General features: G+C 36.8%; 7 protein-coding genes and 1 pseudogene across 7 annotated transcripts; 4 read left to right on the forward strand and 4 right to left on the reverse strand.

Annotated features, from left to right (window-relative positions):
* The first annotated feature begins 5,904 nt into the window (after positions 1 to 5,904).
* On the forward strand, positions 5,905 to 11,459 carry LOC126713249 (oligopeptide transporter 7). Its single transcript, XM_050412955.1, has 7 exons — positions 5,905 to 6,141; positions 6,247 to 6,770; positions 6,864 to 6,961; positions 9,149 to 9,718; positions 9,856 to 10,111; positions 10,386 to 10,568; positions 10,662 to 11,459. The coding sequence occupies exons 1-7, from the start codon at positions 6,105 to 6,107 to the stop codon at positions 11,265 to 11,267; spliced, it is 2,274 nt and encodes a 757-aa protein (XP_050268912.1). The 5' UTR covers positions 5,905 to 6,104; the 3' UTR covers positions 11,268 to 11,459.
* A 2,817-nt stretch (positions 11,460 to 14,276) lies between these two features.
* LOC126713250 (oligopeptide transporter 7-like) lies at positions 14,277 to 42,233 on the forward strand (annotated as a pseudogene).
* Positions 42,234 to 53,098: 10,865 nt separating this feature from the next.
* Positions 53,099 to 58,344, forward strand: LOC126713251 (N6-adenosine-methyltransferase MT-A70-like). The gene is made up of 7 exons (XM_050412957.1): positions 53,099 to 54,332; positions 54,645 to 54,743; positions 56,013 to 56,096; positions 56,191 to 56,513; positions 56,658 to 56,874; positions 57,107 to 57,186; positions 57,608 to 58,344. Exons 1-7 carry the CDS (start codon positions 53,250 to 53,252, stop codon positions 57,831 to 57,833), a joined length of 2,112 nt encoding a protein of 703 aa, XP_050268914.1. The 5' UTR covers positions 53,099 to 53,249; the 3' UTR covers positions 57,834 to 58,344.
* Positions 58,345 to 69,459: 11,115 nt separating this feature from the next.
* On the reverse strand, positions 69,460 to 70,398 carry LOC126713252 (stellacyanin). Its single transcript, XM_050412958.1, has 2 exons — positions 70,148 to 70,398; positions 69,460 to 70,035 (listed from the first exon to the last, which is right to left on the reverse strand). Exons 1-2 carry the CDS (start codon positions 70,338 to 70,340, stop codon positions 69,638 to 69,640), a joined length of 591 nt encoding a protein of 196 aa, XP_050268915.1. The 5' UTR covers positions 70,341 to 70,398; the 3' UTR covers positions 69,460 to 69,637.
* Positions 70,399 to 71,962: 1,564 nt separating this feature from the next.
* Positions 71,963 to 77,722, reverse strand: LOC126713253 (uncharacterized). Its single transcript, XM_050412959.1, has 8 exons — positions 77,399 to 77,722; positions 76,241 to 76,385; positions 75,992 to 76,160; positions 75,233 to 75,503; positions 73,528 to 73,793; positions 73,040 to 73,255; positions 72,707 to 72,818; positions 71,963 to 72,519 (listed from the first exon to the last, which is right to left on the reverse strand). The coding sequence occupies exons 1-8, from the start codon at positions 77,547 to 77,549 to the stop codon at positions 72,458 to 72,460; spliced, it is 1,392 nt and encodes a 463-aa protein (XP_050268916.1). The 5' UTR covers positions 77,550 to 77,722; the 3' UTR covers positions 71,963 to 72,457.
* Positions 77,723 to 84,677: 6,955 nt separating this feature from the next.
* LOC126713254 (uncharacterized) lies at positions 84,678 to 102,323 on the reverse strand. The gene is made up of 3 exons (XM_050412960.1): positions 102,182 to 102,323; positions 85,944 to 86,379; positions 84,678 to 85,369 (listed from the first exon to the last, which is right to left on the reverse strand). Exons 1-3 carry the CDS (start codon positions 102,205 to 102,207, stop codon positions 85,040 to 85,042), a joined length of 792 nt encoding a protein of 263 aa, XP_050268917.1. The 5' UTR covers positions 102,208 to 102,323; the 3' UTR covers positions 84,678 to 85,039.
* On the reverse strand, positions 100,393 to 102,207 carry LOC126713255 (uncharacterized). The gene is made up of 2 exons (XM_050412961.1): positions 101,746 to 102,207; positions 100,393 to 100,926 (listed from the first exon to the last, which is right to left on the reverse strand). Exons 1-2 carry the CDS (start codon positions 102,205 to 102,207, stop codon positions 100,600 to 100,602), a joined length of 789 nt encoding a protein of 262 aa, XP_050268918.1. The 3' UTR covers positions 100,393 to 100,599.
* Positions 102,324 to 105,902: 3,579 nt separating the features above from the next.
* LOC126697330 (uncharacterized) lies at positions 105,903 to 106,370 on the forward strand. Its single transcript, XM_050394286.1, has one exon. The coding sequence runs from the start codon at positions 105,903 to 105,905 to the stop codon at positions 106,368 to 106,370; it is 468 nt and encodes a 155-aa protein (XP_050250243.1).
* Positions 106,371 to 120,380: the final 14,010 nt, after the last annotated feature.

A 120,380-nucleotide genomic window follows, 5' to 3' on the forward strand; every position in this document is an offset into this window, starting at 1 on the left:
TTTTTTTTTGCATCCTCACTGTTCATGAGGATGTAAAGATTATATAATTTTTTAATCTCTTCTCTCTCTTCCTCTCACTTCAAACTGTGACCTCTCTCTCTTCTTTTTTCTTTTCTTTTTTCCCTTATCTCTTTCTCTCACGCTCTCTACTCTCTTCCTCTCATGTCTAACGGTGAAGCCTCTTTGGGTGGCTTCAGATCATCGGCGTGGGTAGCAGATCGGGCCCTTTCTTATGGCTGATAGTGAAGCCTCTTTGGGTGGTTGACGATGAAGCTTTTTTTTTTTTTTGTTGGTGGTTGTTGGGGTGTATGTTGTGGTGGGGTGGTGGGTGGGTTTTGATTTTGAGTAGGTGGGTTGGGAGTGGTGGTTGGGGTGGTGGTTGGAGGAAATTGGTGGCTGGGTTGGGAGTGGTGGCTAGATCGTTTCTGGGTTTGCCGCCGTGGGTTTGGATTTGCTCGCCTTAGGTTTGGCTGTCGTGGTTTTTTTTTTTTTTTTTTTTTTTTTTTTTTTTTTTTTGTGTGTTGTGTTTTGCTCACAGTCATAATCTTCCACAAACCCCACTGTGGTGGATGGGTTTTGATGTGGGATAGGCAAAATGTGGGTTTTGGTGGTTGTTGATGTTTGTGGTGGATGGTGATGATGAGTGCTTTTTATGGTGGTGAGTTGCAATGGTTGTGGTGGTGGGGGTTGAGTTTTGATGGTTGTGGTTTGGATTTTTAGTGGTGGTGGTGGCAATTATTTTTGGTTAATTTTGGTGGTGGCAATTATTTTTGGGGTAATTTTGTTGGTGACAAATTAGGGTTTGTGGCTGAGTTTTGGTGGTGGTTGAGTTTTGGAGAGAAGAGAGAGAATGCAATTTTTTATATTATTTGATGGTGTAGTTTATATTATTTTAATGAGTTGTATATAAAAATAGAAACTGAGATGTTGGGTGAGTTGTAAAATAAAATGGTAAAATAAATAAAGTAAGTTTTGAGGTTGTAAAATAGAACTTTTTTGGCATCTCAGATGCTAGTGCTCTAATGAAATTTCATAAAAGTGCAAGATCTTAATCATTTGTAACATCAATCCCCACACTCCCAATTGATAGTAGTATGATTTTATGCACAAAAACAGTCCAATTATCATTTGGTGATTTGGGGGAATTAACCTCCATAGAAAAACATATCAATTATAGAATGAAAAATGATGAATAGTTCTTATTTTTACCTATACTAATATCTATAATCTAAAAAAGAAGAAAAAACTGAAACTATATCTATAAATAATATTTAAAAATTTATGCACAATATTTATTGTTGTTATGTTACTCATGAATTACTTCAACGTAGCATTTTGGTCCACTTGGGTCCATTTGGTTGACTTCGGTTTATTTGGTTTGTGAAGGTTTATTTAGGTCCTTTCGATCCACTGTGGTCCATTCAATCCACTCTAGCCCATTCAGTCCATTTTCCTCTCTCTCTCTCTCTCTCTCTCTCATTGTTCATTGCTGTTTCACAATATACTTTGCCTTTAGTTGCTAAAGCACAATCTTACAACTTACAAGTACACTAAGGCCATGGACCAATTGCAAATGGATAATATTTTTGATAATTGGAAAGTTGCGTTGGGAGCGATATTTGAAATCTAAAGTCTCTGAAAAAAAAAAATGAGATGCCAGTTACAAAGTTCTCAGTAATTACAAATGGATAAAATATTGTTCACAAATAATTAGACCAAGCTACATAATTCAATTAACAGATTTAAAATTGTATTTTAGTTTAATTAAATCTATTTGTACCCAATGTAACACTGTTAGAATATAGGATCAAAGTGTGGGATACACACGTGCGGCTGAAAATTTCACTTGGAGAAAGCTTCATTCGATGATTGTCTTTTACACAGTTGATGGAAATATGGAATGAACCCATAAATTTAGTTGATGATAATGTTTTTCTGTCTTTTATATATATTTTTTGCTTGCATTTTAAATTTCATTTGTGTATGTGGTGGTGGCTAAGTGATATTGTTAGATTCTACAAAGCACGATTGATGTGAAAAATGACATGTAGGGTTCTAAATGAATCAAGCCAATCATGAACAACTCGGGCTCGACTTGATAAAAGGTCGTTCATGTTTGTTTGTTTATAAAAAAGCCAAACCTGAGATTTAATTTTAGGCTCATTTAATAAACAAACCGAGCCCAAACAACAAAATTTGTTTATGAACAAGCTTGTTAGCTATTAGGCTTGATACAAAACAATTCAAATATAGACTCATTTTTAAGTTTATAGGTGTTAACTAAATATACTCATTAAACATATTTTAAAATGACATTACCAACATGGGACCACAACCCATTATCTTAATTTTTTTCCTTCCCTCTAAACTAACCAAGAACCACTTTAAACTTTAGTTACATTTAAAAATAAATAAATTAATTAAGTGGGTCACATATGATCCTACCTCATCAATCATCTAATGTAAAGTTATGAAACATGTTAGTATTTTCCCATTCATAATAGTGACAAATAAGTATTTTTCTGGTTCTTCACCATCTAACGTAAATGTAAAAATTGTATTTTGAATAATTGCTGAAGTTGTAGACAAGGAAGGATATATAAATGAATTTAATTATTTAAAATTTTAATTTGAATAATGGCTAATCATAAGTAGGACTAGACGCATGATAAAATGAGTATACTATATTTTTTTTCTTAATTTTAGAGATTTAAGCATTTGATAATGTAATTTTTTTTTAGATCTCAAGCTCAAGAGCTTGACTTGAGCTTAAGTTTGAGCTTGATATTAAGCTTGAGCCTAGCTTGGCTTGACTAATTAATCAAGTCAAGCCAAGCCAAGCTCAAACGTTTTGACTTTCCCACGAGTTCAAGCTTAAACATTATTTTTAGGCTTGTTACGAGCTCGAACCAAGTTTAAGCTTTTGACTTTTCCTGACGAGCCAAGCTTGAACATGGATTACTCAACAGAATTCGGCTCGTTTACAACCCTATGACATGACTGATGTAACATAATCTCACATCTGTTATATTAGATTCTACAAAGCGGTCCTTGGTCATTCTAAAAACATAAATCAAAACATTGTTTTTATTAAACATTTGTATTAGAGAGTTAACAATTTCAGGATCACTACCATTATTTTCTTAACCGCATGAAACATAATTTATCATGTTCTTGACCTCATTCTCTGTAAGAAATAAATAAAGTGGAGTGAATGTTGTATGTAGTGGATTTTTTTCTTAAATAAAAAAAAAAAAAAAGTTTGTTAGGTTCAATTTTGTCCACTTCAGTCCGTTTCAGTCCAATTTGGTTACATTTTTTTTTTTTAAAGAAAGTTTTAACCTATAACATCCGTTTTTTATAATAACTCTTTATCATCAAACCAAGACACCAATCAGTTTTTGGTGTAGGCAGGATTAAACTCTAAATCTCTTATTTAACCATCAAAGACTTTACTAATTAACTAAAACCCATAATTTGGTTACATTCTTAATAGCAATTTTTAACGATTTTTTGAATTCATACCAATAAAACTTGTATGGGCCAATTTCTAATAATACTTGTACATGTGAATTTCTAATGATTCTAATGTTGTACAAGTACAAATTAATAGAATAGCTCTGGCCTAAGCCTTTCCAAGACAAGTTAAGGTCCACATTGGGGTAGCAATAGGTGATTTCCAATTATCAGAAACTTACCCACTATCCATCTCATTCAGTATGGGCTTCTTCACAAGTTTGTTTGCATGGGCTTGGGTCTAAGCTTTCAAGAATAGTTCTGGGCCTGGGTTAAAACTGAAGAATCCAGAGAGCAAAAAAATTAAGAATGTGTGATCACAAAATTCTTGGAAAAGGGGTCTTTCACTTCCAAATTCTCAAATAGATTTTTATTTTTCCTTTGTCAAATCCAATTCACGTGAAATAATTCTCAGGCTTGCCGTGCTTGTGCACGTAAGATATATATATATATATATATATATATATATTTTGTCATATACTCATATCCATATTGGAAAGAGAAATAGAGAGGGACCAGAATACAAAATAATTTTGTCTCATGCGTATAATTACATGATTTTTACTAATTTCAATGCTATAAGCAACCACATTTGATCCAATAGTGGACCAGCCTAGTTTGACAGATTTTCAATTGGATGTATCATTATCAAAAGGCATCACATTCACACCTAATTATAGCCAATTATTCGTGCCACTTAACCTCTAACGCAAAATTATCACTGCTTAACAGTAAGATTTATTTACCTAAGCTACAAGGCTACTACACTGGCACGTACGTGAAGAGACATTTAAGCGGCCAAAGACTTGTTATCTAGGATGTTACCAATATTATGGCATGATACATTCATATATTTGCACTTTGGTACATCCGAGTCTTTGTTTCTCTATTGACTTCTAGTTACAATTGTAACAAATTAGTTAGTTTAGAGTCAATGGGGGTACTGTTGCACCTTTCATTTTTGGTGGAACAAGATTTTCAAATTGAGGGCTCGAGTTTTTGATAATTAGCTTAGCCTCGCCTCACTGGATAGTCTCTTCATTTTTCTCCCTTATATTTTTGGTGAGTTTGGGAGGATATAGATATAGAGGCATAAAAAACATATACAGCATCATATGTTTGTTTCCTTAATGTTTTTAGTGAGTTATGGAGGATAAAGAGGTACGTACTACAAAATGAGGGAGATTATGCAGATCTTGTTAATTATGTATTCAATAGGGTCAATTTCAAAAAAAAGAAAAAAGAAAAAAGAAGAAGGTTAGACTCTTTTGGATTAATTAGCTTAATTAACTAAAATGAAGCAGAATCGGTGAGGATATATAGCTATCTCTCTTTTCATTTTTTTTTTTGGGGGGGGGGGGGGGGGAGGGAGGGGGACTTGTATCAAACTCTCTTTATTATATGTTGGTGTATTTATATTTTTCTCAAATTCATGCCTCTCCTCACAATAATAATTTATAAAATTGGAATTATAATATTCAATCTTTCCCTAAAAAAAAAAAAAATGCTGGTGTTCCAATTAACTCAAATATTGGTTGTTATTGAATAAAAAACTTGAGTTCAAAATACGTTGGTGTATTGGCCTAATAAAAAAGAGAATTATCATAGAATGGAAGATTTATGCACCTACCTAACCACTATAACTAGTCGTAGAGATATTTAATTTTTTCATTACTACTTATCTTAACCATTACCAATTTTACCATAGAGGTGTAGCTCTAGCTTGTAGATCTTGACAAGGATAATACTAAAATTATAATCAATTTTATTATTAAAGACTTACATTTTTTTTTAATAATTAATATGATTGGTGCCACAACAATAATATAATATAAATATTAATTTATGGTTTAATATTTATAAAACTAATAAATTAATTATAAATTTTATGTAGTATAATTGGTAACAATTGCTAGGATTTCTCACTTTTTTTTATTGGATTTTTTTAGGGGTGTAAGTGCAACATGAGGACTTCCTAAGAGGTCCTAGTATTGGGATTTCTTTGATGATTATAAGCTCCAACTATCTTCCAATTTCTCTAAAGCTAAATGGAAGACATAAGAGTAATGTGACACCAATTTTTATAAAATTTGAGCGTGTAATGTGACAACAATTTTCATAAAATTTGAGTGGATAAGTTTTTATTAATTCTTGTTTAAGCATATTACAACCTTACAGATATTATTTTATCATTTATCTTTCATCAATAATCATTAATAACTTACCACATTTGACCATCTTAAACTTACCAACAATCGTAAACTATTTTGTAAAAATTGTTGTGATGGACTGATTGTAGACTAAAACCAAAGAGGAGGGAAAGAAGAAGAAGGTCAAATCACGTGGCTCAGCGCCTGCAACAACTCACTCACCTAATTATTATTAGCAGTTTTTGGCATAACCCCAACTAAATTCGTGACCTCCCAACCAAGAAAACATTTCCAACTCATTTTAATTTTTGCCATTCAAAAAAGCCCTCCTAGATTCTGATTCTTATCCCTTGTACTGTTAAATTCACTGCATCTTTTGTAAGCAAACGGATATTAGAATCTTTGTGAGCTAGTCCCAGAAAGGGAGATAGAAAAACCATGGAAGAATCCTCAGATGAGATTAGAACCCCTCTCAGTAAGTCTCTCTAGCTGGCTTTCTCATTATTTTTCTAGTACTACTAAATACTGTACTCTAATTCCTTTGTTATTGAAATTGAACCTTTTTGTTTATTGGGTTTAGTATCTAAGGATGAGAAAGATGACCCAGTTGCATCTTCATCACAAGCTATGGAACCCAATTCTATATCCGAGGTTAATGAAGAGCAAGAACCGGAGGAGAATTCACCAATCAAACAAGTTGCTCTAACAGTACCAATCACAGACGACCCATCACTTCCAGTTCTCACATTTCGAATGTGGGTCTTGGGAGCTCTCTCATGTATCCTCCTATCTTTTCTCAACCAGTTCTTTTGGTACCGCACTGAGCCATTAACAATCACATCCATTTCAGCTCAAATAGCTGTGGTCCCTCTTGGCCAATTAATGGCTGCAAAAATCACTGACCGTGTGTTCTTCAAAGGAAAACGTTGGGAATTCACGTTGAATCCTGGTCCTTTCAATGTCAAAGAGCATGTTCTTATTACAATCTTTGCTAACTCTGGAGCTGGGACTGTGTATGCCATTCATGTTGTTACTGTGGTTAAGGTTTTTTATAAACAGCACATCACGTTTTTTGTGTCCCTGCTCGTTATTATAACAACTCAGGTTAGTTTTATTTGTTTTGTTACTTTGGTAGAGTTTGTTTAGGGATATTTTTCTTATGTTTGTTGATTAGGTTTGATGGGTTTTGAATGGTAGGTGTTGGGGTTCGGATGGGCTGGGATATTCAGGAGGTACCTTGTTGAGCCAGCAGCTATGTGGTGGCCTGCGAATTTGGTTCAGGTTTCATTGTTCAGGTAATTTTGACAAGTAAAATTGTGACAAAGGAAGAGTTATTAGCTATATCAAAAAGACTAATCCAAGTTATAATTAAGATTTTTCTGAATTATTTTTGGGAAATATTTAGTACTTATGGCTTAATTCACACATAGTATACACTATACACTCTTCAAAAACAAGAAAAACTGTGACTTCAAGTCTTGGATTCGAACTTCAAAACTGTAACTTAATTTTCATTTTTTTTAGGGATTGTGTGTACTATATAAGTGTCTGTGATAGGAAAAAGTATTTGGTATTAAATAATACCATGTCAGTTGTATCAAAATTCAAAAAGTGTGAAACATGTCAACAAAAAATAACTTACTCACTAACAATTGAATGACATGTGTTAGTGGTAGTTATTTTTGCAAATATATTTCTTTTTTACTGGATTTTGATGGGATGACTTGGTAACATTTGATACCAAATACTTTTTTTTTTTTTTCGTGTAATATACACTACCCATTATTTTCATAATCCAGCTCAATCCTTTAACGAACACCCCGTAGTAACACATGCCTGTCAAATTTAATTCACATAATCTGAGTATCAAAACATTTATGTGAATATTTCTTAATTTTTGGTTTAAATAAATGTGTCACTCTTCCGATAGTTATGCTTTCGGTTGGGTGGCCATGCTGGGTGTTGGTGGTGAGTGATGATCATGACCGGTTGGTGTCTCAGATTTATTATTATTATTTTTTTCACTTCCCCCAAGCTCACTATTTTGGTTATTCAAAGTCAAACATTACTTAAATTACTTTTTGCAGTAAGGTTTATTGGGATCCACTTATTTTAATGAAACTGAAATTTTTTTGCTAAAAGTACGGTAGATAAATGTAAAAATTAGCTAAAATAGTATAGTATCCATGAATAATACCAAAAAGTGCAATAGAACCCATGCATTACAATAAAAAGGCTGTTACAATAATTTTTTATGCATGTGCATGCACGTCATGCGTTATTATGTATTTAATTATTATGTTTATTCTTCTCAAACGAAAAAATATTATTATGTTTGTCAAATTTTTAATTCAAAATCAACAGTACAAATAAAAACGAGCTTATTAGATGATATTTTTCATAATTGACAATAAAATAAGGACAGCGTAGATGAAGGCCTTTATAGGCATGTGTTGCTATGAGATTTACTTGACAATTTGTGATTAGTTTGTTTCTTACGTTTTAGTACTGTTTATTTTATTTATTTTTTGAGATTAGCATATTGCAAAGAAGACAAGTTGAGATTTGAACCCCACACACGCGCACTCACACACACGTATATATATATAGTTTTTTGTTTTGCACCATATGTACCTAACTACCTGAAGGTCAAAGGTGCACACACACTCGCACCCCCAGACCCCAGAGTCTGGCACTTTTGGATTGAGCATCTTATGTGTTTGGAGCAAATGAATTTGGTCGAAGTTTTCGCTTTAATTCACATTAAGGTCGAATTTTTTTTTTTTTTTTGGTAGACTTTAAAATCATTTTGGCCCAAGTTAACATTTACCACTAAATCCCAATCCTCTACATCAGCCAAACCAAAGCTGTTTGAAAATTCGTTTCGGGTCCATGATGACGATATCCATCAGTCAAAATGTCCTTGTGAATGAGTTGGCCACGTATTTTCAGGAAGCTCAACTCACTTATTAAAGCTATCCAGTACCCACTAAAACATTAGTATATTCACTTTACTGAGAGAGCTCAAGTGTTTTCAACCTTGTCCCAGACTACTCAATTGGACAATTTTCTTTTCTTCATCTACAAAACATTAGATGAAATTTCCAATTTCCAAATATTAGATGCTATTTCTTTGTTTACATAAACAAAGATTGAATTAGTGAAGCTTTGGAAAAAAGCCAAATTTTCCCCATAAAAAAAGAGGAAAAAAAGAAAGAAATAATTTTTTTTTTTTTTTTTTTTGAGAAGGAAGAAAGAAATAATTTAATGCAAAAGAACCATATAATAGCATTAAATTTTTCAACATACTCTGGGTAAGATACATTGCAAACACTACTACAATTTTCATTGCAAATCTTGCCCAATCATATAGGAGCCCTTACAAAAGCAATTTGGGCTCTAAGTTAGCCCAGAATATAGATACATAAATCTCCTTATTTCTGGGCTTTGAAAGGAATTAAGCATATTATTTGTTGTTTCAGGGCTCTTCACGAGAAAGAAAAAAGGCCCAAAGGTGGATTAACAAGAACCCAATTCTTTTTAATTGCCTTCATCTGCAGCTTTGCTTACTATGTATTCCCAGGCTACCTCTTTGAAATGTTAACTTCCCTCTCTTGGATTTGCTGGATATTCCCCACTTCTGTCCTAGCCCAACAGCTTGGTTCTGGTCTTTATGGGCTTGGAATTGCCACTGTTGGGCTTGACTGGTCCACTATCTCTGCCTACCTAGGGAGTCCTCTTGCAAGTCCATGGTTTGCCACAGCCAATGTTGCTGCAGGATTTGTTTTTGTAATGTACATTTTGACTCCCATATGTTATTGGCTCAATGTCTACAAGGCCAAAACCTTCCCTATATTTTCTGATGATCTTTTCACCTCAACTGGCCAAGTGTACAATATTTCATCCATCATTGATTCTAGTTTCCACCTTGACCTCGCGGCATATGAACGAGAAGGGCCACTTTATCTCAGCACATTTTTTGCAATGACTTATGGTGTTGGTTTTGCTGCACTTACTGCTACAATTGTACATGTTGCACTATTCCATGGAAGGTACTTAATTCTACCAAGAACATTATGACATTCAAATTTGACATATAATGTACAATATATTATAATGTGACAAGGAATTGGCTCAGGCAGCTAGCGTGTTAATGCTTTAATGCTCATTTTTGTGTGGTGAAATGTAGAGAAATATGGGAGCAAAGCAAATCAAGTTTTCAAGATAAAACAATGGATATACACACCAAACTAATGAGGAAGTACAAGCAAGTTCCTGAGTGGTGGTTTGTGATCATTCTTATTGGTAACATTGCCTTGACCATATTTGCCTGTGAATATTATAATGAACAGCTTCAACTGCCTTGGTGGGGTGTTTTACTTGCATGTGCAATTGCCATTTTATTCACTCTTCCAATTGGAATCATCACTGCTATTACAAACCAGGTAATTTATTTTCAAACTTGAAATAATTTTTACGTCTTTTTTGAACCTATTTTACAAAAATATTGACCACTTTTTATGTTGTTGTATTGTCCTCCAACAATGTATGATATCTCTAAGCAATTCAGCTTGTTATTTGTTAACTCATCTTGACAAATACAATTTGTTTATTACATACAAGGTCAAATAATCAATTTTAAATATATTTGTTTACCAAAAAATTTTTCAATATATTTGCATCAATTAGTTTATGTTCCTAATCTTTTTCTAATGGCAGACACCAGGCTTGAACATCATCACTGAGTATATAATTGGGTATATCTACCCAGGATATCCAGTTGCTAACATGTGTTTCAAGGTTTATGGATACATAAGTATGACACAAGCTATAACCTTTTTACAAGACTTCAAGCTAGGTCACTACATGAAAATCCCTCCTAGAACAATGTTCATGGCACAGGTGATCTGTTATACTTACATCCCTTAAAACTGTTTCCTATAAATATATTTGGATGCATTGTCATTAATAATTTTTTTACCTCTACCTAATTAGGTTGTTGGAACCCTTATAGCATGCTTCGTGTACTTGGGCACAGCATGGTGGCTAATGGAAACCATCCCTGACATATGTGAGGACACATCCTCTGAATGGACCTGCCCAAGTGATACTGTGTTTTATGATGCATCTGTTATATGGGGTTTGATCGGTCCTCGTAGAATTTTTGGAGACTTGGGAACATACGAGGCAGTAAATTGGTTCTTCCTAGGTGGAGCAATTGCTCCTATTCTTGTGTGGTTGGCAGCTAAAGCCTTTCCTCAACAAGAGTGGATTAGACTCATTAACATGCCAGTCTTGATAGGTGCCACAGGATATATGCCACCAGCTACTGCAGTCAACTACACTACTTGGATTATTGTAGGTTTTCTCTCTGGATTTGTTGCATATAGATATATGCCGAATTGGTGGCAACGTAACAATTATGTTCTTTCTGGGGCACTTGATGCTGGCCTTGCCTTTATGGGGGTGCTTTTATATTTTTGCTTGGGTTTGGAGGATGTTAGCCTTAGTTGGTGGGGAAATGACCTTGATGGATGTCCCTTGGCTACTTGCCCAACTGCCATAGGTGTTGTGGTTGATGGTTGTCCAGTTGTCTACTAAAAGAGATGAAAAAGAAACCAAATTGGTTTACATGTGTAATCAAAGTTCCCAGTGGATCTCTTGGGGGCAAGAAAACTCACTTTTCTTCAAATTCACTTTGTATATAACCCTTCTCCCTCTTTAAGAGTTCTTATTAAACTGGGAGGCAGTTGGTAATTGAAAATCAAATGTTATACAAAGGTTAAAGATTTATACCTTTGCATCAAGAAATCCTTAGATTTGGATGACTTTTTAGTATGTTGTGCATGTTGGGGTTTATCCGTGTCTTAACTCGGGAGAGACAAAATGGAAAATTAATCTTGATTAGGATATCATCGTAAAAATTTATAATTGGACATGAACATTACAAGTGAGCTAAGAAGTTAGGATCCTGTGTACCTTCTTAATTGCAAATTCATGCTACAGAAACCGTGTACTTTCTTACCAAGAAAATAAAAAGAAATTGAATTTTTTTTAAATGAACATGTTAACGGGTGTCGGTGATTGTTAATAAACCATATTAGGAAAATTTTGACACCACTTTCACAGAAAATATAAAAAGCTATTAAAAAAACTAACTGCCTTATCTTTTTTTCATAAAATGTTTTTGAAAAAAGTTCTTAAACTAATACCCTTAGAGTATTTGTTAATATTTCCCTATTAAAAAAATAATAAAAGCACTCTGCCTATCTTGAGGCATTATTATTTGGATAGTGTTATTACACAATGAAATCTTATTTCAAACTCACAATTTTAATTTAAAAAATGGATTTGTAACAGAGCATGCATTACTTTTTTTTTTTTTTTTTTTATCCTTATTATTTATTGAAGTGGTATTGTCACATCTAATTGCCTATAAAGAAAAGGAAAAAAAAAAAAAAAAATTCACAACAGTGGTGTAAATTTCATTACATGTACTTCTGTTAAATTGAGGTTACTGCCATAAGAGAGAAAATGTCGCCTTTAAAATTTTAAAGCCTTCTGAAAAAATCAGTCTAAAAATATTTAAATTTCTATTATTTTAACAATAACCATAAGCATTTTGGCACCTATGCACATTGAAATTCATGCACCACTGGCACTTTCCTTTTTTCCTCTCTTTTTCATTAAATGAAGGTGAGTCAACTACTAAAATTATTATTATTATTATTATGTTTTTACATAAATACAATAGAATTTCAATTAGTAATTTTTTTTTCCATGATAATTGTTTTTTTATCATCAAACTCAATACACTAATTGATTTTTTGGCACACAAGCGGGGTTTGAATATCAGATCTCTTATTTAAGGATAAAAAACTTCATCAGTTGAGCTAATTAGAACTCACAATTTCTCTCTCTTTTTTTTTTTTTATACACCTGGCATATTTAGTTATTTTCTTATAATCCAGCTAGCTGTGAATATAACAATCAACAGAGCTAAGAGATCACTTTCAATAATATTTGCCATCCAGTAGAACTTGAAAGTTACATGAAATTAAATAAATTATAGTATAACATAGAATACCAAGTCAGCCAAGAAAAATGTAGCTGACTTCAATTGTTTTTTGTTTGATCATTTGTTTTTTTTGTCTACAAAACTGTTCAAAATAGAACAAAATAGATTCCCTTAAAAAACTAGTTTAACTATGATTCTTTCATAGATGTATCCCCTCCAATTCTAGAATCAAGTTCCAAAATTTGTCCTATTTATTCCCACAAGAGTTTAGATTTAATTTGAAATTTTCTCCTGGTTGTAATTTGATTCTAGACAACTTTAGTATTAAAATAAAACGAATTCAATACAAGCCCAAATAGATGTGGTAAATTCCAGCTGTTACATTTTAAGCCGACAAATACCTGTAAAAATATAAAACGAACCCATCAAAACAAACAAAGGTAGGACCAAGAAAAGAGAGGCATTGCCTCAATATCTCTACAAGTCTACAACACAAAGACAACTTGTGACAACCAGGGGCGGCCCAACATAATTTGGAGCCCAAAAAATTTATGTAGGGATTTTAATATGTAAATATTAATTAAAAATATTATTTAATATTAATCAAATCGGTTAATTTGATACATTAAATATATAATTTGATTAATAATACCAACTAAACTAATATGTTAATTTCATATAGAGAATTAAATATCATAGTTGAACTATAAATATTAATAAAAAAAATAAAAATATATTACGATTAAAAAAGATACTTTATTTTGGATATATGACGATGAATTATTAAGTAAAATTGTAATCTAATTTTTATTTTTATATCTTGTTTTTGAGAGAGAGAGAGAGATAGATACTATTTGGTGTGTGGCTTTGTAGGATATTAGTTTACAAAAATTAAAGTCTCAAACTATTAGGAGCTTGATGATTTAACACATTTGCAACATTTTTTTGAAACATTTCAAGGTTTTAATTGGGTTAAGATTCTATCGGTCTCGTACTTTGAGAGTCTTAATATAAATGAAAAAGAAAAATACGTTAATTAAAAGTACTATAAAATGTTCAAAATATAATGTGGCATTGACTCTCATTGATGAACTTCATCAATTTAACTAATGAATATTTATATCACTTTTTGTGATTAATAACATGATAATTTGTAAGCTAATAGTAAAATTTATAGTATCCTTAACATCACTAATAAAAAAAATATACAATCTTTAAAAAATATATATAATTTTATAAAAATTTGGTTCTTTAACTATGAAAAGTGGGTCTTTTTCCCTAAATGAAATTTTGTTTTTTGGTGGGGCCTTAGGTAGCCTAACTTGCCTAGGCCTTGGACCAGCCCTGGCTACAACTAGTATGTATAACTAATAAAATTCTTTTGCATTGAGCAGATTCATGCGGTTCATATTGTTAAATTCTTTTGCATCCTTAATTAGTAAGCAGCTGATTCCTTTTAGGGAATCTTGCTTTTGTCTATAATAAGTATCCCCAATATGTGCACTATGTAAGACGATGAATAAGATGGCCCAGATAGGACGTGTAACATACATCTTCATAACAAGCTAGCCATGGTAATGGAACACAACTCCATGAGCGGAAATTCATCACAAGCCATGGAAATAGAACCCAACAATTCCACATACATGGCTAATGGAGAACACGAACCAGAAGAGAAACTCGCCTGTGAAACAAGTTGCTCTAACAGTATCCACCACAGACGACGAGTCACTCGCAGTTCTCACTTTCCGAATGTGGGTCTTAGGAACCCTCTCATGTGTCCTCCTATCTTTCCTAAACCAGTTCTTTGGGCTCCGCAGAGAGCCTCTCACAGTCTCGGCCATTTCAGCTCAAATAGCCGTGGTCCCTCTTGGCAAACTAATGGCTGCAAGAATCACAGACCGTGTGTTATTCAAGGGGACTCGCTTGGAATTCACGTTGAACCCTGGTCCTTTCAATCTCAAAGAACATGTTCTTATTACAATCTTTGCAAACGCAGGAGCTGGGACTGTCTACGCCATTTTAATTGTTACTTCAGTCAAGGTTTTCTATCATAAGCACATCACGTTCTTTGTGTCCTTCCTAGTTGTCACAACAACACAGGTTAATTAGTTTTTCTTATTATTCTGTCCTTCGGCAAAGTATGGTTCCAGGCATGTTTGAAGTTATATTTTTCAATATAATTTATTAAAAAATTCTTAGAACTAAAACTACATACAACCGTCATATGATAAGTTAGAGTAGGATAATTTAAAAAATTTCGAAGACTTTTTCCTCTTTTATCAATTTACTTTGGGAACCTTTTTAAGTTAAAAGTTCAATTTTCTTATGTTTTGTTATTAGAGGTTTGATGGATTTTGATTTTTGAATATTAGGAGGTCGTTTGGATTTGAAGTATCTCAAAACTCAAAACTTATAACTCAAAACACATAACTCAAAAACATAACTCATTTCTCAAAACTCTATCTCACTCAAAACCCAAAACTTAAAAAAATTGTTTGGCTCCAATATCTCAAAACCGTGCCCCACATCTGAGTCCTCAATTTTTTCACTTTTTGGTGGAGCCCACAGCCTGCACAGGTCAGAAGGTTGGTTTTCTCTCCCGCGTGTCCTCTTCTCTCTCCTTTCACCCAATACTGTTTTGTCTTCCTATCTCCACAGACACACACACGCCGAACCTAAGAGAAAGGTCTGAGCTTTTTTCTTTTCTTATAACAAGTCCTTCTGTTTTGCCAGTTTCCAAGTTTGTGAAAAGGGAAAATATTGTGTACAGATTCTTTGTTGTTTTAGATTCTTTCCAGTCCTCCTATGTGTAAGGTTGAATTTATTCAACCATCTAATTGGCTTTATTCCGTGCCAAATTTGCTTGTAATTCAGCATTTAGTAACCCTGTATTTAGGTGGGATTGTTGTAAGGGTAGTGAGTGAGATAGAGTGAAGATTGCTCAAGAGTGTGCAAGAAAACAGAGTGTTGCGGCTGGGACTCGCGGGTGGACTCGCGGCTGCAAGCCGCCAGAAGCTGCACACGTGCCAAGCATGCTGGAAGATGAACAGTCATGCTAGCTGGAGCACTACAGGACAAAACAGGACAACTGGCCATACGGTTAACTCGCGACTGGATCTCGCGACTTGGTCAAGCCGCGAGGTCAAGCCGCGAGCCACCCCTGTTTTGGAAAAACCTGACGTTTCACATTCCTCTCCACTCCAGTATAAATACCCCTTTAACCCACGATTGAAAGAGAGCTTCCAGAGAGAATTTTGAGAGAGAAACCCTAAAGAAAAATAAGATTGTTTAACACACAATCCCTACATTAGAGTCTCATCAAATTCCTTCACTCTCTTCCTCTCCATTGTCAAATCCTTGAGAGGCATTATACCAAACCTGGCTCTCACCATTATCATCTCTGTGAGACAGTAGTTTGGAGTTCTGGGAAGCAGTTAGGAAGGAGCCAATCTTCATTGGTTGATGCTACGGTGTAGTAGCGGAATCCGGAAAGCTAGAAAAGAAAAAGGTTCGGCGCAACCTCGTTGGAGCAAGAAGCTTGGAGGGCTTAGGTGCACTGGGTAGATTAGGCTTGGAGGGTCTATTGCTGTCCTTGTATCCCAACTGTATTTTCTAGTGGATTGATTACCGCTTGGAGGGCGGCGGAGAGGTTTTTCGCCGAGGTCTTCGGTTTCCTCTTCGATAACACATCGGGTGTTATCTCTGTGTTTGCATCTTCCTTCCTCTCTATCTCTGCCTTTACATTATCTGCTGTGGTTTTATTTTGTTATGGCTTAGATAGTTGTTTAACCAATTTCATATTATAGCATATGTTAAGTTTCCGCACACTTGTTGTTTGACATATTACTTGTGTTGGTTAAGTTAATTTTTGGGGGTCTAAACGTTCAAAAGTGTTTTGGTACACGTTTTTGAACTTTCAATTGGTATCAGAGCGGGTACACTGCTGTTTGGTTTCATTACCATTTGTGTGATCCTTGACTCCCTTTTGAGATGGATAGATCTCAATCCCTTAATGCACCTCCATATTTTGATGGAAGTAATTATGCGTTTTGGAAGGTTCGTATGAGAGCTTTTCTATGCTCTATTGATGAATCCGTGTGGGATGCTGTTGAGATTGGTTGGACCAAACCTGAGGCAGCCAAATCCACATGGGATAAGGCAGCACTTGCTGCATCTAATGCTAACAGTAAAGCACTAAATGCTATTTTCTGTGGTGTGTCTCCAGATGAATTTCACAGGATTTCTCACATTACCATTGCCAAAGATGCATGGGAGATTCTGGAAACAACTTATGAAGGCACGAAGAAAGTGAAAGACACCAAGTTACAAATGCTGACCACTCGGTTTGAGGAGCTTAAAATGAGTGAGGATGAGTCTTTTGACTCTTTCTATGGGCAGCTAAATGAGGTGGTTGTCAGTAAGTTTAACTTAGGGGAGAAAACGGAGGACTCAAGGATTGTAAGGAAGATCCTTCGATCACTGCCGGAAAGTTTTCGTGCTAAAGTGACAGCCATTGAAGAGAGCAAGGATCTTGACGACATCAAGGTACAGGAGCTGGTTGGTTCTCTACAGACTTATGAGATGTCGCTGCCCAATCAACGGAAGAGTAAATCCCTTGCTCTAAAGACCATTAATGAGAAGGTGGAAGATCAAGGCTCATCGGGAGAAGATGTGGTTGACAAAGATGTAGCCTATCTTGTTAAAAATTTCAGAAAGTTTTTGAAATTCAAAAACAATGGAAAATTTGATGATAAGAGAAAATTCCAAAATTCTGGAAGGGAGAAGAGGGATTTCAAAAAGAAAGATGGAAAAGAATCCCAATCCACACAAGGTGTCACTTGTTTTGAATGTAACGGGCATGGACACTTTAAGAAGGAATGTCCTAATTATTTGAAATCGAAAGGCAAGGTGTATGCCACGACCTTGAGTGACTCAGATTCGTCTGACTCAGAATCTGAAGAAAGCTGTAATGGAGAGGGGAACTATTCAGCTTTCATGACTATTGCTCATGTTGAGTCGTCGGATGAGTTGAATTTGCTTGTACAAGACCTTGGAGAACATAGTGATGATGAATCACTAGGAATTGTTGAAGAATCAGAAGCTGAAGAAGAAGAAAGCACAACAAATCTTCAAGAGAATTATAACTCACTCTTGGAGAAGTCGGGTGAATACACAAGGGTGGCCAAGGCTGCTGTGAGAAAAATGAAGAAGGCTGAGGAGGACTACAAAAGTCTCCTAATCCGGTATAGGGGGGCCAAATGCGAGATTGAAACACTGAATGGTGAGTTGTCCGAAGCTTACACTAAAGTGAGATTCCTTGAGAATGAGGTTGTGCAAGCAAATGCTAAAATAGAGAGGGTCACCACCAAGAAGTTAGATGATGTTATATCTTCTCAAAAGAGCTTTTCAGACAAATCCGAACTGGGATATACCGGAGGAAGTAGTTCATCTGGAAATGTCACTAAAGAAGTGAAGTTTGTAAAGGCCAAAGATCCAGTTGTAACTGAACTTACTGGTGTGAAGCTCGAGGTGGAGGAGAAGAAGAATGTGGTGGACCAACGGATGCTGAATCATCGTAATCAGTCTGTGGGCAGGTCTGAATCTCGTGCCAAGTCACGTCCACGACCACAAAGAGGTCCTAGAGGAACGTATGTGTGCCATTATTGCGGACTTCAAGGGCACACTCGACCAAATTGCCAAAAGCTGAGAGCAAAGAACAGTGCAACTCCTCAAAGGTCAGGAGGACCCAGAATTGATAGGAGAACTTGGGCAGGTGATCAATCTAGAGAGCAAAATGGAGATCCCGGAATGATGAACGTGATGAAGATGATTGGTGCATTCACCAACTGCTTGGAAAGCTTCTCACGAAGGTTTGAAAGTCCTAACTCCCGTACCCAATCCTTTAAGGAAATCACCCCAAACGCAAGTGACGCGTGGGTGAAAAGGGGTACTCATGCATAAGCATTACAACATGTCCATTCATTAATACTTCCTATGCTTTGTGACTATGTTTGTTTGGTATGCTTGTTGTTTTTTTTTATTTTGGTTGTTTGCTTATCTTCTTGTGAATATTTCTTAACTTTGTTTTATCATTCTTTTTGGTTCTTGTGTCAAAAATCCAAAAATCACATAGAAAATTAGAAAATCAAAAAGCTTGATTGACGTTGTTGAGTTTTGTCTTAAAACTCGTTTTGGCTTGTACCTTTGTGCTAATGGCTTTGTGCATTTTCGAGCATTGCTTGTTTTTATGCACCTATATCTCTGTGGGAAATATCTTGAAATCTATGTGATTGTTGTAAATAGATCTTCAAACTTGTCATGAATGATTAGTGAATGGTTATGTTGATCTTGAGACATGCATAGACTTGTGTCTATATATCTTCCCACTTTTTATTTTTGTTTTTGCTAAAAAGAGCTCACCAAATGTAAATCTCCAAATGAAAAGAGATATTGAGCTGCAAAAGCCTGTCGCACATTCTAGTATTTGACTAGGAAAAAGGGTAAGCGACCTTATATTAAAAGTGATATTTCATTCAAAAAGGCCAAAGGCCTGTTCTTCAAAGAGAAATGTTACATATCCCTCTCACAATGAGAGATGATTGCCTCAAAAAGTTCAAAAAGATCAAATGTTATGATTGAAAGTGGAGTCAAATGAAAAGCTCCAAGTTATGTTATCAAGTTGTGTGGGAGGTCATATATACATATTTCTATAATTGAGATTGGTCACATGATCTAGTGCTAATTGTGTATGCCTTGGTTGAATTGATCATTGAAGCTTCACATTAGACAAAGGACTATCTCATTGTTGATATCCACACACAACACACAAGTTTATGTTCAATAAATGCCATATTCATTTGTGTGATTGTACTTGATAAAATGTGTTTTCACATGCTCAATCTTTGTTAATTCAAGCACAAAAAGACTTTTGAGTGTTTTAGGTGTTTTTGGAAAGTATTTTGTTGAAAAATCTGAAAATTTTAAAAATACAGTTTTTGCCCTGTTTTGGCGGCTCAGTCGCGGGTATGCCAAGTCGCGAGACTCAGTCGCATCTTCGCTGGTCATTTTTGGCGACTTGTTCGCGAGTGGAAGGTCCAGTCGCGAGGTTCACTCAGAGATTTTCGCGGCTCAGCTCGCGACTCACTCGCGGGTAGACCTTCCAGTCGCGAAAAACACTTAGGAAAATTTTTCAAAATTGTGTTCTTGAGTGCTTTGGCGGCTTGAGCTGGCGACTGTGTGGCGACTTAATCCAGTCGCGAAAATCGCGTGTTTTGCAGAAACAGTAGCAGTTTTTAAACCTCTTTCAGTTTTCCCTCGAACTTTTGTAACTGTTCATCTTCTCTTTAAAATTTTTTTCCTTCCAAACACTTTGTGAATCCATTTGTCAAACCCTTTTGGTGCTTCGTTTCTTCTCCAAATCATCAAGAAAAGGTATGGGTTTTGTCTTCTCAATCTCATTTTCTTTTTCCTGCATACTTCTGTTACTGTTTGGTCTGGTATTGTATTCGTTATACTTATCTCTATGTGTAATGGGTATGGAGTGTCTTGTTTGATATTGTTCTCACCTGTTTTCATGCTGAGCAGTCACAATGTGTATTTCATTGTTCTGATTTTTGCCTATTATTGAATCTGAGAATCTTTTCTGAAATGGGTTTGGTGTCTATTTGACTTACTTATTACACTTGCCTGAATATTGATGTTGGTGTTTGGTTTTGGTCACTGAGTTGTTATGATAACATAATGTATGTTTCTCAACCACGTGCTCCAGTGTGGATGTTTGGTTTCTTCATGATTGAAATATTTTCCCCATGTTCATGTCTCTGATGGAGTGATTTATGTTATCTGCTCTAAATGTTCATATGCTGTATCTTATTGCATATCATGGTCATGTTAACCTGTCTCAATGACAGTTTTGTCTGTTGTGATGTCTATCTTTGTCTTGGTGCACTTTCACCAAGTTTGATGCACATATTAGTTTGTGCTTCTGTGTATTGTTGGTAGTTTTGGTTGGGTCTGCACTATCTTCAGTCTGGGTTTTTATATTGAAATATTGTTTACACTGAATCTTGTTGACAATCTTTTGTGGGGTATTGTTGCTTGGTTCTTTTCTGTTGGCCTGTTCTCTTGCAGATGTCTCGTCGATCTTCCAGGGGTAAAGACATTGTTGCTGACGAACCAGCAACACCAGTTGCTAAAAGGACTCGTCTATCATCTCAAGCATCTCAAGATCCCAATGAGGATAGATTCAGAGTTCCCCTTAACTCACACGCCTACTCAAATGTGTTTGACAAGTCAACAACTATAGTGGAGCGGGTAGTAGAGTTCAACACCTTAGGGACTACTTTCATCCCTCGAATCTTTGAGAAACGAGACTGGGCAAACTTGTTCGGAAACTTTGATGATCCAATGGATGAGCTGGTCAAAGAATGCTTCTCCAATGCAACTGATCTTGGACCTATCCTCATTTTCTGGGTCAGAGGAACAGAGTTTAGTGTTACCCCAGACTCCATCGCAGATCTTCTCGGCATCACCAGACCTCCGAATGTGAATTTTACTCCCTATGATGAACGAAATCCAGAGGTTGGAGAAATTTTACAAATCCTAGGACACGATCATGAGGTATCCAGTGCAGGAACTTCCATCAGCACCGCAAAGTTTGCACCTGAGCTGACCACACTGAAGTTGATCATGTTCACCAATCTCTACCCACTGTCCAACACTACATTCATCAATCTTGGGAGAGCTATATTTCTGTGTGATCTCATTACCGGAGCCCCCATTGATATATGTGCTCACATCTACTACAACTTGAGGAAGACCGCGTGTCGATCTACAGCTCGAGGAATCATTCCATTTTGCAGTCTCGTCATGAAACTCATTCTTAGTGCAGGCATTACTCCTCTTGCAGATGGTAAAATGTTGACTCGTCAACGTCCCATTTCCTTATTCACTCTTCAAGCGAGCAGAAGTCACTCCTCCAAATCACCAAGAAGTGCTCACATCTCTCCGGTTACTTCATTTGCCCCTGACTCAGAGACTCCTGCACATACCACTTCTGCATCTCGTGCTGTTCCTGAAGCTTCACCGGCTGGTATTCCGCAAGCACAAACTGCTTCTCATACTGACAGAGTTGACAGTGTACTTGAGCATATTCAGAAACGTGTTGATGAGCTTGTGGCACTTCTCTACTCCACAAACAACCATGTCCAAATGTGCCTCGAGACTATGGAGAATCAGCTAGATGAGATTCAACGAAAGTTGGACGAGAGTCTTTAGCTATTCGTGACAAAAAGGGGGAGAGCATTCAGTAAGGGGGAGAAAAGTTCAAAGGGAAGTGTGCATAGTGATAGGGGGAGTACACACGTACTTTTGTCATACTTTTGTTTTTAGTCTTATCGTCTAAACTTATGGTTTTTATGATTTTGATACACTGTGTTTTGGTGTATAGATGTTCCTAACTCTTAACTTATACTCTTGGTTTAAACTTTAATATATGTTGAGGATGTTATTCAGGTATTTGTTGGTTTGTACCCATATGCTTTTGTAAGCTTTTAGGGTTATTGTTTTATGCATAGTTTGTAGGCTTTATGGTATGTACCTTGCTTAAGTGCAGCCTTTATGCTATGTTGAAATCAGTACTTTAATCTAAATGTTCTGCATTTTGGTTTATGTACTGTCACTCTTGTGCCCTTGTAGGATTGTTCCTAGATGCATATGCCTTGTGTGCTATGCATTGGTTGAGTGTTGAGCATACAAGTGTCTTGCCTTGTGCTTGTTAACTTGTATGTCCTTGTGTTCATTCCAAGTGTGAATGAGCACTGTGATCACTACCTTGTGGTGTTCACTTGGTTGATCAAGCCATGGTTTGTTTATTAACTCCATCTTTGCTTGATCTCATATTGCCTGTTTCATATGCATTTACAATTTTCTGCTTACAATGATCATGGTGTATTGTTGTGTTTCAGGAGTTTATGTTCATATGATTCAAGTGCTTCACAGCTTCTAGAGTTAGGTGTGAGTGAGTTTTGTTCAACTGTTCCCAACTCACATGTTAAGTCTAGAGTCTGTTTTAGGGTTTTGTCACGGAATAGCCAAAGGGGGAGATTGTAAGGTTGAATTTATTCAACCATCTAATTGGCTTTATTCCGTGCCAAATTTGCTTGTAATTCAGCATTTAGTAACCCTGTATTTAGGTGGGATTGTTGTAAGGGTAGTGAGTGAGATAGAGTGAAGATTGCTCAAGAGTGTGCAAGAAAACAGAGTGTCGTGGCTGGGACTCGCGGGTGGACTCGCGGCTGCAAGCCGCCAGAAGCTGCACACGTGCCAAGCATGCTGGAAGATGAACAGTCATGCTAGCTGGAGCACTACAGGACAAAACAAGACAACTGGCCATACGGTTAACTCGCGACTGGATCTCGCGACTTGGTCAAGCCGCGAGCCACCCCTGTTTTGGAAAAACCTGACGTTTCACATTCCTCTCCACTCCAGTATAAATACCCCTTTAACCCACGATTGAAAGAGAGCTTCCAGAGAGAATTTTGAGAGAGAAACCCTAAAGAAAAACAAGATTGTTTCACACACAATCCCTACCTTAGAGTCTCATCAAATTCCTTCACTCTCTTCCTCTCCATTGTCAAATCCTTGAGAGGCATTATACCAAACCTGGTTCTCACCATTATCATCTCTGTGAGACAGTAGTTTGGAGTTCTGGGAAGCAGTTAGGAAGGAGCCAATCTTCATTGGTTGATGCTACGGTGTAGTAGCGGAATCCGGAAAGCTAGAAAAGAAAAAGGTTCGGCGCAACCTCGTTGGAGCAAGAAGCTTGGAGAGCTTAGGTGCACTGGGTAGATTAGGCTTGGAGGGTCTATTGCTGTCCTTGTATCCTAACTGTATTTTCTAGTGGATTGATTACCGCTTGGAGGGCGGCGGAGAGGTTTTTCGCCGAGGTCTTCGGTTTCCTCTTCGATAACACATCGGGTGTTATCTCTGTGTTTGCATCTTCCTTCCTCTCTATCTCTGCCTTTACATTATCTGCTGTGGTTTTATTTTGTTATGGCTTAGATAGTTTTTTAACCAATTTCATATTATAGCATATGTTAAATTTCCGCACACTTGTTGTTTGACATATTGCTTGTGTTGGTTAAGTTAATTTTTGGGGGTCTAAACGTTCAAAAGTGTTTTGGTACACGTTTTTGAACTTTCACTATGACTTTTTGTTGTTTCAGATTCTTTGATCTATATTGAGCCTTCTTTGTGGTATCAAATTTGCTCTTTCATCAAGGGAAAAAAATCTGTCCTTCATGGACATATACTAAGTATTGACAAAAACCAAATGAAGATGAGAGACAAAAAGCATTATTGAAATATATATATATATATATTTATTTATATATATCAAATACATAAATAAAGAGGCCTTAATTGCTTTAATAGTGATATCTTCACATACACATTGGGACCAGTATATGTGTGTATATATATATATATATTGTAAGGTTGAATTTATTCAACCATCTAATTGGCTTTATTCCGTACCAAATTTGCTTGTAATTCAGCATTTAGTAACCCTGTATTTAGGTGGGTTTGTTGTAAGGGTAGTGAGTGAGATAGAGTGAAGATTGCTCAAGAGTGTGCAAGAAAACAGAGACTCGCGGCTGGGACTCGCGGGTGACTCACGGCTGCAAGCCGCCAGAAGCAGCACACGTGCCAAGCATACTGGAAGATGAACAGTCATGCTAGCTGGAGCACTACAGGACAAAACAGGACAACTGGCCATACGATTAACTCGCAACTGGATCTCGCGACTTAGTCAAGCCGCGAGGTCAAGCCGCGAAACACCCCTGTTTTGTAAAACCTGACGTTTCACATTCCTCTCCCACTCCAGTATAAATACCCCTTTTACCCACGATTGAAAGAGAGTTTTCAGAGAGAATTTTGAGAGAGAAACCCTAAAGAAAAACCAGATTGTTTCACCCACAATCTCTACCTTAGAGTCTCTTCAAATTCCTCAACTCTCTTCCTCTCCATTGTCAAATACTTGAGAGGTATTATACCAAACCTGGTTCTCACCATCATCATCACTGTGAGACAGTTGTTTGGATTTCTGGGAAGCAGTTAGGAAGGAACCAATCTTCATTGGTTGATACTACGGTCTAGTAGCGGAATCCGGGAAGCTATAAAAGAAAAAGGTTCGGCGCAACCTCGTTGGAGCAAGAAGCTTGGAGGGCTTAGGTGCACTGGGTAGATTAGGCTTGGAGGGTCTATTGCTGTCCTTGTATCCCAACTGTATTTTCTAGTGGATTGTTTACCGCTTGGAGGGCGGCGGAGAGGTTTTACGCCGAGGGCTTCGGTTTCCTCTTCGATAACACATCGCGTGTTGTCTTTGTGTTTGCATCTTCCTTCCTCTCTATCTTTGCCATTATATTATCTACTGTGGATTTTATTCTGTTTTGGTTTAGATAGTTTTTAACCAATTTCATATTATAGCATATGTTAAGTTTCCGCACACTAGTTGTTTAACATATTACTTGAATTGGTTAAGTTGTAATTTGGGGGTCTAAATGTTCAAAGGTGTTTTGTACACGTTTTTGAACTTTCAATTGGTATCAGAGCGGGTACACTGCTATTGGTTTCATTACCATTGTGTGATCTTTGACTCCCTTTTGAGATGGATAGGTCTCAATCCCTAAATGCACCTCCATATTTTGATGGTAGTAATTATGCTTTTTGGAAGGTTCGCATGAGAGTTTTTCTGTGTTCTATTGATGAATCCGTTTGGGATGCTGTTGAGATTGGTTGGACCATACCTGAGGCAGCCAAATCCACATGGGATAAGGCAGCACTTGCTGCATCTAATGCTAACAGTAAAGCACTCAATGCTATTTTCTGTGGTGTGTCTCCAGATGAATTTCACAGGATTTCTCATATTACCGTTGCCAAAGAAGTATGGGAGATTTTGGAAACCACCTATGAAGGCACGAAGAAAGTGAAAGACACCAAGTTGCAAATGCTGACCACTCGGTTTGAGGAGCTCAAAATGAGTGAGGATGAGTCTTTTGACTCTTTCTATGGGAAGCTAAATGAGGTGGTGGTAAGTAAGTTCAACTTGGGGGAGAAAACGGAGGACTCAAAGATTGTAAGGAAGATCCTTCGATCATTGCCGGAAAGTTTTCGTGCTAAAGTGACAGCAATTGAAGAGAGCAAGGACCTTGATGACATCAAAGTACAGGAGCTAGTTGGTTCTCTGCAGACTTATGAGATGTCGCTGCCCAATCAACGGAAGAGTAAATCTCTTGCTCTAAAGACCATTAATGAGAAGGTGGAAGATCATGACTCATCGGGAGAAGATGTGGTTGACAAAGATGTTGCGTACCTTGTCAAAAATTTCAGAAAGTTCTTGAAATTCAAAAATAATGGCAAATTTGATGATAAAAGAAAATTCCAAAGTTCTGGAAGGGAGAAGAGGGAATTCAAAAAGAAAGATGGAAAAGAATCCCAACCCACACAAGGTGTCACTTGTTTCGAATGTAACGGGCATGGACACTTTAAGAAGGAATGTCCGAATTATCTGAAATCGAAAGGTAAAGTGTATGCCACGACCTTGAGTGACTCGGATTCGTCTGACTCAGAATCTGAAGAGAGCTGTGATGGAGATGGGAACTATTCGGCTTTTATGACTATTGCTCATGTTGAGTCTTCAGATGAGTTGAATCTGCTTGTACGAGACCTTGGAGAACATAGTGATGATGAATCACTAGGAATTGTTGAAGAATCAGATGCTGAAGAAGATGAAAGCACAGCAAATCTTCAAGAGAATTATAACTCACTCTTGGAGAAGTCGGGTGAGTACACAAGGGTGGCCAAGGCTGCTGTGAGAAAAATGAAGAAGGCTGAGGAGGACTACAAAAGTCTCCTAATTCGATATAGGGAGGCCAAATGTGAGATAGAAACACTGAATGGTGAGTTGTCCGAAGCTTACACAAAAGTGAGATTTCTTGAGAATGAGGTTGTGCAAGCGAATGCTAAAATAGAGAGGGTCACCACCAAGAAGCTAGATGATGTTATATCATCTCAAAAGAGCTTTTCAGACAAATCCGGATTGGGATATACCGGAGGAAGTAGTTCATCTGGAAATGTCACTAAAGAAGTGAAGTTTGTAAAGGCCAAAGATCCAGTTGTAGCTGACCTTACTGGTGAGAAGCTCGAGGTGGAGGAGAAGAAGAATGTGGTGAACCAATGGATACTGAATCCCCGTAATCAGTCTGTGGGCAGGTCTGAATCTCGTGCCAAGTCACGTCCACGACCACAAAGAGGTCCTAGAGGAACTTATGTGTGCCATTATTGCGGACTTCAAGGGCATACTCGACCAAATTGCCAAAAGCTGAGAGCAAAGAACAGTGCAACTCCTCAAAGGTCAGGAGGACCCAGAAATGATAGGAGAATTTGGGCAGGTGATCAATCTAGAGATCAAAATGGAGATCCCGGAATGATGAACGTGATGAAGATGATTGGTGCATTCACCAACTGCTTGGAAAGCTTCTCACGAAGGTTTGAAAGCCCTAACTCCCGTACCCAATCCTATAAGGAAATCACCCCAAACGCAAGTGACGTGTGGGTGAAAAAGGGTACTCATGCATAAGCATTACAACATGTCCATGCATTAATACTTCCTATGCTTTGTGACTATGTTTGTTTGGTTTGCTTGCTGTTTTTGATGTTGGTTGTTTGCTTGTCTACTTGTGAATATTTTTAATTTTGTTTTATCAATCTTTTTGTTTCTTGTGTCAAAAATCCAATAATCACATAAAAAATTAGAAAATCAAAAAGTTTAATTGACTTTGTTGAGTTTTGTCTCAAAACTTGTTTTGTCTCAAAACTTGTTTTGTCTCAAAACTTGTTTTGTCTTGTACCTTTGTGCTAATGGCTTTGTGCATTTTCGAGCATTGCTTGTTTTCATGCACTTATATCACTGTGGGAAAAATCTTGAAATCTATGTGATTGTTGTAAATAGATCTTCAAACTTGTCATGAATGATTAGTGAATGGTTATGTTAATCTTGAGACATGCATAGACTTGTGTCTATATATCTTCCCACTCTTTATTTTTGTTTTGCTAAAAAGAGCTCACCAAATGTAAATCTCCAAATGTAAAGAGATATTGAGCTGCAAAAACCTGTCGCACATTCTAGTATTCGACTAGGAAAAAGGGTAAGCGACCTTATATTAAAGTGAATGTTTATTCAAAAAGCCAAAGGCTTGTTCATTAAAGTGAAATGTCAAATATCACTCTCACAATGAGAGGTGATTGCCTCAAAAGATCAAAAAGATCAAATGTTATGATTAAAAGTGGAGTCAAATGTAAAACTCCAAGTCATGTTATCAAGTTTTATGGGAGGTCATATATACATATTTCTATAATTGAGATAGGTCACATGATCTAGTGCTAATTGTGTATGCCTTGGTTGAATCGATCATTGAAGCTTCACATTAGACAAAGGACTATCTCATTGTTGATATCCACACATAACACACAAGTTTATGTTCAATAAATGCCATATTCATTTGTGTGATTGTACTTGATGAAATGTGTTTTCACATGCTCAATCTTTGTTAATTCAAGCACAAAAAGATTTTTGAGTGTTTTAGGTGTTTTTGGAAAGTATTTTGTTTGAAAAATCTGAAAATTTCAAAAATCCAGTTTTGCCCTGTTTTGGCGGCTCAGTCGCGGGTATGTCAAGTCGCGAGCCTCAGTCGCATCTTCGCTGGTCATTTTTGGCGACTTGTTCGCGAGTGGAAGGTCCAGTCGCGAGGTTCACTCAGAGATTTTCGCAGCTCAGCTCGCGACTCACTCGCGGGTAGACTTTCTAGTCGCGAAAAACACTTAGAAAAATTTTCAAATTTTTGTTCTTAAGTGCTTTGGCGGCTTGAGCTGGCGACTGTGTGGCGACTTAATCAAGTCGCGAAAATCACGTGTTTGGCAGAAACAGGAGCAGTTTTTAAACCTCTTTTCAGTTTTCCCTCGAACTTTTGTGACTGTTCATCTTCTCTCTAAACTATCTCCTTTCCAAACACTCCGTGCTCCCATTTCCATTCTCCATTGTTGCATACTTTTTGCTCGAATTCTTCAAGTCTCAGGTATGGGTTTTCAATTTTGAACTCATTTCTACTTGATTTTGTGTTTTTTCCCTTAGATCTTTCGCATATGTTCTTGATTTAGAAATGGGTTTGTGTTTTGGCCATTGTTCTTTGTTCATGCTTAGCTTGCGGATGCTGTTGCTAAAGTTTGTGTTGATGGTAGTCGTTTCCTTTTTGGTCTTCATCCTGTGCTTAGCTTAGTGTGTCTTTTATTTTATCTGATCTTGAGCTGTTGTGTTATTTCAAAATGTTCCGTTGGATATTGTGTGTTTTTACTGTGCTGAATGTGCTTGTTCTATTGTGTTAATCTGTTGGGAGCTTCTGTGAGTCTCAAAATACTGATTGTGTGTCATATCATTTTTTTCCATTATATGTCTCAATGACATATATCTGCCTTTAGGATAGTTTCTCCATGTTGTTCATGTGTTTCCTATCTTAGGCTTGGTTTATCCATGTGATTGATCTAAGTAGCTTATTGTTTAAGTGTTCAAAGTTCATTTGTATGGATGATATCTCTTTGTTAATTACATGGTACTGACTGGTTCTGCACATATATTGTTCTATGCTGTTGTGGCCTTTTCTGATTGTTCACAGATGGCTCCCTCACCTCCGAAGAAGAAATCTACTGCAAAGAAGGCTGACAAAAGATTGAAAATGGATTCTAAACTGTTTAGGTCAGTTCATCACTTTGAGAGATACAAGGATAACTTCTTGAATGCAGGAATTATTCAAGAAAGATTTGTAGATTTGGAGGACTTAAGACAAACCTTTATCCCCAGCTGTTTTGAAGGAAGAGGATGGGAAAAGCTTCTGAGTGATTTCCCTGTTGTGTCTGAACCCCTGATTAGGGAATTTTACTCAAATGCTGTGATAAAGGAGAATGAGTTAAGTTGCTGGGTTAGAGGTAAAGAATTCATTTTGGATGCACATGTCATAGATGATGTACTAGGGCTTGAAGGATTAGAAGATGAGGAATTTATCAATTACAAGGATAGGAGTGTTTCTATTGAAACAGTTCAACAAAGGATAAGTGGGCAGAGAGAAGGGAAATGTTTGAATACCACTGCCTTTCCAGTGGACATGAGGTGTCTAACAATAATCATGATGTTTAACCTCTATCCCATTAAGAAATTGACTACAATCAATTGTGCTAGAGCAGTTTTTCTGATGGATCTCAAAGAAAAGAATTTCATAGACATAAGTTCCCACATATATGACACCATTGTGGATGAGACAAGAACAACCTCTAGGCCAAAATTGATCTTTCCCAGTTTGCTAATGAGAATTTTTAGAAGGAAGGGTGTTCCAATCCCTCAAGACATCAGTCCCATGTCCACACCCTCTGCAATTAACAAGCTTACCTGCAAAAGGATAAGTGTTAGGCTTCCAGGAGAAGAAGATGAAGGTGATGAAGGAGAGGGTGTCCCAATGGAGACTGAAGCAGAGGCAGCAGGGCATGCATCAACCTCAACACCCAGGAGGAGTGGCAAAAGGTCTAGAGCATCAACTTCTTCAGATACACCTCCAGATGCTTTCCAAATCATTCTGGAACAACTTGATGGGATCAGAGAAGTCCAGACTGAGCACTCTAACAGGATGAGAGCCATGCAGGACCAGATTGATGTATTGTCTGCAAAACTTGACAGCTTCACCACTCAGCATAACCAGTGACCCTTTGGCCATTCCGGTCAAAAAGAGGGAGATGTCATTGATGATGAAAAGCAGAAAAGCAAATCTTAAGGGGGAGTAATGTGTTAAGGGGGAGTTGTCAAAGTTATCAAAATCAGAAACTTTGTTTATATATGCTTATTTTTTTTGAGACACTGTGTTTTTGGTGTATAGTTGTTTCTAACTCTTTACTTATACTCTTGGTTTAAAATTTAATATATTTTGATGATGTTATTCAGGATGTTTTTGTGTTTGTACCCATGTGCTTTTGTAAGCTTTTAGGGTTATTGTTTTATGCATAGTTTGTAGGCTTTATGGTATGTACCTTGCTTAATGCAGCCTTTATGCTATGTTAAAATCAGTACTTTAATCTAAATGTTCTGCATTTTGGTTTATGTACTGTCACTCTTGTGCCCTTGTAGGATTGTTCCTAGATGCATATACCTTGTGTGTTATGCATTGGTTGAGTGTTGAGCATACAAGTGTCTTGCCTTGTGCTTGTTAACTTGTATGTCCTTGTGTTCATTCCAAGTGTGAATGAGCACTGTGATCACTACCTTGTGGTGTTCACTTGGTTGATCAAGCCATGGCCTGTTTCTTAACTCCATCTTTGCTTGATCACATATTGCCTGTTTCATATGCATTTATAATTTTCTGCTTACAATGATCATGGTGTATTGTTGTGTTTCAGGAGTATTATGTTCATATGATTCAAGTGCTTCACAGCTTCTAGAGTTAGGTGTGAGTGAGTTTTGCTCAACTGTTCCCAACTCACATGTTAAGTCTAGAGTCTGTTTTAGGGTTTTGTCATGGAATAGCCAAAGGGGGAGATTGTAGGGTTGAATTTATTCAACCATCTAATTGGTTTTATTCCGTGCCAAATTTGCTTGTAATTCAGCATTTAGTAACCCTGTATTTAGGTGGGTTTGTTGTAAGGGTAGTAAGTGAGATAGAGTGAAGATTGCTCAAGAGTGTGCAAGAAAACAGAGAGTCGCGGCTGGGACTCGCGGGTGACTCGCGGCTGCAAACCGCCAGAAGCAGCACACGTGCCAAGCATGCTGGAAGATGAACAGTCATGCTAGCTGGAGCACTACAGGACAAAACAGGACAACTGGCCATACTGTTAACTCGCGACTGGATCTCGCGACTTAGTCAAGCCGCGAGCCATCCCTGTTTTGTAAAACCTGACGTTTCACATTCCTCTCCCACTCCAGTATAAATACCCCTTTTACCCACGATTGAAAGAGAGCTTCCAGAGAGAATTTTGAGAGAGAAACCCTAAAGAAAAACCAGATTGTTTCACCCACAATCTCTACCTTAGAGTCTCTTCAAATTCCTCAACTCTCTTCCTCTCCATTGTCAAATTCTTGAGAGGTATTATACCCAACTTGGTTCTCACCATCATCATCACTGTGAGACAGTTGTTTGGATTTCTGGGAAGCAATTAGGAAGGAACCAATCTTCATTGGTTGATGCTACGGTCTAGTAGCGGAATCCGGGAAGCTAGAAAAGAAAAAGGTTCGGTGCAACCTCGTTGGAGCAAGAAGCTTGGAGGGCTTAGGTGCACTGGGTAGATTAGGCTTGGAGGGTCTATTGCTGTCCTTGTATCCCAACTGTATTTTCTAGTGGATTGTTTACCGCTTGAAGGGCGGCGGAGAGGTTTTACGCCGAGGGCTTCGGTTTCCTCTTCGATAACACATCGCGTGTTGTCTTTGTGTTTGCATCTTCCTTCCTCTCTATCTTTGCCATTATATTATCTGCTGTGGATTTTATTCTGTTTTGGCTTAGATAGTTTTTAACCAATTTCATATTATAGCATATGTTAAGTTTCCGCACACTAGTTGTTTGACATATTGCTTGAATTGGTTAAGTTGTAATTTGGGGGTCTAAACTTTCAAAGGTGTTTTGTACATGTTTTTGAACTTTCATATATATATCAAATACATAAATAATCTGTGCATTATCAACAATGCTTTGACATAACATGTGTATTGTAAACAATCTAATTTGTTTACATATCCAAGAAGCAATATATATATATATATATATATATATACACAAATAAACATTTGAATATTAACATAAAGATGATATAACATATTCCATTGTCAAATTATAGGAATAATATATAAGTTACAAAATACATTGTCAACAAGGCTTTGACAATGAAGATATATACTGACCCCCTAAATAACATCAACATAATGCATCATATCATCCAAAAGATGCATCATATACATTGTAGTTAGTGAATAGGTGTCACCTAGCCTAAAACGGAATTGTACAAGTTCATAACTATAATATTACAACCCATATAGGGCACTAGACAGCCAGGTGGAGTAATGGCACCAACAACCCAACAAAATACTCCACAATACATAAAAAACCATCACATATTTCCAAATTCAATGGCGACGATGCTCATAATCAGGTAGGGGCAAATAGTTGCCTTAGTTTGTCATAGTGGGGGTAGCCCTTCTTCCGTAACAATGGTGCTTTTGGATCTCCCTAAAAAGAACAAAACAAATTGACATCAAACAATATGACATACGAAAGACAACTAGGAAGTTAATAGAGATATGTAAACAACAGATGGAATAAAGAACATACCACAACCACATTTGCCCACACTTCTTCAGAACCGGTAACAGTTTGTGTTAACTCATCCCACCCTAACCCCGTATGATTCAACAATTGCCCCCACTTTCGTTGTTTTTGCTTTAGCCTATTATGCTTTTGAATCACCTTCTTAGTCAGGAAATTCTTCCCAGTTTGGGTATTAAGCTGCTTGGTAATAGATTCCCAAATAGGGGTCTTAAACACACCATTTTCCATATTCCCTTTAAGCTGTTCATCCAACATAATCTCAATGAAAATTTGTTCAATGTGGGGAGGCCACAATTTGTCATCCACCTCTTGTGATTCATGAGCCATCTAATACAAATATCCCAACACAACAATGTGTTAATTTATAGATCATAGGTTTTAAAAATATGTCAATGTGGGTCCTTTTGGCCTTTTGAAAGATCAAACAAAATTTGTCTTCCAGAATTATGTATAGAAAGTGAGATCCATAACAAATCCAGAGGATGCAACCTCAAGTAGACAGAACCTCAAGCTTTATAGAATTATTACAAAACAAAGTTACAAAATAAAAGTGATGACTCAATCTGATCCAAGAGAAAGAATAAACCCAGTTGTACACTTTGTTATTAGAAAGAAAGCAGCCACTTTTGTCCAGAAGAAATGACCATAGATATTGAATTTATAATAAATCACACACAGAGTCCCTTCAAGTGATTATAAAGGAGTGCTTCAAAATATGAAATTTCTGATAAACCATCAATATAAAGAAAAGAAGGGAGACAAAAGCAACAAAATATTTATTGAAGACTTAGCACACACAATGGCAAACAAAGTCACAAAAAGATTGGATTTTTAGCATAAACCAGTGCTGACCCATACAATAACCCATAACATATACCCGAATCAAAGTTTCTCAGTCCACATTTCATCACAGACAAAGTTGATTATTTTACAAAACCCATCAGACACAAATTTTTTACAAAACCCATCAGACACAAATTTCATTATTTTACAAAACCCATCAATGTTTAGAGAAATTGAAAAAAACAATGAAACACAAACAAAATCAAAACAGAGCACCTGAACAAAAACTTTGAAATACAAACATTGAAATTTAGAGGAACATAAAAGAGAACAAGGTGGGTTTACGGAGGGAGAGAGAGAAAACGCAGTCACCTGGGCAGAGGTTGGATTCTAAAATCGGAGTCGGCACCGGTATCGGATGTGTCGGGGTGTGCTTGTTTCTAGCTAAGACTCCTTCTTCATCTCGCTTTGTGCTGGGTTAAGAGTGGCTTGTGAAAAAATGGAACAAGTGAGAGGTCTGAGCAATAAAAGAAAGGCAAAAGTTTGAAATAATGGTATGTTGGTAGAGGTGGGTGAGAGGTGTTAATGGAGAAGTAGTAAATGAAGGTGTAAAATTGTAAATGGAGTAAATGGAGAGTTAGCGGAGTAAAGAGAAGAGAGGAAAACAGAGGCCGAACTAAAGCTGGAGCATTTGGCACAGCAAAAGCTTCCAACGGCTCTAAGGATGATGTGATCATGCACTAAAGAGGGTCCCACACATTTGCGATTATTTACGAAAAATGCCACAAAACTCATAATTCAAAAATTGAAAACAACTTCTGAGGAGTTCTCATTTCTCATTTTCAAAACTCAAAATTTTGAGATATAAGAACTGGAAACTAAACCAAACAATATTTCAATTGGTGGGTCCCATGGATTTTGAGTTTTGAGTTAAGGTTTTTGAGTTATGTAACTCAAAACAGGCCAATCCAAACACCCTCTAGGTATTGGGGTTTTAATGGGCTGGGATATATAGGAGGTACCTGGTGGAACTGGTGGCAATGTGGTGGCCAGTGAATTTGGTTCAAGTTTCACTGTTCAGGTAATTTCACTAATTTTGATAGTAAATGTGCATATTATTATTAAATTAGTATGTAACTCATGTATACACGCGGGAATGGTGAATTATAGTAGTGCTATTATTGATGTTAGCTTAGGTCATTAAACATATTATTATTGATGTTAGCTTAGGTCATTAAACATATAGGAGATTAATTTGACCAGGAAATTTGGAGGTACTAAAATGATTTTTCCTTACAATTTTCATTATATTAGTTATGCTAATTTTTTCATTACACTGTTATTATGTATATAATTTTGAAAATCATTATTGGATACTACATATACAATATCAATTCACAATCACTGTCCATAAAATTCTACTAAATACAACACAAAATAAAAGAATAAATTGGTTCAATAATATCTCCTAAATTGAATGAAAATAGGTGGATGGGATTGTTCAACTTAATTAAAATTTATTATGTCCAAGATCTTCGTATCTAAATAGAAATAGTATAATAAAAAAATGCTCATTAGCTTAGAGTAAAAACAATAGCAAAAATCTAAAAAAATTAATTTGTATAAAAAGCTAATAAAAGAAAAATTCAATTTTGATTCTAATTGAATTTTATTTAAGCTTTGGTTTTGTGTGTGTGTGTGTGTTACCTAGTTAGTAATGGACCGTATATATTCATGGTATATTACATAAATAATTTATAAATTTGAATTATTTTTAGTTATCCAAAAAAATGGGTCATACATATATCTAAATCATATATAGATTTCTTTCTCCGAAAAAAAAAAAAAAAAAAACCATATATAGATTTAGATATATGATTAGGTTTATTTTATGGTTTTTTTATATTGAACTCCTTGTTTTATACATTGAATTAACTCACTACATTGAATTAACTCACTTGGCAAGAAAATTAAAAAATTTAGATTAAATGGGACATGTGGCCCAAAATTAAACTCTAATTGAAATCTAATTTTTACATTGAATTACCTCACTTGGCACAAAAAATTTTAAAATTTAGATTAGATGGGACATGTGGTGCAAAATTTGACTCTAATTGAAATCTAATTAGAAATCTAATTAAATTTTCTCTCAGTTTTGGCTTTTAATGTATATATAGATTATTGATTCTCCCAAAACTTTAAACTAAAAAAGCTTAAACTATTGGAATATAGTAAATTTAATCATTAATACTCCCCCTCAAGTGATAGCCAAAAATACCTTTTAATAGATGAGGCTTAACACGTGAGAATTCAAATGGAAGGTAGAGTGGAGGAGATAGGGATTGAACTCAGGACCTCCTGCTCTGATACTATATTAAATTACTAATTCTTCTAAAAACTTAAGGTGAAAAAAGGTTAAGATATTGAAATATAATAAATTTAATCATTTAACTACATAATTCTAACAATTATATCTTCTTCTTCTTCTTCTTTTTATTTATTTTATATTAGTTTGGGTGTGTATAAATATTAACATCTATTTTCCAAAGAAATCATACTTTGAAACATCTTAAAATTGAAGATGACTCACATGAAAGAAATGAAGGTTTTTTAACTTTCTTTCCAACCACCCAACCCCCCCCCCCTCTCTCCCCTAATAAAACGTTTTAACATAAATAAACCAATTAAACTAAGGTATCCAAAACACACAAATCAAATATCTCTCTCTCTCTCTCTCTCTCTCTCTCTCTCTCTCTCTCTCTCTCTCTCTCTCTCTCTCTCTCTCTCTCTCTCTCTCTCTCTCTCTCTCTCTCTCTCTCTCTCTCTCTCTCTCTCTCTCTCTCTCTCTCTCAGGTAACTTAAAATCCTTCGGGCTCATGTTGATGGTATCCACTATCCATGCATCAAAGTGTCAAATATTTATTGTCCTTCAATTTTTATTTTTATTTTAACTTTAACTGAGTTGGCCAAATATTTACCCAGATAATTAAAGTTTCATTAAACCTTGTTTGAGATTTAAACATGTTACTCTTTTATTGGACAATTTTCTTTTACTCATCTAAGAATTAATATATATTTGACCACTTACATTAGACTCAATAGACCAAATGTTTAGCCAGAAAAATAAAGAAACTCACAAAATCACCCTTGCTTTAGCCTCAATAAACCCTCCACCAAACTAATTTATGTACAATAGTCTCAAATTCTCAATACAAATATTAACTATTAAGCCACTATTCATCTATCAAAATTTGTAAATTAATTTCTCTCTCCCTTTGCCACTCTCTTTTTCTTCGATTCTTGCATAGCTTTCTCCTCAAAAATTATTAGATAGAGAAAAAATTAATAATTAAATAGAATAATTATAGAGTATTGAGGTTGATGTAATTATCTGTAAATAGTACCTTAGCTATAGTAAACGTGTGATTTTGAGGTCAAATTTGACTAAAATTACCTTGAGGCTGATGTGAATGCTTTTATAGATGAAATTGCCAAATTCAACAATAGATCTGGGATGAATAATATATAAAAAGAGACTGAATCCGAAAGTTTTTGAAAAATTGCCAAAATTTTGTAACCAAAAAAAAAAAAAAAAAAAAAAAAAGGAGAAGAAACAAATGGGTTTCCTTTTTTTTTTTTTTTTTTTTTTTTTTATTGTAGATATTTTTGGAGTAATGGTATGTCTAAACATTTTTACAAGAAATTTTAAGTAGCAAGTTATTACTAGTTTTAATCTAATTTCCCTATTAAAATTACTTTTTTAACACTAGTTACCAATTGTAACATTTTGTCAATTATGATTTATTGTAAAAATGTTGTGAACATGGCACTTTTCAATTTTTTAACTTTACAAGTTGAAATGGAATACCATTTTGTTGTGGATTCTTTGAATAATAAAAGTAATGTAATTGTCTACCGCTCACAAGTTATAACCTCAATTTCTTCCCCACCCAAAAATAAAAAATAAAAAAAAATAAATAAAATAAAGAGTTATCGCCTCCAATGGCGGAGCCAAAAATTTATCTTTGGGGGGGCCATATATAATTTTTTTTTTTTTTTTGGTGGTAATATACAATACTTCATAACTCAATTTTTTCCCTTTTATTTATTGAGATAATTGTTAAAATACATATGTGTTCATTTTAAGGATAATGAATGTTTAATTATTGTAATTTGTTGATATATATATATTTATAGATTGTATTTTATTTAAATGAAAATTATGTTTATTTTTAGACTTTCTTAAATATGTATGTATATTGTCAGGTATGGGAGGACAAAATGATAAGATTATTTAGAAATTATCAAATTATTTAAGATATTTTAAGAAAAAATCATTTTTTTTCAAAAAATTTGGGGGGGGGGGGGGGGGCACCAGGCCCCCCTTGGTCATCAATTGGCTCCGCCACTGATCGCCTCAACGAGCTGTGAAGCCAAGTTGGGTTCCTTTACTATTGTTATTTTTGAGCTTATTAAGTTGCCTTTGAAACTAATCAAGCAATCCATTTGCTGCTTCAGGGCTCTACACGAGAAAGAAAAACATAAGAAAGGTGGAGTAACGCCAACCCAATTCTTTTTTATTGCAGTCATCTGCAGCTTTGCTTACTATATCTTCCCAGGCTATCTCTTTCAAATGTTGACTACCCTTTCTTGGATATGCTGGACATCCCCCAAATCTGTTTTGGCCCAACAACTCGGTTCTGGTCTTAGTGGACTTGGACTTTTTGCTTTTGGGCTTGATTGGGCCACCATCTCTTCCTACCTTGGAAGCCCACTTGCAAGTCCATGGTTAGGGGTGTCAATGTTCGACCCAACCCGTGAACACGACACGAACCCGACACGTGTTTTTTCGAGTTAGGGTTGGGTCTTAATGGGTTTGGGTCATAAACGGGTCGACTCGAAAGCGACACGATAAGAAACATGTCATAAGCGAGTCAACCCGTGTAACCCGCAATAGACACGTTTGACACGCCAATTTATTTGTATCAACCCGAAATGACCCACTTAACACAACCCGTTTAACTCATATAACAAATAAATATTTATTTTATTTTAGATTTGTCAAATACCTTTTATATCCGACATATATTTTAAATTTAAAAAGAAAAGTGAGTAATTACAAAAATTTACAAGGGATACAATTGGAAATTGAAACTTTACAAACCCTAGAACTACTAATACCTTTTTTTTTTTCTTTTTTCTTTTTTTTTTTGGCATAGAACTTGCACAAATAAAATTGGATGAGCTTGTGGAAGATGTTATGAATTTGAACATCAACAAAGAATCTATGGATGATAATCGTGATCATAGTTAGGATTAGTCTACTGTTTGCTCAAATTCTTTCAATATTGATACTTAGTATTTGCAGAGTTTCAAGGATATTATATTTTTGTTGAACTATGTTATTTTATTTTTGTTAAACTTTGTTCTTTTGAATTTGGGTTGAAGTGTATGCACTTCTTTTGGAGTGTAAAGAAATTATTTCTAGATGAATATTATATTTTTATTGAACTATATTATTTTGAATGTGGGTTGAAGACTTGAAGTGTATGCACCACTGTTTTAGAATGTAAAAAAAATTATTTCTAGATGGATGTTATATTTAATTTTATGCAAGTTGAAATGAATTGTGTTACATTCATGTCAACCTAACACAACTCGTTTACTAAGCGTGTCAAATGGGTTGGGTCAGGTCAACCCGTCTTATTAACAGGTTGGGTTAGGGTTGAAGGATCATGACACGATTATTAAATGGGTCGGGTTAGGGTTGAGCCATTTAGTCGAATACCCTTACCTTGACACGACACGAACCCGACACACTAACCCGAATTGACACCCCTATCCATGGTTTGCCACAGCAAATGTTGCTATGGGATATGTTTTTGTTGTGTACATTTTGACTCCCATTTGTTATTGGCTCAATGTCTTCAGTGCCAAAACCTTCCCAATTTATTCTCAGGATCTCTTCAGCTCGACTGGCCAGGAGTACAATATTTCATTAATCATTAATAATAATTTTCACTTTGACACCGACGCCTATAGCCGTGAAGGGCCTCTATACATCAGCACATTTTTTTCAATGACTTATGGTGTTGGTTTCGCATCTCTTGCCGCTTTAGTTGTACATGTTGCACTGTTCCATGGAAGGTAAATAATTGAAGAAACAAGTAAGAATTGCAGAGATGCGTGAAAGAGAAAAGAAGCAAGGAAAAGAAAAGGAAAATCAGAGAGAGAGAGAATTGAGAATATCAGAGAAGAGAAAACTGAATTATGATTTTTTTGAATGAAATGAAATACAATACATCTCACTTATATATAAATGAATTTACACGCATAAAATAGGATCCAGAACTTTCTAACAATCCTAACTAACTTGTAACAGAATTTCCCGCCATCTCTGAAGCTTGAACTGATTGGGATTGAACAGACACGTGCCATACCAGAATCACACAAGTTATAACTAACTCTCACCCACACTGAAACGACATAGTTTAATTTAGTGGTTCACACGTGTGTATGAGTCCAATACGTGCTTAACCATCTTCTTCCTTTAACTGTAAATGATGCTCTGTTTTTCTATTGTTATCAATAATGACATGCACATTTGACGTTGAATGTACATTATATTATCATGTGAATCTTCTTTTAAATCCCAACTGAGGTAGTGCGTTGAAGTTTATTATTGGCTGTTGAATGCAGAGATATATATATGGGAGCAAAGCAAATCAAGTTTTCTAGAGAAAACAATGGATATACACACCAAACTCATGAGGAAGTACAAGCAAGTCACTGAGTTGTGGTTTGTGATCATTCTTATAGCAACCATTACCATGGGCTTGTCCTTATTTGCCTGCGAATATTACAAAGACCAGCTTCAATTGCCGTGGTGGGGTGTTTTACTTGCATGTGGCATCGCCTTTTTCTTCACTCTTCCAATTGGAATCATCGCTGCTATTACAAATCAGGTAGTTTCTTTTCATAGATCATTAATCTTTTGAAGTCCTCTTCGAATCCAAAATTTCACCTAGATAGTTCATGAGAAGACAAAAATGTTGCCATCTAATTATTTAGCTATAACAACTATCTTGAAGCACTTCAGCTTGTTCTCTCTTAATGCTTTTTTCTCTTTTTAATTATTTTCTAAAGATTTATGTTATCTTATTGTGCCTTTAGCTAGGAGACTTCATTTCCATACAACAAAAGAAAGCCTTTGGTCCAAAATAATCATAATAATTTATTACATGCAAGGTATAATAGTCATTATCAAATTACTTTGTACCTATCGGTTTACATTTCTAATCTTAAAAAAAAAAACTTTTATGACAGACACCAGGCTTAAACATCATTACTGAGTATGTAATTGGGTATATGTACCCCGGATATCCAGTTGCTAATGTGCTCTTCAAGACGTATGGGTACATAAGTATGGCACAAGCTGTAACCTTTTTGCAAGACTTCAAACTTGGCCACTACATGAAAATCCCTCCTAGAACAATGTTCATGGTGCAAGTCAGTTATTTTTATATCCCTTCAAACTTGTTGCTTTCTCTATTGCATGGCAGTATTATTAATAGTTTTTGACCTTTTCTTAGGTTGTTGCCTTGTTGGAACCCTTATCTCTGGGTTGGTGTACCTAATAGCACAGCATGGTGGCTAATAGAAACCATCCCTAACATATGTATGGACGAAACCTCCGTGTGGAGTTGCCCAAGTAATAGAACGTTTTATGCTGCATCTGTTATATGGGGTTTGGTCAGTCCTCGAAGAATCTTTGGAAACTTGGGGACATACCAGGCAATCAATTGGTTCTTCCTAGGTGGAGCAGTTGCTCCTATTATTGTCTGGTTGGCAACTAAGGCCTTCCCTAACCAAAAGTGGATTAGACTCGTCAACATGCCAGTCTTGATAGGTGCCACCGGATCCATGCCACCAGCTACTGCTGTCAACTACACTAGTTGGATTCTTTTGGGCTCTCTCTCTGGATTTGTTGTTTATAGGTATAAGCCAGACTGGTGGCAACGTCACAACTATGTTCTTTCGGGGGCATTTGATGCTGGCCTTGCCTTTATGGCTGTGCTTATATACTTTTTCTTGGGAATGGAGGAAGTTAGCCTCAATTGGTGGGGAAATAATTTTGATAGGTGTCCCTTCGCTAGTTGCCCAACTGCCAAGGGTGTTGTGGCTGGTGATGGTTGCCCTGTTTTCTAATGAAGAGATGAAAAAAGAAACCAATTGTTGTTTACATATGTGAATAGTCTTTCTCCCTATTGAAGAATTCTAATTAAAGTGGTTGGGAGCTAGTGATTTAAAATCAAATGTTGAACAAAGGTTGAAGATTTATGTGTTGCATTAGAAAAACCTCAAATTTGAATGATTTTCAGTAAGCGGTTCGTGTTCACTATATGGTTTATCTATCTTTGAACATAAAATAAAAGACAAATGGTCACTTAGCAGCAATAGCAATTGAGCCTTTTCTTTACATGACGTGTTCAAAAATTTCATTTTAGTAATGAAATTGGGGTCTTTTGCTTTATCAGTGACATCAATGGACTACTACTACAACGATTGTAATATCCCGCACCTCTAACCCCAATAATTAAGTATGTCTATATCATTTCATTAATTAATGATAATCAAGTAGTATTTTAAGTAAATGGAAATTTAGGAATAAAAGAGGACACTTAAATTATGTGGAAGGAAAAAAAGGGTGCCATTGCATAAAATTTTAAAGAATAAGGACTTTGTTCAATTAGGCAGGAAATTGGGAACTAATTTGCAATTAAGTAGTAAGTTTCCAAGTCATGACACCTCTTCCTATTCTTCTTGTCAAGTCCTGCTTTTCTCATGCCATAACCTGCCTTAGTTGACGCCACCTCCCTCTTGGCTCTTGCCACCTCATGCTTCCTTATGTCCACCTCCTACTTTGTCATGCAACCATGTTGTTTCACTTACCAAAATGATTCCTTTGCTGTCTATTTCGACCAGAAAATTTGAAGAGAGATAGAGGGAACTCTTATGAGATAAACCTAAAGAAAATGAGCCAATTTGATATTCAACCCAAGTCCAAAACTGATTCTAATATCAATTTTGTGTAAGTAATGCTTCCATGGAATTGTTTGCCTTGGCTGTGCATATCTGTTGTTATGTGATTCAATATTTAAGTATCCTTGTTGGAATTCCATGATTTAAGTAGTTTCAACTTCAATTGCTAAAGACATAATGTAAAATTGGACAGTTCATGCATAAAAATACGCAAACCTATTTTGAATTGGATTGTAGTTTATATTTGATCTTTTGGAAGGAATCTGTTTTCACATTCTATCCTTTCCAGCTATGTTGTTTGAGCTGTATAGCTACTTCAAGACTTCTTTCATTGATTTGCAATTCAATCAATTGATCTTTTAATCATGTTTCATTGATAACACATGTAATCGACATATTATGACATTAATGATCTTTCTATGCTCTTTTGACTATGCATCTCATTTCTAGGCTTGGAATAGAACCTAAAGGTCTTAGTAATGAACATAAAGAACTTGAGAATAATTAATAAAGAATTATAAAGAGTGATATAAATGGAGCCACTCAATAGTTTTTATGTATGTACAGACGATATTAGAGAAGTATAATTTAATTGTGAAGACACGTAGTCAAGTAGACTTCGATCTTCTTCTTCTCTTTTTTTTTTTTTTTTTTTTTTTTTTTTTTTTTTTTTTTAAATACAATATAGAAATTCTATTCTAACCTAATCTAAGTGTATATATGTGTAAAGTTCCCTCCTAAACTTGAACCCCGGTCCTTACCTCCACACCCCATAAGCACTTATATTTGTGGAATGACTATCGCGCCAAAGTTGCGCGGTGGTCATGGTCAAGTAGACTTAATTATATGATATTTGCCTTGTAATTTAAAGTTATGATTATCTCTTACCTTCCTCTATAAATATTGTTGGTGCAAACACAATAATAATGGATATAACACAAAGAAAAATTGAATAATATTTCTGAATATTATTTATTTGAAGAGAAAAATTACACAACACTATTTGGATCTAGGTTCTATTTCAAAATTTTCTTGATTTTGTTAATGAGAAGTAGAAGAACTAGGTTGTGACCAAATATTTTCTTCACCTCCACTATTTTTCAATTTATAAGGAATTTTTTTTTTCATGAAAAATTGTATCATCAGATTCAAAAATTATTTTGTTTTCAAGATCAAAAAATCTATAGGCTGTACCATTAATTGCATAGCCAAGAAAATCACAAGTAGCAACTCTTATAGTAAGCCTTACATAAGCAAGACAACTCCATACTCTCAAATATCCCAAATTTGGCTTATGTCCTTTCTACATCTCAAAGGGTGTGGTATGTGACTTTTTATGTGGCACCCTATTCAAAACATGACATGTAGTTAAAACAACTTCACCCCAAAAATGTAAAAGTACACTAAATTCAATTAACATGACATTTTTTAACTCAATTAAAGTTCTATTTTTTCTTTTAGCCACACGCCTTTAGAAGCAGGTGAATATGGTGCAATAGTTTCATGGATAATTCCCAAAGATTGAACAAATTGGTTGAATGCACTTGATTCATACTCACAGCCTCTATCACTTCTTATTCTTTTTATTTTTCTACTGAATTGATTTTCAACTTCTTTTAAAAAATCTTGAAATTTTTCAAAAGTATCACTTTTATTTTTCAACAAATAAACAGTTGTATATTTTGAAAAATCATCAATAAAAGTGATAATATATCTATTTTCTCCATGAGTTAAAATTTCCTCAAATTCACATAAATCAGAGTGAATTAACTCAAGCAATTCGGTATTTCTAACAACACTTTTATGGGGCCTTTTTTAATCTTAGCTGGACTACAAGTTTCACATTTTTCAAAAGCTTTTGATAGCCCTGGAATTAGGGGTGTCCACAGATCGGTCAGACTCGGGTTGAAGGTCAACCCATGACTCAACCCAATCACATCGAGTGTTGGAGTATGTCACCCACTGTCGATCGACAATCATCAGGTCTTCGACTACTGTTTGCCTTTGGGTTTATAGACGAATTCGGTCAGGCTAGCGGTTGGCTTTAGATCTACAACCAAAAAAAAAAAACCCAAACACAGTACAATGCACAACATCAAATCGCACCATAACCACCACTATAGCCACCTCACCATACTCATATTACCCATGGCCAATTGCTGCACTCACAGTACCAGAAAATTGTAGAAGTGATAAGCTAGAGTAAGTGACAATAGAAAGGGATAAGACTGATGAGTTGTGTTTTATTTCAAAGAGAATGATGATAAAGGAACTCACACTTGCAAATGAGAAGAATTTCGTTTTTAGCTTTTGATTTCAAAGAGAAATCCCAAGAGTCAAAGCTTCAGATCAGAGGTAATGTTTGATAAGGATAATATATAAGTTTAAAAAATTATGAGACAAGTTTGCATAGAAAAAGGGAATGGAATAGATAAGGCTTCAATACGTGTCAGCCATGCAAAGAGCTAGAATTTTAAAAGCCAATCAAGTAGAGATACCTGTTAAACATGTAGAAAAAGTTATTTAACTCACAAGCCTTGGTTGATTCGATTATAGGTTGCAAATATACAAATCTGACATCCGAACCAAATATCATCGAATTTAAATGTCTATACTCGTATCCAATTGAAACTTATTCGGAGTCGACCCATATTTGACCAGGTCGAGTCGGTTCGAACGGTTTTGGTCAAGTCTAGATTGGTTTGGACACACCTACTTGGAATTAATCTTAAACTACTCATGATTCCCACATATCTACTATTTATATGACAAAAACTAGCATGCAAAAAATTAATAGAAGAAAGCATATAAACTGAACAGGTAGATGCTTTATTATTCTCAACATTTGATTTAAACATTTCATCACAAGCATAACACTTGCCCATAAATAAACCCTTTTTAGTGATTACATAATTATCAGATTCCATAGTCTGCTTGAAGCCAGCCTTGTTAAGCAAAAAACTTGACATCAAATTCTTCCTCATGGACGAAGTGTAAAGCACATCTTTCAAAGCTAGCACACGTCCAAATTTGAATTTCAAATCAACCTCACCACTCCCAAGAACCTTGGTTTTGCTAGAGTCAGCAAGCATAATTTTTTTTCCTTTTTCAAAGAGTGTACAACTTGAATCAATCTTTGTCATAGCAGACATGCCTATTAGCACTAGAATCTGGCCACCACCCTTCAACATATTGCACCATATTAATGTCTATAATTATAGCCATTAAAAGTTCTTCAATTACTTTAGCCTGCGAAACAGATTTATGTTTTCGAAATTTGCAAAATCAAACAATATGTTTACTCTTGCCACAGACAAAACAAGATCTATTAAATTGATCTTGTGAAAGGGGTCATTGGTTCTTCTTATTATTTTTATTCAGGTTTCTCCTTCCTTGAGGTCTATTATTATTTTTGAAAACTCTCTTTTTAGGCTTCAATTGACCATTTCTAGGAAAATGATTTTTGGGCATATTATTATTGGCAAAAATAAGGTTTACCTTTGTGATGGAATTGCCATTACTCTCTTGTGTCATGAGTGCATCTTGTCCTCTAGCCCCCTCCTCCACACAGATGCGTGTAATCAAAGTCTCCAAGAATGCCTCCTTTTGTTTGTGCCGCAAAGTCTTTTGAAACTCCCTCCAAGATTGTGTTAGTTAATCAACTATGTCAGCTACCACCAAATTATCTCCAATCTTTATGCTTTCAGATCTCAATTCTACCACAATCATCTAGAAGTCTTGTGCTTGATCCACCAATGATTTTTCATCCACCATTTGGTAATGGAAAAATCTACTAGTAGCATACTTCTTTGAACTGGCCTCCTCGGTATCGTACTTGCTTTGTAAAGCTTAATTTCTAAATTTTCTTGGCAAAATTATAACTTGTATCATAATAGTCATAGAAATGATCAGTAAGACAATTCAAAAGATAAGAGCGACAATTGTATTCATCTTTTGTGTACTTATCTATTTTTGCTTGATGGAGACGAAGTTCTTCCTTACTCATCTTATTGGTGCAAACCTTGGAAGGATTCTTTTTAGTGAGGATGTACGCAACTTTGAGAAGACTCAAGTAGAAGATGACATTTCCTTTCTACCTCTTGAAGTGGGCACCCTTAAAGTGAAAGGGCTTGTTGAGATCTCCAACAATATCATTTGGTTTCTTTTGTGTAAATTCCATGTGTTCGAATCTCCTTAAAATTGTTGGTGCAAACACAATAATAATGAAAATAACACAAAGAGAAACTAAATAATACTTCTGAATATTATTGATTTGAAGAGAAAAATTACACAACACTATTTGGATTAAGGCGCTACATTCACTCTTTTTAAAGAGATTCAAACCCTTGATTGACTAATCTTTACAACTGGTGCAAACCTTCTCTGACTTATCTCCCCCAGGATATAATAACCCAACAAATGTCATATGGCTAAAACAACATCTGCCCAAAGTGTTCAAGCCCAAAACTCCATCAGAAATAACACCCTTCCTTACCAAGAACCTCTCTATTTTTTAGTGTATAAAAATGCTTGTAATTGCTGAATTTTTTGGTGTATATTGGAAATTAGTCTAAATGAGTCTATTTATAGGCTTAATGGGTCTCACGATATTATACCCAAATTAGCTTGATTAATTAGGTCCATAATTATGATGATGTGGGTGTTACAAGATTAATTGCTGGATATAAATCTGGTAGGCTAGAATTACACAATTAATAGATGAGATAAGGAGTTTCTGAAGAATGTAAAGGCCTAAACAACTAGTCCATCATTAAGGAGTTTTTGGCACCTCCTCCCTTCATCTCTTTCTTGTGCACGTATTTAGCCCAATATCTGAATCAATACATATTAGCTCATTATTCACCACAATTAAAAAGAATAAAATAGTCTCTCTCCTTTTCAATATGAGATTAAATATTTTCATTAACTCCTTATCGTCCTTATTATCTCCCACATCTTTACATTTATATTGTCATATAAATTCATTTTAATTAAATAATATTAAAATGCTCCAATAAATACTTTTACATAACAATTCATTGAACTTTGAAAAGAACTGTGGTAGAAAGCATCTGGTACCCAGTGCCTTAATGAACCCGAAATTTTGTAAATTGAACTGTCATTTTAATAAGTATAATATGGATTATAAATACAATTTATATGGTAAATTCTAAGAAAGTTTTTAATCTTAAGAATTTATTTGGAATTTCTACTTCTTATAACCTTTGATTTGTGCCTGTTTTCCATGTGGGTTAACTCATATGAAATATGAAACCAAAACTTATAAGATTCAGCTTTGAAGAGTGTGAAAATATTTATTTTCATGTGCTGGTTGAAGCTAAGTCCTTGTTTTAAGTTTTAAGTATAACCCTAAATGACTATAAGAAATTGGTTTGCAATGACTGAGTTCTATGCTACCTTATGGCTGCCCAGCCCTAAAGTTGCTTAATTAAGAATGACTTGTTAATACAATGCTATTTGGTTATTTAGAAAATGTCATTTCAGAACAATTCATTTACCTTGCATTTGATAGACAATTTGTAAAACCTAATGAATTCTTAAACCCTTGCATTTGAATTGAATGTGTTTCCTTCATTATATGATTGGAACATAAACAAGAATATAATGATTTTTCCTTGGTTATGTGAATCATGTTGTTTGATATATGTATCTTGTGTTCTAGGAACCTATTGAGATGGGATTAGGGTTTACATGATTTTTGAGAGTTAGGTTTTAAGATGTATCTATAAGTCAATGCTTAAGTTAGAATTAATAGTAACAAGTTTTAATAATTGGTTTAGGTGTTACTAGCACTCAAGTCTAAGCACCTTTGACTTTAGGCTCTCAGTTCCTCTGCTTTCAGGTAAGAGATAAGTGATATGGGCATTTGATAAGTCATGAGGTTATTTTAAAAAGATTAGTATGGATTAAAAGGTTTTGAATAGAGATATTACATACAGTCATGTTCTAGACACAAATATGTTTGTGATGCTTACAAAATATAAAGTATATGATTGAAGCATATTGATATTATTACTTATTTCACAAACATGACATTCAAAGAAAATAATGAAAATGCAATAATTATGAAATGTTATGTAAAAGTATGAATTTCAATATGATGTATAAGTATGAAATATTTTCGGGTTATGTCCTCTAGTATGATTTGAACTGGCCAGTAGGGGTTAAATTACTGGATTTCCATGAAAAATGTTATGTGATTGGCCATTGAAAGTGATGATGACTCTGTTGTACCCGCCCTTATTGAGAACGGTCAACTTGTGGAGGATGCCAACCGACCCCTATGGTTGATGATCTATGTTATGATATGATCTCAGGAATCCCTAGCATTGCGGAAAATGCTGGATGCTTGGCACAATGTGCTGGAAGCCTCCCAAATTTGTAAATACTTATCAGACATGGACTAACCAATATATATATTATTTATGAACATCTATGTTATTTTATGATCATGAGAGAATGATTTTGTTGAAATGCATTATGAGCATAATGAAAAGTTAAAAACTCTCATGAAAAGAAGTTGCTTCTAATGAAAAGAAAAGTTGTTTTTTAAAGTTCTATTGTGCTTTAAAGATAAAGTTTATGATGAAAGGTTTTAGTGTTCTTTAAAGATAAAGTTTTAGATAAAATGTTTTGGTTTACATGCACTCTTATTAAATTCTTGTGTAACTTACCCTTACTGAGCTGTGTAGCTTACTCCTTCCACTCTTTCAGTCAATGGATTTTATTATGGAGCAAAAGGAGCCTTAGTCGAGTTTTGGAAAAAGCTAGTTTTAGTTTTAAAAGTTTAGCTCCCTATTTTGGCAGTTTGATGTTTAGCTTTCTAGTGTTGTGTATTTTAGGATCTTCTTATAAGAGCTGTATATTTTAATGTAATTAGAAATGTATTATGTGAAAGCAAGGAATTTGAATAACTAGTGGATTATGTTATCCCTTGAGTACAATGTAGATGCTCTAAATATCAAGTGAAATATTATATCAAGAAAGTAAAGAAATAAGAATGAAAATAAAAAAAGGAAATCTTTTGTTTAAAAGTTTAGTTGGTTCTTGTTAATATCAGGTTCAAACTTAATATTAGCATGTTGACCATGGTCACAAATACAGTATCAGATTTGGGTCATGACAATGATTCCCAGCAAATAAAAGAAATGTTCCATATAATCATCCTAATTTAATGGTTTTAGGAATTAATTTTCAAATGAACTTGTCTGAGGTACATTGGTAGAGAAAGGACTGTGTAAGAAAAGTGTACAACCAGGCAACCATGGTTTCTATTTTTGATATGTGAGGTAAAGTTGACCTACACTGCCAAACTCGACTAAACTTTAACATGTTTTGGTTTTGACCATATCAGGGGTTATCTATACTATTATTTAAGGGGTTTCTCCTGTTTGGATTCCTCATTTTTTAGTTCAAAAATGCATCTATACCCTTATCTTTAAGTAGAGACAAAATTAAGACAATCCGATAAAAATGCAACTCTAACTCCCACTAAAATATTGTCTAAAAAATAGGACCACTTTCCTGTTAATTTTCAAATTGCTTTATCCACTTATAAATTAGATTTACAAAATAAAAATTATATATATAATAAAAACACAGAGTTTTTTTTTTCCCAAAAAAAAAGAAGGTTTATTACACGCGCGAAGCACGTGTGATGAGGCTAGTCCTATTACAATTTGGCTTCAACAATTGAATTTAGCATCTCAATCACCCAACCAATCATTAAGTTATTAATTCTGAATTGTAGGACAAACAAAACAAATTAATCTCATTTAAGATGTCTATTGTAAAATTTTATACTTGAAGATCAATATTACAAACGATCTATATCTATATTATTGTAAAGTATTAAAGTGAAAGATCAATAAATGATCCAAGATATATTTTAATTGCACTTTTATTTTATCAAATACACCAAATGTAGATCTATTTCAAAAGGATATTTAAAAACTACTTCCAACTTGTTTGAAACTAATCCAAATTTCATTTTTGAATTTATTTTTAATCTAGTTATAAAATTCGATGTATATTTATATCATATTTATAGGGGGGTGAGTTTGAGCACTCCTTCTATTGGACGAATGGTCTCAAGCCTAACTGGCCCAATACAATAAATTTTTAGAGAATGGGTTTAAGAACTAGGTCTTAGTCTGAACCACAATCACTGGACACAGTTAGATGCGGGCTGAGCAATAAGGAAATGGATTAAAGTGTGGGGCTCTGTCCTCGGGCGTTTCGTCCGAGGAACTTAGTATTCTTCTTCTTCTACTTTCGGTACTAGGTTACGGCGGTTTTCAAGACCATGCAGATTGACACCGCTTTCTCCCTTTTCTCTCTTCCTACTCTTTTTGCGCGATCTCCCCATCTTGGAGGGTCTCTCACATTATATACTTCTTTCCAGTCGATCTTGACCCTCCACTTGTTTATCGTGCAGGTCATCACTCGAGTGCTCATCCCATCAGCCACTTTCCCAAAACCCTCTGTGAGTTGCGGCAACCAAGGCCGTACTGTTCAGGGATCCTTTCCTCATTAATGCGGCCAGAACGTTAGTTGGGTGCATTCAGTGTGAAGGTGACAGCTTCTCCTTGAATTGCTCTCATACCATACCTCCGTGTGTGTCCTTCTGTACTCGTCCTTTCTTCTGGGGGCGCTTTGGGAAGATGCCTTTGACGGCGTGCCGTCCTTTCCTTCTAGGGTCTGGAGTGCCGAGGACAAGATTGTCCTCGGCATCATCTCTAGGACGTTTGGGCTTTCTTCATACATCCTCGGGCATTTTTCCCTCCTCGGCGCGGGCCTTGGGCCTAGTACAAAGTGAGCCGGGGTTGCTAAGTTCCTTGGCCCCACAATATTCTAATAAAATTGGCTTGTTCTTTTGCATATATTTTCATAATGACTTGATTTCCATAACTTATTTAAAATATATATAAATATTAAAAAATTCATTGCATCTCAATAATAAAAATCACAATAAGAAACAATAACTAACTATATAGATAAGTCAATAAAATATCTTATTCTTCTTTTAGTAAAATAAAATAATCAAGGATGAAGATTTTGCATACTCTAACAAATGTTATCCTTGCAATTTACAAACTTTTTGCCCATAATTAACAAAAAAATTCCAAAAGAAATATCGAAAATATTAAACTTAGGTATGAACATTTGATGCCTTATTCATTCTTAAATGCACCTAAATGGATGCCATAGGATCATCCTTACTTGCAAATATTATGATCAAAACCCTTATCCTATTTTGTTAGATTCTGTCGTAACAACAAGAAATTTAACACTAATACACTTTTTTTTTTTTTTTTTTAAAAACCATTTTTTTTAAAGACAACATTGGTGTTTTTCATTAGTGAGAGAAAGATGGATAATTATTTCTAGTTGAGTTTTTTTTATAAAACTATCCTCTTTATATTTCTAATAGGAGGAAATAAAACAGTGAAATATAATGGTTGAATAAATCAAAATTTAATAGAGTGAGAGGGAGATTTTGATTATCAAAATAATCAAAGGGTAGGGCTTATACTAATATAATTAAAAATATAAGGTTTTTTTTTTTTTTTTTAGATAAGAGAGAAGATTTAGGGTATGTTTGGTGACAATTTTTTCCCTTATTTTCTGTTTACAAAAATAATTTTCTATTTTTGAGACTAAAAAACTTGTTTGGCAACAAAAAATGAACAAAAAACAAAAACTGTTCTCAAAACTCAATTTGTGAAGGAAAAAGAATACATGCAAAAGGTTTTTTTTTTTTCAGTTTCAAATTTTTAAAAGTCAATAAAAATACTTATTTAATTTAATGGATCTGTCTCATTTAATGAGTTAACATTAGAATTCAAATCCTAGTAACAACTTATTTTAGTATTTTTTATTTTTTTTTTCAAAAAACTATTTTTTAATTTTCAACTAATCAAACATGTTTTTGATTTAAAAAATACAAAAAAATTATTTTTTCTTCATATTTCCAAAAATAAAATTTTAAAAATAAAAAAATAAAAACTATTACCAAACATAGTTAGTTTTTCACAACTCCTTTACTCCATTATACTAAAAAAAAAAGAAAAAGGCCTTTACAATCCTATAAGGCCTTAGTTTTAGGCCCACGCATTTGGAACCACAAAGTTGTGGACCTTCTCACGAAACCCAAAACAAAAACTTAGAAACTGTTGTCTTCTCAAATTCTCTCTTCTCTTCCCCTCTCTCTTCTGTCTGATCTCCCTTTTGTTAAACCCTTCTTCTCTTCAATCAAATTTTCTTTCTTTCTTGTTCCTTTGGTTTAGGCTTTAAAGTTAGGCATCTATGGAGACCCACTCAGAGGGTAACAACCAAGACAGCGTAGGTCGAATGAAGAACCTCCAATCTCGAATGGAGTCCCAACACAACACCCATCTCGACCTCCTCGCTTCTCTCCAGACCCAAGTCCCAAACATCGTTTCCTCCCTCGATCTCTCTCTCAAAGTCGTCTCCTTTTTCAACAACAGACCTTTCACTCCCACACCTTGTCTCCCAAACCCCAACCCCATCAAACCCACAAAGCCCACCAAATTGCCCACCAATGCTCAAAACGCAGCGACTGCGTTAAACCCTGTTGGGAAATCTGAGAGTGAGAGGTTTAGTCCTGGTTTTGATGAGAGTGGGAGTCCGTTAGCTTTAGTGAGGTCTATGGTGGCTGTTTGTTTGTTGGGGAGAGTACCCTTTACGCCTATAGACTCGTCCACGGTGTTGAGGAAGTTGGAGAATGACCAGAATGCGACCGCGGCTGAGAAAGCTGCGTTGAGAGAGTTGGGTGGTGATTCTGGGGCTATATGGGCTGTAGAGGTGGCGTTGAGATCAATAAATGAGGATAATAATGTGATTGTGTTAGACGATTTTGAAGTGAGTGGAAAATCTAGAGTCATGGTTATGTCAATAAATGATAGGACTAAGCTTATGAGAGAATTGCCTGAGAGTAAGCAGTTTCTGGAAAATATGAGTTTGAGTGATGGGAATGTGAATAATGGTGGAGGAGTGTTCGGAGGGCATGTGCAAAGGGGGGCAATGCAAGATATGTGGATGGGGCCTGGTGGGCCGTCACATTTGGGTGGTATGCAGCCGGGTGGGATAATGGGGTCAAGGGGTCCTAGAGGTATGGGGATGATGGGGATGGGTAGAGGGGTTGGTGTGCATCCAATGCATAGGCCGAGTCCACCATTGCCGATTGGTGGTGGTGGGGTGAATACTGCAATGCTGCAGAAGCCTAGGACTGAAGAGGATGACATGAAGGATCTTGAGGCTTTGTTGAAGAAGAAGTCTTTTATGGAGTTGCAGAAATCAAAGACTGGTGAGGAGCTTTTGGACCTCATTCACCGCCCCACTGCTAGGGAAACTGCTGTAGCTGAAAAGGTGTTTGTGGAACTTTTGGAGTCTTCTGTTATGATTGTGTGTGTTTTGATGTATGCTTCTGTTTAGAAGACTGTTGATGGAGATTAAAAATCCATGTTTCTGAAAGTTTGAATAGTCAATTATGTTATGGTCTCGTAAGTTAGACATTAGAAGTGCTTTAGCTGTAAACTTTCTTCTGTGCCAAACTTGTTAGGATTTTAATGATATTTGCATCTTAGGAATGCCTGAAAAATGTTTTTTTTTTTTAGTTAAAATACTATTCCTTGCATAAATCATTTTGTGTTAATGTTCGTTTCAAAATTTTGTTTTCAGTTCAAAACCATAGGTGGTCCAAACCTGAAGGAGTACTGTACATCCCTAACAAAAGAGGATTGCCGTCGTCAAACTGGTTCCTTTATGGCATGTGAGAAGGTTAGTAAGTGGACTTCTAGTAGCATAGAACATGTTGGATATGATCCTATATTTGTGTTTCCATAATTTTGTAATTATCATTTTACTTGTGCTTATTGCTTAACAAACACACACACATGCTTATATAGGACAGGCATTTGGTCAAAGCTTCAGGTCATGCACAATGGTCTTTGGACAAACTAATAACTGTGCTTTAAATATATCTGCATGCTAGCATGACTTAAAGCAAGATCATACTGGGTAAAATCTAAGAAAATACTTTAGTTGGATGGTTGATTCTTTGTGAGAAGAAAAGAAAATGTCTAGATCAGCATAATACTCAAATCAACACAAAAAACCTCAATCAACTTCTCTTTTAAAAATCTGGATCTCACCCTAAGTGTAGCACAAGTCAAAGTATAGTGTAGGTAATTGGATTTCATTGTAGGAATAGGAATCAATTATAGTCAGGTGACAAATTGACGTTAGTTCATTCTTTTGACATTAGGATGTTAACCTAATGCTTTTAGTGGATGAACACTAACATTATCTTTCAATTGGTTGTTGCTGAAAAACATACTTATTACATGAGAATAGAGCACGTATTCTGATGATATGAAATATTAGAAAATAGGAGGGAGACATTGGGATTTGGCTTTTCTTTGGTTTTTTAAACCCATGCTGGTATATATTATCCTGGTTAGTTGTTAAATGTTGTGCTGGACAAACATACAGTTTTGCTGCATGATGTGCTCTCCCTTATGGCTGAAGGTCTCTTCAGCTATGAGCTGTGTGATTTAATAATACCAACAAGTTAATTAATTGTAGAAAATAAAGGTCATACCCAATTCACAAAGTTCCCCCTTTTGCGGAGTTTGGGAGAGGCCATGGTAGGTAGCCTTACCTCCCATTTATTGGAGAGGTTGATTCCCAGACTCAAACCCGTGACTTGTCACTTTTGGTGGAAGGCACTTGCCATCGCACCAAGGCTTGACCTCTTAATTAATTGCAGAAACAGGTGTTAGTTCATTTGGTGGTGCCAACACACTGGTGATGGGCAATAGGCTGGCCTTTTTTTTCTTTTAAAAATGCAGTTTGGTATACAATCTCATTAGATAAGGTTTCCATGTCCGAAAAAAGAGATCTCATTTGAAAATTTAGTTGTATACACTATTATTATTTGTCTGAAATCATTTGACTTTGTTTTGAACAATTTCATCTTCCAGATATTACGTTGATCTTAATATTGATATTTTCCTTCTTTGTATTGAAAAATTCTACTCTTTCCAGGTTCATTTTCGGCGAATCATTGCCCCACATACTGACATCAATTTAGGGGACTGCTCTTTTCTAGATACTTGTCGTCACATGAAGGTAAAATTTTGTCCTTTGAAACTACGTTATAATTGGGTTTCATTTTTTTCTTTTCCTTTTACATTAAGTAATATACTTTTGACCACATGGACAGACATGCAAATATGTTCATTACGAGATAGACCAAATGCCAGATGTGCTTCCTCCTCCCAAACCACTAAAGCGTGCTGAATATTGTTCAGAAGTTGAACTTGGTGAACCACAATGGATTAATTGTGATATCCGTTCATTTAGAATGGACATTTTAGGGCAATTTGGAGTTATAATGGCAGATCCACCATGGGACATTCATATGGAATTGCCTTATGGAACGATGGCTGATGATGAAATGCGCACTCTGAATGTTCCTGCATTGCAGACTGATGGACTAATTTTTCTATGGGTCACTGGACGTGCAATGGAACTTGGACGTGAATGGTACGCACTTAATTTTTGTCTATGTGCCAACTATAATATTTGTCTCTCTCTGATGGATGGTCACTGTTGTGTCTTAGAAGCAAGCATGCTACATGTGATTATTCCCTAGTCTGGGGTCTCAATCTTATTACTGTCCTTTTGCAGTTTAGAACTTTGGGGGTACAAGCGTGTCGAGGAGATCATTTGGGTGAAGACTAATCAACTTCAGCGAATAATTAGAACAGGAAGGACGGGCCACTGGCTAAATCACAGTAAGGAGCATTGCCTTGTTGGAATAAAGGGAAATCCAGAAGTAAATAGGAATATTGATACTGATGTCATTGTTGCTGAGGTTCGAGAGACAAGCCGTAAGCCAGATGAGGTTAGTGGAACCATATTTTATAATTATCACACTCGCTGGTACCTTTGATGGAATGCCCTTATGAACGTTAGTGCTTGCTATAATTGGGTTACAACATGCTTATTGCAACAACTTTTCACCATGCTATATATGCTCTCTTTATTTAGTTTTTTTTTTCTTTTTTAAATAATAAATATTATATGTTTGGGTTTACAAGATACAAACTTGAGTTAATAAAAGTGCACTTCTGCAGATGTACCCCATGCTGGAGAGGATAAGTCCTAGGACAAGAAAGCTGGAATTGTTTGCTCGCATGCACAACACTCATGCAGGGTATGCTTTCTTGTCCCATATTTGTGCTTCCTATCATATTTTTCGTTACTTCACAGCATTCTTATTTATCACCAACTTAGTGGTTTTTATGATAAATTAATGAGATGGAGATGCTTGAAGATTTTCTATAGACTTGATGACCACCTTGATCTATTATGCCCTTGGGGGTTCCTGAGGCTAAATTTATTTGAATAAATGGAAGTCTCATGGCACTGGGATCCTGGGTTATTAGTATTTCTTAACCATAAAGGCCTCCTTTTATTTTGCTCTTAGTTGGCCATGGGACTTGGTGATTTTGAAATATAGCCTTTTGCAGTTTTGTGGTCATGTTGCTAACATCTTGCATCTGGGTATATTGGTTTTATTTCACTTCATATCTTGAACATGGTTTCTGGATTGCTTCTGATCTTTCTTTTATCAGATGGATGTCACTTGGTAATCAATTGCGTGGAGTACGTTTAGTTGATGAAGGTCTGCGAGCAAGGTTCAAGGCTGCTTACCCTGAAGAGGAGGTGCAGCCCGTTTCCCCTCCCAGAGCTTCTGCCATGGAAGTAGACTCTGGTCCTGCCGCTCAAATGAGGAATCCCTTTGCAACAGCTGACTCGAAGTCCACATCTGCCCATTTCACAGAATCTGCAGTTCAATAAACACCTAGGCAGTATGGACACTTCATTTAGGATGTTGTACCCATGTTGTATTCGTATCATACCTGTATCATGCAGGTGTCATACCAGTCATTTTATGTTATAATATTTCAAAAATTGCTCATGTCACCATATCGTACCCGTGTCCATGTCCGTGCTTCTTAGATAAACACTCTATCTATGCTACTTCGGAAGAGAAACTAACAGCGGAATGACCATTGATGGTGGCATGGTGAGCTGAGGAATCAACAGTTCCATCATAACTCAATCAAACAGCATTTAATTGCCACATGCATGGTTAGCTCTTAGAGATCTAGAGGAATTCACCTTGTAATGTTAAATTTTTCATGCACGTTCCTTGCTTTTTTTGTAGAAAGCACAAGAAACCCTTCCTGATTTACTCAGGTCTTTTTTATATCAGGCTACATGTGTAAATTGTATTGATAAGAGCATGTAAAATTAACATTTATTCTGGGTATTGAGAAAGTATCTCATAGCTTTCAATTTCTTGTTACCAATTGACTTTTGATTTCTCTTTTGATTTATTTTATTTATTCCATTTTGCTGCCATTAAGTTTATATCCATAACTACTAGTATATTTATGTTATGTTTGGTTGGATATTATTATTATTTTAAATTTAGTATTTCTAAATTGGCATGTGTTTTGTTTTCCATTTTTCAATTGATGCATTGTAACATTTCTTGGGAAGATTTTATGAGAATGATTTTTATTTATTTGAATTTAAGTAAAATATGATGTGTAATTTTTTAAAATAAAAAATGAGGGAAAATATAAATGATTTAATGATCGAAGGATGTGGATGAATTTAAATGTTGAATAAAATAAAACGAGAAGAAAAATAGTAAAAATGAAATGTATAGCAATTAACACTAAATTATTTTAATTATGCTATGTAATATAATAATATTATATTCTTATATATTATATTTATAATGCAATAGGATAACATGTAACAATCAAAGAGAATGAAAAAGATAACAACTTAAAACACGAAGTAGAATTCTAAAGAATACGAAAATTCGTTAACCTAAATTAGAGATGCGGGAAAAAAAATCCACCAAAAACATATTGTGGGGTCAGAGAACTTGGCGACCCCGACCCACTTTGGGCTGGGTCCAAGGCCCGCACCGAGGAGAAGTATCCGAGGACATACGATGAAAATCCAAATGGCCTAGAGATGTTGCCGAGGACGATTCTGTCCTCGGCATTCCAAACTCTAGTAGGAAAGAGCGGCACGCCATCAAAGGCAACCTCCCAGAGCGTTCTCCGAAGAAAGGACGAGTACAGTAGGACGCACACGGGGGTATGTGTAGGAGCAGTTCAAGGAAAAGCTGTCACCTCTGCATTAATGATGAAATGACCCCTGAACAGTGTGGCCTTGGTTGCCGCAACTTACAGAGGGTTTGGGAAGGTGGCTGATGGGACGAGCACTTGAGTAATGGCCTGCACAATCAACAGATGGAGGGTCAAGATCAACTGAAAATAAATATATAATGGGAGAGACCCCCTAAGAATGGGGGACCGCAAAAAAGGGGTAGGAAGAGAGAAAAATGAGAAAACTGCAACAGTCTACATGGTCTTGAAAACGACGGTAATCTAGTACTGAAAGTGGAAGAAGCAGAATACCAAGCTCCTCGGACGAAACACCCGGGGACAACATTTCATGCTCGAACCCATTTTCTTATTGGTTCGTACGCACCTAGCCATGTCTAGTGATTGTGGTTCAGACTAACATCTAGTTCTTAAGACCACTCTCTAAAAATTCATTGTATTGGGCTAGTTGGGCCTGAAACCTTTCCTCCAACAGAAGGAGCGCTCAAACCCACACCCTACAATTGGCGCCGTCTGTGGGAAGAACTTATGTGTTAGTAAGGACAACGATCCGACATGGTAGGATCAGGCCCTCATCAAGCAGGCCCCTATCAGCTCGAACCAGCCAGATCCCAGCAACAGGGCAACTTCCCTAACCCCGAGCGCAACCGAAACGAAGAGAATGGAAAGTTTTGAAAGGGAAGCATAAATACCACCCAAACCAGCAGGAGCCACTCTCGCGCGGGCAGCCACGTGCTTCAGAGACGAAATAACGACCGGGCCCCGCAACAGGAGGAAGTTAGGAGCCATATGTCTCAGAGACAGAACGATAGGCAGTCCATGTGGTAAGAGATAGACGATTTGAAAAGAAAGCTACACCATGCACAGCAAAGGCAATCTCGTTCCAAACTCGACGAGCCCTCCGATGATGAAAGTGACGACGACTATAGATGAAAATCGAGGACTCCCCCAAGTAAGACCTTCTCTCACGAAGAAGAACACCACCAGAGGCGTAGGTGCAGAAGCCCATCTTCTAGTGGCTTGGGAAACGACGCCATGAGCAAGGCACTGGATCAGCTCTCCAAGTCGCCTTTCACGCATCACATAGAAAGGGTCGTACTTCCTTGACGATTCCAATAGCCAACCTTCGCCATTTACAACGGTAGAACAAACCTGGTGGAGCATATAAACCAGTTCAACCAAAGGATGGCTGTCCATTCTAGGAACGAGGTGCTGATGTGCAAGGTTTTCCCGTCCAGCTTGGGACCAGTGGTGATGAGGTGGTTTAATGGTCTGAAGACGAACTCCATCGACTCGTATAGGCAGCTGACCCAAGCTTTTGGCTCCTGCTTCGTTACGAACCGCAGAGCCCCTCGGCCTTTAAGCACTTTGTTGTCGTTATCCATGCATGACGGAGAAACCTTAAAGGCCTACTCGGACAGATATTGGGAGACGTACAATGAAATGGAAGACAACTTTGACGACGTCGCCATTATCACTTTCAAAAATAGTCTCCCAGCCGATCACGGCCTACGGAAGTCTCTGACTGGCAAGTCCGCCACCAGTATGCGTCAACTGATGGATCGGATCGACAAGTACAAGCGAGTGGAGGAAGACCAGTTACTGGGAAGAGGAAAAGAGAAGGTTATCTCTTAGGAGAAGAGGGATTTCAGGTCGGACCGGTATAGCAGCAACTGCTCGAGAAGGGACTTTGTAGGGTGACCTGGAAAAGCCAATGCACAGGTCAACACCGTATTCCGAGAACCAGTACATCGGGTTTTGGAGAAAATCAAGAACGAGCTGTACTTTAGGTGGCCGAATAAGATGACGGGAGAACCCTTGAAGCGCGATCAGAACCTTTATTGTCAATACCACCAAGACCATGGCCACACTACGAAGAACTGCAAGAACCTCTGGAACCACCTAAACCAGCTAGTCCAGGAAGGAAGGCTGAAGCACCTTCTGCATCATTCCAATGGTCATCAAGGCCCTTAAGAGGCCAGGAGGGATGCTGCCCTAAGGCCACCCACAGGAACGATCAACGTCATCATGGCTGTGCTAGGGAGAACAGGCATGCGCCTTGTACGAGTGTTTTTTAGGAGCTTTTGACATCAAATACATGCCTCGGACCTCTATCAAGGGCCAAGTCTTGGCTGACTTAGTAGCCGAATTTGCTGAACCCCCAGTAGAAATAGTGGCAGAGGAGCAGAACATGGATGGAAAATCGGTTGGAGTGATCTCTGCACCAGGACCCCCATGCTGGAAGGTGTAAGTTGATGGCGCAGCAAATCAAAGAGGATCTGGAGTGGGGCTAGTCCTAATATCTCCCGAGGAAGCCATCATAGAGAAGTCCCTAAGACTTGGGTTCTCAGCCACGAACAACGAAGCCGAGTATGAGGCCCTGCTACAAGGAATTGCCATGGTACAGAAAATGGGAGGAAAGGCGGTGGAGATGTTCTCGGACTCGAGGCCGGTAGTAGGCTAGGTAAAGGGAGAATTAGAGGCCAGAGATGCAAGGATGCAAGAGTACTTAAGCCGGGTCAAATGCTTACAGCCGGGCTTCGACTTTTTCAACTTGTCGCATGTCCCCAGAAGTGGAAACACTCATACAGATTCGCTGGCCACGCTTGCCACCTCCTCGGCAGGGGATCTGCCTCGAATTATTCTCGTCGAGCACCCGGACAGAGTGAATGAAGTAGTCAAAGGCGTGGTCCATGTTCATGAGGTCAGAGTGGGCCCTAGCTGGATAGACCCTATTGTGAAGTTCCTCAAAGATGACATCCTTCCCGAGGAAAAGTCGGAGGTGAAGAAAATACGAAGAAAAGCTCCTCGGTTCTGGTTGTCTGAGAACCACAAATTGTACAAACGCTCATATTCCGGACCATACTTACTATGCGTCCACCCTGAGGCATCAGAACTGCTGCTTGAAGAGCTGCACGAAGGGATCTGCGGGAGTCACACAGGAGGAAGATCTCTATCACATCGAGCCATTACCCAGGGATACTAGTGGCCGGGGATGCAAAAGGAAGCCCTGGAGTATGTTAAAAAGTGCAACCAGTGCCAAAGGTTCGCCCCAAATATTCACAACCTAGCGGGGCCCTCAACCCTCTGTCCAGTCTGTGGTCGTTCGCCCAGTGGGGCCTGGATATTGTAGGACCCTTCCCAAAGGCAGCAGGAAATAAGAGATACCTACTGGTTGGCACAGATTACTTCACCAAGTGGGTCGAAACCGAGCCTCTGGCCAACATCAAAGATGTGGATGCTAAGAAATTCATTTGGAGAAACATTGTCACACGATTCGGAGTCCCTCGCACCCTCATCTCAAACAATGGACTCCAGTTTGACAGCAAGGCCTTCAGAAGATACTGCTGCGAGTTGGGGATCACTAACAGGTACTTAACTCCAGCCTATCCTCAGGGAAACGGGCAAGCCGAGGCTGTCAACAAGGTCATAGTCAATGGGCTTAAGAAGAGATTGGACGACGCCAAAGGAAGATGGGTGGAAGAGCTATCGCACGTCCTATGAACCTATTGGACTGCACCACGGTGATCGACAGGGGAGACGCCTTTTGCCATGACCTATGGGGCCGAGGCCGTTATCCCTCTAGAGGCAAACTTCCCAACGCTGAGGACGAGTTCATTCACCTCGGATAGTAACGACGAACTACTGGAGAGGAGCCTAGACCTGATCGACGAACGAAGAGAGAAGGCAATGGTCCAATTGGCCTATTACCATCAGAAGCTCAAACAAGGATATGATGCCAACGTGAAGCTTAAACCGCTAGCACCAGGGGACTTAATGCTGAGGAAAGTTGTGGGTGCTGCCAAAAACCCATAATGGGGAAAGCATGGACCCAACTGGGAAGGGCCATATCGGATTACTTCAGTCGCGGGGATAGGAGCGTACTACCTAGAAGACTTAGATGAAAAAGTTGTACCCCGTCCATGGAATGTAAATAACCTGAGAAGGTATTACTATTAATAAAAGTGTTTGTCTAGTTCAGATTTTAAGTCCATCTTGATTACACATCTCGCATTTTGGCAATAATCTAAGTGCTAGACAGAACCAAGGTCTTTCATGGTCCTCGGACTCAAGCCTATGGGGAAACTAGTCACCCCAAGAAAATCTAAGTGCTAGATAGAATCAAGGTCTTGCATGGTCCTCGGACTCAAGCCTATGGGGAAACTAGTCACTCTGAGGTCTCACATGGTCCTCGGACTCGCTACTTCGAAATTTGCAAAAGTTGTGGATATGACCTAATAACACGCTCGGCACCTCGAATCATACACTTAGCCCCCTAAAAATATGGGTAAACGCAAACTAAGCGTCCCCTTGATGCCGGTAAGGCAGTATTCAGGGATTTAACTTCAACTACGTTATGTGCACAACCATTCACACCCGATAGGATAATTAATTCATAAGTCACGAGATTTACAGTAATAGTAACATCGGTAAGGGAAATAAACACACGATTCAAAAGAGAAAAGAAGAAAGGAATTTCATACACATAGTCGAGAATTCAGTTACAAACGAACCCCAAGATTCTTAAAACAGAAGCAAATTAACTAAAAACTAAACTAAAAAGAAAACCAATATAAAGGTTGGCCGGAATCTCTACTTCTTCGACTTCATTTTGGTCCCTTCCTTGGGAAGCTGGACAAAATTGGCCTCGAGACCCTGGGAAACATCCCTTTCCTTGGGAAGCTGGGTAGGATTGGCCTCGGGGCCCTAAGTGACATCAGCTGGGGAAATGGATTGAAGGGGCTGAACCAAGAGAGGTGGCTCCTCGGCATGAGAGTCTTGAACGCCAACTATAGATCCGACAGCCTCCTGGGGCGCTTCGGGGTTGAAGCTCCCACTTGTATCAGTCACCTTAGGAAGCTCGCTCCCCTCGGCTGGCTCATTAGTGGTGGACACGGTTAAAGCAACCTCAGGCTGAGCAGCCTCAGTCTCCTCTGGAGCTCTCACCATTTTGGGATTCGTCTCGCGGATGGCCGGAGGATAGTATACCTTCTCTGCCTTCCACAAATCAGAGGAAGCCTCCACCCCAGCTTGTTTGAGGGCTTCATTCCAGACCTAGGAGTAGTAGAGCCGACACACCCCAGGGATTTGAGCCTTGAGGATGGCCTGGGTGTCAGCCACCCCCAAGTCATAGGCCTCCTCCTTGGCTTTGTCCCTGGAGGTCTCGGCCTCCGTCCTGGCAAATTCAGCCTCCGTCTTGGCCCTTAGAGCTTCGTCTCTAACCCATTCCGCAACGTTTTTGGCCTCAGCTAGCCTCTTCTTAAGATCAACAATCTGCTCCTTAGTAATCCCCAGCTGATCTTCAGCTTCAAGTAGGCGCTTTGTCTGGGTCTCGGCCTGCTTTTGGGCACCAGACAGGCCGGCTTCAGCGCTGTCCCTCTGCCTGGTCATCTCCTTCAGATCCTCCCTGGCCTTAGTGAGGTCAGCCTTGGAGTTCTTAAGGGTACGAGCAGCGTCCAGGCGCTTATTACGTTCGGTCTCCAAGGACCTGCTCTGCTTCTTAGCCTTATCCTCCAGCCTATAAGTGGCCTGAACGGCATGCCAATCGGAACAAACACACTATGAATGGGAAATTGAGGAGCAAAAATCGACGAAGTCACAAGTATCAGAAGCCTTACCATGGCTAAGTACCTCTTTACGCTGAGGAAGACCTCCTGCCTCCTCGTATTCTTCAGCTCTTTCATGTCAGTAGGAAGGAGCAGGGTCCTCTCCAACACGTCGGCCACGTAAGCACCTTCGCCGCCTCGAAAGTCCTTTAGGGAGGCATTTTCCATTAATGGCTCCCCGTGGAGCATTGGGGTAGGAAGCCAAGCCTCGGGCACAGATTGAGCATCGATCTCCTTGCCTTGGCCTTAAGGCCCAATCTTTAGCTACTTTTGAGCTCATGGGACTTCGCCCTCCTTTTGAGGCGTGTGAGACTTCCCCTCATCCATCGGCTCTTTACCCTTAGAACTCTTCTTTCTCTTTGAGTCGGTGGGCTCAGGCCGAGGAGGTAAAGTCGATTGGGGGGAAGCAGGGTGTTTAGGCCGGGGAGATGGTGTCCGCGAACGAGCAGGGGAAGACCTGGTTTGAACAGGTTGAGGCTATGGCGGAGGAGGGGGAGGTTTGGATTGCGACTTTCCTGGTGCCTCCTTCCCCAGCTGGCCCTCAATTAAGTTGAACAAGCTTGTCTGAGGTTTCCTTTTAAGACCCATCTCCACTTGAGAAGATGTCCCCGCTAGCAAGAAATCCGCCTCGGAAAGGTCGGGGTCACCCAAGTCACCAACGGGATCCACGGACGAACTAGCCCGGTCAAACGCACCGAATCCTTCTTCGAGCAAACCCTAATCACTCTCAGCTTCCACCACTTGGTGGGATGAAGAAGAGCCGGCCAACGGGATGCCCTCCGGAACAGGAGACCTCTCGGGAATCAGAAACCTGTGCTCAACTACAGTGATTCTCTGAAGCCAGGGATCGTTAGCTCTGATCACGTACTTCGGATTGGCGAATGACCTCTGGATATGATCGTACCCCAAGATCTTGTGAGCGGCCCTGACTTGGTTGTCCGCCTCGTTTACAAAAACCGCCGCCTTGAGAATAGTTTCCAAATCTTCCTTGTTGATCAGATGGAAGTGCCGCTAAAAGGCGTGCGGATCTGCCAAAAGAAGGCATGTTCATATCAGTAACCAAACCGTGCAAGACGTAATGGCAAAAAAAAAGGGGGTCATCCCTCTCCGACTCTAGATACCCCACCTGGCTCCCCTTCCACCGTGGGGCAAGGAAGGCCATCGTGCCATTCCCCAGATATGATGAGGAAGTCCTTGTTTAACCCTTTACTGGACTCGGGGAGGCACTGAATAAGCCGAACCTTATCATCCCTTGTCTTCAAATAGTAGGACTTGCCTTTCAAGAGTTGGAGATTATAGCACCAGTTTACGTCATGATGGGTTAACCTTAACCCCATTTTCTCGTTTAAGGCATCCACACAACCCAAGATCCTAAACACGTTAGCAGCACATTGGGTGGGGGCTAATCGGAAGTGCCTAAGATAATCCCTCATCACTGGCCCCATGGGGATTCTCACGCCCCCTTCTATAAAGGCAAGTATGGGGATCACCACCTCACCTGTTTTTCTCCTAAAGTGCCACTCCCTTTCCTCACAGTACCTCAGACCCACATTAGGGGGTATTCTATAATCGGCGATGAATTTTTCCATCGCTTCTTCGGTCTCAACCAACTTTTTTAATTTACCCATCTTTAGAAACTGCCAAAGAAACTTAGGGGATGATGAAAGAAGGAGAGGAGCAAGAGAAAGATAAACTTAGAAGAGGGAAAGCACGAGTTGAAGAGCGAAGAAAACTTATAGAAATGGGGAAAAGCTCCTCGGACAGGCTTTTTATGCTGGAAAGAAACTTGAATTTGGCTGGAAGTTTGACTGAACTTAGGACATATATGCAAGAACTCTTAAGTGCAAAGGTAAAGAGACAGGTTCGTTCAAATGGGAATTTATACCTCCCATTAAAAATAACTGTGTGGGTTTTCCCGCCCATAAAGGTGAGGAAATTTCAACCGTCAAAATCACCATCGCACCATTGAACGTGGGGAGCACGAAGCCGCCAACATTCATTGAAGACACGCTTCATATACCAAGGCGCCAGGAACATGTCTCGGGCATATGAAAAGATTCTAGCATTAATGAAGGACAAGACTTGACAAGCCATGACAGAAGCCTGATGTTACCAAAACCCTCCTCTCTGTCCGAGGATCTGGACAGCAGGACTTTGAGGGGCTATTGTGAGGCCAGAGAACTTGGCGACCCCGGCCCACTTTGTACTGGGCCTAAGGCCCGCGTCGAGGAGAAGTGTCCGAGGACATATGATGAAAATCCAAATGGCCTAGAGATGTTACTGAGGACGATTCTATCCTCGGCATTCCAGACTCCAGTAGGAAAGAGCGGCACGCCATCAAAGGCAACCTCCCAGAGCGTTCCCCGAAGAAAGGACAAGTACAGTAGGACGCACACGAGGGTATGGTGTAGGAGCAGTTCAAGGAAAAACTGTCACCTCCGCATTTAATGCGCCCAACTAACGTCCTGGTCGCATTAATGATGAAAGGACCCCTGAACAGTGTGGCCTTGGTTGCCGCAACTTACAGAGGGTTTGGGAAGGTGGCTGATGGGATGAGCACTTGAGTAATGGCCTGCATAATCAACAGATGGAGGGTCAAGATCGACTGGAAAGAAATATATAATGGGAGAGACCCCCCAAGAATGGGGGATCACAAAAAAGGGGTAGGAAGAGAGAAAAAGGAGAAAACTGCAACAGTCTACATGGTCTTGAAAACGACGGTAATCTAGTACTGAAAGTGGAAGAAGCAGAATACCAAACTCCTCGGACGAAACACCCGGGGACAACATTTCATGCTCAAACCCATTTTCTTATTGGTCCGTACGCACCTAGCCATGTCCAGTGATTGTGGTTCAGACTAACACCTAGTTCTTAAGCCCACTCTCTAAAAATTCATTGTATTGGGCTAGTTGGGCCTGAGACCTTTCCTCCAACAGAAGGAGTGCTCAAACCCACACCCTACACACACACACACACACACACACACACACACACACACACACACACACACATATATATATATATATATATATGTATATATATATATATATATATATATAGAGAGAGAGAGAGAGAGAGAGAGAGAGAGAGAGAGAGAGAGAGAGAGAGAGAGAGACATTTTTGTATGGGAAAATAGATAATTATGCATAGAATGGGAAAAGAAATGACAAATTTATAATAAGAAAATGAGAATAAGAAGAACTAAAATAAAAGAAGATAAAGGGATAGAGGAATAGAAATATTAAGGTGAAAGTAGTAAGGAGATGAAAAAGTAAAAGGAATGAGAAAGGTTGGAGAAAATGTAACAATAAATTGACAATTTAATAATAAGAAGAATAGTTAAAAATAAGATAAATATTATATGTTGATTGTAATTTAATAGTTTTTAATTCAATTTAAATGTTAAAAAAAATTATAGGAAAAATTGAAAAGAAAAAGGATAATAACATGGCTGCTGATGTAGTTCAATTGGAGCGTAGTAACAATAAATGTTACACTTCAGCTTTTGGATATATATAAATATAGATGTGAACAGTAACATAAATCATTTGCAATCTATTTCTATTGGAAAAAGTTTGACCAAACATGTTTAGAACATTGTATATTAATCCCCCAATCAGAAAATGACATATTTCTGTTGCGCGTATTAAGACAAATGTCATATTCCTTTTAAGGGTTAAAGCATGTTGCTTCGAACATATTTGAAGCCAAACTTTGTGCACTTCTATATTATTACCAATCTATATCATAGAAATTATTTTGTATATTTAGTGAACTATATCCACTCGCAAGTCGCAACATATGGTGAATTTTGTGCAGCCCACCAACAATAGAATCCACTCATATGTGAAAGACATTTTTTTTTTTTTTTTTGGGGTAGAATGCAAAAGACAAATTAATATATGAAAAGTGCTACGTTCACAACATTTTTATTGATAGATTACATCATATGCATTGTGAAATTGGGAGCTTCACATGTTTTGGACCATTGCATCATAGTCAGCACTTCGATGGGGTAATTACAATTTCACCGTTACAAACCAGCCCAGCCCACCCCTCCTTTTTTTTCTTCTCTTTCCTCCACTTTTTTTTGGTCAAAATCTTCAGCAAATTTGGGACCAACTACCATAGCACACCCCAAATTTTACCATTTTTGTTTCCAAGGTCCAAATGGTGTATTGTGAATTTGTGATTGATACGAATCATACAGCATGATTCTCGAATTCTTAATCTTATCACTTAATTATCTCGATTTTAACGGAAATGTGCATGATTAAAAGCTTCTGTAACCTACTCAAATTACAACCAAGAAATTAAAAAAAAAAAAAAAAAACTGTAAAATTTGTTATATATTGTGAATATGTGCACCACAGCCACAGGAAGAGAGACTGTTGGATACCATGATCCAGCTGTCAAATACATAAATTAATGGAACAGGGAACCTTGACACTTGCGATAATATCGGGCTGTGTTGTGTTGTCTTGGACCTATATAATTACAGATTGATTTTTGTTCTTTCTTTTACATCGAAAGTAGAAAGTAATGTTATCTTTTCTTTCTTTTTAGAAAAGAGCAAAACAGAAAATCTTATTTTATTTTTTACAGTTCATCGATACTCTCTATAGAATTTCAAAAGAGAGAATGCATAACATTGAAATAACAATCATATACAACAATAGCAGATCGAATTTAAACCACTGTATTAAATTGCTTTTAAAGAATTACAAAGAAATCCAAACTATATTACCCCAATATGACATAGACTTATGAACCAAAATGAATGGGACAAAAAATAAAAAAAAATTCAATACCAAAGTGGGAAAAAAAGAATAAATAATCATGTTCTTCACATGATGCCACCGACTAATGCACATACCAAAAATCCAGTAAGAGATGCCATGAAGACTGGAATGCTTAGCGAATGTGAAGAAGAAGCAGATAAAGCAGAAGAAGGTGGTTGTGGGATTGAACCAAAAACAGTGGGGTAAGAGGGTGAAAATGCACTAGGACCATTGGAAGGAGAATATGCAGGCGCAGTAGCAGATAACACTGAAATGTGGAGCTTCTGATTCTTTTCACAGTGACCCTTCTCTCCACTGGTGAAGTAGAAGTCCCCATATGCGGTAATGTTGAAAAGAGAGTTGCCATTGTTCATGTACAGTACTGGATCTGTAAGGTTGCAGCTAGTATAGGATTGTTCCGTGACTTGTATCAATGAATCTTGACTTGGTGGGTACAAGAACACTGAACAAATAGAAAGAGAAAATGAACCCGTAAGTGTCAAATGCTATGATTTTTTGTTTTTTTCAAGGATCATAATGAAGGATATGAGAAAGAAAGAAAGAAAGAAACTTACAGAGAGAATCTCCAATCTTGAGAGTGTGATACTTGGACCAATAGGTGTAGACTTGTGGATTTGCTGAAGTGGGTATTCCCCAAGCATCCAAATCTCCAACCTTGTACTGGTAGCACAAGACTTTGGTTTGAATTAACACAAGGAACTGGAAAGCCAACAAGAAGTAGCATCTGCTACTTTTAAGATTAGCCATCTTAGATCTCTCTCTCTCTCTCTATGTCTCTCAAATATATGACTCTGAGAGGGGTCAGGACAGTGTATAAATCTTATTGGTCCGAGTCCTTGTAGACTGATGAGTTTAGCAAAAGTAACTGAGTTGGAGTCAATTTACCTGAATGCCCCTCTTCCTAGTAAGATTTAACTTGTGCTGGTTATTTCAGAAAGTCCTCTAGGATCAACAAATTAGACGGTGAAGATCTCTGTGGGTAGGCTTGGATTGTTCCTTCTTATGATTGATATGCATTTACATGTCAATAAATCTTGTGACACAATTTTTCACAATTACGTGGGTTGTTGTAGTTGATACAAAATAAAAATTGTGTCAATAATAGATCTATGTTGAAGTGATTTTCTAATCATAATTGATCATATTAATAAACTGTGAAAAAATTATGTCATGGCTCTCGGCCATTATTAGTTATATTTTATGCATTCCCAAAAGATATTTATCTGACTTTTTTAGAAGGTTACAACTGAGAAATAGAGTCAATCAAGTGGCTAATAATGGCACATGGCCAGTTGGATATTGTCAGTGCAGCTCAGAATGGGTTTGCAATTTGAAGGTGGGGGAGGGACTATAATTCACTTTTTTATAATCACATCATCATGTGAAGAAGACTAGAGATTCCTGTCTCCTCTCACATGGTTTAGTCTTCTACGATTTCGACTTCCCTTTCAATTTTGAACAAAAACCAGTCCAATGAACAGAAAGAGATACGGCTTAAACTTCATTGTCTCATTGTATATTTCTTGCCAATATTGTTCTATTTGTAATTTGTCAATGGAAAATTTTTTTGAGTTCTCCGTGCTAAAACCATTTTTTTAACAAAAGAGAGGGTTTATCTCTACGCGGACAAGCTGATCTGCACGTTTATGAATGCATGGGAACTTTGTGGTAGAAGCCTCACAAGGATCTTTACTAATTGGTAACCTGCTGCATTTGATGAAAAAAATAGTAGAATTAAAGCTAACAGGTTAGCCATAGAAATCTTGCTTGCTGGTAACGTGTAAATTCTAATCAGGAAACATGATTTCATTTGCTTTGGGGCTAAGAATTTGTATTGCAAGCTCTATAGTTTACTTTTCTCTTGATCAAAAGAACTGGTCCAATATGACAAGAAAGTTACCAGCATCTAGTCAAGAGCGAGAGTTCATGGTTAAGATACAAGTCAGAATAATGTTGTCACAAACCAAATTCGAAGCCATATTGTCTCTTCCTCAAAGCTCCTGCAGTTTCATATTATTTTCTTTTCTTTGTTTTATTATTTCTTAACTAAAACAAAAACAAAAACAAAACTCTTGATAATTTAAAAATTACCACCAACAATGACAGCAATCGAATCTTTTGGGCCATTTCATGGAACAATTTTTACAAATTATTATATGTAAGCAATTTGGTAGGTTCTTTGAAATCACGTATGAAACCAGAACTACTTGCATTAACAAAATAGCTTCAATGTCCTAGACGTTCAATCAATCTTCTCTATATCATCAAATCTTAACTCAATTCATTTTAAGTTTCATAAATTGCAATAATGAGACTATCAGTTTAAAAATTAATGGGGAAAAAAAAAGCAAGAACACACAGCAATGGAATTAAAGTAACATAAACTCCAGTAATATCTTATTCATCCAGATATAGATACATTTGACAATTGCAAGAGACTATATTAACAAAACATGGTGCTACAGAAGGGGGAGAAATTATAACATAAAAATTTAGAAATGAATTTAAGAATAGGGAAAAAAAATGGAATAATAATGTTTTTACAGCCATCATTATATATTATCGTAAACACTGTGAATTTAAAATTGCCTGAGCTTATGTGGCACCATTTTAGAGGAATTGCAGAAGACATGATCTAAAAGTACTAACACTATCATTCTGTTACCTAAGTTTCTTTATGTTATAGCCACCAGCTGATTGCTCCCCTGAAAATCATTTATGCTTTCTTTTCAAGAAGGAATTAACCCGCATTCTCCCTTTCCTTATTAGCCAGACAGCAACCACAGTTCACCTCCATCAATTCCAAGTAAGACAAAGTGGCTGGTTTTAACCTTCAAAAATTCCAGAGGTTATTCTTATTCACATCAATCAACATTCAATGGCTCCGCCTCCATATCCCTGTCAAGTGCTGTCCAGTCTTGTGGTTCTGTATGAAACACATTCATGATCAATGATCATTTCATAAACATAGGGTTTTAAATGAAAATAAATTGTCAGAAACTTACAGCCTGTAGGTAAAACAGTGAGATATTTAATAGATAAAATAACTTGTGTTTTAGCCCATTTTAACTCAAAGTATATAGTAACATTTTAGGGCAAATTGCAGAACTTACTTGTTGGCTTTTGACTGTCAGCAATTACCATTAGCCGCCTCTGCAGTAAAGCAGCCACAAAGAGAAAAATCGAGCACATGCCAAACATGATGGTGATGGGAAACGCATCAACCTTCAAAAGAGAAGCCATGCAAACTAATTCTTAGTAATAGAGAGATTGAGAGAAGGCCAGTAATAGGACATGGTACTTTCATATTCCACTTTGATCTATTCATTAAGTCACCTACTAGTGGTAGACTCATTTCAAGTAGAGATTATCAATGCCCCCCTCCCCAAAAAAAATATTCACACTTATTTTCTAGAAGAAATCAAATAAACAATAGTGTCACTCACATTGTACAGCACAACGCACACGAAGATGTTGAGAGGAATGCGAAAGAAGTTCATTATGGTGCTTCTTGACTCCTCAGGAATGTATAGGGACCTCATCTTCATGAGAGATGGCCAGAATATCCCAACACAAGCCTCAAACGTACAGAAGCCAACAACTTGAATACACCCCGCAAATGACATACTTTCACTTTTCACTTTGGAAGGCGGTACCAGGAACTGTTCCAAATTCACAAACAAATTAACAAAAGCAACCAGTATTTTCACCGTAACCAGATCTTAAGAGGCCATTTGGTATAGCTTATTTCTAGCTTTTTTGGTTTATGTGCACATTTTAAATGCTTCACCTTTTCTAAGTACAATTGTACTTTAGCCCAACATATTTTTTAAGAAAAATAAGCCAATGAAAATAAGCAATACCACATGCATAAAAAAAATGTGTTAGAATTTATATAAATAAAGAAATATGGGAATCAAAATCCACAACATACACTAGTTATAATGGGGAGCAGAAGGGAAACTGAGGAGACTACAAAAACTATCTGCATGTAGCTCTCAACTCTGATAGATGAGCGTGCCATTAATCGAGAAGCAAAGGAACTTCCCAGCATTGACCCCAGCATGAATGTCGCGAAAATGAAACCATGTGGAATTTCCTCATCATTTGGGCTCAAAGCAGGAGTCCAGAGAAATACAAAGGTGTACATTGAGCCTTCAAATAGTGACTGTATAGCACCCAGCAATGCAATTTTCTCGTCTGATCCCACATTAAATGTAACATTGTAAGAGAACAAGCACTCATGGATAGAGCATAAAGAAAGTCAATTTATTTTATCTGCATTTCAATTTTTTTGGTCAATATGACTGCAATCAACATAAATTGTTCAATTTTTGGCCATTAAAAGCCCTAGGAGTTTGAAAACCTTGTGTTTGTGTTTTCTAAGTATTTTGAATAAATTTTAAGTGGAGGATGGGGATTTAAACGCTAGAAATCTCCATTGGAAACCCCAAGTACCACTTAACCTAAAGATCATTGGCACAAATCCTTGTGTTCAGGAAAAGGAACCAAGGGGGAGGTAAAGCAACAAGTTGCACTGTCACATCTCTACTAATCTTTATCTCATGTACTAATCTTTTCATTAATTCATAACATGAACGATGTAATTTTGTGCTGTAGGGGTGCATACAATCTGTGACGCCCCAATTTGATTGATTGTGTGATGTGTGTGGGTGTGTAATGAGTCCCACATCGGATATTTACTGGGTAGATTTGGGCTTTATTAACAACTACAATGAGCCTTAATTGTGACTAGTCCTTTTGAGGTATAGCGCAGATGTGGCTAGCGCTTTTCCTTAAGTCGTTACATATGGTATCAGAGCTGGCCAAGTAATTCCGTGTGGACCCAAAGACACTACCCCACAAAGTGGGTCCTAACGAGGACGTTAGGGATTTAAGTGGGGGAGATTGTGCTGTCCCAATTTGATTGATTGTGTGATATGTGTGGGTGTGTGATAAGTCTCACATCGGGTATTTACTGAGTAGATCTGGGCTTTATTAACAACTACAAGGAGTCTCAATTGTGACTAGTCTTTTTGAGGTATAGCGCAGATGTGGCTAGCGCTTTTCCTTAGGTCGTTACACAATCCCCCAATTATGCATACTTATGAAATTGGTTGCAAGAAAAGATAGTCCTGCTAGTGGCTTTATGGATGGAGCCTGCTACTAGTTGGGCATAAGGCCTAATCAATCTAGGACATATTTTATTTAGTTTATGTAATTGGTTAAACTGTTTCCTTTCCCTTTCTTTGATAAGTAGAATTGTTTCCTTTCCTTACTAGCATAATAAAACTCTATTTTTAAGAACCTATAGTTCAGCATTGTTTAAGATTGCTTGAATAATACAATTACTGTTGGAGTTTTCCTTCAATAGATTTGTGCTAATTCCAGGCACCCTAGGCAATGATTCCTAGATTTTGTTTTCTTTTGCTTGGCATTGATTCCAAGTCTAAGTGTTAGTTCCTACTTTTTCTTTTTCTTTTTCTTTTTCTCTGTGCTTTGTTTTCCTTGAAATATCCTTGGAGATTTTTGTCCTGCATCAATTATGTTGGTTGCCATAAAAAAACCCAATGCAGCTAACTTCCATTATAAAAGAGAAAGTATTAAAACAAAACGAAAACACAAGTTTAGGGATTCACCAGAGGCAATGGCCACAGCAGCACCCTTAAACTGGGTAAGCAAGTCCTTGTTTTCTGAAGGGTCACCATAGTTTTCACTCCATGATGACAATATAATTGCCATGCCAATTGCCAGAAAGCATGAAGCAGCATCAAAAGGAGCAACTGGGCCAAGTCCTAGTGTATCTACTAGTAAATTTCCAAACAACCCAGATAAAATGGCAACCAAACCATTGCCAAAAAATATTGCCTTAGAGAATGTTACCGAAAGCCATTGTTGCTCAAAACCCCTCTGCAAATATCACCCAGTATTTTTATAAGTTACAAACAACATATAAGGGCAGGCAAATTTGAAAGCAAAAATCCAAAGCATCTGTCAAGTGAAAATTTGTGGCATCTATCAAGTTTACATTGAAAGGTCTGACATCCCATGTTCCATTGAAAAGCCCATTTAAATTACCACATCTTTATATAAAATTTGGCAAGTAATAGCAGATGATGACATCATTTTTTGGAGCCTATCAATGAGTCAATGACAGGCTTCCCCACATATGATGCAAAGATTATGGAACAGGCAACCAGGATATGTTTATCCACAAAACTATGCTCAACAATATGTTAATCAATATTTTTGTAACATAAACCAGATATTAAAACCTCCCAAGCCCCACAGAAGCGAGACTTTTGTGCACTCAGTACAATATTTTTTAAACAAGTTATTAAAACCAGTTGTGTATGTGATATGCAGAACTACACTACATCAGTAAAGCAGTAACATACCTTATTGTGTTCTGCAACAAGCCAAGACTCAAAAGATGAGTTAAGAAGAGAAGTGGCAATGCCTCCCAATATTCGTCCCAACATTAAAACTTTATACTGGGAAGAGTGTTTGGTGAGGCAGCTTAGAATGTAAGTAATGCAATAAGTAACAGATGCCCTCCTCCGACCCCTGAATGCAGTGTTACAATTTGTTACAGACTAATTATTCAATCACAAACAAATAAAAACAAATCAATTATGAGATCTTACTGTTTATCAGCTAAAGATCCAACAACTGTCCCAAACAACATAGAGGATCCAAACCCAGCAATAAAGAGATGTCCAATGTCCCCCTTTCCAAACCCATACGTACTGTAGAGGTAGTACACATATGGACCCTGCAACCAATCCCCAGCTATTGCCGCAATCCATTAAATCAGATTCAGGAAAATGTAGAAGATGTCAAAGATTCCAAACACCAACAGTTGTTGTCAATTCAAGCAATCCTTAATAATTATGACAACTAATGATCATCAACCATTTTTCTTAGAATATAAACAATACATTTCATAGTTGCCGACAGATCAAAGCACACACAATAAGAAAATACATTTATGAAAGTATTAATGAATGTAAATTAACATAAAGCAGCATCACAAGGCAGAAGCAACAACAAAACAATAACTAGAGGTTTGTCCTGACACCAACTAAAACAAAAAAGCATTCACTGCCCCAACCTTTGAGACCCCATTTGATAGCCAAAACATTATCCACAATTGAAATGAAGATAGGAGGGGAAAAAAACAAAGAAACTATGATAGCAAATCTCTAGTTTTACATTTCTTAAACCAACAACCACCACCACTACCAAGCTTTAGTCCCAAATTTTTGGGGTCGGCAATGGATCCTCAACAAATTAGTCAGTTGGCCACATGTATCATTTCTGCCATTGTATTCTATCCGTTACTTCCTTAATTGACATGCCCTTTTTGCGTATTTGGGTTCTTATTCCTCTTTCTATCACTTTTATCTCTAATTTAATTTAATTTTCTTTTCAATTCTGATCCGCCACTTTCTCAGCAATTAAACAGACCAAAATCACAATTATAATGCCAACAACAAAACCAACTCACAGAAAAAGCAAACATTGGCAAGACAATCCAACCAAATCATAGATCACTGATACAAAACAAACCCAGATGACAAAACAATAAGAACGTCAACACTACATTGAAATTAGCTAAAATAAACAAAAACCCAGATGAAAAAACAATAAGAAAAGACCACATTACATTGATATTAGCTTAAAAAAAAGAAAAACCAAATGAAAAAACAATAAGAAAATACCACATTACATTGAATTTAGCTAGAATAAACAAAACCCAGATGAGAAAAAAGAGTGAAGAGTCAGATCGGAAAAAAATGTACCCATCATGAGAGAGTAAACGACGAGATAGTTATTCTTAAAGGCATTGAAAGCAGAGGTGGTGTTGATGCGATCTTTGCTGGATTTGCTTAGCTCCAATGCTGCCACTATTACAGCGAGAAAACCAAAGAACAAGAAGAAGAAGAGCTCCATTATGCAGATCAATATCTAAGAGAGAGAGAGAGAGAGAGCGTAGTCACAGAAGAAGGTGAGGAAAGAAAGGTGGAATTGTTGTTAAAACAGAGTTTTCGTGAATGTCATTTTCGTGGTTGGCCGGATTTGCATTTTTTGGTGGAATCAAATAGGCAATGGGCTAATTCAATAGATTTAGACCCTCAATTCTAGGATTTCCCGGGTTCTCCATTTTCCATATATAATAGTAATAAATAATAAATGAGGAATACCCCCTTTTTTTTATAAAAATTGAAATAAGAAATTTTATTAAGGTGACCTTGTTAGAGCATCCACAACAGTAGAGCTAAATTTTTAGCAATTTAGTTCCACCAAAAGTTACTTTATCTATTTTACCTACACACATACTGCAGCAGTGGATCTATTTTAGCTTTCAGCATAATAAAATAATATAAACATCACAATAAAATATTATAACCACTACTATAAAATAATATATTCTACTACCAAAAAAATATTACACCACCATCCTCAACCACCTCTGCCATCAACCACAGGCATAACCACCACCACCACCACTACCGGCAGTCCACAGCAAAAAAAAAAAAAAAAACCACAACGAGCACAAGCCACTGCCACAAACACAAACACAAGCCTTGCCCACAACAGATCGGAAAACATAAACACAAACCCACATCAGCGCTGGGCAGTGAGGAGTGGTCGGCGCTGGGTTGGGCTTCGATCGGCGATCGGCGCTGGGCAGCGAGGAGTGGTCGGCGCTGGGCTGGGCTTCGATCAGCGATCGGTGCTAAGGAGTGGTCGACGTTGGGCTGGGCTTCGATCGGCGATCGGCGCTGGGCAATGAGGAGTGGTCGGTGCTGGGATGGACTTCGATCGGCGATCGGTGCTAGGCAGTGAGGAGTGGTCGGCGCTGGGCTTCGGAGCAACGGACTGAGCAGAGAGGCCAGTTTGATTAAAATGGAGGACTGGAAGAGGAAGAAAGAGGAAGAAAGAAGAGACACCGGAGAGAGAGAAAGAAAAAGAAAAAGGAAAAAATATTTTTTTAATAGAAGAGGAGAGAGGAATTTAATAAAATAATATTTTTTCTTTTAGCTGTGATGAACAGTGCACATCTATTTATAGATGTGCACTGTAGCAATGGAGCTAAATTTTTTAGATTTAGCTCCACTGCTGCAGCAAGGTTTTTGTGTTTGTGGAGCTAAATTTTAGCATTATAGCATTATAGCTACACTGCTGCAAATGCTCTTATATAATTTTTATTTAAGATAGTTACAATATGTTGCTAACCCTATAACTCAAATAATTTCTTTTCTAAACCCTCAAACACTTTATACATATACAAATGTTAACTAAGTTGCAATGCCCTTGGCAATAGAATGGAGGTGAAAGATTGAAAGTTTGACAATACATATTTATTAATAATTATATTTTTAATTAATATTATTTAGAAAATATAAATATAATTTAATAAAAAAATTATTATTGAGTAATTTTATCTAATTAATTAAGTAATATACTTTGGTATTATTTGTAATTCTAAAAAAGAAATTATCTCTCTCTCTCTAATATATATATATTTATATTTATGAGGAAAAAACTTTAAAACAACTTACAAAAAGACAATAGAAATTAAAAACTAAAAAGTCGAAAACTTTCTTTTATATATTATCATATCAATATGGTTTTTTTTTTTTTTTGGGAGAAACATATAGATAAAATAAGTATAAAAAAGGAGAGTCATAAAACTTAGTTATACCTTAATTACATGCTAATAACTTATTGAGAAGACTATTCAAAAAGAAAAAAAATTTATTGAGGGGTATTACGTCCACAACACTTTCACAAAAAATATAGGTGGCAAGCTGTTATTGGTTCTAATTTGAATCTTACAATTTAAATTTTTTTTTACCCACCCATAACAACCCATAACAACCTACCACTTAAAATTTGTTGTAAAAATGTTGTGAATAAATCATTTTCCTAATTTGTTAGAGTTATCCTTTTCTCTTTTTTATATTAATTAATGTGATTTATGTTTTCAAGAAACACATAATTTGTATGGTGACTTGTAGAGAGGGGCATTTAAATCTTTTCTTTTTTTCTTTTTTGAGAAAGATGGGCATTTAGACCTAGGTTTTGCTTATGGGGAGAATTTACAATAACAAAAAAATTAGAAAGCACTTGAATTGTATATGATATATTTAGTGAATTGAATCATATGTCAATTATATATATTAATTGGGTTCCATCATCAAAAGTGGACGCCTTAATTTGAAACTATCTCTCTAAATACATATGTGTATTAAACTGAGAATTAAATAATGTCGTTTATTACTTTATCCTCAAAAAGAAAGTTGAGAACTAAATAAGCAAGTATAAAAAGTCAGTTGCATTGAGAAAGTATTACATAGAAATTATTGATATACTCCCTTAAAAGTTACTATAACTTTTGAATGGAATTTGTAGTGAGTCTTTGTGTTAGAATCGCTTTCCTCTTCCTTGTATGTGTATTTGTTTCTTAAAAAAAAAAAAATTTGATGCATTCCTTTATATAGATATATATATATATATATATATATCCTCCCTTCCATAGTTCCATCCAAAAGGAAATCTAGAGGGAAAGAATACCCTAGGAAAAGAACAGCCTCCAAGTATTATAGAAGTCATAAAAAGCCCAATAACTTTAGCAGAAATGACTTCTATAAGAAAAGCAAGAAATCCAAAGATTACCATAAAGTCAATGGTAAAAGGAAAGATTCAATAAGGAAAACATTTGATAAGAAAAATAGTAAATGTTATAAGGGTGGTAAGAAAGGTCACTTTAGGAATGAGTGTAGATCTAAAGCTAAAGCTTTAATCAACACCCTCCAAGGTGACCAAACTAGCAAAGATGAAATCTTCGAACTCTTAGAACTCAACCACGCAGACAGTGAGCCCTCTAACAGTTTTAGTGACAAAGAAATCTTTCAGATAAACCAATCCTCATCCTCTAAATAGTCATCTAGTATCTCTAATAGTTCAGACATCAAAATAGGATGTAAAGACAGTTGTTGCAAAAACATATCAGTCAACATTCTTAGCTAGCAAGAGGAGCGTCTCCTCACCCTAATAGATAAAGTTGAAGACCCAATTGTTAAGGCCCAATACCTTAGCAAGTTTCAGAGCACTTTAGTCAAAGAAACAAAAGAAACCAAACCCAAATGCCCCGAACCTCCAGTTAACCTCGAAAAAATCTTCAATATGTTTACCAAAGCTAAGAAAGAAATCACAGTTAATGACCTTCAACATGAAATCAAGGAAACCAGATTGAGATTAAAACCCTCAAGGAAGAAGTTAAAAAGCTTAACTAGGCTTTAACCATTTTTAGGATTGACCATAATTTCCTTAACCAGAGAATTGAGCATCAAGATAATACCTCTCATCAAGGTCATAATGAGGCAAACCCTTATACCAAAACCCTTCAGATGGAGAAGAAAAAAATGTCTATAATGAGTCAACCAATCCAACAACCAACATGGTCTTAGAAGAAATTAGAGAGTTTGGGGAAAAACTCAAACAGGAAGTTTGCTCCGATCTACCCACGACTTTTTGGCATAGAAAAAGACATGAAATAGCTCTCCCATATGTCAAAGATTTTAAGGAAAATGATATCCCAACCAAAGCTCGACCACCCATCCAAATGAGCCAAGATCTCATGGAATTTTGCAGAACAGAGATAAACGACCCCCTTAGCAAAGGAATCATTAGAAATTCTAAGTCGCCTTGGTCATGTCCAGCCTTTTATGTCCAGAACAATTCTAAGGTTGAGAAAGGTGTACCTAGATTAGTCATCAACTACAAGCCCCTTAACAAAGTTCTAGAATGGGTTAGATATCCTATCCCAAATAAAAGAGACCTAGTTAATAGGCGTAGTAGGGCAGTCATCTTCAGTAATTTCGACATGAAAAATGGGTTTTGGCAAATTCAAATCAAAGAGTCTGATAGGTATAAAATAGCATTCACTACACCCTCTGGACATTACGAATGGAATGCAATGCCTTTTGGTCTAAAGAATGCACCCAGTGAATTCCAAAACATCATGAATGAGATTTTCAATCCATTCTATACTCACTCTGTTGTTTACATAGATGATGTGCTCATATTTTCAGAATCTATTGAGCAACATTGGAAACATTTGAGATCGTTTCTTAATATAGTCAAGCTCAATGGTCTTGTGGTTTCAACTCCAAAAATCAAACTTTTCCAAACACATGTTAGGTTCTTAGGTTTTGACATCCATCACGGTTTGATCAAACCCATAGATAGAGCCATTTAGTTTGCGGATAAATTTCTAGATCAAATCCTAGACAAAACCTAGCTCCAAAGATTTTTAGGATCTCTTAATTATATTTCGGATTTCTATCAAAATCTTAGGCAGCAATGCAAAACACTTTTTGATAGACTTCAAACCAATCCACCTCCTTGGACCCCAACTCATACATCAATTGTCCAAGAAATCAAAAAATATGTCAAGACTCTCCCTTGTTTAGGAATTCCCTCAGTAAATTCCTTCAAGATTGTCTAGACAGATGCCTCTTACATTGATTATTGTGGCATTCTTCTTCAGTGTACTAGTCCAAATTCCCCTAAACAAATAGTCTGTTTCCATTCAGGTTTTTGGCTGTTGAAATTTTTGTTGAACATTAAGAACCATGAATGATCAAAGTTTTTATTCTGATAAAATAAAATCTTTTCAAATGCGTCAATTTAGTCATAATAATTAGATTGAATTCTTGTGCCTTCTATGGTTCTGAGCAAGGAGGGGTGTTGGCCACATTCTTTGCAACTGATGAACTTGGTGATGATGAGCATGTGGTAAAGGATGACTGAGCGGTTCATTTTTGACTTGATGTCTTCTATTCGAGAAGACATTTCTTGGGTGAGAATACTCTTATAGAACTTAATGGGTTTTTCTGGGACTTTTGGAAGAAAGTGCCAATTTGGTGGCAAAACTTCCATTGCGAGGGCTAATGGATCTTTTATATGGGTCATGTGCGGTTCAATATAGAAGATGTTTTGGATGTAAGGTTTCATAATGTAAGGAGACTTATTTTTCCTGCTCGATGGCTGGGATGATCTTTGGGACTGTAAGGGGCCAAAGGGATCATCTACTGTGTATGGGGTTATTGCCTTAGGTGCTGGGGATACTAAGGTAGAACTAAAAGTGGGTTGGGTTAGGAGTGGCCTTTCATAATTTGGTTTCGAGATTGTAGAAACCACATAGTGATTGACCAAGGAAACTGAGGAAACTGGGACTATCTAGCTAGGGTTCTTTACCTGACTAGTATTGCTGGGGGGGTGATTGTTTAGGTAGCTTTGGGGGTTGGGGCTGCTGTGCTAGCTTCTTTCCGGACATTTTGGGCTAGATTCTGCAAGAATTCACGGGTAAGGAAATCGAGGATGCTGTTTTGGGTTCCTTCTATGAATTCTATGTTAAAATTAAAAACTAAGAGAATGGCTTGCCATCTTGCAAAAATCAGTTTTGATGCAATGTTTTGGACATCTTTTTCTAAAACATGTTTTTCATATTTGCAATCAATTTTGATTAAAAACTTTTGGTTATATATCTGACGTGTTGCTTGTCTTAATTAATAGTAGGCTAGAAGCAAGCAATATTGAATGGTTGATTATCATCATTTCATTTACTCAAAAAAAGAAAAAATAAAAAATAAAAAAGAATATCATCATTTCAAGTAATTTATGGCTTTAGGTAAAATATTTTCTAGAAAATGAATCATTTTTCAAAAAGAGAAATATTATGTGAACAACATATTTACAATCAATTCTAATTAATAGGTTATTATTGGCGGTTACTAGTGAGAAAAAAAGTAATTTCAATGGTGGATTTAAATTAGAACTAATAACAATTTATCGCTTAAGATTTACTGTGAAAATGTTGTGGACATAACACATCTCTTTCCAAAAAGCATTTTCTAGAAAACTATCTTCTTTTTCTATGTTTAGTAGTGACTTTAAAATGAGTTGGAAAATTATCTCTTAACTTTTTGTATTTAGCTTTGCATGAGATAAAATTGTTTTCCTTATTTAGATTCGCATGAGATCGAGTTGTTTTCAAGAAAATTTCAACGAAAAACAATTATATTCTATTTCAAACTAAATAAGAGAAGTTAAGCGATATTTTTTCTTTGACTCATTTTTTTCAATACCACAAAACATAGAAAAATATGGAAAAATATTATTATAGAAGGTTTTTCATTGAAACAAATAAGGTCTAAGTTCAACTATAGCATTCACATCAGTTCATACACAAATTTCTATTTATTTTAGTATAAAAACCTACGTTTTATTTATTTTAAATAGTCACTTTTCAAAAAACTCCAGATTAGATAATCTATTTTATATTATATTTCATTAAAATATCAAATCTTCTTGATTTTTTAAAATATTTTTTTTACACATAACAACCACCATACACTCTCTTCTTTTATCATCAAGATACGTAAAAAAATGATAAGAAATTAAATGTAAAATGAATAGTATTAATGTAAGTTTACACAAAAACTATAATATATAGGTGAAAAAGCAATTTACACAATTATAGTGTAATTTACACAAATATACACTGACTAACATGTGTCATTTATGTAAATTTTACACATTTTTCTATTATATACTTACCGATGTGAGTTCTCTTAAAGTCTTAAGGATATAGATAATGCAAATGAAACTTTTGTGAAGTAAATTGTGACACCACCAAACCAAATGAGATACATTATACTTTACCCGAAACAATATAAGATGCTAGTCCTCCAATTTGCATGATTTAAAATAATAATAATAATAAAGAGGAAAAAAAAGTCATCCAATTAATTTGCATTTCAATAAATTTTCACACTGGAAAAACTACTTAACATCTGAAATGAGAGGAGAAAGACATAAGTAAAGAAAAGGGTTCCAATCAAGCAAAATAATATACAAGACTACATTATTCGTGTTGATGGACCACTTTCTTTCTTCAATGGTAAGATATTGATAAAGAACTTCTTCTTCTTCTTTTGGGTGATAAAGAACTTCTATTTCATGGGTTTTATTGAATATTTGCATCATTTCAATCAATAGTCAATACTACCACAACTCTTATTTATTCATCTATTCTCAGTTTTGGTGACAAAATTTACAATGGCCGCCCATGGCTGTAAGTCCAAAACTTCGATTTGCGACCATGGTTTACCCCAAAACAAAATAAAACACAAAAGCCAAAAAAAAAAAAAAACCATAGGTAAAATTATTTTATTGTCTAATTTCACAATTTGTTAATTTATGTGGTGATTGATAAAAAGTGATAGATCGTACAAATCAATAAAGGACAAAAAAATGTCCATCACTTATAATTACACAAGCCAATAAGTTGTGAAGTTAAATGAGACATTAAATGTATCTCTAGATTTATTCAATAACAAACTTGGTCTTGTTTAACAGGTAGTCTGTGATCAATTCATCTTAAACCTTTTCACATCATCAACAGCAGCATTCTTAAACAAAGCCACATCAACATTACCACACACCATATGATATCCACGTCTCTTAAGCTCATCAGCTCCATCTTTTGGCGGCATTGCAAACCCAGCCAGGTAGGTTTTACTCTCAGAATCCAACACTGCCTTTTCAGCCACCCCCATCGCCTCCTTCACTTTCTCGTTCACTGGCTCCCTCAACCACCCCATACTGGCACTCAAATCCAACGGCCCTATCATAACACAATCAACCCCTTCAACAGCAGCGATATCCTTAACATTCTTCACAGCTTCCACGGACTCAACCTGCAAGCTAATTTAGGTTAATAATAGTATTATTTAAAATTTTTATTTTGCTTAATTAGGATTGTTTAAAAGGTGTTTGGAAATATAACTATTCTCTTGAAAATGAGTAATTTTATGGGCCCATCAAATCCTAATTATATAATTTTCTTTTCACATAATAATAGATTCCACAATTAGTATGAACTCCACAAATCAAATGACAAAATGGAGTACAGCACTACTATATTCCTAAAGTATTGCATGATTTTTTCCTTAAAGAGACAAGAGACAAGTTCCACTGAAAATATGAATCAAACTTCACTAAAAGATTTATATCGTATATGCAAATTACTTTAGTTTGGATAAAATAGAATGAAAAAAAATTTATATATTTATATACACTTCCTAATTAATTTATTAAAGATTCATAGTTAAACTCAAAATTTTGAAATAAGATTTCAAGAGACGAGTTCAACCAAACAAAACTAGATCTTACAATAATTTCTAAATGATGTTATTTTATCAAATAGTTTTTTTTTTTTTTTTTTAATGTTTATTTAGCCCCCCAAAAAAAAGGAAAAAAGAAAAACCCAACCTGGCACATAATCAACAGCTCTTTCTCACACTTGTTTATATAATCTTCATCGATACCGTATTTGGAGGCTCTCACAACATTGTGGGCCGCTCCACGGATTCCATTTGGTGGATACCGACAATAGGAGACGGCATTCTTGGCCAACTCAGGGTCGTCGATCATGGGGATCATGATGCCTTGTGGGCCTACGTCGAGTGCTTTCTTGACCCATGCTGCAGAACACTCAGGGATTCTAAGGATAGCTGGGGTTTGAGTTGCAGCCAGGGCTTGGAGACAAGGGAGAGCTTCGGCGATGCCACCATGGCCGTGTTCCATGTCGATGACGACGAAGTCATAGCCTGCATGGCCTGCAATTTCAGCTAGGGTGGGAGAGAAGCTAATGAGGAAGAGACCGTGGAGGGGTTCTTCATTAGCTTTGTTTAGACGAGCTTTGAGGGTTTGATGGGTGGCTGAGGAGGCCATGGTAGTTGTGAGTACTTTTTTGTTTAGAGAAATGTGGTGTGGTCAGTGGTGTAGTGGGGAGCTATTTTATAGCGAGGCAGTCGAGACTTGAGAATGAAAAAAATAGTGCCTATTGTCCTCCAACTATGTTGTCACAGTAGATTGATGGTTAGCATAAAATAGAGTTATTTTACTATAGATGGATCTATTACAGATGTTCGTTGGGAAATCTTTTACTAAAGGAAGAATATACGTGGCGGATTCTAATTAATTTATTGAGCATTCATAATTGATTTCAAACAAACTTTGAGACTAAGATTAGTTTTTTGGATAGATTTTGTGGTTGTTGTTAGTATCATCGTCACGCGGCCATACATCTATTTTTTCCATTTTCCCGAAAATAAGCAATACTTAAAATAAATAAATAAAATTATATAATACAAGTGACATATTATGGATGATGGAAAATAAAATGTCTAATCATGATAAAACAGAGTTCTTATCTTATCTGTCGGGATATGTGAACTTTAATGAATAGTGATTAATTAATTAATTATTTAGTTATTTATTTATTTATTTTTTGTTTTGCTTTTATGCAATGTTTTCTAATAAGTAATGCTAAAAATGCAATATTTTTTACTTTTTTTTTTTTTAGGATATTGGTAATTACTAATTAGTACATCATTTTTTAGGTTTTTACTTGGTTAACTATAGTTTATTACTAACACCACTTTTATTAGTAAACCATGTTAACATAATAAAATTTATGAGAAAAATATGTATTTAGAAATGAAGTCCTTAAATGACAAAAATGATTGGGCTTCTAGTTAGCTCAACTAATAAAATCTTTTATCTCCAAATAAGAAATTTAATATTCAATTTCTGTCTACACCAAAAACCAATTGATATCTTGGTCTGATGGTAAAAAACAATTATCATGAAGCGGACTCTATAAATTTTAAATATTATTAGATCTGTTAAAAGTAATGCTAAAAACTCTAGAGGATAATAAATAGAATTGAAGTTCTCAAATGTAAAAATCGGTCCAGTATAATAAATTGGTTAGCCAAGATTTATAATTAAGGATCAATGCTCAAATGTTGTTCTCAATGTTGCGAAATGGGTTCTTATGTCTTGTGCTGAAGCCTTGAAGGAACCATCCCCATCTCCATTGTTCCCTCTTCTCTGCTGGAAGGAAGAGAAAAAGGAACCTGGTTGTGTCTTTTATAATAAAATTCATTTACTCAGCTAAAATAAAAATATTTCTCAATTGCTATTCACAATACTTACAAACCTAAAAGATAAATACAATTATACATCATTCCAGTGTCCACTCAAGGCCCAAGACTTAAGGCCCCCACTTTTTTCAAAAAAAAAAAAAAAAAATTAAAAGGTTTTACAGCCCTTATTAAATGAACAAAAGTTCAAGCATTGGTTGGACTCGGTCAATGTTTGTAGCTTATGATAGCCCTAAGGGGCTATAGTGGCGGCATCAGATGTGTTAGTTCATGGGACTTGACCAATTCAAGCCAAGGTTGAGATTTGTTGAATCAATGGCTTTTACATGGTCAATGGTGAGGTGTCCTGCAAGAAGTATAAGCCGAGTAGTAATAGGACTGCAAATTAAGTCCCAATTGTTTTAGGACTCTTCTAGCTAACTTGCACTTATATGTATATATATGGTGAATGTGCTAAGGCTTTGTCAATTGTAATGTGTGAGAAAGTGTGGTGCTGCAAGATTAGTGCAAATGTAATAGGGTGCTCTACTTTTTGTCCAAGAGAGTTCATGGTGTATTTGGGGTTGTGTGTGCTACTATTGAAATCTTTTTATTTTATAGTGAAACTTTCTTTGTCATCGCCTGTAAATATAGACAAATTACTGAATCACATAAATTCTCTATTTCTATTTTTATTCTCTCTTCTTTAATCTTGTATAAGTAAGTTTATTTTTCACAACACTATTCACAATACTTATTACAAACCTAAAAGATTTATACAATAATACATCATTCCAGTGTTAGCTCAAGGCCTACAACTTAGGCCTTCACTTCCCCCCCCCCCCCCCCCCAAAAAAAAATTAAAATTAAAAGGTTTTAAGACACTCATTAAATAAACAAAAGGTCTCAAAATTCTTCTTAAAAAATTCAAAATTTTGTAATGATAACTATTTTTTTTTAAAGAAAAAATATGTGGATTTTTCATTCTTTCCCAATTTTCAAGAAAGTCATTAAAATATTGAGCCAATAGAAATCCAACACAATTAAAACCCTAAATTGTTTCACACCAAAAATAAAATTTGTAATGAGTTTGTTATGAACGAATTATCATTCTAGTAAAAGATATATTAATAAAATCTATATACAAAAGTTATATTAGCAATTTTGTATCTCAAAAAAAAAAATATATATATATATATAAATATATTTAAATATTAAAAAATTTGTTAAAATCTGCCTATCTTAGGCTCTAAAATGTATTGAGCCAGCGGCCCTGAATCATTCAATATCTGATTCTACCCAATAACAACTTATGTTAATGCAGGTAGTATGATTCATCAAATACATTTGGACTATCAAAGATTTGAAGGACCCCTAAACACCACAAAATTCTAAACAACTCCGGCTTGTTTTTGGTGGAAAACAAATGTTGATGATGCTGCTTGGTTAAATGGTAATATATAGTACATTGCGGTGGTAGTGAGGAGTTATGTAGATGATTGCTTGAAAGCTTGGGTAAAAACATTCTCAACTGTTTAGTGGCTGAAACTCAGGGAGCTAGATGGCAGTGGAGTGTGCTATTGATGCCAAACTTTACAATTGTATTATAGAATGACATGCTCTAATTAAGCCTCTAACTGTAATACAAGTTGAGAACAATCCAAAAAATAGATCGAGCTGGGAAATAGCTTAAGTTGTAGAAAATATATGAGACCAAGTTAAAATGGCATCTTAATTGAGGAAAATGACAAACTTACAAAAGTAAAGAAAAGGGTTCTAATCAAGCAAAATAAATACAAGACTACATTATTAGCATTGATGGACCATTTTCCTCTCTTTATTGGTAAGATATTGATTCAGACCTTTCATTTTATGGGTCTTATTGTATATTCACATCATTTCAATCAAATATTCTAACATTACTCTTAGTTTCTCATGTTAGTTTTGGTGACAAATTAAACTTACCATGGCCCATGGCAGAAAGTCCGAAACTTGGAAATCTAGGCTTTCTTACACACACAAAACATAAAAGCAAAACTAATAAACTAGAAAACAAAGAACTGGGGGCCCTGATCATTATGTAGTCTGTGATCAATTCATCTTAAACCTTTTCACATCATCAACAGCGGCCCTCCTAAACAATCCCACATCAGCACCACCACACACCAAATGATATCCACGTCTCTCAAGTTCAACAGGCCCATCATTTGGCATTGCACACCCAGCCAAGTAGGTCTCACTATCAGAATCCAACATAGCCTTCTCAGCAACCATCATCACCTCCTTCACTCTCTCATTCACTGGGTCCCTCAACCACCCCATGCCGACACTCAAATCGAACGGTCCCATCATAACACAATCAACCCTTCAACGGTCACGATCTCCTTAATGTTTTCTTCACAGCTTCCACGGATTCAACCTGCAGCAGGCTAGTTGTTGCTTGATAATAACTTTATTTTTAAAAATTGATTTGTTAATTTAATTGGTTTAAAAAAGTATGTGGGGGATACATTCCTTTCCCCTCTAAAAGTATTCGCATGACCAGCAGTAATTATACAAGAATAAAAGTTTATCTCCAATTCAGTTTTGAGGTAAATATCTCTAATTAATATATGGTTTATTTAATAAGTCATATGACTTTTGGACGTGTAATAAGTTGAAGGAAAACTTTTTTTTTTTTTTTTGGTTAATAGGGTAGATATTATATTAAAAACCAGCACATAACATTACAACCTGCCTACAGAGGCCAGCGTATTGGCAACATGCCTATAATGATACAACCCATTTTTATCAGAGTTAAGCAATATATACATATCAGCAGAGGGGGGGAAATCAAAAACAACAAAATTTTCCTGCATAGTACAACCCCTTTTAGCCAAAAGATCAGCGCATTGATTCGCCTCTCTATAAATATGCCCCACCCGAACTTGCACAAGTCTTGCCAAGAGGTACCTGCAATCATTCAGCAAAGGGGAGTAACTCCAGTTAGGACATTTAGAACCATTGAGCAGCTCCACAATCACCTTAGCATCAAGTTCCACCTCTAACTGGTTTATGCCCAATTGTATGGCCAAAATCAGCCCATCCCTCAATGCCCACCATTCAGCTAGCACACTAGTGGTATACCCAATGATTGAAGGAAAACTTTTTCAATCATTCTATTATATACTAATATTTTAAGAATATAATACCTAGTACTTTCTCATCTAACATAATAATATATAGGTGGGTTCCAATTAGTTCAACTGATAAATTCTCTAATAGTTGTATAAGAAATTTGGGGTTCAATCCCCGCTTACACGAAAAACTGATTGGTGTTTTGATCTAATGATAAAGAGCTATCATCATGAGCGAACGCTGTAGGTTAACACTTTCTTAAAAAAAAAAAAAAAAAACATAATAATATATAGTAAATCACACTAATTAAATTCAATGGAATCGTTATTCAAGTATTTATGTGAGAAAAGTTAGTTTATTTTTTTTTATTTTACTGTGAAGATAGATGGTATAAAATTATTATACCTTGTAATATTGCATAATGTTTCCCTTAAAGAGACGAGAGTTCTACCGAAAACATGAGCATATTTCACCAAAACATTTATCTTCTCTGGTTGTCTTTTAAGAGATGAGTTCAGTATTACAAATTTTTTAAAAATATATTTTTTAATGGAAATTAAATTAAAAAATTAAATATTTTTATTTTGTAAAAAAAAAATTAGAAATTATTTATTTAAAAAAAAAAAAAAAAACCAACCTGGCACATTATCAACAACTCTTTCTCACACTTGTTTATATGCTCTTCATCAATACCGTACTTGGAGGCTCTCACAACAGGGTGGGCCGCTCCACGTACTCCGTTTGGTGGGTACCGGCAATAGGAGACGGCTTTCGAAACATGATGCCCTGTGGTCCTAAGTCGAGTGCTTTCTTGGCCCATGCTGCAGAACTCTCAGGGAGTATAGCTGGGGTTTGAGTGGCAGCCAGGGCTTGAAGACAAGAGGAAGAGCTTCGGAGATGCCACCATGGCCGTGTTCCATGTCGACGACGACAAAGTCATAGCCTGCAAGGCATGCAATTTCAGCCAGGGTGGGAGAGAAGCTAAGGGGGAAGAGACCGTAGAGGGGTTCTTCATTAGCTTTGTTTAGACGAGCTTTGGGGGTTTTGGGTGCATGTGTCTGAGGAGGCCATGGTTGTGACTCTAGTGAAATGTGGTTTGTGTGAGCCGATAATGAATGAGAGGAAGTAGTGTGTAGTTCGCAAGTGACAAAGTTTGATAATTTGGATTGAGTGATGTTACGTACACAATCTTTGTAGTTTTTACTACATTTTCGAAATTATACACCATTTTTTTTACCTATTATAGTATTTCTCATTCAGTCATTTGAATTTGGCCTGATATTTTTTACAATTTCAGTTTGTGAGGTAGTAACCGGGGCAGGCAAGACTTGATCACTTGAGAATGAATACATTTTTTATGTCTAATAATAGAACCACTTATATACCGTCTGGGATAGGCATGATAAAAACATCAGTAATTGTTAATGCACACGCCATATTGCACGTGCATACGTAACATACCGTTAAGGGTGTTCATGGGTCAAGTTGGGTCCGGTTAAGGGGATTTTTTGACCCAACCCACCATGATGGATCAAAAAAAAATTCAACCTAATCTAACCCATCACATAAGTCCAATCCAACCCAACCCACTTAGGTTGGGTTGGGTCGGGTTGAATCTATGAGTTGGACAATTTTTTTTATTACTATTATTATTAAATTGACCATAAAAAATATATCATACTTGCCACATGAGTTGATAAACAAAATATACATTAATATATAAACTAATATTCCAATTTAGTTGTAAACAAAATATGTTTAAGTATCCAACTGAGTTGATAAACAAAATATAAATGAACTAATATCCTAATTCACTTATGAATAAAATATACATGAGTTCCTAACTCAGTTATAAACAAAATATATCTAAAATTTTTAATTTTTTTATTAATTATATAATATATTTAAATATATATTAAAAGAACTAATAGGATTTTTTATTATATATAATAATAGGAACCAAGGAAGTGCTCTACAGTTGGTTTTTTTTAAAAAAAATTTATTAAATATATAATATATTTTAAACATATATTAAAATATAGGTGGGTCGGGTCGGGTTTGACGGGTTTGTAATTTTATGACTCAAACCCAACTAGACATGGCAAAACGGGTCAGAATTTTCTGACCCGACCCGAAAAATACCCGACCCGAACCCGATTTTTTTGACCCGAAGCAAAACGGGTTGACCCGTGACCCGACCCGTGTTTTGTGCGGGTCAACCCGACCCGACCCGCGACCCGACCCGAACCCGAACCATTTTTTTAAAACTTTTTTTTTTTTGGTAAAAAAAGTAGTGAAATTAAGACAATATTGGTTTAATTGTTTATTGTAAGTTTTAAGTAAACAATTGATACATTTACATAACTGCATGCAAATTAATTGAAAAATAAATGGTTGAGCATTCTGTAATGAGTAAAGATTTTAGATATCAAATAACAAAGTACATGCCAAGATAATCTGGTTACAGTAAAGTTAAAAACAGATTTAAAATTGTAGATATGTATGAGACACATTCATGAGTGTGAAAATAGTAAAGCCAAAGTATCAAATTAGCATAAATTATGAATGCTTAGATCTATTTTTTAACAATTTATGTTCAAAATAAACGGCTTTTCAAAATAAATTATGATATTTCCTAGAGTTTGTGCTGCTTAACAATGATATGATCTTCATAAAAGAGACTAGGTATAAATAAGTAAGCAATCAAACTTTAATGTATATCTCAAATTGAAATAGAGTGTCAACCACAATTGATAATAGATTATAAAATTAATTTTTAAAATTGTAACTTTCTTATATGTTTTTATTCTTTATCAAATGAGTTATCCAATAAGTCATTTGTAATTTTTATTTTTTTTTTGGAATGTTGATATTGTGTAAAAATAAAACTTGTATATTTGTTTTACTTATCTTTGTGTTGTTTTGTTTTAGATAGCAATGTTAGGATTTGTATAATTTTAAAATTATTGAATAAATATTAATAAGTTTAACTAAGTTTATTCTTGATATAAGTAGTGAATGCAAAATAATGCATTTTACATCAAGTAATATGTTGCATAACTATCCAAATGGCAAATACATATTGTTTTCTTTATAAAAAAAATAAAAAATAAAAAATAATAAAAAATAAAAAATTTCATGTGAAAAATACGGGTCAACCCGACCCAACCCGACCCGACCCACAACCCGATTGACCCGAACCCGATTTCAACCCGCTTAAAATGACCCGTTTTTGACCCGTGACCCGTTTGACCCGTGACCCGATTGACCCGACCCGAACCCGACCCGACCCGCCCGTTTTGCCATGTCTAAACCCAACCCACTATAAAAAAAAATTTTGTAACCCAACCCAACTCACCAAGCCCCAAAAATGGACCCAACCCGGCGGGTTGGGTCGATTCGGGTCGGGTTGACGGGTTTTCTGCACACTCCTACATATCGTACTCATAATTTATTTTTTGAACTAAAATTGTGAAGTCATGATTTATGTTCAAAAACTAAATACGTGTAATACTATGTGTGTAATAAGCAATTTGTAATAAACATTATCCAAATAACATTTTTATATGTTGCATTGGAATATATGAACTTCAATGAATGGTGGGTTTTTGTGTGTTTAAATATCTGGTTTTGCTCTTACACAATATTTTTTCTTTAAGTAATGCGAAAAATGTCATTTTTTACTTCTTCTTTTTTCACAATTGTTGTAATTAGTACATCATTTTCAAGATTTTACTCAACCACAGTTTATCACCGGCACCACTCTTGTTAATATATAGACCATGTCAACATAATAAAACCTTTGAGAAAGTATGTATCTAGAATTGAAGTCCCCAAATGCCAAAAACACTAAAGTATGATAAATTAATTAGCCAATATTTATGAAAATCAATTATCAGTTGCTTGGTTCAAAAAAAAATTCTCTTAGTTACTATTCACAGTACTTTTTACAAACTCAAACAATAAATACATCATTCAATATCAGCTTGTAGCAATAACTACTTATGTTAATGCAGCCGGGTGTTCAGCACACATGGAAGCTTGAAGATTCACATAATGCTGTGAATACCAATACCGACTCTGTTATGACCTGGTCTTGTCTGGAGGACACCTGTTGGTATGTGATGAAGACTGGCTTGGTCTATATGAGCTTTCCTAATTTTAGGGACAGGAATTATCAATAAAAGAGCTTTCCTAATTTTTAGGAAGTGATAGGATAAATTTAGGTACCAAAATGATGCATATGAGTAATCAGATCCACTTCAGTTATTATGACCTGGTCTTCCACCTTGACTTACGAGTTTTTAGGTACCAAAATTATGCATATGAGTTATCATGTCTCTTAGATAAACTACTAGGATAACAAATAATTAAAAACATTGCCCTGCCAATTTAACAATCTATAACGTACATCATGAATGTGCATTGAAAATTTGAAAGGATGTAAAGTATAAATCATTGCCATAGCAAACAAGGTCTATATTAAGTTTAGATATTTTAAGTGCAAACATAATATTTATAACAATAATGCTTATTATAAGAAAAGATAACTTCAAATAGAGTAGAGAAATTAATGTGGTTCATATATAGATTAGGTATTGAAGTTGGAGGTAGCTTTTATTGAAAATGATCGTTAAAACTTGAAGAAATCAATAAATTGCCTGCAGCAAAGGCAATTCATAAGTTAATGGAGATTAAAAAAGAAAAGAAAAGTTAGATAAATTACATGTTGCATTTGGTACATGTTTAAATCCTATTTCCTGGTAAATAATTCTTTTATGCAAATGCGTGTCCCATTAATGCAGTAGAGTTCGCAGAAACCAGAGTGGCATTCCCTTTAATGCAGCAGACCTATTGAATAATTCCCATAGTTTCTCAAAAAAGAAAAAAATTAGGATCATTGAATTCAAAAGATTAAAAAAATAAAAAGAGAAGGTTCAATCGAACCCGACTCACAAGGCAATTTGGGTTCAGAAGCACACCAGCCCGTTATCCTTCCACTGTTGAGAGCGGGAGGTTTTCGCTGCTCTGTGAAACCAGCCTCACGCTGTGCCCTCCACGCTAGGAACCACAAGACCCAGGCCTTCGCCCAAGTCACATGGTTCAACTCTCAACTTGGAACGGGCGAGCCAGGAACTAGCGCCTACTGACCCTACCAAGTGAATCAAATCATTATTCCGTCTCTTTGATACCCTCGCTCGAGTTACAAGCCAGCGCTACCCAGCTCGGTGCTCTATGGAGCACGTGGTACCCATTATAAAGTTATATGGTAGTTGTAATCTAAGCAGTGTGGGACAATAAACAAGAAATTACTCAAGGGGTATGACAGCATATGACTGCCTATATGAACACTCATCCGAGTGGCAAAATTCACCTGGATTCTTGAAATTTTGGTTGTTTGTGACACTTTTTGCTGTGCTTGGATGGTAAAGATACATTATTTCTCATCAGATTGTTACAGGATTACACTGCATGGTTAAAATCTGAGCTACTTTAATACAGAGCAGAACACTTGGAAGTTATGAAATGATTTCAAATAGCTTTGGTAATTATGCAAGATGTGTATGCTAATGATCCGGAATTTTGAGACGAATCCAATGATGCTCTGCACGCATGGAAGCTTGAAGTTATACATATGGCTCCGAATACCTAACTTTGCAAACAAACTTCTAAACAGCTCCAGTGGGAAAGACCATATTTTTGGTAGAAAGCAAATGTTGATGCTGCTGGTTAAATGGTAATGGCACATTGCGATAGTAGTGAGGAGTTATGTAGATGATTGCTTGAAAGCATGGATAAGAACGTTCTCAACTGTGTCTGCTTTAGTGGTTGAAACTCAAGGAGTTAGATGGGCACAGGAGTTAGGAGTGCAGAAGGAGATGCTCTAACTGTAATGTATTAGACAGTCCCAAGAATAGATCCAACTGGTAAATAGCTCGAGTTGTAAAAGATATTTATGAGATCAAGTTAAAAGGGCAATCCTCTTTCAGACCCTCCTTCAAGTGTGGGTGAGTAGAGAATATAACAAAGCCGCACATGAAATGGCAAAATGGGCTACCAAATCTTGTTTTGGGCGCCTTTGTCTCTTGAATTTTCTTCATGTTGGCTGGCTATAGTTTGCTTCTTTGACTAACAACTCCTAATTTTCTACATTTTTTCATAATCCATATTATGCATCTATACAATTAATACTACCTGGCCAGGATTCTTTGCCTGATTAGTATTGTTGAGGGGTGACTATTTAGGTAGCTTTGGGAGTTGGGGCTGCTGTGTGGCTTCTTTTCGGACATTTTGGGCTGGATTCTGCAAGAATTCACGGGTAAAGAAATCGGGGATGCTATTTTGGGTTCTTTTTATGAATTTTATGTTAAAATCAAAAACTGAGAGAATGGCTTGCCATAGTGCAAAAATCTATTTTGATGCAATATTTTGGACATCTTTTTCTAAAACATGTTTTGCAGATTTGCAATCAATTATGAATAAAAACTTTTGGTTATATATTTGTCATGTTGCTTGTCTTAATTAATAGTAGGCTAGAAGCAAGCAATATTGAATTGTTGATTATCATTGTGGGGACATTAGAAGGCTTTTGTCCGCTTTGGGGAGCCAGTCCCTCACGGTTTTGTCCTCGTCCCCGAGTGTGGAACCCTAGGATTTTTTCCTTTGTGGTGATTGACACCTAGGCTCACCCGAATCCCACATCGGTTAGAGAACCCTCCCACTCAAGGTTTATAAGCTTCTGGAGCAACCAAGAGTGTACCACTACTCATGTGTAGTAGTGGTACACTCTTGGTTGCTCCAAGGGCTTATAAGCCATGAGTGGGGCGCATCTCCAACCGATGTGGGACAAAGGTGTCAAGCCAAAATGGCTACAAGGCAAAGCCCTTGACCTGAGGTGAAAATCCTGGACTTCTATACTCGGGGCCGAGAACCAAAACCTTGCGGGCTTGGCTCCCCAAATAGGACAATAAGCTTGCGGGGCGTGGAACAAAATCCTCCCCCACAATTATCATTTCATTTACTCAAAAAAAAAAAAAGAAAAAGAATATCATCATTTCAAGTAATTTATGGATTTGGGTAAAATATTTTCTAGAAAATGAATCATTTTTCAAAAAGAGAAATATTATGTGAACAACATATTTACAATAAATTCTAATTAATAGATTATGTTAGGACATATGTGATTCACTTGTTAGGAACATATGTCACTATTTTATGTAATTGGCTTATCCTTTGACAAAACGCACTTTACTTGTATTTGGGTAGATCTAGGATGTGTTTAATACTTCAAGAAACTGTGTTTCAAGATTAAGTGTTAAAGATATGCAAGACTGTCCAAGATTCAAACTGAAGAAGTGCTGTTTATTAAAACTCGACAGTTAGCTTGACAGCTAGCTATCCATCGAACTCAAGAAGCTATTCCAGCCCCGTGGCTCAACAGCTGCTTGATAGCACCTTGACAGACAGCTATCTGTCGAGCTTTATGAAAAACAGAATTCCAGTTCTGTTTTGACTCTAATCCGTGATTATGTGTTTAGGCCTTCTTTTCTTTTAACCCTAGATATATAAAATGATTATTTTAAGGGTCATCAAAGTGTACACAAGTTGCACAAGTTTTAAGTAAAGTTTGCTCAAGCAATTTGTAACCGGAGACAAAGTTTTGCCCTAGTTCATCATTCTTGTGAAGAAGTTGTTGTGTATGTGCACCGTAGAGTTTTGTGACCAAGCATCTTCTTGATCTTCATCGTTGGGATGAACTGAAAAACTTTGCAATCAACAACCTTCTCTAGTTGGTGATTGAAGTCGCATATTGGGATCCGCACATTGGTTAGTCACGTACTTGAGAGTCGTGCATCGAAAAGGAAAATTGTCACTACAAAATAAGTCCAACTGAGTATTGGGGTAAGAGTTCAACTGTAGGTTGGTATAAGGTATTGGGATTCCTTTATTTGTAACCGCTTGTTATAATAATAGTGGAATTTCGGGAGTAGTGACTTGAAAATCACCCGGTGGGATTTTTGTCGTTAGATTTTCCCCATTCGTAAACAAATCACCGTGTCATTTATTTTCCGCTGCATATTTAGTTATTTGGTGATTTGTTTGTGCTACCATGCATTTGCATATTAATTAAGTTAATTAACACTTGGCTAAATTAATTGGTTAATTTATCACAAGGGGTCAATTTGTTTTTGGCTTATCAAATTATTATTGGCTGTTACTAGTGAGAAAAAAACAATTTCAATGGTGGATTTAAATTAGAACCAATAACAACTTATCACTTAAGATTTACTGTGAAAATGTTGTGGACGTAGTACATCTCTTTCTAAAAAGTATTTTCTCGAAAACTATCTTCTTTTTCTATGTTTAGTAGTGACTTTAAAATGAGTCGGAAAATTATCTCTTAACTTTTTGTATTTAGCTTTGCATGAGATAAAATTGTTTTCCTTATTTAGATTCGCATGAGATCGAGTTGTTTTCAAGAAAATTTTAACGAAAAACATCTATATTTTATTTCAAACTAAATAATAGAAGTTAAGCGATATTTTTTCTTTAACTCATTTTTTTCGATACCACAAAACATAGAAAAATACGGAAAGCTATTTTTATATAAGGTTTTTCATTGAAACAAATAATGTCTAAGTTCAATTATAGTATTCGCATCAGCTCATACACAAATTTCTGTCTATTTTAGCATAAGAATCCACGTTTTATTTATTTTACATACTCACTTTTCAAAAAACTCCACATCAGATTATCTATTTTATATTATATTTCATTAAAATATCAAATCTTCTTGATTTAAAAAAAAAAAATTACACATAACAACCCTCATACACTCTCTTCTTTTATCATCAAGATACGTAAAAAATGAGAAGAAATTAAATGTAAAATGAATAATATTAATGTAAATTTACACAAACTATAATAGGTGAAAAGGCAATTTCCACAATTATAGTGTAATTTACACAAATATACATTGACTAACATTTGTCATTTATGTAAATTTTACACATTTTTCTATTATATACTTACCAATGTGAGTTCTCTTAAAGTATCTTGATGAGATTTTACACATTTTTCTATTAAACTTTTGTGAAGTAAATTGTGACACCACCAAACCAAATGAGATACATTATACTTTACCCGAAACAATATAAGATGCTAGTCCTCCCATTTGCATGATTTAAAAAATAAATAAATAAAGAGGAAAAAAAAAAGTCATCCAATTAATTTGCATTTCAATAAATTTTCACACTGGAAAAACTACGTAACATCTGAAATGAGAGGAGAAAGACATAAGTAAAGAAAAGGGTTCCAATCAAGCAAAATAATATACAAGACTACATTATTCGTGTTGATGGACCACTTTCTTTCTTCAATGGTAAGATATTGATAAAGAACTTCTATTTCATGGGTTTTATTGAATATTTACATCATTTCAATCGACAGTCAATACTGCCACAACTCTTATTTATTCATCTATTCTCAGTTTTAGTGACAAAATTTATAATGGCCGCCCATGGCTGTAAGTCCAAAACTTCGATTTGCGACCCTGGTTTGCTAAAGAACCCCACATCAACAGAACCTAGTATTTCTAAAAATACCCAAAAACCACCCCAAAACAAAATAAAACGCATATAACACACAAAAGCCACTAAAAAAAAAAAACCCACGGGTAAAATTATTTTATTGTCTAATCTCACATTTGGTTGATTTATGTGATAATTGATGAAAAGTGATGGATCGTACAAATCAGTAAAGAACAGAAAATGTCCATCACTCATAATTGCACAAATCAATAAGGTGTGAAATTAGATGTTCTTATATCTCTAGATTTATTCAACAACAAACTTAGGCCCTGATTAACAGGTAGTCTGTGATCAATTCATCTTAAACCTTTTCACATCATCAACAACAGCACTCTTAAACAAACCCACATCAACACCACCACACACCATATGATATCCACGTCTCTTAAGCTCATCAGGTCCATCATTTGGCATTGCAAACCCAGCCAGGTAGGTTTTACTCTCAGAATCCAACACTGCCTTTTCAGCCACCCTCATCACCTCCTTCACTTTCTCGTTCACTGGCTCCCTCAACCACCCCATATTGACACTCAAATCCATCGGCCCTATCATAACACAATCAACCCCTTCAACAGCAGCGATATCCTTAACATTCTTCACAGCTTCCATGGACTCAACCTGCAAGCTAATTTAGGTTAATAATAGTATTATTTAAAAATTTTATTTTGCTTAATTAGGATTGTTTAAAAGGTATTTGGAAATATAATTTTTTTTAGAGAGAGTTTTAATTTATGGCGTCCGCTCCTGATAATAGCTCTTTATCATCAGACCAAGACACCAATCAGTTTTTGGTGTAGACAGGGATTGAATTCCAGATCTCTTATATAACCATCAGAGATTTTACCAATTAAACTAATTGGAACTTGGAACTTACCCGAAATATAACTATTCTCTTGAAGATGAGTAATTTTATGGGCAAAGCTTGGGTGCATTAATGGACCCATCAAATCCTAATTATATAACTTTCTTTTCACGTAATATAATAGGTTCTAATAATTAATTTTACGGTGAACTCCACAAATCAAATGACAAAATGGAGTACAACGCTATTATATTCCTTAAGTATTGCATAATTTTTTCCTTAGAGAGACAAGAGACAAGTTCCGCTGAAAATATGAATTAAACTTCACTAAAAGATTTATATCGTATATGCAAATTACTTTGGTTTAGATAAAATAGAATGAAAAAAAAAAAAAATATATATATATATATATATATATATACACGTCCTAATTAATTTATTAAAGATTCATAATAAAGATTCATAGTTAAACTCAAAATTTTGAAATAAGATTTCAAGAGACGAGTTCAACCAAACAAAACTAGATCTTACAATAATTTCTAAATGATGTAATTTTCTCAAATAGTATTTTTTTTTTTTTTTAAATGTTTATTTAGCCCCCAAAAAAAAGAAAAAAGAAAAAAGAAAAACCCAACCTGGCACATGATCAACAACTCTTTCTCACACTTGTTTATATACTCTTCATCGATACCGTACTTGGAGGCTCTCACAACCGGGTGGGCCGCTCCACGGACTCCATTTGGTGGGTACCGACAATAGGAGACGGCTTTCTTGGCCAACTCAGGATCGTCGATCATGGGGATCATGAGGCCTTGTGGGCCTAAGTCGAGTGCTTTCTTGGCCCATGCTGCAGAACTCTCAGGAATTCTAAGGATAGCTGGGGTTTGAGTTGCAGCCAGGGCTTGGAGACAAGGGAGAGCTTCGGAGATGCCACCATGGCCGTGTTCCATGTCGACGACGACGAAGTCATAGCCTGCATGGCCTGCGATTTCAGCCAGGGTGGGAGAGAAGCTAAGGAGGAAGAGACCGTAGAGGGGTTCTTCATTAGCTTTCTTTAGACGAGCTTTGAAGGTTTGAGGGGTGGCTGAGGAGGCCATGGTTGTGAGTACTTTTTTGTTTAGAGAAATGTGGTGTGGTCAGTGGGGTAGTGGGGAGCTATTTTGTTGTGCGATTCTGTGACTCTCTGAGCTTGATAACGAATGAGAGGAAGTTTTTTTTTTTTTTTTTTCTTTTTGATAAGCACGAATGAGAGGAAGTAGTGCTTGGCAAGTGACAAAGTTTGATAATTTGGATTTCGTCTTATATGGGTATTTTTTTTGTCCGGGACTGTGCGGCAATTTCAGCTGGTGTGGTTGAAACTAGGGCAGTTGAGACTTGAGAATGAAAAAAATAGTGTCTAATTGTACTCCAACTATGTTGTCACAGTAGATTGATGGATAGCATAAAATTTAGATATTTTATTAGAGCATCCATAGTAGTGGAACTAAAAATTTAATTATTTAGCTATTGAATTTCGTCTTATATGGGTATTTTTTTTGTGTGGGACTGTGCGGCAATTTCAGCTGTTGTGGTTGTAACTAGGGCAGTCGAGACTTGAGAATGAAAAAAATAGAGTCTAATTGTACTCCAACTATGTTGTCACAGTAGATTGATGGTAGATTGATGGTTAGCATAAAATTTAGATATTTTATTAGAGCATCCATAGCAATGAAGCTAAAAATTTAGCTATTTAGCTCCATCAAAAGTTATTTTATCTATTTTATCTACATACATACTGCAACAGTGGATCTATTTTAGTTTTCAACATAATAAAATAATATATCTACTACAATAAAATAATATATCTACTACAATAAACAACAATCACAACCACCTTCAACCACTATCGCTGCCACTACCGTGGCTAGCACCGACTCTTACACCGCCACCGTAATCGCTATCGCTACCACTACCGCCGCCGCCACCGACTCTTCCACCACCGCCGCCACCATTGTTGCCATCACCGACTCTTCCACCGCTGCCGCCGCCGCCACACGATAGCAAATAATCGTCTAGTGTTAACATGTGATTTTTTTAACCCCAAATTATACTTAAACATTTTTTTTTTTTACTAAAACAATTTCTCAATTATCATGATAGCAAACATAAAAATCTTTTCCACAAATAATTATGGTTTCTAATGATAAAATATACAGCCATTAAAAAAAAAAAAAAACAAAGAAAAAGAAAAGCATCAGAAAAATGGTGTTATTCATTTTGAGAGAGAGAGAGATAGAAGAAACTTTCCAAACATTCCTCTTAAACTAAGTTATCCACATTTTGACCTCTCATGGACCCAACAAGCAAATTAAACACAAAAAGAAAATAAAGTGTAAACATCAAACATTACCAAACAAACATTCTTTTCCCCTGCTATGTGCCTTGAAAAAAAAAGGCACACAGTATTCCTAAAGCCTACCAATTCGTGGAAATTGTGACCCACTATTCCAATTTCAATTCATCCTAACAAGAAATCTGACCTCAAATTCATGGTAAATACCAATAACCCAGAACAACAATAAAATATCATATATCAAAAATCCCACATTCTTTGATGTTATACCCAAATCAAAAACACCAAGCATCCTTATGAAGGAGACAGAGACAACTGACCTGAAGTGGATCAACGAAAGAGAAGTGGGTCTGAGGCGGATCGGCAGCGTGGGTTTGAGGTGGATGGCAGCATGGGTCTGAGGCTGATCGGCGGCTTGGGATGGCTGGTGGGTTGGTGACGTCGAGCTTCGGTGGCAGCAACGTTGACGATGGTCAGTTCGGTGGCGGTAAACAAAGTGAGCTTGAGAAACCGGAGTTGAGAGAGATGAGCTTCAGATGATGAGATGAGAGTGAATGAGAGAGAGAGAGAGAGAGAGGCACGGTGTGATAAAAGAATGAAAAAAAAAAAAAAAAGGAGCAAGTGGTATTATTTTAATCCCTAGCTGGAATATATATATATATATATATATATTTAGCTTTCAACTACAATGCACATCTATCTATAGATGTACACTATAGCAATTAAGTTAAAAAATATAGGTATAGCTCCACTGCTGGATGGTGGTTTTTGGTGTTTTGGTGGAGCTAAAATAGCTATATAGCTATTTAACTCCATTGCTATGAGTGCTCTTATAGATGGATCTATTATAGATATTCATTGGGATATCTCTTACTAAAGAAAAAATATATGTGGAAGACTATAACTAATTTATTGAGCATTTATAATTAACTTCAAACAAAATTTGAGACTAAGATTATTTTTTTGGATAGACTTTATGGTTGTTATCGTTATCATCGTCATGCAGCCATACATCCATTTTTTTTCATTTTCGAGAAAGTAAGCAATACTTTCATTTAAAAAAATTAAATTAAATTAAATTAAATAATACGCGTGACATATTATGGATTGTAGGGGTATTGGGCCTATGAGCTCATTTTCTATGTATATATTGGGCCTAAGGCCTAAACCAAGGACGGGGTGTCGTCCGAGGAGGAGTAAACATTCTAAAGGGAGCCCGTGTTAGTAAATGAAGAAGTACGTTTTGATCATAATGGCCCTGGAGGTTGGGCGAGGATGAATGCCTCCTCGGCTAACCAAAGCCGAGGTCCGTAAAGATGGTTTGCCATCTGAGGGAATATTTCAGGAAATTCTGTTGGCATCGGTAAGCGTTTCAGAAACAAAAGATAGAGGGGAGTCCTAGACTATCTAAGGAAAAAGCTACTATCACTGCATTAAATGCTTTGCATCTAACACCCTGGCCTCATTAATGTGGAGAAGACCCCTGAACAGTATTGCATTGGCTACCCCCACGCACAAAAGGCCTAAAAGAATGTTCGATGGAACAAGTACTCAAGTAGTGGCTTGGATGATCAACAAGTGGAGGGCCAAGATCTTCTAAAGAGAACTATATAATGGAAAGGACTCTCCATGAAGAAGGGATCGAGAAATCTAGAGAGAAACACTGTATCAATCAGGAAACAAACTTGTAATCAAATGTAAGAGAAATATACAAGAACTGATCTTCTCGGACCATGCCGAGGATGATTTTCTTTAGTTAAAATCAATCTATCTTTCTGTTCTTGTCATTTGAATTCACTTTATTTGTCACCCAACTCATTTTAGCCCAATTTTCCAACCCACTCTTTACATATTCATTGTTTTGTGTTTTTTAGGCCTGAGTCCATCCATCATTTGGGCTAAGAATCCAAATCTAGTCCTTACAATTAGCATTGTCTGTGAGAAATTCTGATGTTATAATGAGTCTGACTTCCAACTATGGTAGGTTCAGGTCCACACCATGCAAAATCTAGGGAGCCCCAACATGAAGATCATTTTTTCAACCTCGAGCGAAGAAGGGACCGAGAGGGGAGTGTGTATACTACCCATACTAGTGGGAGTCATTCTAAGGGTGGTAGCCACCTCTCTCAGGAGAAAAATACCAAAGCCATGCAACAGGAGATTAATCATTTAAAAAGAAAGTTGCACCATGAATGGAGAAGGTAAACTCCCTCTATTTCTAATTTCTCTTCTGACGATGAGGAGGACGGTAGTTATAGGCAAAGATCAAGGACTCCTCCCAATGAGTCTTTCTCATATGATGAGGACTACCACCATGAGCACAGAAACAAAAGCTCATCTTCTAAAGGCCTGGGGAATGACGTGATGAGCAAAGTGTTCAAACAAATTTCCAGATCGCCTTTCACATGCAGGATTGAGGAAGGGATACTTCCTCGGCAGTTCACTCAGCCCACGTTCACCATGTACAACGGCCGTACAGATCTTATGGAACACATAAGTCACTTCAACCAAAGAATGTCTATACACTCTAAGAATGAAACCTTGATGTGCAAGGTATTTCCATCTAGCTTGGGGCCTGTGGCTATGAGGTGGTTTGATGGTTTAAGTGCAAGTTCTATTGGCTCCTTCAAGGAGCTCACCCGAGCATTTGTGTCTCGTTTTATTACGTGTAGTAGGGTTCCTCGGCCCGTAGATTCTCTATTGTCCATGTCCATGCGAGAAGATGAGACCCTGAAAACGTACTTGGATAGATACTGGGAGATATTTAACGAGATTGATGGGGATTTTGATGACATGGTTATAAGGACCTTCAAGGTCAACCTGCCCACAGAGCATGATTTAAGAAAATCTTTGACCAAGAAGCCGATAAAGAGCGTGCGTAAACTCATGGACCACATTAATGAATACAAGAGAGTGGAGGAAGACTAACAGCAAGGAACGGGGAAAGGTAAGGTTATCCCTCAGGAGATGAGGTATTTTAAGTCGGATCGCTACAACAATAATAAACCTCGAAGGGATTTTGCTGGACAATCTGGGTCTACAGCTCCCCAGGCAGTTAACACTATGTTCTGAGAACCAGTGCATCAAGTCCTAGAGAAAATCAAGAACGAGCCATATTTCAAATGGCCAAACAAAATGGGAGGAAACCCCTTGAGGCGCAATCAAAGCCTTCATTGCCAATACCACCAAGAACGGGGATATACCACCGAGGACTGCAGAACTCTGTGGTACCATCTGGAGCAATTGGTCAAAGAGGGAATGTTACAGTAGTTTTTGTATCGACCAAACGGGCAAGGAGACCAATCAAGGTCAAGGACTCAGGGGAACACTTCTTCAAGGCCCCCGTTGGGCACAATTAATGTTATCTTTACTGCACCTGGGAAGACTGGTTCTCATCCTTCCAGGGTGATGTCCGTAGCTCGGCTATCAGCCAAGGAATCCAATTCTGAGCCAAAGAGGGCTAAAGTAGGGATCCAACCGACACTGAGTTTTTCGGATGAGGACAAGATGGAAACCATCCAGCCGCATGATGATGCCTTGGTAGTCACCCTCAGAATAGGAGGATATGATGTGAAAAGGGTAATAGTGGACTAGGGCAATGATGTAAAGATTATGTACCCTGACTTATACAGAGGGCTGAACTTAAAGCCTGAGAATCTAACAGCTTATGATTCACCTTTGGTGAGTTTTGATGGGAAGGTTATCATCCCTAGGGGTCAGATTAGATTGCCCGTACAGGCAGGTTCAGAAGTGGTTGAAGTGGACTTCATTATGGTAGATGCATACTCTCCGTACACGGCCATTGTGGCCAGATCCTAGCTTCATGACCTGGGGCTTGTCTCTTTTACTCTACATTTGAAGGTGAAGTACCCATCAAGGGACCGGATTGAGGAGCTTGTAGGGAGTCAGTCCATGGCTAGGCAATGCCTCGTGGTTACAATTATGCATCAGCCGGCAGCTGAGTCCTCGACCTCTGCTGAGGGGGGCTTATAGCAGTCAAAGTCTCTGGTGTTAACTATCAATGGGCCAACCGAGGAGGCGAAATGCAAGGATTTAGAGAAAATTGTCCTAACTGATGACCTGGAGAAGTTTTTTCAGGTTGGGGCTTAGCTACCTCCTCAGGAGAAGGAAAAGCTGGTAGAATTTCTAAAGAGGAACATTGATGTGTTTGCATGGAGTGCTTGCGAAGCACTGGGGGTGGATTCGAACTTCATCTGCCATCATTTGAATGTCAATCCATCAGTCACCCCCAGAAAGCAACCACCTCGGCGCTCATCTAAGGATCATTCTGACGCTGTCAAAGACGAGGTGATGAAACTTAAGCAGGCTAGGGTATTAATAAAGTTTTCTACCCTGAGTAGTTGGCTAATATAGTGGTAGTAAAGAAGAAGAATGGGAAGTGGCAAGTGTGTGTAGACTTCATAAACTTGAACAAAACCTGTCCAAAGTATTAGGACATATGTGATTCACTTGTTAGGAACATATGTCACTATTTTATGTAATTGCTTAATCCTTTTATAAAACTCACTTTACTTGTATTTGGGTAGATCTAGGATGTGTTTAATACTTCAAGAGACCTTGTTTCAAGTTCAAGTGTTAAAGCCATGCAAGTTTGTCCAAGAATCAAGTGAGAAAGTGCTGAATTTTAAAGCTCGATAGCTGCTCGACACCTGGCTTATCTGTCGAGCTCTTTAGTTGCTTTTTATCGCAATCTCAACACCTCTCGATAGCTAGGTTGATCGAGCGAGCAAATTTCTATCCCCTCGACACCTCCTCGATCGATCGAGAATTACAAAATTCAAATTTTCAGATCTGATTTTCGACCCATGCTAACATATATGCGTAGGGTTTCTTTTCTCACAACCCTAGACATATATAAGGCTTATTTCAGAGGCCGTCACATAAGAGAATACAAGGAGAACATATGTAAAAGGTGATCGATACCTTATTCTCTCTGAAAGAAGCTACTGCGTCTTTGTGCCTTAGGATTTTGTAACCAAGTGCTTCTTGATCTTCATTATTAATAAAGTGAAGAACTTTGCAGCCAACATCTTCTTCAAGTTGGTGTGTTAGTCATGTACTGAGAGCCGCGCATCATTGGTTGGTCACGTATTGGGATCCACACAAAAAGGGTGGCATTCATATATTGAAGAGTACAGAGGTTCTGAAGGGATAGAAGGTTTCTGCTGTAAGTTCATCTACGGGGATTGTAGAGTCTAGGGACAAAGATTTTGTACTGGATCTGAAACTTCTCTTTACTATAGTGAATTGCTTTTCGGGAAGGTTTCCCCTCAAGTTTTTTACTGTGAAACTATTTTGTTTCATTGGTTTTCCTAGGTCATCATATCTTGTCTTATTTATTTTTCCGCTGCATGATTTTGACATGATATCGATGTTTGTTTGTTTTAACAAGTTTTATTCATAATAAATCTAATTAACAACTTGGGTTTAAAACTTGTTAATTCTATCAATCAGGGTCTAAATTTCCCAACACAAAGGACCTTTTCCCCATGCCTAGGATTGATCAGCTAATGGACGCAACTGTAGGCAATTTTCGGATGAGTTTTTTGGATGCCTATCAAGGGTACCACCAGATACCTTTAGCCTTGGACGACTAGGAGAAAACAGTTTTTGTTACTCCCACTGGGAATTACCACTACAAGGTAATGCACTTTGGTCTAAAGAATGCAGGGTCTACCTATCAAAGGATGTTTGAGCCACAACTTAGGAAGAACATTGAGATTTACATAGACGACATGGTGGTCAAGAACAAGTTGGAATCTGAGCACATTAATGACCTCGGGAACATCTTTGAGATCTTGAGGAGGCATAAACTATGACTCAATGCTTCTAAATGTTCTTTTGGTATTGGATCAAGGAAGTTCTTAGGGTACATGGTTACACATCACGGAATTGAAGTTAATCCTAACCAGATTAAAGCAATCAACAATTTACAACCACCTCGAAATCCCAAATAGGTCTAGAAACTAACAGGGATGACCGCTGCTCTAAACCAATTCATCTCTCGGTCAGCAGATAGGTGTAGACCTTTCTTTCAATTGTTGAACAAGTGGAAGGGATTCGAATGGAGCGAGAAGTATGTCCTGGCTTTCCAGCGGTTAAAAGAGTATCTTTCTCGGCAACCCATTATGTCCAGGCCTGAGGTGGATGAGGTTTTGTTTGCCTATATTGTCGTGGCTTCACATGCAGTAAGCTTGGTACTTGTATGGGTTGAAAGTGGTGTACAGAGGCTAGTCTATTATGTGAGCAAGTCACTTCATGAGGCCAAGATCCATTACCTACCCCTAGAGAAGGCCATTTTAGTAGTTGTGCATGCTATGTGCAAGCTCCCTCACTACTTCCAATCACACATTGTTGTTGTCTTGACCTATCTTCCTCTTAGGTCTCTACTTCGGAGTGCTGGTTATACAGGAAGGATTGCCAAGTGGAGTACGATCCTAGGGGTTTTTAATATCAAGTATATGCCTCGCACCTCTGTCAAGGGTCAGGTTCTCGCCAATCTTATGGCCAAATTTATTGAAACCCCACTAGAAGAGAAAGTAGAGAAGCAGAACATGGATGGAAAATCAGTTGGTGCAATCTCCTTACAGAAACCTTTGTCCTAGAAGGTATATGTTAATGGTGCTACAAACCACAGAAGTTCTGGAGTGGAGCTAGTTCTGATATCTCCAGAAAGGATCATAATTGAGAAATCCTTAAGATTGGGCTTCTTGGCCACAAACAATGAGGCCAAGTATGAAACTCTGTTGGCCGGGATGACCATGGTTCAGAAGATGGGTAGAAAAGCGGTGGAAATATTCTCTTATTCAAGGCTGGTTGTAGGCCAAGTTCAAGGAGAGTTGGAGGCCAGAGATCTCAGAATGCAAGAGTACTTGAGCTAGGTTAGATATTTACAGTTAAGATTTGAATCTTTTAACTTATCACAAATCCCTAAAGGTAGAAATATACATTCTGACTCTCTTGCCACGCTGGCAACCTCCTCGGCACAAAGTTTACCTTAGGTAATTCTTGTGGAAGACTTGTGTAAGCCTACTAAAGTAGGGAGAAACATGGCTCACATTCATCAGATTAGGGTGGGACCTAGCTAGATGGACCTCATAGTACTGTTCCTTAAAGAGGATGTCCTATGCGAGGAGAAGTCAGAGTCTGACAAGGTGCGAAGAAAGGCTCCTCGGTTTTGGCTGTCCAAGGACCAAAAATTGTATAAGAGATCTTTTTTTGGCCTATATCTGCTATGCATACACCCTAAAGTGGTTGAGTTGCTTTTAGAAGAATTACATGAAGAGATTTATGGAAGCCAAACAGGGGGAAAATCTTTGTCCCACAGGGCACTCACTTAAGGCTATTGGTGGCCAAATATGCAAAGGGAAGCACAAGAGTATATGAAAAAGTGTGACCAATGCCAAAGATTTGCACCAAACATTCATCAACTAGGAGGTGTCCTTAATCTTCTATCCAGCCCTTGGCCATTTGCTCAATGGGGCTTGGATATCGTAGGTCCTTTCCCCAGGGCAGCAGGGAATGAGAGATATTTGTTGGTCGGCATAGACTACTTCACCAAATGGGTTGAAGCTAAACCATTGGCGAATATCAGGGACATGGATGCCTAAAGATTCGTTTGGAAAAGTATTTTCACTCGGTTTGGAATTCCTCGCACTCTCATCTCGGACAACGGACTTCAGTTTGATACTAAAGCTTTCAAGAGATATTGTTGTGACCTAGGTATAACAAATAGATACTCTACCCCCACATATCCCCAAGGGAATGGACAAGCTGAAGCTGTCAATAAGGTCATAGTGAGTGGGCTTAAAAAGAGGTTGGATAATGCGAAGGGAAAATGGGTGGAAGAGTTGCCACACGTCCTTTGGACATACCGAATTACACCTCGTAGGTCCACTGAGGAGACCCCATTTTTAATGACCTATGGAGCTGAGGCTGTTGTTCCTCTGGAGATTGGATTCCCCATACTGAGAATAAGTTCTTTCACTCTGAGCAATAATGATGAGCTATTAAGAAGGAGCCTAGACTTAATTGAAGAGCGAAGAGAAAATGCCATGGTCCAATTAGCCTATTATCAACACAAGCTCAAACAAGGGTATGATGCCAACGTGAAGCTAAGGCCATTGGCACCTAAAGACTTGGTGTTAAGAAAGGTTCTAGGCACTACAAAGAACCCAGCATAGGGAAAGTTAGGGCCCAACTGGGAAGGGCCATATTACATCACCTTGATGGATGGAATAGGTGTATATCATCTTGAAGACCTAGATGAGAATGTTGTACTACATCCCTAGAATGTAAATAACATGAAAATGTATTATTATTAATGAAAGTTTTTCCTGTCACATTCTCATTTATTACATTATCTGTTAAGCTCCATATTATTATTACTCCAAGTATCAAACAGAATCTTGGTCATGCCTTGGGTAAATTGAGATGCTAAGTTACTTTTCTAAGTATTAAACAGAATCTTAGTTATGCCTAGCTCCTTAGACCATATGCTTTGGGTAAAGTAATACTTAATGTCATCTTTCTAAGTATCAAATAGAACCTTGGTCATGCCTGGCTCCTCGGACCACATACCTTGGCTAAATTGATATGCTAAGTTACTTTTCTAAGTATTAAACAGAACCTTAGCTATGTTTGGCTCCTCGGACCACATGCTTTGGGTAAATTAATACTTAATGTTACCTTTCTAAGTATCAAACAAAACCTTGATCATGTTTGGCTCCTCGGACCACATACCTTGGGTAAATTAATATGCTAAGTTACTTTTCTGAGTATTAAACGGAACCTTGGTCATGTCTGACTCCTCGGACCACATACCTTAGGTAAATTGATATGTTAATTCACTTTTCTAAGTATTAAACAGAACCTTAGCTATGCTTGGCTCCTTAGACCACATACTTTGGGTAAATTAATACTTCCTGACATCTATCTAAGTATCAAACAGAATCTCGATCATGCCTAGCTCCTCGGACCACATACCTTGGGTAAATTGATATGTTAATTCACTTTTCTAGTTATTAAATAGAACTTTAGCTTTACCTGGCTCTTCAGACCATATGCTTTGGGTAAATTAATACTTCCTAACATCTATCTAAGTATCAAACAGAACATTGGTCATGTTTGACTCCTCGGACTACATACCATGGGTAAATTGATATCCTTTAATCATATTTCTAAGTATTAAACAGAACCTTAGCTATGCCTAGCTCCTCGGACCACATGCTTTGGGCAAATTAATATTTTCTGTCATCTATCTAAGTATCAAACAGAACCTTAGCTATGTCTGGCTCCTTGGATCACGTACTTTGTGTAAATTGATACTTCCTACCATGTTACCAAGTGTCAGGGCAAAGCCTTAGTTATTGCAGACTTTTTAGACTACATACTTAAGGTAAATTAGTAATTCTTATTGATTGCTTTAATGCCAAGTATAGTCAGCCCCTCTAAACAGCAAAGATTTTCACTGGGATGACAGTCCCAAGTAGATGCTTATAAGCATCACTTAAAGCATTTGCAAACACACCTGTATTTGTTTGAGAATTGATTGAACCTATATGTATGCTACATTATTGTTTATATTCTTGAAGTTAAAATTACGTTGAAGAACTTAGTAAATTTAACTTGTTTTGCTGCTGACCATATGAGATAGGAAGAGTTCTACCTCATTACTACAGTCATTAGGTATCAGATAAGATGGGAATTATATCAACACCAATGTGTAAATCATAGGAAGAAAGAAAATATGCATAACTTTCATTAATAAAAGCCCTGAAACAGGGCAGATTGAATACAAAGGGTTAACTTGGTTACAAATTATGAAAACCAAAATAGAAGTTACCCAAAAAAAAAAAAAAAGAACTACACAAAAATCTACTTCTTTCTTATTACAATTTTTCCTTGGGGAGGGACCTTGGATTGCTGTACTGCAACCTCCGAGGATCCTTGGTCTACTTCTTTAAAGTCACTCTTGGCAGGAATTAGGAGGCTTGCAAGAACAATCTCCATCCTAGAGGCCTCTTTGTCTTTAGAAGAATCTTGGGGAGCAGTCGGGGGCTTGGTGGCATCAGGGGCCACCTCCTTGGTCACCTCAGGTTCTTTCTCATTCATCCTGGGCTGCTCAACCACTTTCGGAGGGCTGCTCGAGGAGGGAGGGATCTTGGGGCTGCTCTTTTCTAGATCGGCCACCTCGGGAGGAGTGTCTACCTTGGAGCTGCTGGAGGAGGAGGCACGGATGGCTTGAGGATAGTAGACACTTTCTGTCTTCCTGAGTACAGAAAAAGCCTCAACCCCAGCTTGGTTGAGAGTCTCATTCTATACCTAGAGGCAATAAGTCCTGCATCCCCCTGAGACCTCGACCTTAAGGGCTTTCTCGATCTTAGCCACCCTAATATCATACCCTTGTTACTTTGCCTCCTCTCTAGCTTTTTCCGCCTCCTCCTTGGCCTTCTCTGCCTGATCCTTAGCCTTTTGGACCTCCTCCAATTTCTTCTTCAGAGTAAGGATCTGCTCCCTTTGGCCTTCTGGTTGTCTTTTAGCGCTATCCAGGGCAGCTGCAGCGCTCTTTCTTTCTCTCTCCTCCTCTATCAACTTAGCCTTAAGTTCTTGGATGCTTTTTTCAGCCATGTGGAAGGCGTCCACGGTTGCTATCCTCCTTCCCTTTTCCTCCTTCATTTTTCAATGGGAGTAGTTCACCATCTCCTCGGCCCTAAAGGTGGCTTGGTTGGCCTGGAAAGAAAGAGAAGTACAGTTAAAAATAAAAATAAAAATTAAATAAATAAATAAGTCAACTTAAAAACTTACTTACCATGCCCAAGTCCCTCTTCAGTCCGAGGAAGACTTCATGCTGCCTTATAGACCTGAGGTCAGCCATATCCTTGGGCAGTAGTAGGGATTGGTCCACCACATCTACTACATACCCAGCTGTGCCCTGCTGGGAGTCTCGGATAGAGGCATCACTAAGTAAAGGAGACCCATCCAACTCCATGTGCGGGGCCCAAGCTCGGAATGCAGCTCTGTGGTCACCCCTCCACTCTGCCTCGATGGCTGACCTCGTCCGAAGTCCTTTCTGCTACTTAGCCCCCCCTCTAGGGCTCAACTTCGTGGGGAGGGAGGTTTTTCCCTGTCTCTGCCACCTCCTTTCCCTTCTCCTTCCTCTTCCTCTTATAGTCGGTAGGGTCGGCTCGGAGGGTTGGGACAGGTGGAGGAGGGGGGAGTTTTGTCTAGGCCAGCTTCTCAAGAGCGTCCCTCCCCGACTGGGATTCCAGCAATTCTTACAGGGTTGACCTCTGCTTCTGTTGGATCCCCATGTCGTCTAGTGGAGAAGAAGGTCCTCGGTGGTAGCTGGACTGGGATGGGGAAAACTATCTGAGATCACCAAATGAAGCGTCTGGAGATAAAAATTGATCAAAAATCCTAAAGTCGTCCTCAGAATCGGACACTTCAACTATTTCTCCTTTTTCTTCTTCTTCTTCTTTTTCCTTTTCCTCGGTGATGGGACAGGAAAAGGAGGCCTTTACCTTGGTTATACCCTATGGTATGAGATTAGTAGTGAGAACGCCTTCCGAAATTAGGCCAAAGATCAGAAATCCTGGAGCAGCAACATTGATCCATTGCAGCCGAGGATCCCGAGCTTTGATGATGCACTTAAGCGCCTGGAAACTCTTGGATATTGGAATGTAGTCCAATATCAGGTGGGCCACCCAGAGTTAATTGTCTGTGTGGACGAACACCTCGGCCTTCAGGATCTTGTCCAAACTTGCCTGGTTCACAAGGTTGAAGTTAGGAATGGAAGTGTTTTTGTCTGCAAAACCATTGGAAAAGACAAAAAATATCATCAGTAAAGAACAATACAAATTAAAGAAAATTTCACATACAAGTACAAAAAAAGAGAAGAGCATAAAGGGGGTAACTTTAAAGTAACCATCCTAAGACTAAAACCCCACCTGGTTTCCCCTCTCTCGTCGAGCAAGGGAGGCCGTCGTGCCATTCCCCTAACACGATCAAGAAGTCCTTTTTGCGGCCCTTGTTGGATTCGAGCAAGCATTGAATGAGCTTGATCTTGGGGTACCTAGATTTTAGGTAATACCCTTGCCCCGTTAAATGATGGAGGTTGTAAACCCAATTGACATCGTGGCATGTGAGGTTTAAACCCATCCTCTCGTTAAGAGCATCTACAGAACTTAAGATCATCTACAGAACTTAAGATCCTAAACATATTTGGGGCACACATGGTAGGAGCTAACCTATGGGCCCTAAGATAATCCCTGGTTACGGTGCCCATAGGGATTCTCATCCCGCCCTCTATGAAGGCAATCATCGGGATTACTACTTCTCCCTTTTACCTGTCTCTGTGCCATTGCCCCTCTTTACAATACCTAATACCTACTCTTGGAAGGATCCTATACTGAGCCCTAAAGCTCTCTATTCCCTCCTCGGAGTCTACTAAACTCTTGAATCTACCCATTTTTAGAAAGGTTTGGAAGAACTAAAAAGACTGAGAGGAGAAAATGGAGCCGAGGATAGGAAAAGTACAGAGAAAAGAAAAATCTATCAAAAAACAAAGTGTAAAGATTTATGAAGACTTACAGAAAGAAGAGAAGTATCCTCGGACGGGCCTTTGGTATTTATAAAGGCATGAGTGAGTTAGGAGAGTTAGCAGGTTTAGTGTATATGTGCTAGAGCTAAATGAATGCTAAAGTGAGATGGGCGATTGATTTGAGTGGTATTTATATCAAAGAGAAAGACACAAGTAGGAAAATTCATGCCCATGTTCCAACAAAATCCACAACCATTGGATTTGCATCATGTCGTAGAGCGTGGGGGACAGAAAGCTGCAAAAATTTAATGAAGGCGTGTCTCGTATGCCGAAGCGTTAGGAGCGTGTCTTGGGCAGTTAAAAAGGAATCTACACAGGCAGAGGTGATGTATGATGAACACAGACTAGCTGGGGTGACATCAAAATCCTCCTTTCTTCCCGAAGAGCTAGAAAGAAGAATCTTGAGGGGCTATTGTAGGGGTATTGGGCCCAAGAGCTCATTTTCTATGTATATATTAGGCCTAAGGCCCAAGCCGAGGACGAGGTATCGTCCAAGGAGGAGCAAATATTGTCAAGTGAGCTCGTGTTAGTAAATGAAAATGGTAGTTTTGATCATAATGGCCTTGGAGGTTGGGCTGAGGATGAATGCCTCCTCGGCTAACCAAAGCCGAGGTCTGTAGAGGTGGTCTGCCATTTAGGGGAATGTTCCAGGAAATTCTGTTGGCATCGGTAAGCGTTTCAAAATCAAAGGACAGAGGGGAGTCCTAAAATATCTAAGGAAAAAAACTGCTACCACCACATTAAATATTTTACATCTAATTCTCTGGGCGTATTAATGTGGAGAAGACCCCTGAACAGTACTGTATTGGCTACCCCAATGCACAGAGGGCTTGAAAGGGTGTCCGATGGAACAAGTATTCAAGTAGTGGCTTGGATGATTAACAAGTGAGGGCTAAGATCATCTAAAGAGAACTATGTAATGGAAAGGACTCTCCATGAAGAAAGGATCAAGAAATCTAGGGAAAAACACTGTATCAATCAGAAAACAAACTTGTAATCAAACTTAAGAGAAATATACAAGAACTGATCTCCTCGAACAGTGCCAAGGATGATTTTCTTTAGTTAAAATGAATCTATCTTTCTGTTATTGTCATTTGAATTCACTTTATTTGTCATCCAACTCATTTTAGCCTAATTTTCCAACCTATTATCTACAAATTCATTGTTTTAGGCTTTTTGGGCCTGAATCCATCCATCATTTGGGCTAGGGATCCAAATCTAGTCCTTACATGGATGATGGAAAATAAAATGTCTACTCATAATAAAACAACATTCTTATCTTATATGTGGGGATATGTGAACTTTAATGAATAGTGATTAATTTTTTTTTTTTTTTTTTTGCAATGTTTTTTAATAAGTAATGCTAGAAATGCAATATTTTTTACTCTCTTTTTTTCAGGATAATGGTAATTACTAATAAGTACATCATTTTTAAGTTTTTACTTGGTTAACCATAGTTTATTACTAACACCACTTTTATTAGTAAACCATGTTAACATGATAAAACTTATGAGAAAAATATGTATTTAGAAATGAAGTCCTTAAATGCCAAAAACGATTGGGATTCTAGTTAGCTCAATTAGTAAAATCTTTTATTGCCAAATAAGAAATTTAATATTCAATCTATTTTTACACCAAAAACCAATTAATATCTTGGCCTGATAGTAAAAAGCAATTATTATGAAGCTGACTCCATAAATTTCAAATATTATTATATCTATAAAAAGGAATGCCAAAAACTCTAGAGGATAATAAATGGAAATGAAGTTCTCAAATGTAAAAATCACTCGAGTATAATAAATTGGTTAGCCAAGATTTATAATTAAGTATCAATGCTCAAATGCTATTCTCAATGTTGCGAAATGGGTTCTTATCTTTTGTACTGAAATCTTGAAGGAACCATCCCCATCTCCATTCCTCTTCTCTACTAGAAGGAAGAGAAAAAGGAACCTGGCTGTGTTTTTTTATAATAAACTTCATTTACTCAGCTAAAATAAAAATATTTCTCAATTGCTATTCACAATACTTCTTACAAACCTAAAAGATATATACAATAATACATCATTCTAATGTCGACTTAAGGCCTAAGACTTAAGGACCTCACTTTCCCCCCCAAAAAAATTTAAAGGTTTTAAGGCCCTCATTAAATAAACAAAAGTTCAAGCATTGAATAACCCCTCCACCAATCACAACTCACCACATGGGTAGTTGTGGCATTTGTTGTGCCATTTTATGTGACACAAGACTTATTCTTCAAGCATTGGTTGGACTCAGTTAATGTTTGTAGCTTGTGATAGCCCTAAGGGGCTATAGTGGCGGTAGCAAATGTGTTAATTCATAGGGCTTGACCAATTCAAGTCAAGGTGGAGATTTGTTGAATCAATGGCTTTTACAAAGTCAATAGTGACGGATCCCTGCAAGAAGTATAAGCCAAGTAGGGCAAAAATGGCAAAATACCCCTTTCGGCCAAAAGTTCCAGCAAAATGCCCTTATTTTGAAACTATTTAGGAAAATGCCCCTGTTTTGAAACTCGATTTTTAGAAAATCGAGTTTCAATGAAAAACTCGATTTGGCGAAAATTGAGTTACTTGAAAAAAATTACATGGAACGAGCTCAAGTTCCTTGAAGTTCCATGTATTTATTTATTTATTTTAAGTTTGATTGCCTATAACTCGATTTTCTAAAAATTGAGTTTTTCATTGAAACTCGATTTTTAGAAAATCGAGTTTAAAACAAGGGCATTTTCCTAAATAGTTTCAAAACAAGGGTATTTTGCTATATGTTTTGCGCAAAAGGGGTATATCCCCATTTTGGCCAACCAAGTAGTAATAGGACTTGCAAATTAAGTACTAGTTGTTTTAGGACTCTTCTAGTTAACTTGCACTTATATGTATATATATGGTGAATGTGATAAGGCTTTGTCAATTGTAATGTGTGAGAAAGTGTGGTGCTACAAGACTAGTGCAAATATAGTAGGGTGCTCTACTTTTTGTCTGAGAGGGCCAATCGTGTATTTGGAGTCCTGTGTGCTACTATTGTAATCTTTTTATTTTATAGTGAAACTTTCTTTGTCGTTGCCTGTAGACGTAAGCAAATTGCCAAATCACATAAATTCTCTATTTCTATTTTTATTTTCTCTTCTTTAATCTTGCGTAAGTTTATTTTTCACAACACTATTCACAATACTTATTACAAACCTAAAATATTAATACAATAATACATCATTCCAGTGTTAGCCCTACAACTTAGGCCCTCACTTTTGCCCCCACAAAAATTAAAATTAAAATTAAAAGGTTTTAAGGCACTCATTAAATAAACAAAAGGTCTCAAAAATGTTTTTAAAAAATTCAAAATTTTGTAATGATAACTAAATTTTTTTTAAAGAAAAAATATGTGGATTTTTCATTCTTTCCCAATTTTTAAGAAAGCTATCAAAATATTGAGCCAATAGAAATCCAACACAATTAAAACCCTAAATTGTTTCACACCAAAAATAAAAATTGTTATGAGTTTGTTATGAGCATATTATATATCATTCTCGTAAAAGATATATTAATAAAATCTATATACAAAACTTATATTAGCAATTTTGTATCTCAACAAAAAAAAAATATATATATATATATATATATATAAATATATATCTGCCTATCTTAGGCTCTAAAATGTATTGACCCAGCGGCCCTGAATTATTCAATATCTGATTCTACCCAATAACAACTTATGTTAATGCAGGTAGTATGATTCATCAAATACATTTTGGACAATCAAAGATTTGAAGGACCCCTAAACACCACAAAATTCTAAACAACTCCAGTGAGAAAGACCAACTTGTTTTTGGTGGAAAACAAATGTTGATGATGCTGCTTGGTTAAATGGTAATAGTACATTGCGGTGGTAGTGAGGAGTTATGTAGATGATTGCTTGAAAGCTTGGGTAAAAAGTAAAAACATTCTCAACTGTTTATTAGTGGCTGAAACTCAGGGATTTGGATGGCTGTGGAGTGTGCTATTGATGCCAAACTTTCAATTGTATTATAGAATGACATGCTCTAAGCCTCTAACTGTAATACAAGTTGAGAACAATCAAGAAAATAGATCGAGCCAGGAAATAGCTTAAGTTGTAGAAAATATATGAGACCAAATTAAAATGGCATCTTAATTGAGGAAAATGACAAACTTACAAAAGTAAAGAAAAGGGTTCTAATCAAGCAAATAAATACAAGACTACATTATTAGCATTGATGGACCATTTTCCTTTCTTTATTGGTAAGATATTGATTTAGACCTTTCATTTCATGGGTCTTATTATATATT

Source organism: Quercus robur, chromosome 2 (assembly GCF_932294415.1).
Source record: "Quercus robur chromosome 2, dhQueRobu3.1, whole genome shotgun sequence".
NCBI lineage: Eukaryota > Viridiplantae > Streptophyta > Magnoliopsida > Fagales > Fagaceae > Quercus > Quercus robur.

Bases quoted from the DNA above. Each gene is read 5' to 3' on its own strand.
- LOC126713249 (XM_050412955.1), top strand. From the start codon at position 6,105: ATGGAAGAATCCTCAGATGAGATTAGAACCCCTCTCA. The intron at 6,142-6,246 runs GTAAGTCTCTCT...TATTGGGTTTAG, and splicing joins TGAGATTAGAACCCCTCTCA to TATCTAAGGATGAGAAAGAT. The intron at 9,719-9,855 runs GTACTTAATTCT...GGTGAAATGTAG, and splicing joins GTTGCACTATTCCATGGAAG to AGAAATATGGGAGCAAAGCA.
- LOC126713251 (XM_050412957.1), top strand. From the start codon at position 53,250: ATGGAGACCCACTCAGAGGGTAACAACCAAGACAGCGTAGGTCGAATG. The intron at 56,514-56,657 runs GTACGCACTTAA...GTCCTTTTGCAG, and splicing joins ATGGAACTTGGACGTGAATG to TTTAGAACTTTGGGGGTACA. The intron at 57,187-57,607 runs GTATGCTTTCTT...TTCTTTTATCAG, and splicing joins ATGCACAACACTCATGCAGG to ATGGATGTCACTTGGTAATC.
- LOC126713252 (XM_050412958.1), bottom strand. From the start codon at position 70,340: ATGGCTAATCTTAAAAGTAGCAGATGCTACTTCTTGTTGGCTTTCCAG. The intron at 70,036-70,147 runs GTAAGTTTCTTT...CTATTTGTTCAG, and splicing joins CAAGATTGGAGATTCTCTCT to TGTTCTTGTACCCACCAAGT.
- LOC126713253 (XM_050412959.1), bottom strand. From the start codon at position 77,549: ATGGAGCTCTTCTTCTTCTTGTTCTTTGGTTTTCTCGCTGTAATAGTG. The intron at 75,504-75,991 runs GTATGTTACTGC...TGATATTTGCAG, and splicing joins TTGTTGCAGAACACAATAAG to AGGGGTTTTGAGCAACAATG. The intron at 73,794-75,232 runs GTGAATCCCTAA...ATGTGGGATCAG, and splicing joins TGCTGTGGCCATTGCCTCTG to ACGAGAAAATTGCATTGCTG.
- LOC126713254 (XM_050412960.1), bottom strand. From the start codon at position 102,207: ATGGCCTCCTCAGCCACCCCTCAAAC. The intron at 86,380-102,181 runs CTTCAAAGCTCG...CACCCATCAAAC, and splicing joins TCCTCAGCCACCCCTCAAAC to CCTCAAAGCTCGTCTAAACA. The intron at 85,370-85,943 runs GTTGGGTTTTTC...ATTAGCTTGCAG, and splicing joins AGCTGTTGATTATGTGCCAG to GTTGAGTCCGTGGAAGCTGT.
- LOC126713255 (XM_050412961.1), bottom strand. From the start codon at position 102,207: ATGGCCTCCTCAGCCACCCCTCAAACCTTCAAAGCTCGTCTAAAGAAA. The intron at 100,927-101,745 runs GTTGGGTTTTTC...ATTAGCTTGCAG, and splicing joins AGTTGTTGATCATGTGCCAG to GTTGAGTCCATGGAAGCTGT.
- LOC126697330 (XM_050394286.1), top strand. From the start codon at position 105,903: ATGTACAACGGCCGTACAGATCTTATGGAACACATAAGTCACTTCAAC.